The sequence below is a fragment of the Heterodontus francisci genome, chromosome 3 (genome assembly GCF_036365525.1).
Source record: "Heterodontus francisci isolate sHetFra1 chromosome 3, sHetFra1.hap1, whole genome shotgun sequence".
Lineage (NCBI taxonomy): Eukaryota > Metazoa > Chordata > Chondrichthyes > Heterodontiformes > Heterodontidae > Heterodontus > Heterodontus francisci.
The window spans coordinates 28,351,017-28,468,698 of NC_090373.1; the positions used below are offsets into that span (position 1 = coordinate 28,351,017).

At 41.7% G+C, this 117,682-nt stretch overlaps 1 protein-coding gene across 1 annotated transcript; it reads right to left on the reverse strand.

The window, feature by feature from the left end:
* Positions 1-7,124: 7,124 nt before the first annotated feature.
* Positions 7,125-110,962, reverse strand: strn (striatin, calmodulin binding protein). The gene is made up of 18 exons (XM_068020438.1): positions 110,428-110,962; positions 76,494-76,597; positions 58,716-58,789; positions 51,368-51,446; positions 50,505-50,672; positions 49,431-49,581; positions 38,817-38,958; positions 31,924-32,034; positions 28,453-28,596; positions 28,143-28,279; positions 25,339-25,514; positions 22,469-22,516; positions 22,234-22,355; positions 19,331-19,498; positions 18,565-18,702; positions 15,498-15,602; positions 12,856-12,942; positions 7,125-9,765 (listed from the first exon to the last, which is right to left on the reverse strand). Exons 1-18 carry the CDS (start codon positions 110,683-110,685, stop codon positions 9,596-9,598), a joined length of 2,382 nt encoding a protein of 793 aa, XP_067876539.1. The 5' UTR covers positions 110,686-110,962; the 3' UTR covers positions 7,125-9,595.
* Between the last annotated feature and the right edge of the window lie 6,720 nt (positions 110,963-117,682).

Below are 117,682 nucleotides of genomic sequence, written 5' to 3' on the forward strand. Positions count from 1 at the left end.
TGGCCCATTGGGGAGGCCAATCCAGTTTTTTTAGCCTTTCAGAACTTGTGGGGGAGGAGCAAAGATCCGAAAAATATCAGGGTGCATTGAGACTGACAGCACTTGAGTTTAGTGCAGGTCTCTAAGAAAGAAAATCACAAAGAACATCACGTTCCAAGAATCTGTTATATTAGTATCAGGTGACTTCAGGTCATACTGAGTCGACAGTGTTTTGGCTGGTGGCTTGTTGCTCAATTCAATTCTCATTGCTGGCCTGAACCCTTTTATTAACAAAGTACATTATGCTAAAACTAGATGTACTGCAGCAAACAAGTCTGAGCCACCACTCGTGTGACAATTTACTTTGCCGCTGCATACTTTCTCTGAAAGAAAAAGTGGCTTGGTACCACAATATTCGATTTTGTTAAGATGTCAGCCATGGCTCATAAGAACATAAGAAGCAGGAGTATGCTATTTTTTTTTTTTAAGAGATACAGCACTGAAACAGGCCCTTCGGCCCACCGAATCCACGCCGACCATCAACCACCCATTTATACCAATCCTACATTAATCCCATATTCCTACCACATCCCCACCCTCCCTCAATTCCCCTACCACCTACCCATACTAGGGACAATTTATAATGGCCAATTTACCTATCAACCTGCAAGTCTTTGGCTGTGGGAGGAAACCGGAGCGCCCGGCGAAAACCCACGCAGACACAGGGAGAACTTGCAAACTCCGCACAGGCAGTACCCAGAACTGAATCTGGGTTGCTGGAGCTGTGAGGCTGCGGTGCTAACCACTGCGCTGCCCCTATACAGCCTCTTGTGCCTACTCTGCCATTTAATAAGGTAATGGCTGATCTCTGATCTCAACTCCACCTCCCTGTCCATTCCCCATTTCCTTTGATTCTCCAAGAATCCAAAAATCCATCGACCTTAGCCTTGAATATACTAAGCATCCAAAGCCCTCTGGGGTACAGAATTCCAAAGATTCACAACCCTCTAAGTGAAGACGTTCCTCTTCAGCCCCTTATTCTGAGATTATGCCTCCTAGTTTTAGACTCTCCAGCTAGAGGAAAACAATCTTAGCATCTATCCCATGAAGCCCTCTCAGAATCCTTCAATGTAATCACCTCTCATTCTCCTAATCTCCAGAGAGTATAGGTCCATTCTACTCAACCTCTCATCACAGGACAACCCTCTCATCCAGGAATTAATCTAGCGAAACTTCATTGCATCACCTGCAAGGCCAGTTTATTCTTCCTTAGATAAGGAGACCAAAACTATACACCATATTGCAGGTTTGGTCTCACCAAAGCAGTGTACAATTGTAGCAAGACTTCCTTACTCTTGTACTCCAAATCCATTGCAATAAAGGCTAATATGCCATTTGTCTTCCCAATTGCTTGCTGTACCTGCATGCTAATTTTGTTTCTTGTACGAGAATACTCAAATCTCTCTGAACACCAACATTTAAGTTCCTCACTATGTCAAAAAAAATCTGATTTTCTATTCCTCCTATCAAAGTGAATAACTTCTCTTTCTCTACATTATACTCCATCTGACACCTTATTGCCTACTCAATTAACTTGTCTATATCTTTTTGCATCCTCGTCACAGCTTACTGTCCCACCTAGCTTTGCATCGTCAGTAAACTTGGATGCATTGCTCTTGGTCTCTTCGTCTAATTCATTAGCATAGATTGTAAATAGCTGAGCCTCCAGCACTGATCATTGTGGCACCTCACTAGTTACAGTCTGCCAACCATTTATCATTACTCTCTGCTTCCTGTCCGCTAACCAATCATCTATCCATACTCATATATTACCCCCAACGCCATGGGCCCTTTTCTTGTGTAATAAACTTTAATGTAGTTCCCCATTATCTCTCTCCCTCCTGGCGTTATATTTACGACCATCGAATCAATGTTCCCACTAAACTTTGCGGGTACATGGCCGTGTAGCAACTTGAAAGGTACTGCACAGCCTTTGTGTGATAAATAACGTGTGTGCACAGTCTTGGAAAAAAATTTCAAAGGGCCATGCAATGAGAAAAAACAGGCTATGCACAACAACTAAATTTTAAAGGGAACATTGCTTCCAACCCATGGGAACTGTTCTAGGATCTAGGGAATTTTGGTAGATCTCAACAAATGCATCTAATATCTCTGCATCCATCTCTTTTATGGAGGCCATCAGGTCCACAGGATGTCAGCTTTTAGTCCCATTAGTTTCTCTAGTACTTTTTCTCTACTGGTATTAATTACAGGGGCAAGAGAGGCCAAGGACCAGAAGGTGTGAAAATCAGTGGCCGAAGATAAAAAGTCTGAATTTTTTTTGACAAGGAATCATGCAATTATAGCACTGTTAATGATTGGTAATGAATGCAAATGGTTCCAGGCCACTTCAAATATGTAAAAACTTTAATTTTCCCTTTGTTTACCTTTGATTACCGTCAAGATGGTGGACCAATGCAGTTATATAAAATCACCAAAGTGACTTCAGCATCCCAACATTTCAGCATTTAATAGCTAGTATATCATGTAATTATGAAGGATGAAGTAAACTTTAACATGACCTTGAAAATTATTCATAAAACTGTGCTTACTCATTCGTTGTGGTCATAGCCTTAGTCGGGCTGTAGGCATTGTCTCGCTTCTTCACTGGCTTTCTTCAAGCCTCCCTCACACCATGCCTCAATGTCATCCACCCATCTGATTTTTCCTCTTCTTGTGTTTTTCCTTCAATTGTTGCCAAGACGAAGCTGTCGGGTCTTCATTTCCGATGCCTGTACTTAGCAACCCTTTGATTCCTGAACTTCTACTCTTGATCTAACCCACTCATTTGTCTATCCATCCAACTGATTCTGACCATCTTCCACCATACACACATTTCATAAGCTATCATCTTCCTTCAGAGTCCAACTCTCGCATCCATACAGTGCAGCACTCCATATGACGTTTTTTTTTCAACTTCATGCTGATGCTTTTGGACTTCCAGACACTACTTAAATCACTTGTCATACCTCTTGCTGTAGCTAATCTAACCTGGATTTCATTTTTGGATGTAACGTTGGTGTTTATCGAGCCAAGGTACTTGAATTTGTCCACTGCCTCTATCCCGGGGCTTCTAATCTTGACTTGTACAAGTATCTTCCATAGAGTATCATGCTGGACAGTGTCAAAAGCCTTGGCATAGTCTATGAACATGAACCAAAGCTGGGCTTCCTGCTTGTTTTCACATTTCTCCATGAGACTGCTGAGCACAGCGTCAGTTGTACCCTTTCCTGGAATGAAGCCAAACTGCTCAGCTGCCACTTCTCTGTTCACAGCAGGGGGTGGGGGGTGGAGGGAGGTGACTCTGCCTTATGTCAAGTTGCACTTTAGCTGCATGAGTTATGGTACGATGTTCAGGACAGTCCTGTGTGCTTGCCATCTTGGGCACTGTGACCATCTCAGACACAGTCCACTTTGTAAACCCATTCACCTGTTTTTCCATATATCAATAATTTCTTTCAATGCATCTACTACTGTTTCACTTCCCATTTTTAGTGCTTCCGCTGATATATCTTAACCTTCTGCCTTTCCACTCTGTTCTTTATAGATGGTCTTTTAAGATCAGAAAGGGAGAAGCCAAAGGTGGATTTCTAAAACCCCAATATTGGGAATTGCCATTTGGTGGAAATTTCTCATCCCTGCAATTACTTTAAGCTCCTCACTCTCATTAGGCCCTTGGCTCCCTACTAATTTTTGTATGCTTTTTGTGTCTTCTACTGTGAAGACCGATACAAAATATTTGTTTAATGTCTCTGCCATATCCTTATTCCCCATAATTTCTCTTGCCTCAGCCTCTAAGGGTCCAACACTTACTTTTGCTACTCTTTTCCTTCTTACATACTTGTAGCAGCTCTTGCAATGTATTTTTATATTCCTGGTTATTTAATCTCTATTTTCTCCCTACTTCAATTTTTTTGGTCATCTTTTGCTGGTTTCTAACACTCTCCCAATCCTCAGGCTTTACTATTCTTCACAACATTATAACCCACTACTTTTAATCTAATACTATCCTTAACTTCTTTAACCAGTGACAGATGCATCACTTTTGCTGTGGCGTTTTTGTTTCCCAAGAGAAATGTATTTTTGTTGAGAATTTTGTATTATTTCTTTAAATGTTTGCCACTGCTTATCTATCAATATCTTTTAATCTATTTCCCCAATCGTCAGCCAACTCACCTCTCATACCAATGTAATTGGCTTTATTTAAGTCTAAGTCTCGTTTCAGACTCAAATAGGTCACTCTCAAACAGGATGTGAAATTCTACCATATGATCACTCTGCCTCATAGTAATCTTATGATAAAGGATCCTAAGTAACCCTGTCCCATTACACAATATCTAAAACAGCCTTATCCCATGTCATGTCTATGAATGCATACCATGAACTTGTCCTTCAGACTATCTTTACCAATTTGATTTATCCAGTTTAAAATGAAGTCCCCCAGCTCACTGCATTACCTTTGTTACAAATGCCTATTGTTTAATACTCTGTCCAATGATAAGAGTTACTGTTAGGAGGCTTGTAAATTACTCCCACTAGTGTTTTCCATCCCTCGTTATTCCTCACCTCTATCCAAAATGATCCAGCTTCCTAATCTTCAGAGCCAAGATTCTTTCTCACTACTGTCCTTATGGTATCATGGCTAATCACTGCTCCATCACCCTGCCCTTTTCCAATCTGTCTTTTTGAAATATTTTGTAACCTCAGTCACCTTGTAACTATGTCCCTATAAAGGCTATTAGATCAAACCCATTTATCTTCATTTGTGCCAATAGAATCATAGAAAGTTTACGGCACAGAAGGAGGCCACTTGGTCCATTGTGTCTGCGCTGGCCAAAAATGCAGCCACCCAGCCTAATCCCACTTTCCAGCATTTAGTCTGTAGCCCTGCAGGTTATGGCACTTCAGGTGCATATACAGGCATCTTTTAGATGAAATGATGTTTACTGCCTTCCACCACCCTTTGAGGCAGAGAGTTCCAGATCCCCACCACCCTCTATATCCCCCTCTAATCCTTCTACCAATCACTTTAAATCTATGCTCCCTAGTCACTGACTTCTGCGCTAAGGTAAGTAGGCCCTGCCCATCCACTCTGTCCACGCCCCTCACAATTTTGTATATCTCAATCAAATCTCCCCTCAGCCTCCTCTGTTCCAAGAAGAAAAACCCCAACCGATCCAATCTTTCCTCATTGCTGTAATTTTCCAGCCCTGGCAACATCCTCGTAAATCTCCTCTGAACTCTCTCGAGTGCAATTGCATCCTTTCTGTAATGAGGTGACCAGAACTGCACAGTACTGAATTGTCACCTAACTAAGCATAGTTCCAACACAATCTCCCTAGTTCATCTATCTTATGAACACTTTGTGCATTCAGATAAAGAGCCTTTAATTTTTTTAACCATTATTCCTTGCTTTGACCTTATTCGCTGATGCACTATTAAACTTTTGATACTTCCTGTCGCATTCTGCTCATCTTTACCCAAATTGCTACACTGCTCTATGGTCTTGACTTTTCTTTTTAGATTTCTGAAGTTCCCCTTACCTGACCACTTTAGTTTAAAACCCCATCTACAGTCCTATATGATTTACCAGGACACTGATCCCAGCCTGGTTTAAATGGGGCTCATCCCAACAGAACACCCCCCCCCCCCCCACCTTTCCCCAGTACCCCATGAATCAAATCCCCTTTCCCCTACACTGTTCAGTTGGTAGGACTCTCACATGAGTCAGAAGGTGGTGGGTTCGAGACCCACTCCAGAAATTTGAGCACATAATCCTGGCTGAAACTTCCAAAGCAGTACTGAGGGATGGCTGCACTATCAGAGGTGCCATCTTTTGAATGAAACGTTAAACTAAGACAGTGGACATAAAAGTTCACATAGAACTACTTAGAAAAGCAGTAGTGGGTTCTCTCCAGTGCCCTAGACAATATTTGCCCCTCAAACAAAATTGCCACCAGAACAGATTTGGTCATTATCTCAAATTGGCTGCATTGTTTCTTAGAACAATGACTACACTTCAAAAGTACTTCATTGGCTGTTTGTTTTGGGACATCCTGAGGTCATGAAAGCCGATGTACAAATGCAAGTCTTTGTTAATGCCTCATGATTTTTGGCTACCAAGGGCGGACAAATCATACAGGTGACTAGTATACACTAATTCCTTCCTTTGGAAAAGGTAACAACCAACTGTCTAGTACACCTTGGCAAAGAGTCACGATTACCACCTACTCTTTACATTTCAATGTGCCCCACACCTGAAGAATTTCACAATCATACAGATTTGTCACGCAATCAACATATTCAAACTATGGTTAAGACTATGTCTGACTTTCGCAACAACTTAAATATTAATTTTATGATGTCATTCAGATGTGCTTTAAGGGAGAATTTTGTTTTGCTGCGGGGGGTGGGGTGGGGTGGGGGGGAAAAATGGTGTCCAATATCCATTTCAAATTTCCATTTGTTGACTTCAGTCTGTTCTGTAACCCTTCAATACGATTCCTTTACATAAAGCAAACCAATTTGAAGCTTTGAATTGTGATTTTCCCTTGGCTGTGTTCTCTGCCTTCACTTTTCACAATTTGTTCCTCACTGCATATGTTGTGAACAGTGACAGCAATTCTTATCCACTTGCAGATCCCACACTATTTGCTAGATATTAGTAGCTCTCTCAGCCAGTGACCAAATATTTTCTTCGCGCATGCACCCTGCCCAAAAAAAGTCTTCACTGGTAGTCAATATAGTTAGTAAATCCAAGCGACCTGGCCATACTTTTGGCTCAGGTGGTCTTTTTCCATTAGCTTAAAACTAGTTTTACAAACAATCTTGCCCTTAATTTAAATTGCAAATGTGATATGCTTGGTCACCATGCTGACTATTCTTGCAGTTGCAACACGAAACATTAACTGTGCTATTGATACAGAATCACAGGTAGCTTTCCATTACCGATTCATGAGCACTAGGAACTGGACCAAGACTATAAGGAAGGGCAATTATTTATCTGCAAGCAGAACATACACAATACTTCAGTTGGAACAGATTAGTGCTGTGACACTGAAAACAAACCAAAGCCAACAAGCCCAAATGATAAAATAGCTTTATTATGGACAGGATGACAATATATTGTAGAGGCTGACAAACTTTACTCATGATAAACACTTTGCAGTGGAAAGAAATTCCAGATGCGTGGAGTCTTTTCTCTGAAAGTTAGATAATTATTTTCTTGCAGTTGGAGAACTTGATCCAAGCAGTTCAAGTGGGGTATTTAAATATGGGTGGGGTGGGTATCATGCAACTCAGTCACCAAATACATGAACAATATTAAAAAGCTTTGTGGCCAGTGAATTTCATTAATATAGGTGGATGTGTGGGGCTACATGAGGAAGGAATGGAGAAATACCTTTTAAAGACCAGCCAAAACAAAAAATCAAAACCTTGACTTTTCAGCTCATGTCCACGAGGTTAATAGAAGGAAAAGGAATAAAGTTACCAAAGGGGATCAGCCACACTGAAGAAATGAAGAGCGCCTATGGGTCCGGGCTGATGAGCTTCTTCACTCTTCTTCCATTTGATCAAGTGAACACATGACCTTACTCATTTCGTATAACCAAAAGAATAAAATTTACTTGAGACAACAGCTCATTTAACAATAAAAGTCAGACACTCAAACATCCATTACTTTAAACAGTTGAGTCATTGTTAAGACAACAATTAATTGTTTTGTTGTAATTTCATGGTAACAATTATCTTTAGATCAGGAGCCTCGACTAAATTTATACACTGCAAATGCATCATTTTCTGAAATATGGGATTTTTTTTTATTACCAATAAATCTATCAGTCACCTTCCATTTCAGAAAAGAGATGGGTACATCATAGAATAACAATCAGCTTTTTACAAGAAAATTAGCTTTAAGTAGGTCTCAAATAATCATGATGTTTAAAAGCCTCTGCTACACAGTTCCACCTAAACATGATCGCTTTAAAAAAATTGTAGGTAGACATAGCAAATACACATACCAAACACTCTCATTTCAATAGCGTATCTCCTTCCAAATACAAACCACTGTCAGTATTAAAGATGACCCATTGAGATAGTTTATATGTACATGTATTAATTTCAAAAAAATCTACTTCCCTTCTTAACAGTTTGCTCCTGGACCAGGAAATGGGAGATTACAGCAAGCTAATTAAGAAGGATTCCTAATTTGAAAAACTGCACAGCTGCAACTGTTGGTCAATGTCAAATAAGTTCAATGGTTAAACTTTTTTTTTAAAAAAGGAACTGGTTAATTTGAATTAATGCCAATTATTTCCTCAGCAGAACGAAATCGTTGCTAGAAAATTATCTTGCTCTTGTGCCCAGCAGTATTCAATTGCAGCCACTGTGCCACTGAAAGCAGATGGCATGTCACTTGAAAATTGGACCAGCAAAATCTGAGCTAAACAGCACAGCGCTACATTCTATTCCCATATCACCCACACAGTGCACATACCAGTCCAAGGAAGTGTTAATGCCAAGATTTATTACAAAAAAAACCCAAAAGTAAAACGCCCCCACACTATAATACCATTAAACATTCCATTGCCGTGTTTATAAAATGTAGTCATCAGGCCATCTGAAATTAAAACGTGTGTTTTGTGAGAGCACTAGACATTCAAATACCTGATGTTAAAGAATTAAAGTCCCTTTTTGAAGACCAAAATCTACTATTGTGTTTTAAAAGAAAGTATACCTGTATATAACTATTTAAAAATGTCAGTGTTTATGTAAGTTCTAAACAATACCTTGAACGTATAATTATACACAATTCCGAATGAAGTGTAGCTGTATGCAATTAAATTTACTGACTATCCAAAATTTACCTCAAAAACTTTAAAAACTGTCCTTAAGGAGAATTGAGTTCACGGATCACATAGGCTGCTGGCACAAGTCTAATACAGTCAAGCAGCTAGAACAATAATTGACTACAGATATTGCATCCCATATGTAAACATTTAGCTTTTATTGTACAATTGTTTAAGAGGTCTCCTTTTTGTTTAGCAAATGTTTGGCATCTTGTCTTCAAAAATACTCTAATGTTGGACTTTCTACATCTCCCTTTAACCTACAGATGCTGTACTTGCAGCAGCTTGGCTCTCCACTCTACTGGAATTCCTTGCTACCTCAAACAACTTAGCTGCTCAGCACAGAGAACAGACTTTGCCTTTCATACAGATGTTGCCAGATGTGTTTTGATTTCTCCAAAAACAGGAAATATACCCCATCCCAGCTTTATCCAGGCCTGCCTGGATAAACAGGGCAGCCCTAGGATTACAGAAATTAATTTAAGGAAGAACTGAACAGCAAATCCCTCAGACCTTAGCACAGTTGGACTCAGAGCAGCCTGAACAAACCAGGTGAAAAAAACTTGCAGAAAATACAAGTGTTTCAGAACTGTAGACTCTGCAACCCAAGTGTCAGGATTGCTAGGCAGTAAAGGATATCCCCATGTCTGACAGTGTCATAGACACTAATTGATAATAGAGGGTTTGAAGTAGTCTACAGAAAACTGTCATACAAATACTTTAGCCAGTGCATCTGCCCCAGCACTGGCAATATAACATTTGGAAGGATGGAATGCCACATCATGGATGGACTCATCAAACTTTTTACGATGTGCAGTGAATTCCTGAATACATGTCTTGGTCTCAAGGCTCCACAAACGAATTGAAGAGTCATGACCTTTGGAGGGGGAAAAAAAAAAAGACACCAGCAGTTGGTAAATTATAATATTCAGCAGAAACTTTTGAAAAGTCAGATTGTTTTTCTTGTAGAGAAACCCATCACTGTACTGAACCAATCCCTGCACCAAACAAATAAGAAAATCAACACAAGCAGAGTTTCCACTTTTTCCCCCCACTGTGGTTGACAGGGCCCTCAACCGTGTCCGGCCCATTCCCCGCACCTCTACCCTCACCCCTTCCCCTCCCTCCCAGAACCGTGACAGGGTTCCCCTTGTCCTCACTTTTCACCCCACCAGCCTCCATATCCAAAGGATCATCCTCCGCCATTTCCGCCACCTCCAGCGTGATGCCACTACCAGTCGCATCTTCCCCTCCCTTCCCCGTCAGCATTCTGAAGGGATCATTCCCTCCGCGACACCCTAGTCCACTCCTCCATTACCCCCACCAACTCGCCCCCGTCCCATAGCACCTTCCCCTGCAATCGCAGGAGGTGTAATACCTGCCCATTTACCTCCTCTCTCCTCACTATCCCAGGCCCCAAACACTCCTTTCAGGTGAAGCAGCGATTTACTTGTACTTCTTTCAATGTAGTACACTGTATTCGCTGCTCACAATGTGGTCTCCTCTACATTGGGGAGACCAAGCGCAGACTGGGTGACCGCTTTGCGGAACATCTCCGCTCAGTCCGCAAGCAGGACCCTGAGCTTCCGGTTGCTTGCCATTTCAACACTCCCCCCTGCTCTCCTGCTCACATCTCTGTCCTGGGATTGCTGCAGTGTTCCAGTGAACATCAACGCAAGCTCGAGGAACAGCATCTCATCTACCGATTAGGCACACTACAGCCTGCTGGACTGAAGATTGAGTTCAATAATTTCAGAGCATGACAGCCCCCCATTTTACTTTCATTTTTAGTTATTTGTTTCTTCCTTTTTTTTTTACATTCTTTTTTACATTTTTTACTATTTTTTTTTGCATTTAGTTCATTTCATCTTAGTTTGTTTACCCACTTTTTTTTTCAGGTTTGCACTTGCTGCTGTTCAATATTCAGTGTATTAACAGCTAATCTGTACTAATGCTTTGTCTTTCAACACATCATTAACATATTGTTTGCCTTTGCTCCGTGACCTTTTGGTCAGCTATGTGGCCTGGTCCAATCTAGACCTCCTTTGTTATCTCTTGCCCCACCCCCACCTCACTTGCTTATAACCTGTGAGTTTTCTAATATTTGTCAGTTCTGATGAAGGGTCACTGACCCGAAACGTTAATTCTGCTTCTCTTTCCACAGATGCTGCCAGACCTGCTGAGTGGTTCCAGCATTTCTTGTTTTTATTTCAGAGTTTCCACTTATCTGATATGGAATGCCTTTACCCCATTTTCCCAATCCTAAGAACTAAGAGCTGTATCTCTAATCTAATCTAATGTAGCTACAGATTGGCAAGAGCCAAGGCTGAGTAACTCATTTTCAGGGGTACTGCCGGAATATAACGGGCTAAAACCAGCAGAATGCATTGGTTAACCTCCCACTGCTAAGCCAACTTGACCCTTCAGAGTACTGCCTTGCAGGGAAGAACACCAGCCTCTACTCCGTAACTCCCGTTAATGAGCCAGGCTGACTGGTTAATCATCAGAAGTGCACTGCAGCACCACTGGCCTGCCTGCCAAAGGTATTGGATTATAGGTTTGCCACAGAGGATCAGTTTTCACAATAGATACACTATCTTCAAGCCAACACAACCTCAAAGAATCCTACTTATCGCTCCCTCTCTCCAAAGAGGATAATCACTACTTGATCAACAGTGAATTAACAAGAGCAGGTTTGAGCTATTGCTAGGCTGATTACAGATACCAGGAATTCCCTCCCAACACCATGCTGCATGTACTATCGCTATCCTGACCACAGGTTGGAGGCACGTGATCATTTATCAAATAGTACTTCCACTTGTTGCAGGTGCAGAGCGTTAAAATTTTCTTTGAAACCCCATCAAGAGTTGGCAACAAACTCTGGATATGAGCCCAAACGACAGGTTATCGCTTTAGAGAAGCTCTCATCCCAAGCAACAGAGTTTCCTCCAGTTAGATGAAGGATAGCTATCCTCAATGTGTGGAAGGTCAAAATATAGAAACATTTTCAATGTGCTAGCCACCTTCTTGTGCTAGACATCATATCCAAGCCATTTGGCAGACTTACTCGCCATCAAGACATGTCTGAAGAAAGGGTTACTCCCCCTCCTTCCTGTAACCTTTCTTCTTTCTGCCACAATTCACCTCAAACATGGACCAAAGGAAGCCCTCTTGTATGCCAAGCAATTTGAAACTACAGAAGAGAGCTGTCTGGACAAGCATCTTGTTTATCACTGCCTTCTCAGTTATTAAAAAGCAAAAGGACTATGTACAAGTTACAGTTGCCATCCACCAGGACCTCCACGTACCAATATAAAACAAAAGCAAAATACTGCAGATGCTGGAAATCTGAAATAAAAACAAGAAATGCTGGAAATACTCAGCAGGTCTGGCAGCATCTGTGGAGAGAGAAGCAGACTTAACGTTTCAGGTTAGTGACCCTTCATCACAACTGGCAGATATTAGAAATGTAAAAGGTTTTAAGCAAGTAAAGCGGGGGGTGGGGAAAGAGATAACAAAAGAGGTGTTCATAGGACAGAGGGTCACAGAGACCAATAGTTTATTGGTCAAGATAATTAGTGTAGTGCATCATATTCCCAGCAAGGGAGCACCACAATTCTTTCAGGAAAATATGGGGCAGACAGTTTAAGATCATCCAAGACAGTCAACAACTTATATTTATATAGCACCTTTAATGTAATACAACATCCCAAGGCGAAGATAATGAACAGGATAAGTAACAGGAAACAGCCTTGCCTTGCACCCCTTCAGAAGCTGCAGGCTCAGTGAATCTCCAATCTACCTTTGCATGGATATTGGAGATCAGTAAGCATGCCAGATAAACTCAAATATTAGAGCAGTAGCTTCAACTTTTACAGGAGGGCTCCATGGGTCATCAGGTAAGCACACTAAGACAATTAAGGTATCAGATGCAATGTGAATTGATGTATTTTAAGTGGGTACTTACTGCCAGACATCAGATACAAGCCATTTGGATCTCCAGCTAAACTTGTGACAGCATCCAAATGGGCTACCATTGAATGAAGAACTTTTCCTGGCAATAAAAATAGATGTATATTAGAGTGGGATGACTGAAGTTACAGTACAGAGAAGGTGGCTATTTGGCCAATTGTACTTTTACAGATATTAGCTATTCAATTGGAGCCATCTATGGTAAACCAATTTCCCTATATCCTTTTTAGATTCTAATACCCGTTACAGATTTAAGTACATAACCTAGGCTGATAATTCAGTGCACTATATAGTTAACGACCCTGTATTGTTACAGGTACCAATTTTTGAATGACATTAAAACAAGATCCCATTTGCCTGTTCAGGTCCATGTAACAATTTCCATGGCACTATTCAAAGAGGAGCAGGGTGTTCTCCCTGTGTGCTGGAAAAGAAAATACTCCCGCAGCCAAAACCATTACAGCAAGTTCATTCATTTGCTGTTTGTTAAACCTTGCTATATGTAAAATGGCTGTTACGCTTAATTCACCTTACAGGGTGTACATTTCAAAAGTAATTCATTCATTGTAAAATTCTCAGACATGTTGCGAATTTTAAAAAAAATTAATGGGATCACTAGCAAGGTCAGCAGTTTTTGCCCATCCCTAATTGCTCTCGAGAAGGTGGGAAGCCGACTTCTTGAAGCACTGCAGTCTTTGTGGTGTGTAGATACACCTACCATGCTGTTAAGTAGGGTGTAGAACTTTGACCCAGCAGTGATGAAGGAATGGTGATATATTTCCAAGTCAGGGTGTTGTAAGATTTGGAGGGCAACTTGTAGATGGTATTCCCATGCATCAGATGCTGTATAAATGTAAGCTCTGCCTTTCTATACTTATCCAAGATCCTTTCAATATGGATTACCTGCCTCAATAGCTACAATTGTGTACTTTAAAAGAAGTATTGCTTATTGGAACACTTTTCTGAATGTGTGCTATTACAGTCTGTCACCAGCTACACACATCTGGAAATTGCAGACAGGCCACCCACCAACTACTGTTGATTTGTTTTTCCAGCTAGCAGAGGATAGTTTACTTCCCGGTTATATATTCCTTCAAATAACCTTTAAGGCACTGTAGTACTCTTTACATAACTTCAAAGATTTTTCTTCTAAATGTCCCAAAATTGCAATTGTTTTGGCCTTAACACAGTATTAAACCTAACTCTGCAAAAATCACTAGAACCCAAGCACTCACTCTGGGTAATAAAAAAAAATCCTTCCTTGCATTTATGCAGCAGTGTTAATATTAAAACTTTTCAAAGCAATGAATTTTTTTTTTGAAGGGAAGTGGTTGTTATACAAACACAAACCATCCTCATGTCCAAGCTTTCCATTTAATTTAGGATACAAAACCTTTCAATGGTCAAGTACAATCTCTGAAGCCTCCTTAATGCCCTAGTCACACTCCACATTTGATGATGCTGCGCAGTGATGTTTTGCACAGCATGACATAGACTTTTAGTACATCATGAACTTCAAATGAACTGCAAGCTTGGCATAACTAGTGAGATCCCCAGGACCAAGTGCATTTTAACAGTGTCACCCTATATTGCTTGTGTTATATTAATTCTAACACAATCATTGAGGTAAAGGCAGCTGTTACGACGCTACACCTGAAACATGACTGATGCTACATACCAAGACACTAGGCCAAACGGAGGAACTTAATATCTGCTCATGGAGTCAATGTTCAGCCTCAAATATTTTCTGTGCAGTTCCTTTCCCCCATTTTAAGTGTCCTTGGCCTTTTTAGATGTCCATTTTGGAAGTACAAACTGAAATGAAGCAGTTAACAGTCCCACTATGAACTTTTCTTTGGAATGAAGTTTAATCCCCTCACGTCAGAATGAATCTGCAGCCTTCCGTCCACGTGGAGACAAGATGGAGGAAACAAACTAACTTTTTCTGGTCTTTGGGAACCTTCTCTCACATTTGAGAAATAGAAATTTAAATAACTGTCAGTTATCTCAGAACTTTCTCAAACACCTTCGCCTTGTGTAGGCATCAGACAAGGACAAGGTCACACTTCTTCAAAAAAACGTTGCATGTGGTGTCTACTGGCATCAGTAGGTGCCGGTGGGCATGCAGGCAGAGACAATTGCCAAGAGCAGTCACTTTCTGGCCTTTGGTCTCCTTCCTAGTTTTGCTTTTTTTTTTGAATCGAGGATGGGAGTCAGATCACATGAGAAAGACAAGGATTTTAGGAGCTGGGGATCCCATTGGGATTATTCACATATCTTATGAATCTTCAGCATTAAGCTCACTTGTTTATCAGGAGAGTTTTCTTTGTAAAGGACACTTCTGAAAGCTTTTTTTTCTGAATACACTTAACCCTGTGGAAAAACATCTTCCTTCATGGCACTACCAAGTAACATATCATGTGACAACAGAGCACTGAAGGGGATGTATCCAATGTAAGTTTTTAAAAAGAGGGGGGAAAAAAAAAAAAAAAAGAGGGCAAAGAGGTGGTGGAGAGTGATTAAAAGCTCTATTTTAATGGTATGCTTAACATGGGAGAAAAAGTCTGGACAATTCAAAAGAAACAAGTCTCAGCAAACATCACAACAAACAGAAAAAAAAAATGAATATTTTCCTACCTGTGTTATTGTCAAAGAATTTTATGTGTCTGTCCTCATGGGCTGTGATAGTAACAGGAAGGGTAGGATGACTAATGACCTTATTAATTTGACATGTAGATGATCCTGTATGGGCAAATAAGGGGGAACACATCAACAACTTGCGACATTACCTAGATTCTTATTTCAACTATGATTCATTTTGTGGACTAAATTTTAAGAAGTCATAAAATGTACAAGCTGATATTATTTCAGACATATGTGCTTCTCTTGGTTGGAGTGTGACTGTAATAATCCATGACATTACACGTAAGTAGGTAACTGAGGGCAGCATACAGATAACCTATTTCTACTGGAGCTCACTATAAAGTTAGGTGTCTTGCCAAGGACAGAAACTGCATAGCAAAAGGGACCCAATTGTTACAGCAAAGGAGGCCGCCATTCGGCCCATTGTGCCTGCGTCGGCTCTCCAAAACAGCAGTTTACCTAGTGCCACTCCCTTGCCTTCTCCCCAATTCCCTCTTGAATGCCTCAATTGTGGTGGAGGCAGATTCACTCTCAGGCAGTGCATCCAGATCCTAACCACTCGCTGTGTGAAAGCGCTTTTCCTCATGTCGCCATTGCTTCTTCTGCCAATTACCTTAAATCTGTGCCCTCTTGTTCCCGATCCCATCACCAATGGAAACAGTTTTTCCCTATCTACCCTCTCTAGACCCCTCATGATTTTGAATGCCTCAATCAAATCTCCTCTGAACTTTCTCTTCTCCAAAGAAAACAAACAGTCAGTCATAACTTCTCCAATCTATCCATATAACTGAAGTTCCTCATCCCTGGAACCAGTCTTGAGTTCAAATGGTAGTTTGGACACAAAGCCTTTTTTTGTTCCCCAAGGAACATGACTTATGCTGAAGCAGCTTCTCTACCTTCCCAATAGCTGTTCTTCATATGTGAGCTAAGCATTGAGCATCAACAGGATTTTTCAACAAGGGTGTATCCACAATTGAGCCCGATCTCACCATCCCCTAAGCCTCCATACCACCAGAAGCAACAACCCTGGTTAATTTTATTCCACCCTAGCCCAGGTACATTAAGGCCAATTGGAATTTCATAAGCGATAGGGGGAGTGTTAACAGGACACAAATCATACATTGAACCAAGGAAACCTTCCTCCTGAGCAGTACACCAAGCAGTATATTTGTTCATCAAGGCACCAGAAGTCTCCATTTCAAAGAGTGCTGTAGTTTAAATGGGGATATTTCAGACATGTGAATAACCACATTGCAGGTAGGATTCAATCCAAATACTTAAGGCAGGAAAACAGGACCTTGCACAAAGTGTAATTTTTAAGTTATGTAAAATATTTACTGAAACGGTTTTCATATATTATACAAATTAATCTTTCAGGAAGGGATTAGTAAAATGGCCGAGGCATTGCAGCACAGAAGAGTAGAACATGGGTTTGTGCCACAATTTCTCGCACTGTTACATTGCAGGGAGACAAGGAGCAGTGATCACATGTGCCTTGATAGAGGGGGACTACAGTCAGGGGGATATTCACTCGCACACCCCTCCAAAGTAGCACTGGCAGGGGCCTGAGAGCCATACACTGGCACTTCTCAGGCTGCGTGGTGTGAGGCATTGGAGGAAACATAAAATACCATAAATGAAGATTGGCCCAGCAAGCCAATTCAAGGCAATTAGGGATGGGCAACAAATGCTAGCCTGCCAGTGATGTTCAGATCCCATGAAAGTATAAAAATATACATTAAAATTTCTTAGCAGGCAGCCAAAACCTGTTTAACAGGATCTACACACCCTAATTATGGACTTTTGCCTTTCAAATGAAATAAATATGGGATTAGTGCTGCAGCATGGACATTTTCCCATTTCAGGACCTAGTGTCAGAGGTCATATGCAACATAGTAAAACTGTCAACATTCCCCGATATTGTATGTTGGTCTGTGAAGAGTGCCCCCTACTGCACCAGTGTGCAGGCATTTTTGATTAGATTGAAGATTACAGGATGATAGGATAGAACTGTTTAAAACTAACAGTTGGGACAGGGGAGACAGAAGCTTGAGTGTTTTTGGCTATTTTCAATTTCCATTTCAGGTACACTTACTTTCCCCCCCAGCCCTCACATAATGTTAGAAACTAAGCTATAGTTGCTAACCAGGTAATTGGCTAAGCTGAATGAAAATATAACCTGAATGAATTTCAGGGGGCTTGCAGACTTGTTCCCCATTGTTGAAGTATCTATAAACCTCATTCTAGACTTAAGATTAAATGTATGAAATTTAGAACAGAGAGCAAGAAAAACTTCAGAATTATGAGGCTATAAACTTCACTTTGAATTGAGGCAGAAACTGTGTCAACATGAAAGATTACATTGGATAGGGGGAATGAAAGAAGAGAAAAAAAAAAGAGTGTAAAACAAGTGCTTAAGCTTATTTGCTCATGTGGAGAGTAAACATCAACATGGGCTGGTTAGCCCAAATGGCCTGTTTCTGTTATCTAACTTTGGTGCATTTCTAATATGCTGTGGGCTATGTCCACTAGGAGCTGGATTGAGATCTGATCAAACACATTTCTCATGGGATACCAATAGCCAGAAAATAAAGGAAACTTTCAACCCAGTCTGGGATAGTTTAGAACCCATGTCACAGAGGCAAAAGGCTGATGTCTAACCTCCTGTGTCACCAAGTCCCCTGAAACCAAATTTTAAATCACTTACTGAAAGCATTAATCCATTCAAGCACAGGCAAAACATGAATAATTTGCCATTAAAGGAAGAGATATCCAGCAAATTAGTCAGCTATTTATTCATATTACATTTGCATTCAGATTGCCAACTGTCTGCTAATAACTATAGTTTAGCTTCATCGGTCAGGCAAGAGAAAGTAGCATTTCAAGTGTAATTTAAATGAAAATTCAAATTAGCCAAAAGCTCACAAATCAGACAATACTGTCTCCAAAATTAGCTGTCGGCAATTACTGTTTTATAATCACTTTTTTTACAATACAGCCTATAATATTGCTAGCTTAACATTATCTGATAACCAGGGATTCCTTATTCTAAAAAACATACCATCAATACTGGACTCAAAGGTAAGCAATCGCTGACATGTCTCCATGTCAAATATGCTCGTCTGTCCATTCACAAAAGATGACACCAAATGAGAAGTATCACTGCAGACTACATCAACAGAGGTAGGGATTCCAGATTCTGCAGGAGGAAAATAAAATAGTCTATGATTGTTAGAGCAAAATAATTAATATCTTTTATGCTGTATATTCTACCCTGTAGTTAATATTTGGTAATACTACATCTGTAATTACAAGGAATTCTGATGAGACCCCAATGTGGGCCTGTTTCTCTAGAGCTTAGAAGAATGAGAGATGATCTCAATGAAGTATACAGAATTCTTACAGGGTTTAACAGGGTTGATGCAGGATGTTTTCCCTGGCTGGGGAGTCTAGAACCAGGGGACACAGTATCAGAATAAGAATTAGGCCATTTAGGACTGAGGTGAGGAGGATTTCTTCACTCAGAGGGTGGTGTATCTATTGAATTCTCTACCCGAAGGGGCTGTAGAGGGTCAGTCATGGAGTATGTTCAAGACAGAGACCGATAGATTTCTAGATATTAAAGCTATCAAAGGATATGGGGATAGTGCGGGAAAATGGCATCGAGGTAGCTGATCAGCCATGATCCAGTTGAATGGCGCAGCAGGCTCGAGGAGCCAAATGGCCTACTGCTGCTCCTATTTCTATGTTCTCAATTCAACGCTAAAAGAGACCAACTAGCTATGTATTAGTTATTGTTGAATCCTCAAGGCAAATTTAGCCCATACCTCGGTTCTCGTTAAATATGCAAAGCGAAGGTGCTATTTCAGTGGCATTCCACAGCCGTAGAGTACCATCAGCTGAACAGGACAGTAAACGTTGATGTGCTGCACTGTACACCAAACCCCAAACTGCGTCACAGTGACCTTCCAAAGCACCTCGTAGCACAGAAGGATCTGCAAATAAACGGCTTCTTATTATGGACTAGAACAAACTCATACCCTCAGGTTTTCTCTTGCATTTTTTACAGGAGGGTATGAGGGCAAAATCAGCAACTCATGGCACAGCACTTTTCATCTGACACTGCTTAAGCGAAGTTTCCAGACATCTGATAACATTATAAGTACACACAAATAGAAGTTTGGACACAACAGGCTAGTTCATTAAATGAAGGACAAGAGAGAAAAAGGATCACTTTTGTGACTATAAGAAGTTTTATAACAAAACTACACAGTTTAAGCCAGAAATTATGTCATCAGGTTGCAAAAATGAGAACAGCAGGCTGCTGATGATTTAACTGATTTTGTAATTCTGCGAAAAATATCTTTGCCTTTATACAGCATGTTTTAAAATCACTCAGGACATTCCAAAGCACTTCACAACCAATTGATTATTTTTCAAGTGGAGCCACTGTTGTTGTGCAGGCAAACATGGCAGACTGAGAGGTCTTACACACAGCAAATGAAACTAATGGCTATTTAATTGTTTTTTTGGTGGCATTTGTTGAAGAGGGGTAGCCATAGCAATTAAAGATGTAATTAAGTGGCGCAGTGGTTAGCACTGCAGCCTCACAGCTCCAGGGACCTGGGTTCGATTCTGGGTACGGCCTGTGCGGAGTTTGCAAGTTCTCCCTGTGACCGCGTGGGTTTTCACCGGGTGCTCCGGTTTCCTCCCACAGCCAAAGACTTGCAGGTGATAGGTAAATTGGCTGTTGTAAATTGCCCCTAGTGTAGGTAAAATAAATAAAATACAACATTAGTGAGAGAGGACATGGGTAAGGAAAAGCAATCAACTGAGACTATAGTTAGAATTAAGGAATAAGAGGGGACTTAAAACTGCATTGAGAGTTGTCCACAGGCCTCCTGATAGCAGAATGTATTAAGTGAAAGGTTAGAGAAACGTAGCAAAAGCCCAGTTTTTTTAAAAATAGGAGACTATAATTTTCATGTAGATTAGGAACTGCAAAGCAGCTCAAGTCAGAAAGGTATTGAATTTTGAGCGCATTCAAGGTAGTTTTATGCAGTATTATATTCTAAAATCAACAAGAGAGCAGGTCATACTAGACTCAGTAATAAGCCAGACTTAGTTAATAATCTAATAGTAAGGTACCATTTATCTACCAGTGATCTTAATGGCATAACTTTGCCACTGACCTTGAAGAAAGCTACCCACAAAGAGAGGGGGGGGAAGAGCGCGGGAGCGCAAAAAAGAGGGAGCGGGAGCGCAAAAAAGAGGGAGCGGGAGCGCAAAAAAGAGGGAGCGGGAGCGCAAAAAAGAGGGAGCGGGAGCGCAAAAAAGAGGGAGCGGGAGCGCAAAAAAGAGGGAGCGGGAGCGCAAAAAAGAGGGAGCGGGAGCGCAAAAAAGAGGGAGCGGGAGCGCAAAAAAGAGGGAGCGGAATTTGAGCTGATTAGAGAGAACTAACATGGATTTGTCAGGGGTAGGTCATGTTTAATGAATCTAACTGAATTTTGTGAGGAGATAAGTAAAGTAGTAAACAGGGGAAATGTCAATGGATGCCATTTACATGGACTTCCAGAAGGCATTCAATAAAGTGCCACGTAAGAGACCATTAACTAAAATTAAAGCTAATGAAATTGAAGGCAAGTTATTGACTTGGCTAGGAGAAAGGACACATGGTACAACAGTAGGCATAATGGGTACGTACTTGAATTGGCAGTAAGTGATGTCCCACAAGGATCTATGCTGAGGCCTTTAACTATTCACTATATTTATTAGTGATATAGATAACACAACAGACAGCCACATATCCAAGTTTGCCATTGACACAAAGACTAGTGGCATAATAAGTAGCGTAGATGGGAGTTTAAAATTAGAGAAATTGTTACATTAAGTGAGCGTGCAAAACGGTAACAGATGAATTTCAACGCAGGCAAGTGCGAGGTCACCCATTTTGGACCAAAAAAGGATGAATCGGAGTAATCAGAAAGGTTAATCAAATGTTAGCCTTTATCATCTAGCCCTGTAGATGTAAAGTGAAACAGGTTTTGCTGCAGTTATACAAAGCCCTGGTTAGACGCCAAGTACTGTATACATTTTTGGGCACCGTACCTTAGAAAGGATATACTGGCCTTGGAAGGAATGCAGCACATCACCAGACTATTACCAACATTCCAAGGGTTAAACTGTGAGAATAACACATCAACTTTTATTCCCTGGAATATGGTTGGTTAAGGGAGGATTTTAGGATTTTGAAAGGAATTTATATGGTTGATAGGAGAATATGTTTGCTGTTGATGGGAGTGTCTAGGACAAGACAAAGGGACATAACCTTTAAATTAGAGCCAGGCCATTCAAGAGGGTGGTAGAAGTGTAGAACTTTCTCCCACAAAAAGCAGTCGAAACTAATTCAATAATTTGAAATCCCAGATTGCTAGATTTTTGCTAGCCAAGGGTATTAAGGGATATGGAGTCAAGGCAGGTGGATGGAATTAGGATATAGATCAGCCAAGATCTCACTGAATGATAGAACAGACTCAAGGGGCTGAATGGCCCATTCTTATTTCTATGACATATTCAGATTTGGTTGATTTACGCGAGTAACCAGAGTACCGATAATTCTGCATGGAAACCGGAGGAAATCACACAAATTAGTTAAAGTCATAGTTTACCCAGTTAGCTTTTGCCCTTTCAAACAAGTTACTCAATTGATAAACTATGCAGATATACGCACCGTATGAATCATAGGGATCAATGCTAGGATTGGGAGCATTCCAGCACTGGATTAACCCATCAGAACCTCCACTGAAACATTGCTCTCCACTGGTGCTCATCACAACACACAGCACTGGGCCTCTATCCAACACAAAGGAAACAAAAACCACAAATGTAAATCTCTCTCCACCCCTATATATTTTGAGCAGAGTATTCTTAGCATTATCTGGAATGTATAGGTTATTCAGGCCTACCTGTGAGCCCTGAACGTATATATGGGTTCTACATCCAATGAGGTACTCCTGTGGAATGAAAGCAAGAACAGAGAAGTGTTAATATGTCTGTACATCTTGGCTACTAGTGTTTTACAAGCCTTAATCCAAAGGGAAGCCTGAATGAAGCATTTTCAGTTTGAGCAGGCCTTTACTGGAACAAAATGTAATGTCTTACACCTTCACATCAGTCAATTATTTCCTCACAGAAATCTGACATTTTAGTCTTTTCTTACACAATGAGCCAGGCCAATAACTATTTAAACAACAGAGCCCATAATATTCTCTTTTTGCTTTCAAGCTCCAAATATTCTCTCCTACACAATCTTCTTCCTCTTCAGTGTTGAAACCATTGTCATCTCTTATTTTCAAGGACCTCAATCTTTCACCCCTCATACCATTTTCAGGCTTTTAAAAACACTGACCTTGACCCCAAGTAGAGTTTATTTCCAGCTTTGTGTAATAAGCTATGCAAAATTGCAAGAGGCATGACTGCAGTTAGTCAATTTACCGGAAGTAATATTTTGCAAGCTAAAGAAATACACAATTGGGTAAGTAACAGCATAAAACAAATTGTATACACAACACAAAAACATCACCTCCATCCCAACCTGTCCCCCATCATTTTCCATAGCTTCTCCAGCATTTTCCCCACTAACCTTCCCAGTTCATCCTGCAGATCCTTCAACACATCCAGAACTCTGTCCTCCACATCCTAAAAAATACCAAGATCCATCACAAATCAACTCATCTCAAACTCTGTCCTCCCCATCAATTTGTTTTACTTCATCTTGATGGCTTTCTGCACTATTCTCCTTGGCCATTCACTGTAGGTTCTCAATTAAAAGAAAGCTCCACTGACTTGCACAGAAATCAGTGCCTCACACTGTGGAGGGGCCCAAAGATGGGATAATTCAGAGCCCAGTTATGCAGATCCAATGTAATTTGCTGCCTGAAGTGCCAGGGCTTCTTAAATCTGGACTGCAGATCCAAGTCTGAACAGAGTTTCTGACAAGCCATTTCAAGAAAAGCCATCCTGTCTTCAAAACTGTACATTGTCATGGTCCTGCAGTCTTTTTTTCTCTGGAGAAAGGAGCCATACTGCTTTAAGAACCAGCAAGCCTCAGGAGTTAGAGAAAATGCATTTTGGTTGCCGTTGGATACAACCATATGGAGAGGGAACCAACCAGCTTCAGAGAATGCATCCTGGTTACCCAGCAACAGCCATTCAGGGACCCAGGACAGGATATACAATGTTACAATTCAATTTTGAACTGGCTTTAGTTGAAGACAGCCTGTTCTAAGAGAACACAGACAGACAGCTGGTGTTAGCACCTGAAAGAGCTCTCTGCCATTTAAACTGAAGGAAGAAAATTTTGTCTGTTTAATTATCTCTCAAAATTCTAAAAATAATTCACACCAAAACAGAGATCTCTAGTAATTTAAACTGAAGGAAGGGAAGTTAGACTGTGACAATCTTTTATCCCTCAAAAACTCTAAAGTCAGATTGATTCTATTGAAAGTGTTTGCACGTTGTTAATTGTTGAAATCCATCGCTGAAGGAAGGAAAGCATCACTTACTGCTGGAGTTAGACTACGGACTGTTCTATTGTGGATGAACCTTTTTTCCTATCGGACGGATGTGAGGACTTCAAGCAACATTGGACTGTAAATTTGCAAGGACTCTATCTATTTTAAATGTTATTTATATCTTCATAGTGTTTAAGAATTTAGTTTTTCTAATTAAACAGCTAATTTGTTGATTTAAAGACACCTGGTTTGGTTAGCCTCATTCAGGGGTTAATAGCTAGTACAATTTGGCTGGGTCTTTAATTTGGAAAGTTTAAAATGATATGCTAGGCGATCTGTGGAGGGACGGGATTGAATTAACAGTGCGTTTCTCCCACCACAATCAGAATTGTACATTTTGATTGGGGGCTTTGACTGGAGCGGTCGTAACATGTAAAGGTAGACTGCACTGTAAATGGCATAGTAAAACAGTTTTAAATTGAATTAATAAACTGAATTGTTAGTGAGGAAAAACAATCTGGACATTCTAGAGATAGAAACAGCCAATTCCAAATCTGAAGCTAAATCAAAAATCATTCTAAGTATGCAGCAGACCTGTCAACAACTGAAAAAAGAAATGGTCAGTTAATGTTTTGGGCAAAGATCTGCATCAGAACTGGTTGTGATGAAGGGTCCATCCTGGGAAAGAACTTGACAAGCTTTGCTTTGAGTAGAGCAATGCAAGGACTTTCATGCAGTATTGGATTATAACTATAATGGTCAAGGGGGGAAACTGTAACATCTTTTTCTGTCCCAAGTCGCATTTACCCATCACCCCAATCCTCAATGGTCCCCACTGGCTCCCCATCTCTAACGAATTTCAAAATTCTTATGCTCATTGACAAATCCTTACATGACTTTTTTCCATTCTACAGCTCTATTCTCTTCCAGCACTATGCCCCAGCTCACACTCTCTGCTCTTCCAAATTTTGGTATGGTGAAGATACTATACGAAGGCACATTCTTGTTAGTTCTTGACTTGATGTAACAGTCACTATAGCCGCTGTGACAACAGATGAGCCACCTTACAATGATGTCAAAAGACTACAGGATTCTGATATTATCTGGAGTCCAATCTATGAGAATTGGTGCAAAATAATTATCCTTCTGTACTCTGAATTTGACTTAAATTTACTAATGGTAGCAATTCTAACAGTACTTTCTCCTTTGTTTCAATGAACTCTTTGATGGGTGGAAGGAATGGATTACGAATAGTCCTGAAGAACAGCTTTATGAAAGTTCTAAAACACTTTTGTACTGTTGTCCTTCATCATCATTCTTACTTTTTTGCTGGGGCAGTCTTTTGTAAATTCCACAACTTCACAGTGTGATCTTCTGAGGCAGTTACTAAAACAGGTTCAATTGGATGAAATGCAAGGCCTCTTATTCCATCAAAGTGGCTCCTTAATGTGAATTTAGGATTCCAAGTCTTTCTTAATGCATCCTTATTATTTGTAATCTGTAAAATCCCAAAAACACTTCAGAAAGTAGGTTAAAAAAAATACAACCTCTTAAACACTGAATTAATTAGGATTTTCACTTTAATCTCAAAATTTTCCAAAATGTAACAGAATCATAGGTACAGAAGGAGGGTATTTGGACAATCGTGCCAGTGCCAGCTTTTTAAAAGAGCTATCCAATTAGCTTCATTCCCCTGCTCTTTCCCCATAGCCCTGCAATATTTTTCTTTTCAAGTATTTATCCAATTCCCTTTAGAAAGTTACTATTGAATCTGCTTCCACCACCCTTTCAGACAGTGCATTCCACATCAAAACTTGAATAAAAATTCTCATGATCTCCCCCTTGGTTCTTTTGCCTATTGCCTCGAATCTATGCCTGCTGGATACTGCCTTTCCAGACACAGGAAACAGTTTCTTCTTACTTACTCGATCAAAGAGCTGGCATGGCACGATTGGTTGAATGAAACCTTCTATGTTCTACGGTTTTATATAGTTCAATGAGCCTCTGAAACATTTCAAAATGCTATACAAAAATTACTTTTGAAGTACAGTCACTACCGCAATTGGACAAATGCAGCCAGTTTACACACAGCAAGATCGCATCAACAGCGATTAGATAAATGACAATTTAATTTTTTTCTCTCCAAATATTGATCATAGAATGAATGTTTGACAGAACACCAAGAACCCCATTCTCCAAATTGTGCCATGTGATGTTTACTATCTACCTGAGCAGGTGGATGGGTGTTTCCATTTAATATCCCACCCAAAGAATGAGTTTTAAGTGCTACAACTTTATAAACGCGAATCATTTTTTCCTTTTTTAAAGTTGTTTCTTTAGCTCCTTTTCATTCCAGCCCATTATTTTTGTCCTATGTAATCTGTCCAGCGCCACCCCACACCAAATTAGTCTATTTTACAACACTCTGTTCAGTGACCACTGATAACACCAATAAATTGGGCAAAAATTCAGATGCTCATGCATAAACTGGGGATACTGGCAAGAGTCAGCATGCAGTCAAAATATCAAAGATAATTGGTATAGTTATACCAAATATAATTGTTAGTCAGTCACAAGTAAAGATGGCTCCTGAGTTGGCAGTTCTTTTGTTGTGCTCCTTATGCAGTTGTGAAATTTTGTCTGATAATGGTCCTGTGAAGAGCCTTGGAACGCTTTACCACATAAAAACACTATATAAATGCAAGTTATTGTTCCAAAATGCACACATCTGCTAATGTCAGATCCCCATAAATTACATATCAGCCAAATCAATTTTCCTGGCAGTATTTCCCAATTCTGGAAGGACATCTTTTCAAACTGGTCTTTTTTGGAAACGAAGAACTTGCATCTAAATAGAACCTTACCATACCCGCAGGACATCCCGTTGCATTTCACATCCAATGAATTACTTTTGAAGTGCAGCCATTGTAGTTTTGCAGGCAAAAAGGCAGCCAATTTACACATAGCAAAGTCCCAAAATAGAAAATAAAATAAGTGACCAGTTAACCTCTTTTTATGGGTGGTGATTAAGGGAGGGATGTTGACTGGCAGAGCACCTTGCTGGGATATTCAACATCCATGGAATAGGCAGACCTTGACTGAAGTCTGATCCAAAGAATAGCACCTCCAAGCAACAGAGAACTTCCTCAGTACTTTCATAAAATTCCAAGTTCTGGAGTGGGAATTAAACCTTCTAACTCAAGTCAGTGTTACCAATGGACTAGTGTGACCACCTTTTTCAAGTAACCATCAAAGGAGGTGCTTGGCATCTCCACAGATAGTGATTCATGACGAAAGAAAATGAGACTTGCATTTATAAAGTGCTATTCATGACCACCAAACGTCTTAAAGCACTTCACAGCCAAGCTAGTAATTTTGATGTTCAATTATACTGACTAAAACATTTTTTAAATTGTAAATGCATCTTGCTATAGGAAGTGGGGTAATGCTGCATGTTGAGCTCCCAATGCAATGCCAGAGTGGTAGGGAATGGATTCTTGTTCATAATTACCATCAGTGTCAGCCCTGGCTCAGCTGGTAGCACTCTTACCTGAGTCACAAGGTTCTAGGTTCAAGTCCTACAAAAATCAAGGCCGACACTCCAGTGCAGTACTGAGGGAGTACCATACCGTGGGAGGTGTCATCTTTTGAATGAGATGTTAAACCAAAGCACCATCTTCCTGTTCGTGTGGATGCAAAAGATCCCATGGCATTATTTCGAAGAAGAGCAGGTGTGCTATCCCTGGTCTCCTAGCCAATACTTATCCCTAAATCAACATTACACAAACAAATTATCTGGTCATTATCACATTACTGTTTGTGGGAGTTTGCTATGCGCAAATTGGCTGCTGAGTTTCCTACACTACTTTGAAAGCGCTTCATTGGCTGTAAAGTGTTTTAAGATGTTTGGTGGTCATGAATAGCATTTTATAAATGCAAATCTTTCATTTTCTTTCATCATGAATCACTATCTGTGGAGATGCCAAGCACCTCCTTTGATGGTTACTTGAAAAAGGTGGTCACACTAGTCCATTCTCATATTGGCTGGTTATAAAGCTACACTGTCAGCAGTTCTCGCCTGTACAACAATTTGACATGAATGGAATTAATGGAAATTCCAACTTACGTCATAATTTAGAGGGTCTGCCTCATTCGCAACGGTAAGGCCCGCCAACTCTCCAAGACCCAACGCATTCTCCAGTGCTTCATCTGTACCCATCATAAAGGATTTTCCTGCTCCTGGGGGAAAGGTCAATGCCTCAACTTGAAAGAACAAAATTTAAAATAAACTTCTAGGTCACCAAAAATTTTAATTCAAATAAATTAAATTCAAAATAAATGGAGATTAATATGGTATAGCATACTTATGATTGTTTTAAATAAAAATACATCAATTCACAGTGTTTAAGACTTGCCCAAGCTTTCCTCTCACCTACCTTCTTCTGTCCTGCCAGCTTCATGCTCAGTCAGCCGTGAGTTAGCCAGCCTGGGGGGCGAGTTTACTGAAGACTGCAGTGGAGGGAGTTCATCTACGTCTCTTAAAGTAGCCAACATGTCTTGTAACTTTGATCTATTTGGCCCTGTTAAACAAAAATAGAGCTAAAAGTAATGTTAGATCTTGTATCCCTCTGCCTCTGTAGCAAAGAACAAATTATTTGTACATTTCCAAGTTTGGTCTTAAAATATTGGCTCAATTTTATCACAAATACCTTATAACCAGTAGAAAAGTGAAAGAAAAGTGCATCTTGGGAAAAAAAACCACAGGAAAATGTTTTCATTACATTTTCTATTTAACTGAAATTCCAATCATAACAAATGACCTATGGCTTCTTCATTCTTGGCTTGTAGTTCTATACCTATCTCCAAATGAGCAGACCATCAAACAAGGTAGGAAATACAACTGAACCTTCAAGAGTGTTCCACCAATCAGTTACTCTTTCTCTATCGCAGTGTGCACATAAAACTCCTGCAGGGTGTTGAAGTATATTAAATTTTGCTCGACGCCAGTGCCCAAGGTGGACAGCATGTATGGAAAGCTGATAAAATTATTCTCTTGCTAACTGATGACCACATTGCAATTGTGTATTTGGTTCATATTTTTGCTACCCTTGAAGATATTTAGGGCTGAAGCTATTGAGGAAGCATATTTACATATGAGCAGAGTGCGTTCAAGTCACTCCAGGTAGGATTCTGATCATGTATGCAATGCTTTAGCCACTGCTCTGTCGAATGGCCCATTACTTGAGTATTTAAGTGGTGCAAACGTTACCTCCATTTGTCAGCCATGCCTGGATAACTGTTCTCTCATCAACACTAATCTATATTTTATGGAAAATTAGAAGTTGAATATAGACAATTTTTTTCTCATGATAAATTTCAGACACTGAATTTACACACTTTGGAGGTTTTACCATCTGACAAGCCTAAAGAAAGACTGACTATCAATATGAATGAGAAATTCTGCTTTTCGAGTTGCCCCAGAACAAAACAACCCACCTCTGGGGTAGGTTTCATGAGGAGACTGATTGTGAAGGATGAATGGATAAAGCATTATGAATTCATAGCCGAGACGCCACTCTGCCCAACAAAGCATCATTCCACCTTGTAATAAAAGCAAAATATTGCAGATGCTGGAAATCTTAAATAAAAAAGTGCTGGAAATACTCAGCAGATAAGGTTCCCCATGGTAGGCTCATTCAGAAAGTGAGGAGGCATGGGATACAGGGAAAGTTGGCTGTCTGGATACAAAATTGGCTGGCCCATAGAGGGTGGTAGTAGATGGAAAGTATTTAGCATGGAGCTCGGTGACCAGTGGTGTTCCACAAGGATCTGTTCTGGGACCTCTGCTCTTTGTGATTTTTATCAATGACTTGGATGAGGAAGTGGAAGGCTGGGTTAGCAAGTTTGCCGATGACACGAAGGTTGCTGGAGTTGTGGATAGTGTGGAAGGCTGTTGTAGGTTGCAACGGGACATTGACAAGATGCAGAGCTGGGCTGAAGTGGCAGATGGAGTTCAACCTGGAAAAGTGCGAAGTGATTCATTTTGGAAGGTCGAATTTGAATGCAGAATACAGGCTTGAAGACAGGATTCTTGGTAGTGTGGAGGAACAGAGGGATCTTGGGGTTCATGTCCATAGATCGCTCAAAGTTGCCACCCAAGTTGATAGGGTTGTTAAGAAGGCGTATGGGGTGTTGGCTTTCATTAACAGGGGCATTGAGTTTAAGAGCCGCGAGGTTATGCTGCAGCTCTATAAAGCCCTGGTTAGACCACACTTGGAATATTGTGTTCAGTTCTGGTCGCCTCATTATAGGAAGGATGTGGAAGCTTTAGAGAGGGTGCAGAGGAGATTTACCAGGATGCTGCCTGGACTGGAGGGCATGTCTTGTGAAGAAAGGTTGAGGGAGCTAGGGCTTTTCTCATTGGAGTGAAGAAGGATGAGAGGTGACTTGATAGAGGGGTACAAGATGATGAGAGGCATAGATAGAGTGGATAGCCAGAGACTTTTTCCCAGGGTGGAAAGGGCTATCACCAGGGGGCATAATTTTAAGGTGATTGGAGGAAGGTTTCGGGGAGATGTCAGAAGTAGGTTCTTTACACAGAGTGGTGGGTGCGTGGAATGCGCTGCCAGCAGTGGTGGTAGAAGCAGATACATTAGGGACATTTAAATGACTCTTGGATAGGTACATGGACGATAGTAGAATGAAGGGTAGGTAGTTAGTTTGATCTTAGAGTAGGTTAAAGGTTCGGCACAACATTGTGGGCCGAAAGGCCTGTACTGTTCTATGTTCTATCTGGCAGCATCTGTGGAGAGAGAAACAGAGTTAATGTTTCAGGTCTGTGACCTTTTATCAGAAGTTCTGATGAAAGGTCACAGACCTGAAACGTTAACTCTGTTTCTCTTTCCACAGAAGCTGTCAAGACCTGAGTATTTCCAGCACCTTGTTTTTATTTCTTTACACCTCTGTACTTAAACAAAATCTGTATGTTGCTGTATATTACTTTCACAGTGCTAAGTGGAAACAGAACAACTTTCTTCTATCAGTTCATACAACTGGAAGCATTCAAGCAGGACTGAAACATCAGAACACAGTAAAACAAAAATGAAATTAACTTCTCATTCTACATTCCCTAGACTGCTTAAATAGGAATTCTTCCATCGACTCTGGCTCCATTTTCAGATTTGATACCAATATTTCAGGTCTTCATCACTGAAGATTCAAACCTGCAACAAGAAGGAACCAAACACAAATCCAGAGCTTCACCCTGAGAGTTCCAGAGATGTCTTTCTATCCCACAGATAAACCAGATAAGTCAAAGCACATGCGGGCTTGGGTACCTTGGATCAAGCCATTACTGACATGAATTCTGTTGTCTACAACTTTTACCATTGTTGATAGTTTTATTAAAACAAAATCATTTCATCGCAACATTTTGAAGATTATTTTTGCCAATTACAATGTTGAGACTTATACTGAAAGAAAAAGTTTCCCCACCCAACCAGTCATCCATTCCAGATGAAAAAGGAACAGGCCTCCAACCATGTTAATTATTGACCAAATCATTTTCTAAATTTTTTTTCACTTGCTTACCCTTCATCTGTTAGATGTTTGACTGTCCTTCAGTACACAAACCCAAAATCTATGACTTGAAATAATTTCCAACTTAAGAAATAAATGAAATTGCAAAAAACTAGCAGGCCAATAAGGAAAGGAGATTAAAAATAGCTTCAGGCAACAACTTCAAAAAAAAAAGTTAAACCAATGCAATGGTGTGAGAGAGGATCGAGAGTAGCCGAGTGTGAGCAGATAGTTTTAAAGGAACAGGAAGAGTATCTGAATACTTTTAAAGAGAGTGGTGAAAAAAAGGTTTATGAGCCAAAAGTATACCAGATTTCATACGCACTTACTCTTCACCCCCTTTTTCCCCTTTCGCTCCTTTTTGTATTGCTCCTTGAGTTTGGTTATTAGTCCCTGGTCCACGTCCCAGCTCTCTGGTGTGGGACATACATCTTCCTTGTCTAAACACAGCACAGTGAAACAAATCAGAGATTGCTTTATGGAACAATCCAACTCTTACACCATAAGCAGGGCAGTTCCAACATGTTTATTTAAAAAAACAGCACCACAGCGAACAACTCAGTAGCAAAGTTTGGTTGAAGTTAGAGCTAAACAATTATACAGTGCCATAGGAACCTTTTCAGCAAGGGTTTATTTTTGTGTTTTAATAATCAAAATAAAATTCACTACAATCAAGGTGAGTGTGTTATTTTTGAGTATTCTCAAATTAAGATATCATCAATCAAGCCTCAGCTAACATTTGTTGGCTATTTCAGGGACATGGCAGCCAATCCCATCAGTGGGGAGATGGGACTTGTATACTGTAACACGCATGCATAAGTCACTCATCAGATTTCAGGCAGCAGCTATATGACTCGGCTTTTTACAATCAATATACGAAAGCACCCATGCAAGCCACCTTCAATTCTTTCTCAGGCACTGTTGCCTACTGTAATACTGTCTGCAATGTTGAGTGATGCCTTTGCTTCACACAGTATTACAAGTTTTTGCTAGCACGTAACACCACGTTTACATAGAACATAGAACATACAGCACAGAACAGGCCCTTCGGCCCACAATGTTGTGCCGATCCTTTGTCCTCTGTCAAGGACAATTTAATCTATACCCCATCATTCTCCTTTATCCATATACCTATCCAAAAGCCTTTTGAAAGTCCCTAAAGTTTCTGACTCAACAACTTCCCCGGGCAAGGCATTCCATGCCTCGACCACTCTCTGGGTAAAGAACCTTCCCCTGACATCCCCCTTATATCTCCCACCCTTCACCTTAAATTTATGACCCCTTGTAACGCTTTGCTCCACCCGGGGAAAAAGTTTCTGACTGTCTTCCCTATCTATTCCCCTGATCATCTTATAAACCTCTATCATGTCACCCCTCATCCTTCTCCTTTCTAATGAGAAGAGGCCTAGAATGTTCAGCCTTTCCTCGTAAGACTTATTCTCCATTCCAGGCAACATCCTGGTAAATCTCCTCTGCACCCTCTCCAAGGCTTCCACATCCTTCCTAAAATGAGGCGACCAGAACTGCACACAGTACTCCAAATGAGGCCTTACCAAGGTCCTGTACAGCTGCATCATCACCTCACGGCTCTTAAATTCAATCCCTCTGCTAATGAACGCTAACACCCCATATGCCTTCTTCACAGCCCTATCCACTTGAGTTGCAACTTTCAATGATCTATGCACATAGACCCCAAGGTCTCTCTGCTCCTCCACATGCCCAAGAACCCTACCGTTAACCCAGTATTTTGCATTCATGTTTGTCCTTCCAAAATGGACGACCTCACACTTTTCAGGGTTAAACTCCATCTGCCACTTTTCAGCCCAGCACTGCAACCTATCCAAGTCCCTTTGCAGACGACAATAGCCCTCCTCGGTATCCACAACTCCACCAACCTTTGTATCATCTGCAAATTTACTGACCCACCCTTCGACTTCCTCATCCAAGTCGTTAACAAAAATCACAAACAGGAGAGGACCCAGAACTGATCCCTGTGGCACGCCACTGGTAACTGGGCTCCAGGCTGAGTATTTACCATCTAAGACCACTCTCTGCCTTCTATCAGTTAGCCAATTCTTAATCCAACTGGCCACATTCCCCACTATGCCTCCTGACTTTCTCCATAAGTCTACCATGGGGGACCTTATCAAATGCCTTACTAAAATCCATGTACACCACATCCACTGGTTTACCCTCATCCACTTGCTTGGTCACCTGCTCAAAGAATTCAATCAGGCTTGTGAGGCAAGACCTACCCCTCACAAAACCGTGCTGACTGTCCCGAATCAAGCAGTGTCTTTCCAGATGCTCATAAATCCTATCCCCCAGCACCTTTTCCATCAACTTGCCTACCACCGAAGTAAGACTAACTGGCCTGTAATTCCCAGGGTTGTTCCTATTCCCTTTCTTGAACAGGGGCACAACATTTGCCACCCTCCAATCACCTGGTACCACCCCCGTCAGCAGAGAAGATGAAAAGATCATTGCCAGCGGCTCTGCAATTTCATCCCTTGCTTCCCATAACATCCTTGGATATACCCCGTCAGGCCCGGGAGACTTGTCTATCTTCAAGTTATTCAAAAACCCTATTCATGCCCTCTCTTAGCTCTCCTAATCCCTTTCTTCAGATCCTTCCTGGCCATCTTGTATCCCTCCAGAGCTATGCCTGTGCCCTTTTTCCTCAACTTTATATACGCCTCCTTCTTCTTCCTAACAAGACTTACATGTTAACTGTTTGCATATTAAAGGCTCAAACAACTATTTCATTGGTTTCAAATGGTGCTAGCGCGTGAAAGTCAAAATCATCTGCACAGGCCTTCTGATCACAGTCCACCTCCTGTAAAGACCGATTTGGACCGACATCAAACACGAATGTCAGTAAAATGAACAGATTACCAACACGTTGCCTCCCCACCCCACACACAGTTATCACATCTGTTGATGCCCTCACAGGGAACGCAAGCCTGAATTATATTGTGATTCCACCATTACCTCTAATTTTATTTTGGAGTCATAGAGTTATATAGCACAGAAACACGGCTGGGCCGACCATCAAGCACCGAACTATTCTAATCCCATTTTCCAGCACTTAGCCCGTAGCCTTGTATGCTATGGTGTTTCAAGTGCTCATCTAAATACTTAAATGCTGTGAGGGTCCCTGCCTCTACCACCTCTTCAGGCAGTGTCCCAGATTCCAATCACCCTCTGGGTGAAAAAATGTTTCCTCAAATCCCCCCTAAACCCCCTGCCCCTTACCTTTAATCTATGCCCCCTAGCTATTGACCACCGCCACCACCTCCACTCCCCCCCACCCCCGGCTAAGGGAAAAAGTTTCTTCCTATCTAACCTATCAATGCCCTCATAATTTTGTATACCTCAATCAGGTCCCCCCTCAGCCTTCTCTGCTCTAAGGAAAACAACCCCAGCCTTTTCAGTCTCTCTTCATAGCTGAAATGCTTCAGCCCAGGCAGAATCTCCTCTATACCCTCTCCAATGCAATCACATCCTTCCTATAGTGTGGTGCCCAGAACTGTACACAGTACTCCAGCTGTGGCCTAACTAGCATTCTATACAGCTCCATCATAACCTCCCTGCTCTTATATTCTATGCCTCGGCCAATAAAGGCAAGTACCCCATATGCTTTTCTAACCACCTTATCTATCTGTGCTGCTGACTTCAGTGATCTATGAACAAGTACACCAAGGTCCCTCTGTACTTCCTAGGGTCGTACCATCCATTGTACATTCCCTTGCCTTGTTAGTCCTCCCAAAATGCATCACCTCACACTTCTCAGGATTAAATTTCATTTGCCATTGATCTGCCCATCTTACCAGCCTATCTATATTGTCCTGTAATCTAAGACTTTCCCTCCTCACTATTTACGACACCACCAATTTTCGTGTCATCTGAGAACTTACTGATCATACCTCCTATATTCACGTCTACATCATTAATGTACACTACAAAGAGCAAAGGTCCCAGCAGCAACCCCTGCGGTACAGCACTGGTCACAGGTTTCCATTTGCAAAAACAACCCTCGACCATCACCCTCTGCCTCCTGCCACTAAGCCAATTTTGGATCCAATTTGCCAAATTATCCTGTATCCCATGGGCTCTTACCTTCTTAACCAATCTCCCAGGTGGGACCTTATCAAAAGTTTTACTGAAGTCCATGTAGACTACATCAACTGCTCTAACCTCATCTACACATCTCGTCACTGCCACGAAAAGTGCAATCAAGTCAGTTAGACACGATCTCCCCCTGACAAAGCCATGCTGACAATCCCTGCCTCTCCAAGTGCCCCTCAGAGTTTTTTCCAATAATTTCCCTACAACTGATGTTAGATTCAGTGGCCTGTAGTTACCTGGTTTATCCCTGCTACCCTTCTTGAATAATGGTACCACATTCGCTGTCCTCCAATCCTCTGGTACCTCTCCTGTGGCCAGAGAGGATTTGAAAATTTGTGTCAGAGCCCCTGCAATCTCCTCCCTTGCCTCATAACAGCATGGGATACATCTCATCTGGGCCTCAGGATTTATCCACTTTTAAGCCCGCTAAAACAGCTACTACTGCCTCCCTTTCAATGCTAATTCGTTCAAGTATATCACAATTCCCCTCCCTGATCTCTACACCTGCATCGTCCTTCTCCATAGTGAACAGAGATGAAAAGTAATAATTTAAAACCTCACCTATGTCCTCCGGCTCCACACACAGATTGCCACTTTGGTCCCTAATGGGCCCTACTCTTTCCCTTAATATACTTATAAAACGCCTTAGGATTTTCTTTTATCTTGCCCGCCAGTGTTTTTCATGTCCCCTCTTCACTCTCCTAATTACTTTATGTACCCCCCTACACTTTCTATACTCCTCTAGTGCCTCTGCTGTTTTCAGCGCTCTGAATCTGCCATAAGCCTCCTTTTTCTTTCCCCTTATCCAATCCTCTATATCCCTTGTTATCCAGGGTTCCCTGGACTTGTTGGTCCTACCCTTAACGAGAACATGCTGGCTCTGAACTCTCACTATTTCCTCTTTGAATGACTCCCACTAGTCTGATGTAGACTTTCCTACAAGTAGCTTTGGCCAGACCCTGTTTTATCATATTGAAATCGGCCTTCCCCCAATTCAGTACCTTTATTTCCGGTCAATCTTTGTCCTTTTCCATAACTACCTTAAATCTTGGGGAGCTACGGTCACTATTCCTGAAATGCTCCCCACTGACACTTCTACCATTTGTCCGGCTTCATTCCCTAGGATTAGGTCCAGTATTGCCCCTTCTCTTGTAGGACTTTCTACATGCTGGCTCAAAAAGCTCTCCTGTATGCATTTTAAGAATTCCCCCCCCCCCTTTAAGCCTTTTGCACTAAGACTATCCCAGTTGATATTGGGGAATTTGAAACCCACTATTATTACCCTATTATTTTTATACCTCTGAGATTTGCCTACATATCTGTTCGTCTATCTCTCCCTGATTGTTTGGAGGCCTGTAGTACACTCCCAACCAAGTGACTGCCCCCTTTTTGTTTTTAAGTTCTACCCATATGGCCTCATTTGAGGAACCTTCTAAGATATCATCCCTCCTTACTGCAGTAATTGACTCCTTGATCAACAGTGCAATGCGACCTCCTCTTTTACCCCCTCCCCTGTCACGCCTGAAGATTCTATACCCTGGAATAGTGAGCTGCCAGTCCTGCCCCTCCCTCAACTATGTCTCTGATAGCAATAATATCATATTCCTATGTGCTAATCAACAGCCTCAACGTGAGCAATTTATTTAAGTACACTGCGCGGCTACTTTAATTTTTTTTGCGGCTTTGCATGTACAGTAATTTAAAGGGCCCGACTTGTGCGAGGCCTGCGTGGGGTTTTTTGGGTTACTGTGCAGCCGCAAGGCTTAGAGGAAACATTGGACTCCACAGCCCAAACTCAAATCAGTCACATGACCAACACAAGATATTTTTCACTGAGACTACTTTCTACCATCTGTTCAACAATTCATTCCCATCTTCAGTCACACTTTTGCTACTTCTCACACTTGGCTCTGTTGTCCAAGCTCAGCTAAAACAATGCTTCTCACATCCTGCCGCACACTAAAATCTATCCTGCCCATCATCACCTCTAAAGCAAATTAGAAATCCTGTCCTCACCTACAAATGCCTCCATGGCCTTGCCCTCTGCTAGCTTCACAACCTTTCCAGTTCCATGTTCTATCCTGGGCCCTTCAGTGTTCTGGCTCCCATCTTTCTGAGCATTCTGCACCCTCCACCATTACTGGTAAAGGAGTAGGCCATGTTGGCTCTACTCTAACACTTTCAAACCTTGATCTGTTCCCCCATCACATACACCATCCTTCATGGAACCCCCTCTCAACACACACATTTCACTACCCTTGTCTTAATTTATACAACACAGGACCACATGCAAGCTAAATAGTGGAAGCAATATGCAATCGACAGAGCTAAAGCAATCTCACAACCAACAGATCAGATCAAAGCTCTGCCTACAGTCTGGCAACATACAGTCATGAATGGTGGTGGACCATTAAACTAACTGGAGCAGAAAGCTCCACAAACCCATCCTCAATGATGGTTGAGCCCAGCACATCAGTGCAACAGACAAGGCTGAAGCATTTGCAAACACACACACACTTTTCCTTCCTGTAAAATATTTTCCTTTTTGCATTCCATGGAAGTACTTGTTTTTTTAAAACCATGGAGTAAAGTTACTTTATTTACTTTCGTTTCCAATTAGGAAACCCAAAATTACAAGCAACAGGCAAATCAGGCAACCTTTGCTTGTATCATACAGTAAATATACTGTACATGAATAGAATTTATGCTTTTTTTCAGAATGGCAACTGTGACTAACACCCTAGTTTTTTTTATGTCAACATATTCACCAACTCGTTGAGTTCCTAGTAACTTGAGATGATCCAAAAGTTACAAACCAGACTGTTACACCAAGAAGGAAAAAGTTAAACCAAGACGAGCTGACAATTTCTGTTAGAAAGACATGTGCCTACATCTAGTTTCTGCAGATACACGTCAAAGAATATTTAAGCTTATTTTTTACCTTCATTTTTGTGACTAATCAAGAAAACCATCTAAGCTGAAGAGTGGTTACATTTAATGGACCCCTCAAATGTGCCACAATTTTTGATACTAGACAAGATTTTAAGAGCAAGTGAAACCAATTGTCTGATAACAAGGTATTGCGAAATTTTACCCCATTCTGTTCCATCGCCTGCACTTCTTGACTCTCCTGCTCCTTCGCCATCTTCTGAAGTTCCTAAGAAATCAAACTCTCTCAGCGCTTCCTCAGTGTCCATTTCTTCCGTCGGATCAGATGACACCCCTTTGTTAACAAACTGTTTAAAAGATGACAATTCATGCAATGAACTAGAATGGTCATTATACTGCATTACATTAAATAGCAACCAAGGTAAACCAAGCAAATTGGTATACGATTGCTTCAGCAGCCCCCTATAAAATCCACATTGTGGAAATAGTTGACAAAAACATTGCCAGAAGTATTTTTCATCATTACATCAGATTTGAATATGATGGCTACTGCAAAACACAATCATGTGCAGTATACTTTCATAATAAAGGCATGTTCAGAGATTAGTTTCTAAAATTAAGTTTATTTACAGATAGTACGCAAGTGTGCAACTGCACAGTACTATATGTCTTACATTAAAAATGTGGAATGATCTCAGCATTCTAACAGTATTAACCCTGCATGTGGCAGTGTGAGCATAATGTTCGAGTGGCAGAACCATTTACGGCACAGAAGGAGGCCATTATGTGACTTATTATCTTAATTAGGGCTCAATATTTTGTGATAGTCAACTACTGTTCTGCTTAGTTTCAACTTTCACTGCATTTCTTAATACTCACCACCAGACAGCATTTACCAGCCAATATTTTGGTAAAGATGAGTAAACCAAAGTGTGTTTTTTAAAACTTTGCCCCCAGCCCTTCACTCTTCCCTTTCTCCTCCTCACTTCCAGCCTCTCTCTCTTCCTTCCAGTCCCGTCTCCCTCCCACCCTGCTTGATCAGAGTACTACAGTTGATCCTGACTACCTGTATGCAAAGTCACAGAATATCAACATAGTAAAGTCAGAGTCATTTACTGCAAAGAATGAGGCGATCAGGCCCATCGAGGCCATTCTGGCTCTCCACTGAGCTGTCGCGTCAGTCCCACCCCACCCCTGCTTGATACCGGTTGCCCTTCAAGTTTATTTCCTTCAAGTGGCCATCCAATTCCCTTTTGAAGTCAATGATGGTCTCCGCTTCCACCACCCTTGGAGGTAGTGAGTTCCACATCATTACCAACTGCATAAAAATGTTCTTCCTCCTATTCCCCCTGCATCTCTTGCCCAAAACCTCCAATCTGTGTCCCCTAGTCTTGTACCATTAGTTAATGGGAGCAGTTTTTCCTTGTCTAACTCATCCAACCTGTCATAATCTTGTACACTTCTATCAAATCTCCCCTCAATCTCCTTTGTTCGAAGGAGAACACCAGCTTTTCCAACCTAACCTTATAACTAAAATCCCCCATCCCTGGAACCATTCTGGTAAATCTCCTCTGCACCCTCTCAAGGACCCTCACATCCTTCCTAAAGTGTGATGACCTGAACTGGATGCAGTACTCCAGTTGGGACCTGACCAGAGCTTTATAAAGGTTCAGCATAGCTTACTTACTTTTGTATTCGATGCCTCTATTGATGAAGCCTAAGATCGCATATGCTTTACTAACCACTCTCTCAAAGTGTCCTGCCACTTCAAAGATTGATGCACATGCACCCCCAGGTCCCTCTGTAGAACTGTGACATTAAATATATATTGCCTTTCCCTATTCCTTCTGCCAAAATGCATCACCTCACATTTGTCAGTATTAAATTCTGTCTGTCCATTCTGCTAGCCTATGTCCTGCTGCAAGCAGTTCATATCATCCTCACTGTTTGCCACACCTCCAAGCTGGGTGTCATCAGCAAATTTTGAAATTCTACTCTGTATTCCAAGATCCAAGTCATTTATATATAGCAAAGAAAGCAGTGGTCCGAATACTGACCCTTGGGGAACACCAATGTCCATCATCCTCCAGTTTGAAAAGCAATTATTTACCACGACTCACTGTTTTCTGTCCTTAAGCCTTTTTTGTTCAAATCTAACTAGACACTGACTCTCCTATTCCATGAGCCTCAATTTTGTTAACCAGCCTTTTATGTGCTAACTTATCAAACACTTTCTTAAAATCCATATAAACATCATCCATCATATTCCCTTCATTAACCTATTACTTCATCAAAAAATTCAATTAGATTAGTCAAGCATCTGCTTTTTACAAATCAGTGCTGGCTGTCCTTAATTAACTCAAACCTTTCCAAGTACCTGTTGATTTTTTCCCTGATTATTGTTTCTAAAACCTTACCTATCACTAATGTTAAACTAACTAGCATGTAGTTGCTAGGACTGTCCTTACACCCTTTCTTGAATAAGGGGGGTCACATTTGCCACTCTCCAATCGTCTGGCACATCCCACATATCCAGAGAAGATTAGAAGATTATGGCAAATCCTTCCGCTATCTCCATCCCCACTTCCTTTAGCAACTTGGGATGCAAGCCATCCAGACCAGGTGACCTATCTCCCCCAAGCATAGCCAGCTTTTTAGTACCTCCCCCGTCTCAATTTTTACCCCATCTATTGCCTCTACTCTCTCCACTTCTAACAATATGTTGTCAGATTCCAATTCCTTAGTGAACACTGCTACAAAGTACTCATTCACTATATTAGCCTTGCTTTGCACCTCGAAGCATAGACTACCCTCTTTGCCCCCAATAGGCCCTATTCCACTTCTTACTACCTGCTTACTATTTACATGCCCTTAGAAGATTTTTGCGTTCCCTTTTATGTTGACTGCCATTCTATTCTCATGTTCTCTCTTTGCCAGTCTTATTTTCTTATTCACCGCTCCTTTCACCTTATTGTATACTGCCTGGTTCTCACCTGAAGCATTCTCCTGACATGCATTATACACCCTCTTTTTATCATAATCTCTATCTCCCTTGTCATCCAGGGAGCCCTGATTCTGGTTCCCTTACTTTTCATCCTTGTTGGAATGTACCTAGCCTGTACCTGAAGTATCTCTTCCTTAAATATAACCAATTGCTCCGTTACAGCTTTGCCCATCAGTCTTTGGTTCCATTTTTACCCTGACTAGATTCCTTCCCATCGCACAGAAATTAGCCCTCTTCCAACTTAGACGTTCTACCTTATTTCGATCCTTCCTTGTTTTTCTGCATTTCTAGTCTAAACCTTGTGTTATGATCACTTGTATCAAAGTGCTCCCCGAGAGACACTTGATCCACCTTGTTTTCCCAGCACCAGACTCAAAGTCTTCTTTCCAGTTGGGCTGAGAACATACCGATCAAGGAAGCTCTCCTGAACACATTTCCGAAATTCTTTCCCTCCTTACCCTTTACTCTAAAATTATCCCAAATCGATATTTAGGTAATTAAAGTCCCCCAATATCACCACTCTACAGTTCTTGCACATCTGTGATTTCCCTGCAGATTTGCTGCTCTATTTTTCTCTCTCTATTTGGAGGCTGAAAGAATACCCCCAGCAGGATTATACCCTTTTTGCTCCTCAACTCTAACCAAATGGATTCTGTCCTTACCCCTTCAAGGACATCCTCCCTTTCCAACACTGCAATGTCTTCTCTAATCAGTACTACCACCCCACCTCCCATTTTTCCTTCTTTATCTTTTCTGAACACTTTATGTCTTTGCATATTAAGCACCCAGTCCTCACCATTTTTAAGCCACGCTTCCATTATTGCCACTACATCATATTCCCATACTGCTATATGTGCTCGCAGCTTATCAACCTTATTCACCATGCTGTGCGCTTTGACATGCATGCACTGTAATCCTGTCTTTGCATTCCTCGTAGTCCTTCTCAGTCTGCTTCCATTTAATACAAAACTGCTCCCTTCTCTAGTACTGTCTAACATGTTCACATTATGCACCTTATTCCTCTTTCCTGCTTAGATATGCTGGTGCCCACCCCGTGTCAATTTACTTTAAACCCTCCCCAACAACACTATGAATCTCCCCGCAAGGACATTGGTCCCAGTCCTGCTGAGGTGCAACCAGTCCTTTTAGAATAGGCGCCTTCTGCCCCAGAACTGGCCCCAATGTCCCAAGAATCTGAAGCCCTTCCCTCCTGTACCATGCTTCAAACCATGCATTTATCCTCCCTATCTATTTCTACTCAATAAAATTCTCATCAAAAATCCATACATAAAAACCCAGAAATATTGTACAGTAATTATACTCTAAAGCATCAGGTTCTCACTTAGCAATCAAGTATTAAACAGGCCTATATTGTTTCTGCTTTTCCAGTCCTTGCCCTTCAATATTAGCCGTCCTTGCCAGCTAGGAGGTTAAGCCACAGGATGAATCGCTATCAGTCCATTGCAAGATGTAGGGCTGGATTTTACCAAGCCCACAACGCCTAGCTCCGTGGCAAGGGGAAGCCAGAAAATGGTTCTGGCAGCGGTCCGCCATGAAGGCCGACACCGGGAGGGCCTGGCCCCATCCTCCCAGTGGCAGCGAGGCTCCCTGACAGCCACCACCCCCACCCCCCCAGGCTACTGGGCGACGGGATACAGATTAAAATATGTAAATTAAACAAAAGTTACAATACACCTACCTGGGATCTTACGGGCTCGCCGCGATCTTCAATCCCCCATCCGGGGAAAGCTGGTGCGACACTGGTGGGGAAGGGGGAAGGAGTTCATATTTCCTGTTTGGGGGGGCAGGGGAGAAGACGGGGTCAAATAAACGTAATGGGTGTTGGGGATGGTGGGAAGGGGTGAACTTTAAACTTTATGCAGTCTGGGGGTCGGGGGCAGATCAGATTTAAAAGATGTGCGTTTTGTTTTGGTGGTGGGGGGGTGGAGGGCAAATAGTTAATGTAACTGTAACGGGGGATTGGGAAAGGGGCGTTAGAAACTTATTTCAAATTTTTGGGGGATACTCCTTTACAAATTCAAATTGACTGGCAGGGCTGTTTGCCCTTTAAAAATGGCACCAGCACCTGCGGACAGGCAGCTGATGCCATTGCCGGGGACAGACAGCTGCCCCCTCCACGTGATTGGGGCGGGGGGGGGGTGGTGGTGGTGGTGGCCACCCCGGCAATATGAATGAGTCTCCGCGCGGGAGATCGCGGTGGCTCTTTGGCAGGTGGGCCGCCATTTTGTAAGCTCACCGCCGACATTGGTGGCGGGCTCTTAAAATCCAGCCCGTAAGAGTCTCCAAGCTCTCTACCAATGCCTTGGTTACTGGCAACTCAATCACAAGGGAAAACAATTTACTGTGACCCTTCTTTATAACTGCATCCACTGACTGTGTCCTTGTGCTATGATCTGTGTGTCGGTCACTACTGATCATCTGTCACTAATGCCTCAAAGTCCTCTTCGGTGGGCACGTCAAACAATTCCCAAAAACACTGAGGATTTCAGAGCTGTAAACATCAGCTACTAGTTTCTTTGGTTGCAAGCTACATAATGTCAGCTGCTCTTTAACACACTCACTTTGCTGCAGCATTAGTGAAACATCAACCTTGCAACAGGCAACAAGGTCCACAGCAAATTTAGAGGTCCAACTGTACCTCTGATCTGGTATTGCAGCCACGTAGCACTTGAGACTGCCTAATATTTCCCATCAATTTCTGATGATGCCCCTATAACAAGACATTACCTCAAAGGTTTCAAACAGCGGTAGAGAAAGGCACGAGCTGAACAGGCCAGAAATCTCCTGATAGGAGGCAGCACAAATGCTTAGCAGCAGGAGACTCAGCACCATTCTATAGGCCGCTTCCTAGTCTGGTGTTTCACTGAAGCCTCAAATAGGTCAAAGGTCACACATCCCTGGCGGAGTAATGACAAACAGAGCAGAATGGAAATAGTATTTTCCCCCTATGACAAAGGGTCTGATTTGGTCTCTGCCCTCTATGTTGCTGCACAGCAACTTAATCCTTGTTAATATCGTAATCTGGAAAGAAGTATGGTCATGACAGCACACACTGAGAAGCTGGTCACTCTGACATTTAAAAAGTCCCTTCCGCTGGTTATTCATAACATGTGGATACAGGTGGCCTGTTTCATCACAGGTATCTCTTTTGTACCATAATACCACTTCCACCTTGTGATCCATTAGTGCCCTGAAAGAACTTGCCACAGCAGAGCAACTGGTCTAACCTCCAGTAGCAAGCCATTAATTGTCAGACTTTGAATGTGTACCTTGCAAAACCAACACTACAGGACCTCACTCAACTATACAGAAATGACTGTGTCTGAATCGGCTCTGTTATTGAGTATCAAAAAAAAAGCTAGTGCCAAACCATTTTATAAACTCACTTGTTTCCTCTGCATTATTTCTATCTTCCTTCATTAAAAATTGCCTTTGAATGCCATTTCTGATTGCCATCATCACTCATCCCTTGATCCCTTATTCTTGCAAAACTAGCACCCCATCTCCAACCTCCCTTTCTTCTCCAAAGCCCTTCAACTTCTTGTCTCCTCCCAAATCTATACCCAACTACCCAGCAACTCTGTCTGAATCCTTACAATCAGATTTCTGTCCCTGCCTCAGCACTATAACAGTCCTAACCGGTCAAAAGGAACTGAGCTTGTCCCCCTCCTCTCCCTCAGCTACAACTTCCTCCAGCTAAACAGGATGACTAAAATCATCATCTTCAGGCCTGCCACAAATTTGGCACCAGACCCAACTCCCAATGTTTCAGGTTTTCAACCTGTGTGTCCTATTCTACTTCAAGCTAAGCTTCTGATCCCATATCATTTCAGTCACAAAAAAAACACAAAACTTCCATTTCCATATTACCACTCACCTCCGTCCCGACCTCAGCTCCAGACTCAACTATTCCAAAGCCTTCCTGGTCAGCTGTCCATCCTCCATAAAGTTCACTCATCCAATACTCTGCTACCAGTAACCTATCATACACCAAATCTTTATTATCTATCACCCTGTCCTTGATGACTGACATGGGTCATCCTAATCCTAATGTTCTTGGTCTCGCCCCTCTCCAATTCTGAACTCCGATCACCCTCCGTTCCTCCCCCCCACCCCGCAACAAATACTTCTCTCCTCTGGCTGTGGTTTCCTGCACATTCCCCTTCCCTATCACTATCGGCCAACTACACCGTATGCTCCAATTCTCTTCCTACACCCCTCAGCCTCCATGCCTCCTCTTCAAAACCTCATCTTTAATCAAACTTTTGGTCACCCCTCTAACAGTTCTTCCTTTGAGTTGCATCTATTTTCTTGATTATGCCCTAAAGTACTTTGAAGCATTTTTCTATGTTAAAGGTACTGCATAAATTCAATTTGTTGTTGTTTTCACAGGACAGTGTACATACAATATATGGGGTAGTCAAAAAAAAAAGTTATATCAGACACCAAAAGTGCTCTTGGGTCATGTTATCTCATCTTAACTAGGCTGTATCCACATGTACACGGATGACATCCAGCTCTAACTCACCAAGGTCTCTAAATTATCAGACTCCTTGTCCGACATCTAGTGCTGAATGAGCAGAAACTTCCTCCAATTAAATACTACAAAGACTGAAACCATTGTCTTCAGACCCTGTCACAAACCGCTCCCTAGTCACCAACTCAATCCTTCTTCCTGGCAACTGCCCGCTGCTGAACTAGACTATTTGTAACCCTGGTGTCTATTTTGATCCCGAAATGAGCATCCAACCGCATACCCGCCTATTTCCATCTGCGTAATAGTGCCTTATTCCACCACACTACCCCCACACAGCAGTTCATCTGCTGCTGAAACACTCATCCATGCCTTTGCTACCTCCTGATTTGACATTTCTAATACACTCCAAGCCAACCTCCCCCATTTTACTCTCTGTAAACTTGAGCTCATTCAAAGCTCTGCTGCCTACATCTTTACTCACACCAAACCCCATTTTACAATTCTCATCCTGGTTTTCAAATCCCTCCATGGCCTCCCCTCTCCCAATCTCTCTAATCTCCTCCAGCTAGTCTGTCTGACCAACCTGCCAAGATATTTGTGCTCCATCAATTCTGCCCTCTGGAGCTACCGCGATTTTAACCACTCCACCATAGTTGGCTGTGCCTTCAGCTGCCTGGTTCCCAAGCTCTGGAATTCCCTCCCTAAACTTCTCTGTCTCTAACTTGCTTTTCTCCATTAAGACACTCCTCAAAACCTACCTCTTTGACCAAGCTTTTGGTCATTTACCCTCATAGCTCATGCAACTATCATATTTTGTTGTATTATGCTCCTGTGAAGCTCCTTAATGCTTTATTGTGTTAAAGGTGCTCTATAAATACTCGTGATTGTAGTATTTCTCCTGAACAGATTTAAGTTTAAAGCAATTTTTGTGCAAAGTCCAAAACAGGAAAAACTCTTCCACACGATAGCACAAGGAATATTTCTGAAAAGCGAATTTGTCATATATGCTGTCTACTGCATACAATTCCAGTTCATTGTTCAGTATTATAAGCTTCCACCACAGCAAGTGTGTGCGCATGCATAATGCACAGTGTGTGAGAGAACATTAATCCAAGTGTAATAAAGCACACCAAAAGTCACAGTTTGGCTGGGTTATTTTTTGTGGGGTTGCTTTTGCAAGTGATGAATATGTTGTTTAACTAATGATGTGGAGTGTACTGGTGGGTATGTATATTTTGATTGGTTGTTTAGTAAGTTGTCTATATTTACATTGACCCTCATTTAACACAAATTAATCAGCATCATAAGAGAAAGCAAGTGGGAAGGCTTTCGAACTGGAGAAGCCACCTGAGTGAATAGTGAGTATGGCCTAAACTAGAACTTAGCACCGAAATACAATTGCTTTAAAGCTACTTTTATTTACTGTATTTTTAGGCAACTTAGTAGCGCAATGGAAGCAAGCATTGCATAGAACTTGCATGATGTGGGAGTGTACAGGGCAGGTACAAGTTCCTCAAGGCAGGCTCAATAAAGCAAAATTGACAGATTGAGAAACTGTTAGAGGCACTGTGTACTACAGATATAATTGCTGGAATGAAGCATTGCAAGTGATGAACCCACAATTAGAGAGTAATAACAAGGCTGAGCATGGGAAGTTGATCACCTGCAGTGAGGAAAGGAGGACTCTGGTGAAGACAATACTGGAAACTCAAGAGGGTCTGAAGTTTTGTGATAGCTGCTTAAGTACTCATGTTACAGACAAGGACACTGACTCCTGGGAAGGTGATAACAAGTAACACTACTAAGCAAAGGGTGAGTCAGAAGGGACTGGAGTGAAGCAGAAGAAAAGGTAAGCAGTAGTTGAAGATCTATTATTCAAGTGGAATGGCAGCCTTCCCTGTAGATGTTACCTGAATGAGGCGCTGTATGAGGGTAAAGGACAAAATAGAACCAGTGGGAAAGATTCTGGGAAGTGAGAGTGAACAGCTTGAAGTTGTGATACATTAGAACCAATGACTCAGGAAAGAGCAGGATGGAAGTCTCCAAATGAACTTGAGGAGTTAAGTGCCAGGTTAAAGAGCAGGGCCTCAACAGTTGGAAGCAAAGAATTACCCCAGGCCATATGGCACTTCATTCAGAGAGGCGCAGACCAGATACAACAACAGCTCAGTGGAGGGGAAGCAGTTTCAAGGTGATTTTGTTCAAGTATTTAAGATATTCAAGGGAATATGTAAACTGGATTGTAAAATGATGCGCAAAAGTAACACCAGCTCTAGGATAAGGAAACATAACTCCGGTTTTAGTACAGAAAAAAAGTCATTTCCCAATTATGATAATTTCTTCATGCAAAGGTGAACACATGGAACAACCTACACAGGGAGGTACGGCAAACACAGAAATTTATAACTTAAGAGGGTGTAGAATAAATTTTGGGCAGACTCAACAATTGAAGGTTATCAGAGATAAAGTGGGGTTAGAAGCCTGACCTTTGGAAACTGTCTTTTCTGGTCCTGTACAGTCCTAAAGGAAATTCAGATGTAGAGGAGGATGTGGATGTAGTTAATTATGTCTGATCACGAATAGCTACAATTTTTGTAAACTTGATGCGGTGACTGTGGTGGAGGCAGATTCAATGGTGGCTTTCAAAAGGGAATTGGATAAGCACCTGAAGACAAAATTTGCAGGGGAGTGGGACTAGCTGAGTTGCTCTTGCAGAGAGCTGGGATGGACACATTGGGCTAAATGGCTTCTTTCTGTGATGTAACCATTCTATGATTCTATGAGTGCCCAAAAGAGTCAGGGAGGAACCGTATGTTTTCCTGACTGGTCTCAGTTCACACAGTGATGAAGCCGATTGCCTTCTGTATCTTAACATTCGCTGCAGTGTACATGGAGTATCGCTGAGTTTGTCAGATTTGTAGATTTAAAGCTTGTGCCTTTTGGTTGGTGCACAATTTCTTTTACTGACTCTTCATCCTTGAAAGATTCACCATAGCTGAACTAACCAGTCACTTACAACTGCTTAGATGGTCAAAGAGCACTACTTGAAATAGTATTTTCAAAGATAGTATAAAATAAAAAAAGCCTGTTACAGTATATTACATGATAAACAATCTTAAAATCTGGTAAATGTTGCATCTTTGCACACAAGTCAGGTCCTCTAGAAATAAGTAGTTTTACATTAATATGATCAGAGGACTATTACTGAATGTCTTCAGAAGAAAACTTTACAGAATTCATTATACACATTTACCACAAATACACTGTCAAACTACTTCTTCACCACATTTGTCCACGTGCTCTATCATTTAACCTACCGAACTATCGATAATTGTTCTCTCTCTCCCATCATTTTCATCGTCTTCATCTTCATCACTAAATTCTGCTGCCGCATTTTCAAGAAAACTAAATGTTTCCAGTACATCTGCTGAATCAGTTGGAAGTGGTTTAACTTTCTCTCGGGAATTCCTTTAACAAATCAAACATTCAAAATTATATTGTATAATCTTGAATGTATTTTTTTCAATACAGGCAATTTATAAAAGATTTGGGGCAAAAAGTAGTATGTTGTTATTCTCTAAGTGGTAAAAGGCAAAATTCTGCAGCAATCTACAAAATCTTGTCCTTTCTTTTCAGTGTTTCTCTTCACCCACCCCCATGCATTATTCCCCAGTCGATGAGCAAGTTGCTCCCAAATCTATTCATATTTGCTCAGTAAAAGATACGTGAAAGGCTCTTGGTGGGGACCTGCTCTTCATTTTTCTTTTCCTATAATACAACAAGTAAAAGAACCTCCATATATTTCTCACTCCTTTTGAGATGAGAGCATCAAACCTATAGATGCAAAATTATCAAAGTGAGAGCATCTGGAGCGTGATCAGACTTTTTGAACAGTTTTCTTTTGATGCACAAAATGGACTCAAAAAAATAGTCGGCAAAAAAAAAAAGTAGGAATAGCTATTTTCGCCAGAAGCATGCCTCAATATTTTCTTATACAATCTTACAGCACAAAAGGAAGTCATTCCACTTGTTGCATCATTGCTTTGAAAGAGCTATCCAATTAGTCTCACTCCCCTGCTCTTGCCTCATAGCACTCTAAATCTTTCCTTTTCAAGTATATAACTCTGGATTAATGCAAAGCAAAATATCAGTTAGTAGGTATAAGGTTCGCTAACTATTCTTACAGGGATTATTAAATTATAATTCTTTCCTGTTATGACATGTAATTGTCACAATACAGAAAATGAAATATACCAAAGAAAAAGAGTGAAAAACACACCAATCCAATACTCTTCAATGCTGTGGAACATACTTTTTGTGTAATACTCAATTTATCATAAACCCAAACCCAAAGTAAATGTATACTGGTAGCATTAAGTATCAGAACTTACCCGATCATGTCTGTTCCTTTTATTAGAGTTTCTCCACCATTTACAACTGGCTCCAGATTGTTTTCTGATAACTTATCTAGGTCATCACTGGAGAGGCCAAGTAGTGCCCGTGCTCGCCTTGACTTCACGTCTATTATGGTATCTGTGTAACCCACCTCCTGTAAGTATCTAGGGAAAGAGTGAATCGGAGCATTTTTTTTTTTTTAAGCATAGCGACAATTTTGTGAAATCTCATCACAACTTGTTCAGCAAAATAGAACAGCTACAAAGAGAACGTACACACCTTTTCTACACTCTGCTTAACTGCAGTGGGTACTAGGAAAAGAAAAATCACCCGTACCAGCTGCAGGGTCAAAGTGATGCGTCTCTTTCAGTACCAGCCTCTATAGTCACTAGGAAATGAAAGCTCCCAGCACAGGGCTATTGTTAACAATTCACCATTCATTGCATTGCCTGCACGAAGAAACTCAGCAGTTTCCTTGTTTAGATTGGTTGGTGTGGTTGGGGGGGTGCGGGGGGGCGGCTGCAGTGGTGGGAGCCTTTCAAAAATGAATTTACATCAAACACAGTAGCAGAAACATTCAAATTTTTAAGCATCGAGTCTTCATATGCAAACTGAACCTACTAGGCCATTTAACATTGGAGAACAACCAGCATCCTATCCAGAATCTTTCATTCCGATCCGGCGCACAATGATTCTTACGTAACGTTTAAAAATGTTAATTTAAAATGCAAGACTGTATTCTACCAATTTTATACACCTGACTTTGAATAAGAAAAGCAGTTCACAACTCACAATACAAAAAATACTGAAGACAGAATCACAAAGTACTTTTGAAATAAAAGTGACTGCAGATACTCACTGACGAAGGAGCTGCCGCCCTTGTTTCCACGTTAACTGATTATTTTGTGTTGTCTGTATTTCATTTTCATTTCCTTCATCTAGAAAAACAATGATTCAGACTGAATTCCTCACTCCTCTATTGACTCATTAGCAATCTTACTGCAGGCATAATTGGAGTCAGGTATCAGCTGAAGATTGTTGTGAGCCAACAGTAAAAAGTTACACTTCCCCAATTACATCTTCAGTCAGGGGAAAGTAGAGCTCTGTTAACAGTCTCTTAACTGAGCATTACATGTGTAACGTTAGAAAGAACAGGGAGCAGTCAACTCCCTTTCAACATTAAAATAAAAGCAGAATACTGTGAATGCTGGAAATCTAAAATAAAAACAAAGTGCTGTAAATATACAGCAGATCAGGCAGCATCTGCGGAGAGAGAAGCACAGTTAACGTTTCAGGTCTGTGACCTTTCATCAGAACTGGCAAAGGTTAGAAATGTAATAAGCTTGGAGCAAGTGAAGGGGGTGGGGAGGAAAGAAGAACAAAAGGGAAGGTCTGTGATAGGCAGAGGGCAAAAGAGATTACATGACAAAGATGTCATGGAACAAAAGGCAAAGGGACTAGTAACTGTTGTAGTAAAGACCAAACATTTGCCCAGAGAGAGTGTTAATGGCAGAATAATGAATAGCTCTGTCCGAAAGCAAAAACATGAACAAGTTTAAGACTGGCACATGGTAAAAAACAAATCAAAATGGCAGTCATGGTCTGAAGTTGTTGAACTCAGTGTTGAGTCCAGAGTGCCTAATCGGGAACACCTTCTACATTAGACTGTCTGGGCTTTTCTTAAGACTTCAAAACCGAAGTTTGAATTTATACCCACCCCTGCACTCCTTCAAATTCTGTCCCTCTCTCCTTTAAATCTGTCACCACCCTTCAAAACAGCCACCCTCGACTCCACTGCCATTGCAAACTATCATCCCATCTCGAAGCTGTTTCCTCTCCAAAGCCCTTGAATGTGTTGTCATCTCCCAAATCCATTCCCATCTTTCCCAGAACTCCATGTTTGAATCCCTCAATCAGGTTTCTGGCCCTGCCACAATACCGAAACACTTAAAGCCACAAATGACATACTATATGACTGCAACAAAGGTAAACTTTCCCTCCTCATCCTTCTTGACCTGTCTGCAGCCTTTGACACGGTTGACCACAACATCCCCTACAATGCCTCTCCACTGTCGTCCAGCTGGGTGGGGCTGCGCTCACCAGGTTCCATTCTTATCTTCTAATTGGAGCTAGAGAATCACTTGCAATGGCTTCTCTTCCTGCTCCCCCACAAATACTTCCGGTGTTCCCCAAGGATCTATCCTGGGTCCTCTATTTCTCATCTACATGCTGCCCTTTGGCATCACCCAAAAGCACAGCATTAGTTTTTACATATACACTGATGACACCCAGCTCTACATCACCACTGCCTCTCTCGACTCCTCCATTGTTGCTAAACTATCAAGACTGCTGACCCGACATTCAGTACCGGATGAGCAGAAATTTCCTCCAATTAAATATTGGGAAAATTGAAGCCACTGTTTTCAATCCCTGCTCCAAATTCTGTTCCCAAGCTAATGACTCCATCCCTCTAGCTGGCAACAGTCCAAGATTAAGCCAGTCTGTTAGCAACCTTCAACTTTCAACCTCATTCACACTGTTATTAAGAGCAAATATTTCCACCTCTAACAACACCCAACTACGCCCCTGTCTCAGCTCATCCGCCGCTGAAACCCTCATTCATCCCCTCGTTACCTCCAGACTTGACTATTGTAACGCACTCCTGGCTGGTCTCCCACATTCCACCCTCCATAAACTTGTCATCTAAAACTCTGCTGCCATGTCTTAACTCACACCAAGTCCTGTTCACCTGTCACCCCTGTGCTCACTGACCTACATTGGCTCCTGGTCACGCAACGTCTTGATTTTAAAATTCCCATCCTCATTTTAAAATTCTTCCATGACCTCACCCATCCCCATCTCTAATCTCCTCCAGCCCCATAGCAGTCCAAGCTATCCGTGCTCCTCGAATTCTGGCCTCCTGAGCATTTCCAATTTTAATTGCTCCATGTCATGCACAGAAGGAGCCATGATGAAATAAACAATGAAATGGAAGAATTGTGAATTAAAAAAAAGTCAATTGTTAAACAAAACCACAGGCAAAATGGAGTAGCAGTCACATGACCCATTTTGTACTAGAAGTCAACAAACCTGCCTGAAAAAAAATTGAACTAGTTAACCTTGGCTGAAATAGCTCTGGAGAGAACTCCTTTAAAATTGAAAGGAGCACTATTGCATATTAATGACTCTTATTGACATGAACGAACTAACAAAGAATTCTGGAGACGGATGGACTCTCAGCCCAAACCAAAATTGAATAGGTGCAAAATAGCACAGTGTTAACAGAATGGTCCCCATTCAGACATCATTCGATAGCCATGGTCTCCACATCTTGGTCCATTGTGTGGTTACCCCAGAGGGGAGGGCCATTTGTCTCATAGCAAACTCCAATTTGATGGATTTTTACCTTAAAAAGATAGCCCTCTGGGAGGGAGAGAGGGAGATCAAGCCAACACCTCAGAAAGCAGTCCAACTAAAGGCTGTGAGATCGGACCAGCACAAAGAAACCCTGTTGCTAATTCTACACCTGCTGCAGCAGAGAACTTAAAGTGACCACCACTGCCAGTCTGAAGTCTTAACCAGCAGAAATTTACAACACCTCAACATGTTCAAGAATTCAAATACCCAGGTCTGTGCCTTGACAAGAGATGGTCCTGAGAAGATTTAATAGGTTTACCGTAAACCATGAACATCTACCTCACTCTGAACTATATCCTACTTTTTTCTCTCTATCTATTCTTGTGTATATGTGTGAGAGTGAATGTGCATGGGGCTAAGGATGCAACTATTTCAGGATTTGTGTAAAAATAGTTTTTTTTTAAACCTGTCATTTGTCTGCTTATTTGACCCTAAAAAAACACTCTGGGACTAACTCACTATTTTTAACTAAACACGATTGTGGTCAGTTCGGGGACAAACGTTGGGAACCATCCACACCACTTTCCACCTGTCTGTAACATCCACCTTTGGTGGCCGCACCTTCAGTTGCTTAAGTCCCAAGTATTAGCTTACCCTCCCTCCACCTCTCTACCTTGCTTTCCTCCTTTAAGGCACTCCTTATAACTTACCTCTTTGACAATGCTTTTGGTCATCTGACCTAATATCACCCTATGTGGCTCAGTGTCATATTTTGTTTTATAATGCTCCTGTGAAGCACGCTGCGATGTTTTATTACGTTAAAGGCACTATATAAATACAAGTTGTTGCTGTTGCTGAAATTGTGCAAGACTACTTCTAAGGTGCCCTTCACATGCAGCCCCAAATGCTTGCCAACTGTTCAGCTGCAGTTACACCTGCAATTCTTGTACTGCTAAGAAGCAGAAACCACTCCGGAAGTACTATACAACTCTATTACATGAAACTGTCAGGACATCTGAGTTGCTTCTGGGAATGTTCCATTAACTAGCTTAAATCTGAATATTTTTAACAAGCACAACTAATATGAAGGTTTAAACATAATTTTTAACAGATTAGTTTTGTAATTTCAAATGCATTACCTTCGTGCACTTGACTCTCGGAACGCTGCATGTATCTTCAGAAAGAAAATAAATTTATTTTTAAAAATCTTAGTGAACTTCATGCTCAAGTTGACCAATGTTGCTGCTGGGAAATGAAATACTTTCTAGTCACCCAGTGCTAACACTGAGTGCTCTCACTTTGGCTGTTAGATGCACATTCTACTGCTGCAGGCATCTACTACGGCACAAGTATGACAGTTTTCATTTCATATACCAGGCACCCTGTGGCTAGAATATTATTGTGGTGAATCAAGCTTATTAATGGGGCTTGAAAGGGTAGAGCCATCATTGAGGGCTAGAATTCTGTCCATGTAATTCAACATATCATGAGTTGGATGGCCAGAGTTGGATTAGCAGTAAAAACCTCATCAGTACCCGAGACTAGCAAGTTGCATCGTTTTAGCTGGCTACCACAAACAGTACCCCTGTGCACACTTGAGAGATCATGAGAAGTGGCTGTTGTCTTTAGACCTGAAGTGGAGTGCGTTTCTATGAAGAATGGGTGTGGGTTCTTTAAAACAAACTCTAGGTTCTCAACAGTTAGAAGACTCAGTAATAAATTTCTACACACATCAGACTTCCAGTTGGTCAAAAAAATTGTAGGATTGGTAAGCTGGAGGAGATGATCAAAAATGGCTTAAGGGACTCTTCTGAATCTTGTGACCAATTTTAATACCAATCAGCCTGCAGTTCACAGTTATGAGGAACTGGTTTCAGACATTTCCATACTGCAAGACAGAAGAGACTTTCATCTCATCAGTCTGGGCTGATTCAAACCCACTTCTGAAGTCAAAGGTCAGAGTCTAATCAATTGTGGCACTCATGCCTAAAACAGAATCATAAAACATTTATACAAGACAGCAGTTTGTACCAGTACTTCAAAGCAACTTGCATTATTAAGTCCAACAATGTAATTTTGCACATTATAATCAAGCTTATTGAAGGCTTTTGAGAATCATAAAAAAAATGTAGCTCGGCATAGTCTTGTAGATGCCATTCTACTAAGGAATATGAATTTCTAACTTCATATTCTTACTCAGGGAAGGGCTTTGAAACCTATATTTTCACTTTAACAACTTACACTATTTGAAGGTTTGATGTATGTGGGAATATGCGGCAGTGTGTAAGGTGCACTGAAAGGCTCTGATGCAGGGCTAAACTTTCATTTTCTTTCACATGTACCTCGCGTACAGGAAGACATTAAGAACTGCATTAAATTGTGCAAGATAAACTGTGCATGTAAAGAAAGAAGGGAAAAGGAAAAGGAAGGGAGGGTAGGAGAGGGAGGTGCTGAAATCCAGCAGGGAGGTAGCAACGTAGAGTTCAAGGGAGGAGAACCATATGTTACAGTTAAGTGAGGAGGGGTTGAAGGGGTTGAAGGGCTGCCCTCTTTTCCCTCTCCTTGTTAGACCACAACAGGTTTAATTCTTTCTTAAAGTGGATGTACTGGCCAATTCAGTAGATGTTTGGTTACTTGCTATGATCATAACAAGAACCAATCGGACAGGTTGCCTTGAGTTAAGAACGAGGTTAACTTTACTGTACCTAAACCGAACTAATAAAATAACAAAGCGCCAACTTTAACCTTCTCTCATCACACACACAAATAGGTTACAGAGTGGGGACAGGTAGATTGGTCGAGTTGGAGGCCATAGAAAAAGGTATGCAGTCTGTGGAGATTGGTGATTTGGCTGGTGTCTTGCTGAATTCAGTGGCCCTGAGGCTTAGTTTGAAGATGTAGACGACTGGTTCGGTGAGTCTCTTGAAGACAGCCATGCGGATGATTTTCTCCAATGGGGTTTCTAATTGTAGCTGGGGTATGTGAAGGTGGTCAGTCAACAGGCAGGATTTGAAAGCTTTCAAGCTGAAATGGACATGCGGAGGCCCCCCGCAGAGGGACAGCACGGAGGCCCCCCGCGGAGGGCCCAATGGAGTCTTTGCTTTCGACACCAACTGACCGACTGACTAAAAACCAACCGACTGACTAAAAACCAACCGACTGACTAAAAACCAACCGACTGACTAAAAACCAACCGACTGACTAAAAACCAACCGACTGACAGCAAGCACCCAAAAAAATCTGACCCAAAAGGCATCTCCCTAGCAACATCTATCTCCAAAGCCAATGGTACATATGGGATGTCACAGATAGCAATTTAAACTGATTTCCAACTCCAAATCTTTTCTTTGATCTGGGAGATCATATGAATAATTTAAACCCCTGACTGATGCAGCTGCAGACACCCACTCCATCAACAAGTTAAGAAGGGTTTCCATTGTATAGGGTCTTTACACTTCCCAATATGAACTTATTAAATAAACATGGGCCGCCCTTTTATTTGTAATCACCCTAGTCTTGCTTGCCAGCTTCTCAAACCAGGTGTTTTTATTTGTCTTGCATTTAAAAAAAAAATCAATTCCCAAATTAAAAGTTACTTTAAAAAAAATTAATACAAACCATGAACCAAATGATCTAAACAGGCCCATTATGTACAGTATTTTACACATGTCCCTATTAAATGTCAGTATTCCACCCACTTACATATTTAATCCAACTCATACGCAATTCTCAAGCTGCCTCCTCAGACTCACTCAAGATTTTCACACTGTTGGCAAATCTAACTAGTCATCACTGAGCTTCTGAATCGAGATTATTGGTTTAAAATAAGACACAGTAGGTGCCACAATAACAATCTATGTGGTGGTCTACTCAGCACAGACTCTCCCTTGCCTAATGAATGCGTGATCCCATGTTTCTGGAGCTGACACTAAACGATTAAGAAGAACCTGTAGGTAAACCTGGGTACGCCCATTAATGCAAGACAAATAAAAACACCTGGTTTGAGAAGCTGGCAAGCAAGACTAGGGTGATTACAAATAAAAGGGCGGCGCAGTGGTTAGCACCGCAGCCTCACAGCTCCAAGGACCCAGGTTCGATTCTGGGTACTGCCTGTGCGGAGTTTGCAAGTTCTCCCTGTGACCGTGTGGGTTTTCGCCAGGTGCTCCGGTTTCCTCCCACAGCCAAAGACTTGCAGGTTGATAGGTAAATTGGCCATTATAAATTGCCCCTAGTGTAGGTAGGTGGCAGGGAATATGGGATTACTGCAGGGTTAGTATAAATGGGTGGTTGTTGGTCGGCACAGACTTGGTGGGCCAAAGGGTCTGTTTCAGTACTGTATCTCTAAATAAAAAATAAAATAAAGTGACCAGAGAAGCAAGGACAAGAAAACAAACTGATAAAGTCAAAAATATTTTTTTTTAAAAAGGGGGTCAAATATTGAGAAAATGTAGAAGTAGTTCCTACCATAAATCTTCCTGAATTCTTACTGGTATCATGTCTCAATCCCAAAGATTAAAGGTCACTTCACCTTCTATCCCACACAAATACATACTTGCATTTAATAATATTGAACCTTTACGTTTCTGAACAAAACTCAGTATTAGTGTACAAAATGATTTTCCAACATCTTACAGAACCTTCTGCAACTTTCACTAAGACATCTTTTAATGCAATTCATAAATTTACTTTTTGCTTACACCATAAGCCCAGTGACTTCAAGGTTTCGAATTTATAGCCAAATTCAATGCCTTTCCATTATCAAGGTTTCACAATTCAATGACAAAGTTTGGTGATACCTGAAGATGCGTTTGTTACTTTGTGAAATGCAATCTTCAGTAGTCATATCTTACCAGAGTCATAATTTGGAGGCTTCATATCTCCTTGATTCAGCTCAGTCCCGTATTTCAATTTATGGTGCTTAGCTCTGAAAGAAATATGGGGAACATATTTATTAGATACCTAAAACACTAATAACTTCTAGTGAAAAAAAATAAATTCCATCAAGTTATCTGAATTAATGAAGCACATACAAATCCTTAGGGAGTGAAGCAACATTCAGACCATCGACTGTACACAAAAAATTAGAGCATAGATATTTTGATGTCACAAAAAAAAGACAGGTCAAACTTCAAAAATGGATTTTCAGACAGCTGGAAGTCCCTTCATATAGCTAAATTAGTTTCAGACAAATACAAAAAACAGCAGGAGGGCAACCGGCTGCTGTAACTGAACATAAGAAATAGGACCAGGAGCACAGTCCTTTGATGACTCAGTCATGGCTGATCTTCTACCTCAACTCCACCTTCCCTCACTGTCCCCATATCCCTGAGTCTTCAAGAATCTAATCGATCTCTGTCTTGAATATACACAACGACTGAGCATCCACGGTTCTCTGAGGTAGGGCATTCCAAAGATGTTCACCCTTTTGAGTGAAGAAATTTCTCATCTCAGTTCTGACTAGTTTTTTTAAAACAATTTTTTGTGTGGGATGTGGGCATCGCTGGCAAGGCCAGCATTTATTGCTCATCCCTAATTGCCCTTGAACTGAGTAGCTTGCGAGGCCATTTCAGAGGGCATTTTAAGAATCAACCACATTGCTGTGGGTCTGGAATCACATGTAGGCCAGACCAGGTAAGGACAGCAGGTTTCCTTCCCTGAAGGACATTAGTGAACCAGATAGGTTTTTACAACAAACAATGGTCTCATGGTCACATAGTTCTAGACTCCACAGCCTGGGGGGGAAAAAAAAAATGGAGCGTTGTTATCTAGGCCAATTGAATTCCATTCTCCATGAACAAGACACCTAGTTTTCAGGAAACTTCTTCCTTTATGTGACATTTTGAAGACTTTCTGTGGCACATGCAAAACCACAGGAAGCTTTGAATAGTTTTTAAAAAAAAATAAATAGGAAGGCATCTCCTACACAAATCTGTGCACTACATAATCTCAACCATCTCTCTTCCACTATGCATAACCTCAACTATCTCTCTTCCCCTACTAAATCTGGCAAACTAAAATCTTGCTGGTAAACTAAAGGCATTTTTTTCAACTGTTTGCTTTAAGGGCTTGCTCAAGAGAAGAGTCTCTGTCGTTTATGACAGAGATTGGCAAGTCTGTAATTACTGTTCATTTGCCTGCTTGTTGTTCACTTACTCAATGTTTAATACATTTGCCAGCTACTTTATTGCATGAGCCTCAGTCTGATATATTCTATGTATAGTGTATCTTCTTCCAATTTACCAAAGGTCACATGATGACAATATATTCCAGTCAGCCAGAGTACATTTGCGAGGTTTCTCTGCCTTATTCCTTCTACTAAAATGAATCATCTTACACTTTGCTATACTGAATTTAATTTGTCATTTATCCGTCCACTCTTGGAAGCCTGTTAAAGTCCGCCCATTTTTAGATGCAGTCTTCCACATTAACTTTACCCCCGAAATTGATGTAATCTGCATGTTTCGACACCATACTTCCAGTTTCCTAGTCCAAATCATTTATGCACATGGTGGACAACACTAATCCAAGCACAGGTCCAGACTGGACACCACTTCCCACTTTTCGCTAGTTCAATAAATTTCGCTCAACTCCTAATCCCAGTTTTCTCTTTTGCAGCCAACTTTTAATCTATTATGAAACCATGTCACCACAAGCCCAGGTCTTTGTCACAAGTCTCTTGTGTCACCTTATTAAAGGCGTTCTGCAAGTTTATGTAGAATAGCATAGTGATTATGTGACTGGATTGGTAATCCAGAGGTGGAACTAATGATCTGGGGCATCAGTTCAAATCCCACCAAGCACGCTGGGCAATTTTAATTGAATTAACTAAATCTGGAACCAAAAGCTAGGATCAGTAATGGTGACCATGAAACTATCGGATAGTCATAAGGGAAGGCAGCGACGTAGTGATAATGTCACTGCACTAGCAATACAGAGCCCAGGCTATTGCTCTAGGGACATGGGTTTGAATCCCACCACGGCAGATGAGGAAATTTGAATTCAATTAATAAATCTGGAATTAAAATCTAGTTGACTGGTGACCATGAAACCATTGTTGATTGTCCTAAAAACCCATCTGGTTCACTAGTGGCCTTTAGGGAAGGAAATCTGCTGTCCTTACCTGGTCTGGCCTATGTGATTCCAGACCTACAGCAATGTGGTCGACTCTTAAAATGCCCTCTGAAATGGCCGAACAAGACACTTAGTTGAAGGGCAATTAGGGATGGGCAACAAATGCTGGCCTAGCCAGCGATGCCCACAGCCCACAAACTTTTTTTTTTAAAAACCCATCTGGCTTACTAATGCCCTTCAGGGAAGGAAACCTGCCATCCTCACCTGGTCAGGCCTACGTGACTCCAGACCCACAGTAATATGGCCCTCTGAAATGGCCTAAAAAGTCACTGTTGTATTCAAGATGTCAGCATAACACCTTCTCAAGGGCAATTAGGGATTGGCAATAAATGCTGGCCTTGCCAGTGACACCCACATCCCATGAATGAATTTAAAAAAAAAATCACATCCACTGCATTGTCCTGGTCTACTCTTAGTTCAAAGAATTCAATAAGGTTGGTTCAACATGATCTTTCTTTTAGAAATGCATGCTGACTTGTTAAAGGTTCATCTCCAGATGTTTTGTTATCTGATCTTTTAGAAACAAATCCAGTATCTTTCCTACCATGGATGGATACATTTGCTGTTAGTCAGCCTTCATTATTCTTTTTCCCATTGAACATCTATACAGGGATACTACTAGTGCCTCTATCTCCATCCTCAAAGAAACCCATGGGCTCGGATTGAGATCAGCAGTGAAGGAACGATGCTCACTGTTCACCTCGCTGATGGCTGCCCAAAGTTTTCACAGGCTTTAGAGTGGAGACTTTCTCAAACCCAATGGCTGATTCAGCATGGCACCCTCTATGGGGGAAGTATGGCATCTGTGAGCAGGGCAAGAAGCAACGTGGCTCTTCAACCAATCAGATCGCAGAATCATCACATAGGCACAAAGAGTCTAAAGCAGGATGTATAAATTAGTATTTAAATTACGTACAGGAAGTAGAATAAAGATTGAGAGAGACAGGTGGGATTAAGGACAAGAGATAGACACTGCGAAAGTAATTTTAAAAAAATCTCCAACATTTCGAGACCTGGGTGGCCTTGTACACTAGTCACTGAAAGCAAGCATTCAGGTGCAGCAAGCAGTTAGGAAGGCGAACGGTATGTTGGCCTTCATTGCAAGAGGATTTGAGTACAGGAGCAAGAATGTCTTACTGCAGTTATACTGGGCCTTCAGGAGACCACATCTGGGAGTATTGTGTGCAGTTTTGTTCTCCTTACCTGAAGAAGGGTGTTCTTGCCATGGAGGGAGTGCAAAGATGATTTACTAGGCTGATTCCTGGGCTGGCAGGATTGACGTATGAGAGATTGGGATGACTAAGCCTACATTCAGTAGAGTTTAGAAGAATGAGAGGGGATCTCATGGAAATCTATAAAATTCTAACAGGACTAGACAGACTAAATGTTCCCTATGGTTGGGGCATCCAGAACCAGGGGTCACAGTCTCAGGATATGGGGTATGCCATTTAGAACGGAGATGAGAAATCTCTTCACTCAGAGGGCGATGAACCTGTGGAATTCTCTACCACAGAAGGCAGTGGAGGTCAAGTCATTAAATATATTTAAGAAGGAGATATATATATTTCTTAATGCCAAAGGGATCAAGGTACTCAATTAGACGATCAGCAATTTTGAATGGCAGAGCCGGCCCGAAGGGCTGAATGGCCTACCCCTGCTATTTTCTATGTTTCTATCAATTAACTTAAGGAATGAGACTCTACATTTGCAAAATTTAATTTTCAGAGCCAGAGAGATTGTTTAGCAGTACTCATCAATCACCACACTGGTAAAGCTTTACTTACTCCTGAATGCACCACCCCTAACCTTTTCTACCATCTTTAGAGGGGAAACTAGTAGTCAAGTACCTCAACTTCACGCCACTGCATGCCTTTCAATGCAGAGTTTATCAGCAACAGCTGCTGCAGTACACCCTGCGAACGAGTGGGAGACCTGCATCAGCAACTTTCAGAGTTCAGTGTTTAAATACACGTGCGGAAGCCTGATGTTGCTGTCCAATTTACTCCATAATAACCATGAGCGCTACTAGCCTCACATTATTGCAAAATCCAGGCAATGGTTTCTTTGTGTATCTGTGGGTGTAATACATCTGGACCTATGCTGAAGGAAGCGATGCTGCTGCTCACACACAGTATCAGGAAGTCTTTCAGTTTACTGAATTATGTAAAAACATGACACAATGGAATTCAGTCTTGGACTGATCTGAACCATTTCAATAAATATTAATGCCACTAGTTTACTGTCTGCTTTTGCTTCTGTGCATATTTAAATTGGAGCAAGAACTTAACCCATAGATTTAGCCTGGATGTTGTGTGTGTTATCTGCCGATTGGAGGGAACAACTTTTGTAGTATGGGAAACTTTAGAGACTTCAATTAAGAATGGAATTTTTTTTATTCTTTCATGGGACGTGGGTATCACTGGCAAGGCCAACATTTGTTGCCCATCCCTACTTGCCCTTGACACCTGAGTGGCTTGCTAGGCCAATTCAGACAGCAGTTAAGATTCAAATCACATTGATGTGGGTCTGGAGTCACATGTAGGCAGACCAGGCGAGGACAGCAGATTTCCTCCCCTAAAGGATATTAGTGAACCAGATGAGTTTTAATGTCAATCAATGATAGCTTCATGGCACCATTACGGAGACTAGCTTTTAATTCCAGTTTTATTAATTAATTGAATTTAAATTCCACCAGCTGCAGTGGTGGGATTTGAACCTCTGGATTACTAGTTCAGTGACATTGAACTATGCCACTGTCTCCCATTGATTCCATGTATCTAGATAACAGAAAAAAAAGTTAGAAATACACACATGGAATTTCAAAAAGGAAGTCTTCAAAAATCCTCAGAATTCTTTGAGGTGGTAATAGACATGGTAGGTGGAAGAAATGTAGTGTAAGTGGACTTTAGGAGAGCTTTCAATAAGATACCAGATAGGAGCTTGCTAGAGAAGTAGTAAGGGTTACAGAATTAGGGGGAGGGCAGCAAACTGGATTAAAATTTGGTTAGATGGGAGAAAAGAGTAGGAATTAAGGGCAGTTTATCAATTACAACCACATGGTTGGTTCCACTGTTCAACTTCCCACCTGACTGCAAGTTATGAGTTCAGCCCCTTGATTTTTCAAATAAACAGACAGCAACAGGTTTTCGTGTAGATTTTAAAAGCAGAAAGTCAATTGTTTATTGATCAATATGCCTAATCCCAAAATTGTCGCATCCGCATCCACTCACACATTCGTGCACACGCCCGCCCACACAGACAGAAAAGGGGAAAAGGAGGGTGACTATTAGTGCGGGGGTTGGAAGGTTACAATAAACCTGCTGAATTCTCTTGGAAATCAAGCAGGCCGGAGATGTTTGTAGATTTCTCTGTTGATTGAAGGTTCAGTTGAAGACGGTGGGTTACTTCTAGCTCTCACTGCTGTATAACGTAGATGTCAGATTCTGCAGCAGGGCATGTGTTTTCTGGCTTGGCCGGAATGTAAGCTGTTAGGATGTTGCTTCTTTTTCTCTCTCTCTCTCACTGGCTGTCTTTTTTTTTTTGAAAAGGTAAAACTGTTATCTCTCACCTCCTGTTAGAAGGCAATCTGGTCTCTTGCCCATGATCACATAATACTCCAAGACATGGCTACTCAACACCTTCAGTTTTAGAAGACGACATTCAATTGCGGAATGTTTTAGAATAGGTGCAGGATGGGTTCGATTAACACCTTTTAACTTTGCAGATTTGTCCTTTGTCTTTATCAGACAGTTTGAATACACAAAAGGCCAATCCCTTTTTCTTCGGTGGCCATTTTGGACCATTGTTCACTTTTTAAAATAAAGTTTTTTTTTAAAAAAGACAAAATCAGTTTTTCATAACTCTTCAGAGATCGTCCATGATTGTGTATCATTGCACTTCCGGCGTGCGTGACACAATCACTGGAAGTGAATAGAGGTATCCCACAGGGTTCAGTTCTGGGGACACTTCACTTTACGGTGCATATATATTATTTACATACAGGTCATGACAGAGTCATGTCCAGATTTGCTGATATCACAATACGAAGTATATTTAATCCTTTATGAGACCAAAGGAAATACAAAGGGATATTGATAAGACTGGGGAATGTGGGCTAAAAAGTGATGTGGGATTCAGTATCAGTAAGTGTGAGATACTACATTCCGATTAAAGAATAATACGGCAGTAATTATCTTCTGAATGGAAATAGGCTCAGCGCTGATGTAAAGAGGATGATTTGGGTGGTACAGGTTCACAGGAGATTAAAGACTGTGCTTCAGGTTGATAAGGCTACAAAAAAAAAAGCAACTAAGGGAATTCTAGGTTTAAACTCAAAAGGTATTGAATATACAAGCCAAGAACTAACAATAATCCTATAGAAAACCTGAGACCTCAGTTAACAGTATTGTATGCAGTATTGGACAGCACACAATAGGAAGGATAGAGGCTTTAGAGTGACTTCAATAGGATGCTGCCTGGTATGAGAAAACAAATACTGTACAAAGAAAAACAGGACTTTTCTCATTAGAACAGGTCCAATTATGAGCAATATAATAGAAGTGTTTATAACACTTAAAGAAAGGGAAAAGGCAGATAGAAGCAGACTGCTTCCAGTAGATGAGGGAGCAAGAATGAGGGAGAAGAGAAAGCAAGTTAAATGCAAGAGAAACAACTTCTCTTCACAAGAGAATCAAGAGGTTGTATCCACTCCTCTACCTAATCTACAAGCTGCCCACTGGCAACATTATCAGAAGGCACAGGGGCAGGTTCCACATGTATGCTGACAACACCCAGCGCTACCTTTCTACCATCTCTCTCAACTTCTCCATTTTCTCTGATACCAGCCTGCTTGTCCAATATCCAGTCCTGCATGATCTCCAATCTCCTTCAGGCAAACATTAGGAAGACTGAAAGCATCATTTTCAGGACCCACCACAAACTCCATACCCTAGCTACCAATTCTAGAAACATAGGAGCAGAAGTAGGCCATTCAGCCCATCGTGCCTGCTCCACCATTAAGTACGATCATGCATGATCATCCACTTCAATTACTTTTTCCACCATTCTATCTGCATATTCCTTTATGTCATTGGTATTTAGAAATCTGTCAATCTCTGCTTTAAACATACTCAATGACTGAGCTGCCACAGCCCTCTGGGGTAGAGAATTCCAAAGATTCACAATTGTCTGAGTAAAAACATTTTTCCTCATCTAAGTGGCTTCTCCCTTATTTTGAAATTGTGCCCCCTGGTTCTAGACTCCCCAACCAGGGAAACACCTTACTGTATCGACCCTGTCTATCCCTTTAAGTATTTTGTAGGTTTCAATTAGATCACCTCTCATTCTTTGAAACTCGAGAGAATACAGGCCCAGTTTCCCCAATCTTTCTTCATAGGACAGTCCCACCATCCTGGGAACAAGTCTGGTGAACCTTCGTTGCACTCCCTCTATGGCAATAATATCCTTCTTGAGGTAAGGGGACCAAAACTACACAGAGTACTTCAGGTGCGGTCAAACCAAGGTTCTACATATGATTGAAGCAAGACTTCACTACTCCTGTACTCAAATCCTCTTGCGATAAAGGCCAACATACCATTAGCCTTCCTAATTTGCTTGCTGCACCTGCATGTTAGCTTTCAGTGATTTATGGACGAGGACCCCCAGATCCCTTTGTACATCTGCACCTTTCTAATCTCTTACCATTTAAGAAATACTCTGCACATCTATTCCTCCTACCAAAGTGGATAACCTCACATTTTTCCACATTATATTCCATCTGCCACGTTCTTACCCACTCACTAAATCTGTCCAAATCCCCTTGAAGCCGCTTTGCATCTTCCTCACAACACACATTCCCACCTAGTTTTGTGTCATCCGCGAACTTGGAAATATTACATTTGGTTCCCACATTGACATATATTGTGAACAGCTGCGGCCCAAGTACTGATCCTTGCGGTACCCCACTAGTCATAGCCTGCCAATGTGAGAATGACCTGTTTAATCCTACTCTTTGCTTTGTGCCTGTGAACCAATCCTTAATCCATGCCAGTATATTACCTCCTATCCCATGTGCTTTAATTTTTCTAACCAGCCTCCTGCGGGGGACTTTATCAAAAGCCTTCTGAAAATCCAGGTATACTACGTCCGACTCCCCTTTATCAATTCTGTTAGTAACATCCTCAAAAATCTCCAACAGGTTCGTCAAACATGATTTCCCATCCGTAAATAAGTCCATGTTGACTATGCCCAATCAGATCATTATCCAAGTGTCCATTTATCACATCCTCTAGAATGTATTTTAGCATTTTCCCTACTACCGATGTAAGGTTAACAGGTCTGTAGTGCCCTGTTTTCTCTCTCCCTCCCTTCCTAACTAGTGGCATGACATTTACTACCTTCCAATCTGCAGAAACCATTCCAGAATCTATAGAATTTTGGAAGATGATCACCAACGCATCCACTATCTTCATAGCTACCTCTTTCAACACTCTGGGATGTAAAATATCAGGTCCCGGGGACTTATCCAACCTTTAGTCCCATTAATTTCTCCAATGCAACCTTATAATACTAATTTCCTTCAATTCCTCATTCTCCCTAGTCCCTTGGAATTCTAATTCTGGGAGACTTCTTGTAGCTTCCTCAGTGAAGACAGACACAAAATAATCACTTCACTTCTCTGCCATTTCTCTATTCCCCATTAGAAATTCTCCTGACTCTGCCTATAATGAACCCACATTTGTTTTAGCCAAACGTTTCCTTTTTATGTACCTGTTGAAGCTTTTACAATCCATTATGTTTGTTGCTAGTTTACATTCATATTCTAATTTTTTTTTTCCAGTTTCTTCATCCTCCTTTGCTATATTCTAAAATCTTCCCAATCCTCAGGTTACTACTATTTCAGGCAATTTTATAGGTCTTTTCTTTTAATCTTATACAATCCTTAACTTCCTTTGTTAGCCACGGTTGACTGCCTTTACTTTTGGAGTTTTTTGCCTTGAAGGAATGTACAGTTGCTGTAAACTATGTAATATTTCTTTAAAGACTATCCATTGTCTATGTACTTTCATACCTTTTAACGTATTTTCCCAATCCACCACAGCCAATTTGCCCCTCATACCTTCATAATTTCCTTTGTTCAAATTTAACTACCGCACTTTGAAACATAATGTAAAATTCTATCATGTTATGGTCACTCATCCCTAGAGGTTCTTTTACAACAAGATTATTAATTGGCCCTCTCATTACATATTAGATCTAAAATAGCTTGCTCTCTAGTTGGTTCCTCAACATACTGCTCTTGAAAACCATTCCTAACACACTCGCAGAAACTCGCCCTCCACAGCATTAGTGCTCATTATGTTTACCTAGTCTATATGCAGTTTGAAGTCACCCATGATTACTGTATTACCCATGCTACATGCTTCTCCAATCTCCTGATCAATACCATGCCCCACACTACCAATACTGTTTGGTGGCCTATAAACAACTACCAATGTTTGCTGCCCCTTGCTGTTTCTTAGCTCCACCCAAACAGATTCCACATTTTGTTCTTCCGATCGGAGATCCTCCCTTACTGATGTACTGATCCCATCCCTTAGCAGTGCAACACCACCTCCTTTTTCTTTTTTCCCCATCCTTCCTACATGGCAAATACCCTTGAATATTCAGTTCCCAGTCTTGGTCACCCTGTAGTAAAGGCCTGCTACCTGCTATGGGTCGCTCTTCCGGGTCCGGCTGGGCCGGGTCGGGTCGAACACATACAGCATTAACTGGACTTGAAAGGTTGTTTAAAAAGAAACTGATTCGGAACGTAGGTAAAGTGAACATTCCGGTGGTCGGGTCAGGCTCAAGCGCGGGAAAAAAATGGAGGGACTCGGGCCAGGTTGGGCTCACCAGTATCCAAAAATGGAAAACCCCATTCTCGCCACTGTTTCAGGCTGAACCAAACTGTTTGCAAGTTTTGTGTCTTACTTGACCCCAAGCCAAGCTTCCAATGCCATAACCCTCCATCATAAAGGCTGCCTACTTTCACCTCTAACATCGCCCACTTCTGTCCCTGCCTCAGCCCATCTGCTGCAGAAACCCTCATCCCTACCTTTGTCACATCCAAACTCAACTATTCTAAATCTCTCCTAGACAACCTCCCAACCTCCACCCTCCCTAGACAGTAACACATCAAAACTCCTGTTGGCTGTATCCCATCACAAACCAAGTCTCACTCACCCATCACCTGTGCAGTTGCTGACCTACACTGCCTCCCAGTCTCCCAACACTTCAAATTTTAAGTTCTCATCTTCATGTTCAAATCTATTCATTGCTTCACCCCTATCTCTAACCTTCTCGAGCCCTATAATCCTCCATGAACACTGAACTCCTCAGACTCTGGCCGCCTGCATACCCCTTCCTTTCGTTCCACCATTGTTAGCAGTGCCTTCACTCATCTAGTCCCTATACTCTGGAAAACCCTCCCTAAACCTCTCAACTCTCCTTTAAGATCCTCCTTAAAGTTCACCACTTTGACCAGCTTTTAATCAACCCTCCTACAGCTTCATTGCCCTGGCGTCCATTTTTGTTTGATTACACTTCTGTGAAGTGCCTTAGGACATTTTTTCTACATTAAAAGCATTCTAAAACAGCATCAAGAAGTTGTAATTATCAAGAAAGGTACTTCAAGCAACAAATGGGAATTGGCCACTGTAAATCATCAGTAGGACTTGACACACTGCTTGGGCTTAATGTAATTAGTGACCATCCAAGATGAAGACAAATAGCAAAACAAATTTGAGGTGGAATGCAAGTACCATTTCCATCAGTGATCTGCAACATTGTATTATTGATTACAGAAAACTCTGGCCAGATCTTCCATGCAGAGTATCGAACAGTGCTCCAGTGTTTGATAAAGCTTCCATGCAGAGCACAGAAAGTCATCTCTGAACTCTGATAACCCTATAACCTCAATGCTCACAATCCCCCCCGCCACCCAGAGACACAGCTTTCTTCACAGGCAGGAAAATACAGGACAGTATAAAATTCTCTCACTGTGCACTGGGAAAATATGTGCCAAGAGGAAACAAAACGAGCCATATATTCTTGGGACAAGAATATATGAGACCCAGACAAGCAAACTTGGAAGAATGTGTGTAGCATTTACCATTTAAGATCACAAGCATACTTCCCTCAAGGAAACTTAGAATGAAAATTTTGTGTGCATGTGTATATGCAGCCACTGACCTGTTAGATGTCTTGAAATATCCATCAGATACTTGGCTGAGATTTACATCTTGTTCTATGCAAATTGAGTTGGATCAAGTTCATCATTATTGAAATAATAACCATTTCAAAAAAGTCACTGCAATCAGTCATCCAGGAGTAAATAATGTTAGCTAGGCTACTAATATGCATTGTCATACAGCATATATTTGTTGCTTTCCCTTACATTGGCATTCTTGCGAATTGATCTGATGAGTGCAAGACGAAAAGCTTCCACAAAATGTCTGTTTTCAGCAATACTCAAGTTCTGTACTACCAAACGACTATTAATATGCATTTTGTTCACTGGAAAAGTTTGAAACATTATACAGACATAATAGCTCTGTTATTGCACTCTATGGTATTGTGAATATGTTTAACCTCCTCTGATTAAAAAAGCAGTCCAAATCATCCTAACTTACTTAGAAGAAAATGAATAAAATCAACTTCTTTGTAAGGCAGGTGGCATTTCTTGGGTTGCTGCGAACTGTAACTTGAAACACCTCAAAATGCTTTACATATTTTGAAGTACAGGAACTGCTGCACAGGAAACATTATAATTATTTTGTACTCCGATCTCGCAAACAGCAATGAGATGAATGATCAGTTAATTGATTATTGAGAATGCTGTTTGAAGGAGGAATGCTGTTGAGGCAAGAATGCCGATAAGGAGAACTCTGTTCTTTGAATAGACCAGAGGATCTGCAGTACTGAGGGAGTGTTGCACTGCTGGAAGTACCATCTTTTGGATCAGATGCCATAACTAAGATTCAGTCTGCAATGTCTGGTGAACGTAAAAGATCTTATGGCAATAATCAAAGAGCAGAGGAGTTCTCCAGGTGCCCTAGCCAACATTTATCTCTCAACCACCTTCATTAAAACAGTTTAATTTGTCACTTCTCATTGCAATTGTGGAACCATGCTGTGGCAGATTAGCTGCTGTTTCCCCTACACTACGGCAGTGACTACACTTCAGAACATAAGAAATAAGAGAAGTAAGCCATATGGCTGTTCGAACCTGCTCTGCCATTCAACACAATCATGGTTGATCTTCTGCCTCACTTCCACTTTACTACCCACTCCCCATTTCCCTTGATTCCCTGAAAACCTGTCTGTCTTACTCAGCCTTAAATATATTCAATGATGGAGCATCCTCAACCCTCTGGGGTAGAGAATTCCAAAGATTCACAACTCTATGAGTGAACAAATTTTTCATCTCAGTACAAAATGATCGATCCCTTATCCTGAAACTTCCCTAGTGTTCTAGATTCCCCAGCCAGGGAAACACCCTCTGTGTCTACCCTGTCAAAAACTACTTTATTGGCTTTGAAGTGCTTTGAGACTGCCCAAGGTCATGAAAGGTACTGCTTTCTTTCTCATCTGATGGACAGTACCTACAACTGTTCAGCACTCCCTCAGTAGTGCACTGGACTGAAGTCTAGATCATGAGAGATCCTTTAGTGCCCTTGAACGCACAACCTTCTGACTAAGAATCACTGCCACCAATTGAGCCATTTATTGGAGTGGATCCAACAGGGAACAGTGACTTTAGAACTATTATAGCATGATTTAGCCGTTTTTACATTGCACGGATACATGCAGTGGTTCCAGATGCGGAGCTGGCTGCAAAACAGCAGTAAATTTCCCTGTGCTCACAAAGGCCAATGTTTGGGAACACCCACTTTTACTAAGTCTTGGCAAATCTCAGCAAGTTTAATTTTAGGTACAGCTAGGTATCAGAGACCAACTCATCAGGAATCAACATCATTAGCAAATCTCTCACACGATAAAAGTGTTTTTTGTAAATAAACACTACCAAAAACACTACCATAAACGGTCAGTCAATTACAGCAAACATTGACTCCTATTCTTACATCTCAGTGACTGTCTAATGTTCTTAGAAACCTTTTCTTCTTTCACAATTTCTTAAAAACTAACCAGCTCCTTTAAAATGTAAGAACAAAGTTGCATTAAAAATTGACATGTATAATTAAATTAGTACTTAAACTTGATACCGACCTGTGAGGGGCAAGATTTCCTGGGGCGAGGTAAAGTCATATCGTATGGATTACAAATTCACTACACTGGCACACAGAAGAATTCACCCCCTGTTACAAATCCTTTACCATGCATGCTAAATATAAAGTAACAATACCAGTTAGACTTCAACTTCTCTAAAACAAAAGCAAAATACTGCAATGCTGGAAATCTGAAATAAAAACAGGAAGTGCTGAAAATATTCAGTCGGTCAGATCTGTGGAGACAGAAACAGAGTTAACATTTCAGATTGATGACCTTGCATCTGACACTGCCTGACCTGTTGAGTAATTCCAGTATTTTCTGCTTTTATTCCAACTTCTCAAAACTGGGTTAAAAACTAAGCTTAGGGAGATGACCGCCTTTTTCTATACATATGGATTTGTGTGTACAGGTGAAGACTGGGCATACAGCTATAAGTGGTTCGCCTCCAAACTCCCCAAAGCCTCTCAACTAACAAGACAAGACAGGAATGTGATGGAATACTCTCCACTTGCCTGGGTGGCTGCAGCTACAACACTCAAGAAGCTCAATACCATCCAGGATAAAGCAGCCCGCTTTATCAGCACCTCATCCACTAGCCCAGGGGTTTGCAACCTGCGACTCTAACATCTCATTTGTAGCTCCCAACCTTTTCCAGTTGGATCGCATTAACACGAAAAAAAGCCTAAGAATATTAAATCAAGAAAAGTAAGAGCTGTGTTTTTATTGTGGGGATAAAAACTTAATCATTCTGCTACACTTTACAGTTTCAAATGATTATTTTAATGAAAAACATCCTTCTCTAAATAAACCTGTTTGAGTGGTATAGCTACATCATGGTTATAAATAATGTCTTTGATTCAAGGAACAGGTTTTATGGTCGTGATATAGCTTTCTAATATAGCTGAATTGATAAAATTATTCTGAATGTGCTATTAGAAGTTTAAAAAAAAAATTCCAAGAATCAAAAGCCGAAAAAATTGTCTGAATTTTTTGCATCTTAAATTAAGATTTGCATCATGCAGACCCCCACCTGCCAAGAATGAGGCACATTGGTTTTGCCATATGAACATTGATTTTTAACTGTTGCTGGAGCGAGGAAATGACTTGAGCAGATCAGCCTTGGCTGGGAAAAATATTTGCAAACTAACAGATGGTGCTTGTGTAGACAAAGGACCATTCCCTGATAAATTCAACCCACAACAGATGCTGATCACCGGACAGTGAGGGGGTGGTGAAGCGCATTCCAGGGCTTGCTGGGGTGATGCAATCCACAGGGGCCAGGACTGGTTGGACCAGCTGGTCACATGACTAACTGGCTGTTTCAGGGTTTTTGAACTAGCCACAGAGTTTGAAAAGAAAGACTGTTTGCTCCTGGACTGAGAAGATCTCTCCTGTCTGCTCCCACCTCTTTCTCACAAGCCTCTGAATCCACTGAGACACATGAACCCCAAGAGAGAAAAGTCTCCTACAGTGAACAAGGTTTAAGACTAATACTGGGCCCCAACGAAAAGCAAGATTTACCTATAAACAAGACTCTACAGTGAGCTCGAAGAATCGTAACAAAAACTCCAGATATTGCCTCAAACTTTTCCACTTTATTTTTCTTCTGCTCTTTTCTGTCTCTATTTGCATGCATGCATTGCGTATACGTGCTACCGTAGGTAACCGAATTAGAGTTTAAGTTTAATAAATTTCAACCTTTCTTCCTTAAACCTAAGAAAGCTTGTTTGTGCTGGTTTCTTTGCCTTATAATTAATTGGAAAACAGTGAACAAGGATTCACCAAGGGGGAGCTAAAAACACGGTGCGTAGACCAGGTGAAGGCTGAGAGGGACCCCTAGACACCTTTCTCACCAGGTCATAACAGATTGTTTTAAAGATGACTTTACTGACAAAATTATAGTTTTGAAGAAAGTCAAAAAACGTGATAATGCAGAGTTAGGTCTATTTTAATTCTTTTTCTATGATACACAAATTTAACATATGTATTTCAAGTCCTCTGAAGAAGGAATTTTCCTCCACACAAGATCAGGGGGCAGGTTGTTCAACCTTGCCCGTCTAAGAGCGAAGTCCAAAGTACGGAAAGTGCTCATCAGGGAACTCCTCTTTGCTGACGATGCTGCTTTAACATCTCACACTGAAGAGTGCCTGCAGAGTCTCATCAACACGTTTGCGGTTGCCTGCAATGAATTTGGCCTGAACATCAGCCAAAAGAAAACGAACATCATGGGGCAGGACGTCAGAAATGCTCCATCCATCAATATAGGCGACCACGCTCTGGAAGTGGTTCAAGAGTTCACCTACCTAGGCTCAACTATCACCAGTAACCTGTCTCTAGATGCAGAAATCAACAAGCGCATGGGAAAGGCTTCCACTGCTATGTCCAGACTGGCCAAAAGAGTGTGGGAAAATGGCGCACTGACACAGAACACAAAAGTCCGAGTGTATCAAGCCTGTGTCCTCAGTACCTTGCTCTACTCTATAGTAGCGAGGCCTGGACAACGTATGTCAGCCAAGAGCGACGTCTCAATTCATTCCATCTTCGTTGCCTCCGGAGATTACTTGCCATCAGGTGGCAGGACCGTATCTCCAACACAGAAGTCCTCGAGGCGGCCAACATCCCCAGCTTATACACACTACTGAGTCAGCGGCGCTTGAGATGGCTTGGCCATGTGAGCCGCATGGAAGATGGCAGGATCCCCAAAGACACATTGTACAGCGAGCTCGCCACTGGTATCAGACCCACCAGCCGTCCATGTCTCCGCTTTAAAGACGTCTGCAAACACGACATGAAGTCCTGTGACATTGATCACAAGTCGTGGGAGTCAGTTGCCAGCATTCGCCAGAGCTGGCGGGCAGCCATAAAGACGGGGCTAAAATGTGGCGAGTCGAAGAGACTTAGCAGTTGGCAGGAAAAAAGACAGAGGCGCAAGGGGAGAGCCAACTGTGTAACAGCCCCGACAAACAAATTTTTCTGCAGCACCTGTGGAAGAGCCTGTCACTCTAGAATTGGCCTTTATAGCCACTCCAGGCGCTGCTCCACACACCACTGACCACCTCCAGGCACTTACCCATTGTCTCTCGAGATAAGGAGGCCAAAGAAGATTTTATTATATGTGCAAATTATGCATTCTACAAGAGACACTTGACAATTTGGCAAAGTATTGAGTTTAGAAATCCTGATTTTTTTGTCTTGCAGTTCCCCGTATTTTAGGCAATTTTTTTTTTTTTTAAAAAGGCTTTTCAGGTTTAAAAAAAGATTGCACACCCCTGTACTAGCCTAAACATCCACCCATTCCATTACCAGCATTTTGTGGCTACCATATGCACTGCAGCAATTTACCAAGACTTCTTCGACAGCACTTTCCAAACCCTAGAACACGGACAGCAGGGGACCACCACCGCCTCCAAGTCAGAAACCATCCTGGCTTGGACATATATCAGTGTTCATTTAATGTCATTGGATCAATAGCTTGGAACGCCTTAACTAACAGAATTCTTGGAGCACTTTACCACACTGACAGCAGCGGTTCAAGAACTTCCACATTCTAGGGACAACTGGGAATGAGGAAAAAAAACCTGTCAGCCCTCCTAGCGACCCACACATCCCAAGAATGAATATTTACTTTTGTAAGTAAATCAAAAACTCTCCACACTCATGAGCTGATAATAGCAAAAGTTTAACTTTGAATACTAAATAAAGAAAAGGATAACCGGTAGCAAACTAAACATACGCACAACCAACCATTCCTGTATCCCTACATTATGAAAGGTGATTATCCAACAAAAGACATTCTTTGCAGTACCAAAATAACTTGTGCGCAAGCTCTTGCCTTTCAAAAGTTACGAAACTGGCTTGCAGCCTGCTTCTAAATGTTGAATAAAATGGAAATAAAAAATACAGCCAATAGTTTCAAAATTCTTAAAACAAATTGTAAATTCCCTTTAAGTACAGAAATATTACCACAGCCCTCAAAACATTAAGCTGTGCATAGACACTGCTTTTTAATGATTACAAATATGAAACAATAACTACACTGAAACTGTTAGAACATTGTGTGGAAAGCAGTTTAACCAGATACAAATCTATAGGAACAGTGTATAATATTTATTTTCCACTAATGGGAAACTTGAAAAGGAGGTACTTATAATCAGTGTTTTATTCTATTGAAGTACATTTTAACTACATCCAGATTACAGAGTAAATAAAAAAATTAAAAGCCATACCTTTCCTGTTTTAAAGCATATTCAAGCATTTTAATTCTTCTAACCAAATCCTTCTTCAAGTTTTCCTGGCCTTTCCTCTCTCCTTGCAAGAAAGAAATCTGAGCCTGAAAGGAAAAAGAGGAGGATCAAATACCTAACCTCAAAAGTAGGGAAAAAGGTGTAGGTTAGCACATTTCTAATTTCAAAGCAATGAAAACCTCTCTCTAGCAGGGTAAAAATACAAAAAAGTAAAAATCAATGTACATGGTGTCAATACAGACCATTAAATATCTTTTTAAATCAAAAATTCAATCTCAGGCAATAAAAGATTAACCACATTCAAATTTCAGTTAAAAAATCTTTAGTTTATAAAAGGTAAGCATATCGGCAAGGACACATTTCAGGTCAAAGTTGCTGTACACCAAATCCATGAACATTTCTTTATAGTGGAGAATGAGTGCCTTCTCACAGGAAGCAAAACTGTGAAAAATATGAATCTATTCAGCCCTCAGTGAGAAGCTCTGGGTTGAGTTGAGTCATGCAGAGCAGTGCCCTCATATTTCCTGCCAATAATTTCATACCTATGGAATAAATTGATGGATGATTACTTAACGAGAGCCATTTTAATATTCCTTCCGAAGAAAAATGTACATCAACCAAGCTGACTAGCCTGACGCAAGTAGTAATCGGTTGCTCATGTATCAGGGTATTTATGTTGCATGCATAAAACAGAGCTTAGATTAAAGCCGATTCATACAAAGTAGAATGTATATCTTAGAATGGATAGATTTTTATAAATCTTGAAAAGGCATATGTGTAAATCAGTGGCTAAAAATTCCAAATCATGGGCCATAAAAATGATATTCACACGACAATTCAGTGCAAGCAGCAGTTTACATTAAAAGGGTGTCAGCACAGAGAACCCCCTGAGCCAAGGCATTTTGTCAGAGAAATTAATAACCCCGGAAGAAGCTTTTTGATCAACAGGACCCCAATTTTTTACGACACTCTATAAAGTGAAATTAGCTAGAAAGCAATTTCTGTGGAGTTATCCTCTTTCTTTCCCACACATTCTCAACAGACAGGGATTCAATCCACAGGATTAATCCCAGCAGGACTTTTACAAGGTTCGATAGATAGTCATGATAACTGACTATATTTCAGACAGACGGCGATCCCACGTGTAATATGCAAATTTTTTTCAACAAGAAATGCTAAACAGCAGGCACAATGGAGTTAAGATACAGTAACTGATCTCATGACACCGGAAGACTGAGGTTTGAAATTTGCAGTGCCAGCTAGATATCAGTCAGTTCACCGACACAAACTTTAAAAAAAAAGCAGCAAAACAGAAAGCAGCTGAGCAGTATTAATGGGAGTTAACACTGTCACACAATTGACCAAGATGAATGCGGTTACATTACCTCAGCCCCATTATGTGTGAAATGAATTGGGATTAATAAACTTAATTAGGATGAAAAGAGCAGTGTCAGTTTCACACTCACAACGGGTAGGAGGCAGGGCAGAGGAAATGTTTGTGACACAAACCAGAGGAAAATGTGGCGAGAGAGAAATTCTGTACCCATATAACCAAGATGCTATGACATGCATCACTGTCAATCTTGTAGCTCCATTCTCAATAATCTGCTGACATATAGCACCTCAATGTAGAAAAATGGCCCAAAGTGCATCATAAAGATGCATGGGGTTAAAAAAAAGGATAGCGAACCAAAGGTAGGACACACCAAATGCTTAGTCAAAGGAATAGGTTTTGGTGTGTGGTGGGGGGGGGGGGGGGGGGGGCGTGAGAGAGGGGGTAGCATGGGGAGGTTATTTCCACAGTGTAGGACATTGGTGACACATAATGGACAGAAATGGGATATGCAATTAAGTGAAATGGAAAGATTGCCAGAAGCTGTCGCTACTTAGGGATAGGGAGCAGCACAACCATGGACTGTTTTAAGCGTAGGGATGAGAACTTTAATTTTGAGGGCTGAGGGGGCTGGAAGCCAATGTGGGGCAGCAAGAATGGGGGCAAGGAGGTGGTGATGAATGAACAGGCCATTGTGGGAAAGGATACAGGCAGCAGAGTATGGTCAGCTGAAGTTTTCAGAGCATGGAGCAGAGACCAGCTAAGAATGTGCTGGAGTGTCTGAGTCTAAACCAACAGATGTCTCTGCCAGGGTTTCAGCAAATGAGTTAAGGTTGTAAGTAGGCAGCCTTTGGGGTGGAGAGGATATCATATTGGAAGCTCAGCTTAGGGTTGAACAGGACACTGAGGTTATGAACAAGCTGGTTCGCCTGATGTGTTACAGAAGACACTAGAGCTAGTCACGAGGATACAGGAGCATGGCCCTGGCCAAAGAAGACTGCTTCACTCTTTCCAAAGTTTGGCTGGAGGAGCTTATGGCACACCCAGGACTGGATGCTAAGACAAGCAGTCCAACAGCACAAAGGCAGTGGAGAGGCAGTGCTAGGTGCCAGTGCATATGCAGAAACTGATTCATATCTTGCCAAATGGTGTCATCAAGGGGCAGCACATAGATAAAAGGGATGGGAGGTTAAGGATGGACCCATGAGAAAGTCTGACAGTGACAGTACAGGCCTGGGAAGGGAAGCCAGTGCTGGAGATGTTCTAACAACTAGCAAATACAGAAGTGGAATCAAATGAGAGCAGCTCCACTCAACTGGACAATAGAGAACAGGTGTTCATGTGGTTGGCTGTGCTGAAGGGTGCAGAGAAGTTGAAAATGGCAAGGAGGGAATGACATACTATAGTCACAGAGAATGTCATTTGTGGTTTTGGCAAGAGCCATTTTAATGCTGTAGAAGAGGTGGACATCTCATAGAAGGGATTCAAACAGGGAGTTGGAGAGATGTGCTTATAACTGGGAGATGGCAACACGTTCAACAACTTCAAAAAGAGTCAAGGAAGATTGGAGATAAGGCAATAGTCAGTGAGGACAGTGAGTTTAAAGGTGGGGCTTCTGAGGATGGGGGTCAAGGATTAGATTAGAGATACAGCACTGAAACAGGCCCTTCGGCCCACCGAGTCTGTGCCGAACATCAACCACCCATTCATACTAATCCTACACTAATCCCATATTCCTACCAAACATCCCCACCTGTCCCTATACTTCCCTACCACCTACCTATACTAGTGACAATTTATAATGGCCTATTTACCTATCAACCTGCAAGTCTTTTGGCTTGTGGGAGGAAACCGGAGCACCCGGAGAAAACCCACGCATACACAGGGAGAACTTGCAAACTCCACACAGGCAGTACCCGGAATCGAACCCGGGTCCCTGGAGCTGTGAGGCTGCGGTGCTAACCACTGCGCCATGTCAGTTTTTAAAGGGAGGATGACAATACCTAAGGAGAGGGGACTATTTACATCAGCGAGCATGGAATCCACAAAGGAACGTTTTGTGGTCAGGAATTTGGTGGGAATGGGATCAAGGGAGAAGGAAGCAGGCCTCAGACCAGAAGAGCATGGAAATTTCTTACTGTTGAATAATTGGCAAAGCTTTTGGAGGAAAGTGTCTTTTATAGACATCCTGTTGCTAAGCTTATAGGTAGGCCCCAAAGGGGTCCAAATGTCAATTCAGATGATGAATATAGCGAAAGATTGCCATATATTCTCCAGTCCAAAATCCTTCTGAATTAAGACAATGTTATCGAATAAAGGCAGGTCATTAAAGTTCAGACAATAATTTACATCACAGAATCATTAGACATCTCTCAGTTCACATTTCATTCAGGCCTCACTTAACTAATACTTTGCATACAATTAAATTAGAACTTAGGTTAAAAGCTTCTGCTGCCCCACCTGATCTACGTATCAAAGTGTCAGAGAATGTGGATGAACCACAGAATTGTTTCAGCACAGGAGGCGTCCATTCGGCCCACCATGTCTGCATCAGCTCTTCAAATGAGCAATTCACCTAATGCCATTCCTCTGCCTTCTCCCCATAACCCTGCACATTCTTCTTTTTCAGATAACAGTCTAATTCCCTTTGAATGCCTCAATTGAACTTGCCTCCACCCCACTCTCAGGCAGCGCATTCCAGATCCTAACTACTCGCTGCGTGAAGTAGTTTTTCCTCATGTCGCTTTTGTTTCTGTTGCCAATCGCTTTAAATCTGTGCCCTCTCGTTCTCAATCCTTTCATGAGTGGGAACAGATTTTCCCTATCCATTCTGTCCGGACCCCTCACAATTTTGAATCAGAACAGTTTCATGTCCCTGCCACTTTATAGACAATTACTGAAGTTAACTTTAGAAAGGGTATATGTGAATTAAAGTTACTTTAAAATAAAATGCATGAACCTTTTCCTATTTGATACAGTATGAAATCTCTGCTTTTGTCAGTCATCTCAAATTTTCCACCCTGGCCTGTTGTCCTCCAGGCAATATTCCTCCTTTGCTCCAGCAGCATGGAGGAACATCTGATCATCACAATCCATATCTATTCCTAAATAGAACATCCACAACTAGATATTCAGGCAACTTCTTGAAAAAGAACTACTATTGGCTTATATTGTAGGACTGTATTCATTGGAAGCAATTCAATATATTAAGGATGTTGGTGCTTTAAATTCATTCCATTTATATTGTGAGACTGAATTCAGGGCATCCAGAAATCTAACTATAAAAACAGTATTTATATTAGCTACTCTGCTGTGCTTACCTTCTGCAATTGTCAAATTAAAAGGCAGAGATTCAGATTTATGATTTTCATAGAAAAGTACCAGAGAATTTGATTCCCCAAAACACTGATTAAAATCTAGAATCTTATAAAAATCAAGCTTACTTAGCTAAAGAAAAAACATAAATAAACCACTGTCTTATATCTAAAAAAATGAAAACATCACAATTCAATCCTCAAAAGACCAGTAAAATCCTATGTTGTAAAAACAGAATTTAACAGTCACTAATTAGTGCTCTGGAGTATGGGTTTATTATCCTCTCAGGAGCCATATACACTAAATACTCATTTAGTATTGGAATTATGTATAGACCTAATTTCATGAGTTTTGCCGATGCTGGTAGGCTGTTTGAAATTAAGAATTCTATGGACTGATTCCCCCCCCGGTATACCACACAGGTATAGAAGTTACAAACACACTGGCTACGAGATGAATAAAATCTTTGGGATCAATGCCACTTTTTTTTCCTGTTCAGTTTATCAGCAAAATGCCCAATATAATACAAGTAGGCAATTAGGCCTTTTGCGCCTGCTCTGCCATTCAATAAGATCATGGCTGATCCACCTCAACTCCACCTTCCTGTACTATCCCCATATCCCTCAATTCCCTTAGTATTTAAGAATCTATCGATCTCAGTCTTGAATATACTGAACGACTGAGCATCCATAGCTCTTTGGGGCAGAAGATTCCAAAGACTTACACCCCTTTGAAGAAATTTCTCCTCATCTCAGTCCTAAATGGTTGATCCCTTATTCTGAGTCTGTGACCCCCCGTTAAAACTCCCCAGCCGGGAGGTGGGGGGGGGGGGGGGGGGGGCAGGCACATCCTCCCAGCACATATCCTGTCCAGCCTCTGAATGTTATATTTTCCACGAGATCACGCCTCATTCTTCTGAACTCGAGAATACAGACCAAATATACTCAATCTATCCTCATAGGACATTCCCCACATCCCAGGAATAAGTTAAGCAAACATATGCTTCACTCCCTCCATGGCAAGTATATCCTTCCCTAGGTAAGAAGAGCAAAACTGTACACAGCACTCCAGGTGTGTCTCATCATATAATTTAATAAGACTTCTTTACTCTTAATACTCTAATCCTTTTGTAATAAAGGCCAACATACTGTTTGTTTTCCAAATTGCTTGCTGTACCTGCATGTTAGATTTGTGTACAAGTACACCCAAGTCCCTCTGAATACCAACATTTCCCAAGCTCAGTTAAAAAATATTGTTTTTCTATTTATCCTAAAGTGAATAACTTCACACTTCTCCACATTATATTCCACCTGCCATGCTCCTGCCTACTCACTTAACTTGTCCAAATACTTTTGCAGCCTTCTTGTATTCTCCTCACAGCTTACTTTCTCACCTAATTTCGTATTAAAACTTTGATACAGTACACTCAGTCCCCTCATCTAAGTCATTATAAATTGTAAGTAGCTGCGGCCCCAGCACTGAACCTTGCTGCGCCCCACTCGTAACAAGACTACCAACTTGAAAATAACCTTTTTATTCATGCTCTGTTTTCTGTCCATTAACTAATCCTCAATCCATACTAATGTATTACCCCCAATCCCATGAAACCTAATTGTGTAGTAGCCTCTTATATGGCACCTTACCAAATATTTTTTGAAAATCCAAACAACTACCTCCACTGGCTTCCCCTTATCCACCCTACTAGTTACAACCTCAAAGGAACTCCAACAGATCTGTGAAATACGATTTCCCTTTTATAAAATCCTTGTTAACTCTGCCCAGTCATATGAATTTTCTAAGTGTCCTGTTATGATGTCCCTAATAATAGATCCTACGACTGATGCCTTTAGTTTCTGGTTTTCTCTCACCCGCTTTTCTTTGAATACTGAAGTTATGTTTGGTAAGCTTCCAGTCCACAGGACCACTCTTAAATCTAGGAATTCAGGAAGGTCAAAACCAATGAAATCCACTATCTCAAGTCACCCCTTAAACACTAGAATATTTATGAGGATCCAGGGGATTTATCAGCTTTTAGTCCTATTAATTTCTACAGTGTTAATTTTCTACTAATACTAATTTAAGTTCCTCATCCTCACTAGACCCTTGGTTTCCCAGCATTTCCCAACAATCTCTCTGGCAGAGACGTGAAAGCTGTTAATAAAAAACACTAATGCTAACTGCGCAATACTGATCCTAAATTGGCCCAGAGATATAGAATTAAGCATGTAAGAATCAAGCATTTTACAACATTAGATTCCGTGTTACAGTTCAGCTTGAAGCAAAAATCTGAATTTATCTTTCCTTTAGTATCTTCAATACCTGTATATAGGTCACCTCTCAGCTGTTTCATTTCAAGAATGAAAAGCCCAGGTTTCACCAGCCTTTCCTCATTTCAGACTAAGCATCAGTCTCATGGCTCTTTCTTGAACCACCTCCAAAGTTTGAACATCCCTTGTATCTGACTTGAAATGAATATGGAATTCAAGTGCGTTCTGCATAGGGCACCTCACTGAGTATGATTTCTTCTTACTTATACTCTGCCATATAGTTCAGCATTCTATTTGCTCTGCAGTGATTGGCCAGGTTAAGCATTGAGTTTACTGAAATCCCTTGGTGTCTCAAATTCATCTTTAGCTATTTCAACATTGTTCATGGAGTACATTTTACTTCCCATGTGCACTATATTACAGTTGTCTATATTAAATTCCATGCACCATTATTCTAGATTACATTACGAGGTAGTGTTGAGGTTATGTTACAGGACTAATAATCCAGAGGCTGAGAATTCAAATCCCACCATGGCAGTTCAAGATTTGAAATTTGATTTAAAATTTTAAAAAAAATCTGGAAATGAAAAGCTTGCATCAGCAAAAGTGACCATGAAAAAGCAGACTGTCATAAAAATTCAACTCATTTGCTACTGTCCTTTAGAGAAGGAAACCTGCCATTGTTATCCAATCTGGCCTGTTGTGACTCCAGTTCCACTCCAACGATTTAGTCTCCTGAAGTGAACAGTTGTATCAACTGCTCAAGGCCAACTACAGAAGGGGAATAAACGCTAGTGTTGCCAGCAACACCCCATACCCTAAGAAAAAATCTGTAGTTCCCAAATTGCCTTGGTTTTGCTTGTAAATTTGATCAGTTTGCATTAAGCGTCAGAGTCCAAGGCATTAAGGCTGCAAGCTCATGGCTAAGTGTGGGCTTTATCGAGACTAATAAATGGATAGAAAATGTTATTGTAGAGGTGTACAGTAGGGAAATAAATGAAAATAATAAGGCCTCAAAGGTTTTGAAAAGAATTTTGAGAGATGTGCTCAAAACCAGAAGTTGTTAAGTATTTTTTGATGGATTTAGACTTTTTCAACCCGTTAGATGTTTCCTGAATGTTTGGTGAGAGACATTAAAATGACATACATTAATATGCAACGAAGCAACAGTTCAGTATTTACGAGGTATCTGCTAAAGTTTAAGTAACTATTCTTAGGTACGAAATGACAGCACAGCTTGCAGGTTTCTACAGTAGGCAACAGAACTGGTGTACAGTGCATCATCTTATTCGTAACTGTCAAAAATAGCGTAGGAGGCATAGAACATGACAAAGTTAAAACATGCCTCCTAGTGGTTTGCCACATACTGATAGCATCCACTGAAACATATAAGATGTACTGTCTAACCATTAGTAATGTGACAGCATGCATGTCTCAGCATTAGGGGAAGTGCAGAAAAAGTGCAAAATTAAAAGCTGATGTCCACATAAAGAAAAATGACATGCTGTATAAAAAAAGCACATTTACTAAGGCCCATAAAATTTGGATTTAAAACATTATCTGTTACCAACATTTCAAAAAAATTCATTTCTGCATTATAGCAAATGAAAATCAATAACCACAATTCAACTGATCCATTTTGTTCAAGCTGTATGTCTACGTCATGTTAATCTTTTAGAGAATTGCACATTTATCCCAATATTCTATACAGGTTTGTGTAATTGTAGTTGAATGGTCCATTTTTTTTTCTAGCGGATATTGAACAGAAATGTATAATTTATTAAAAAAAGGCTGAAACCAACCAGTTTTGAAGTGAGGATTCTCTAACATGTGTGCACACAGGGAACAACCTTGTGAATGCCTACTTTTGTCTTGGCCCCTTTCATTTAGCAGAATCAAGATAGGATTAGTTAACAATACACATCTGCATATTCTTTTTTCTTTCTTTCTTTTGGGCCTCCTTATCTCGAAAGACAATGGATACGCGCCTGGAGGCACTCTCTACATTTCAATAACTAATCATACTGAGTTATTAAAACATAATTTTAGGAAGATCAGCATCTTTAAGACTAAGCCAATCTCCATTTGTTTTATTTTGTTGGAACCAGTAAGCGGCATTTGCCACAAAATAACCCCAATTTCTGACAAGTGCCCCTTTAACACATAGGGCACCATTAAAACAAAATGGCTTACAAAACCTACAACCTACCTAGGATGAGAGACAGACCACGAGCACGAGAACAGAAAGTAATAAAAAGAGCTTGCATTTATTTAGCGTCTTTCACGACTTCAGGATATCCCAAAGCACTTTACAGCCAAGGAAGTACTTTTGAAATGTAGTCACTGTTGCAATGTAGGGAAATCACAGAATCTCAGGATTGTTACAGCACAGCAAGAGGTCAATCGTGTCTCAATGGCTGTCCAAAGGGGCAATTCAGCTAGTGCCACTCCCTGCTTTCTCCCTATAGCCCTGCACATTCTTCCTTTTCAAATAAACCAATCCCTCCTTGCATGCCTCGATTGAACCTGCCTCCACCACACTCAAGCAATGTATTTCAGATCCAAATCACTCACTGAGAAAAAGTTTTTTATGTTGCTATTGCTTCTTTTGCCAATTACCCTAAATCTGTGCCCCCTAGTTCTCAATCCTTCTACCAATGGGAACAGTTTTTCCCTATCTACCCTGTCCAGACCCTTCGTGATTTTGAATAACTATCAAATCTCCCCTCAACTTCTCCAAGGAAAGCAGTCCCAAGTTCTCCAAGCTACCACGTAACTTAAGTGTGACAGCTAATCTGCGCACAGCAAGGAGATACATTAACAGAAAATTTGTTTTAAATGTTTTGAGGGATAAATATTGGCCAGGATATCAGGAAGAAATGGTCCCATGGGATCTTTAACATTCAATTGAGGAGACACACACTTCTCAGTTGAATCTATTAAAAAAAGAGAGCACCACCAACAGTGTAGTACTCCCTCTGCAATGCACTGAAGTCAAAGACAGGGTACAGCAAATAATACCTGGAATGAGGGGCTATAGCTTTGGAGAAAGATTGAAAAATTGTGGTTTCCCCTTACTGAAACACAGAAGCTAATGAGATCTACCAGAGGCTTTCAAAATTAGTAAAGATTTTAAGGATGAAGAGAAAGAATGTTACACAGGTTGGAAAATCAGTTTTTAAAAAAGGGGTTTAGACTGAGGATGAAGGAACTTAGAAGATATTTTTTCACAGAGAGTAAATAAGACATCAAATACTTCATTACAAGTGGCTATTGATAAAGATGTCTCCAAATGGAATTGGATAGGTAGTTTTAAACAAAAAGGACACAGGTAAAGATGAGAAAGATGGGATGAGAGAAAATAGCTCCCATTGAAAAGCCAGCAAAGGTGCAATAGGCCAATGGTACAGTAGATGACATTCAGAGGCTGGGATCGAGACTTATTTACTGGGACAGAAAATAGGAACTAAGCATCCAATCAGTACAATAGCTGATCTGGGAGTGCAGTGACAACAGCCAAAAAAGCGGAAATATGTTCCAGTCTACAGCACAATGAAAAGCGCAAACTTTTTAAATAAAGGAGCACTGGCAGAAAAACAATAAACTGTTGCAGAAGTGCTTAAGGACAGTGTAAGCAGTTTCCACTTATATGATGAAAAAGTGAGTGAAACTCCAGAGACAGGCACAAACTTGTTTTCAGAACTGAGATGCAACACTCCCCAGGGGGTCTTAAAGCATTTTGGCATGGAGTATAACAGGAAACTTCACAAACATGGGAGTTATTTTAATTGTTTTGCAAGCATAAACTCACACCTACACTCAATACATTTAAAAGTTAACAGTTGGGTGAAGAATTCATACCTTAAGCATACATACACAGAGCTCTACCTTGTAGCCAGGTAGTACAAATTAGTATCTACAGTGTAATGGAGGGTTCAACTGAAATGAATTGCAACTTGATTGTAGTTTCACTTCTGCCTCTTCCACCCTTTAAATTTCTAACAATGTAAAGATGGAGGTTCACACTTGGATTGCCTGGGACGCAGGCACAGGTAACCCTCTTATACCTTCCCAAAAAGATTGTCCTTCACATATGATAGTGGACAAGTGCAGAATAGGTAATACCAGGTGTCAGTGAACACCAATCATGCACTGTCCAGGATCCACTGGGTAGCAATCAAGAACAGAACAAAAGCCTGAGACAAACGATCCTACTGCCTCTTGAACTGAAATCACCTAATTCAACACGAAACAGGGGTCAGTGGAAGTTTTATATTCTATACTCATAATAGGCATTGTTCAAGAAGCTGGTGTTAAATATTTTCCCCACCATAGAATCATTTTTGTCCTGCCAAAATAGTACCACTTTGCCAGTTTAAAAGAGCAAAGTATGAAGCAAAATGCTAACAAACTTTTAAATTTATTTAAAAAAATAAACTTGTACAAATTGATGTTAATTAGAATTAATTAGACCATCTGCCTCAAACCACAAATCTTTACAGTACTTGGCAGTATAATCTTGATGCTATGTGTTACAAGTAACTGGATTGTGTCATTTTAAGCAGTTTTGAAGTGACAGTTGTATATTGGCAAATCAAGAGATCCTATACAGTAAAGACAAATTTACATTCTACCCTTGATGAAAAAAATAAAACCCTGTACGGAGTTACTGTTAGATATGGGGCTACCATGAGTGCTGAATAAAGAATAGGTGACCCGCACACCTAGTGACGGACAATTAAGTTTCAATTCTCAGAGACAATTAAGAGAAAGAGAAAAAATGTTAAAAATGAGTCAAGCAGAATTGCTTAATTTTGCTACTTGTTTTTTTTAAAAAAAGTCAGCCTAATAGAAAAAACTTCAAAAATAACCATTTTTGGCAAAACCTAAAAGCAAAATGAACATTCACAATAATTTTATAGTCTACAGATTGAAAGTTTCTTACGGCATTGTTCAGATATTTTGTGTTATGGTACCTCTCTTCCTGTAACTAGCTTGTCTATTCAAGAAATGAAGCCCAACCACCAAATCTGCAAATCACCTCAACTTACAAAGTGAATAATTTCACAAAACTACATATGGAGGTGAGAAGAGGGGTATGCCAGAGCCTCAGTTGGGAAGGGATAGGGGCTGAGTTCATAGGAATTGGACTTTAGCAACTACATGCTGTTTATGCTCAATATATGAATTGTCATTCACTTTGCACGAACCAGTTACAAGTGAAGGATATGAATTTTTTTTTAAACTTTGTAACTGGGAGATATTTCTAACTTCTCCCATTAGGAGAAGCAGGTTCAAAATCAGGACGCAGGTCACCTTGACCCATTATCCATTTCACTTAAGCTACTGATAAGCTGTCTATTTACATAGACAATTATAGAGCACAGCCTTCTACTTTTGGGATTCAGCTTCCTCCCCACTCACTCAATTCTTTATTTTGGCTGTCCTTTTCCTCTTTGTTTCTCCTGACTGTTATCCAGTTTCTGCCACTCATGCACTTCTTCCCATTTCCCCAGTTTCTTTGGGGGAGTGGGCGGGGGGTTGATTCAGTCCCTCTGAGCAGGCACTTTGCTCTCAAATCTCTTTTTGGATAATTCAAAGCATGGTTAAAGCAGATCAGGTGGGGAGTAGGGCCCATAAATTCTAATAACCACACAATTAAAAACAAGGAAGTGGTGAACAGTGGCCAGATGTACACAACAAAAATGCAAGATGCGATGATCATGAAGCTACTACAATATAATACAATGTTAGGCAAAGATGGACAAATATATACACAGGTTCACAAAGTATCTTTTTAAAATAAATACAGACTATAAACTGTCTGAACGTCATAAAGTTGAATCAGGTAAAATACTGTACTATCAACTGCAGCAAATATTTAAGTTTCCCTTTTAATTTGTTGCCAAACCTGAAAAAGAATTTCCTAGCTATTTTTGGGAAACCTATCACAATTAAGAGTATGGCTACCCGACCCGACATGTGTCGGGTTCAGGTCGGGTCGCTCTTCCGGGTCTGACATTCGGGCTCGGGTCGGACACACTATCACCACCTCCGGTACGTGGCTCCAATCTTAATGTACTTTTAAAGCAACCTTTCAAGTCCAGTTACAGCTTTTGTCGCTTATCTGCACAAGCTTAAAAAGTGAAAAACGGAAGCTAGGTTAACTGAACATTCCAGTGGTCGAGTCGGGTTGGATACGGGAAAAAAAATGAAAGGACTCGGGTCGGATGCGGTTCTGTGGGGCTCGGGTCAGGTTTTATTTGCAGACCTGAGCCAGCCTTTAATCACAATTATCTACACAGCTACGGACTGGGTGCCTTTTTAAAAAAATATATAAACTAAAACAATTATTCTCAGCTTACGGTTAGCTGTTTCTGTAACCTGTTATGGCTGAGGTTTGAGAGGAACTGCGTAGAAGTGCTAACTTTTCTTACAGTTGTGACATGATAGAAAATGAGGGAACTTTTAAAAACTGTTGCCACTGTCAGTGACTTACAGCTCAGCAGCACACGTTTGGAAGCATTGATGTTACACAGTTGCAGCAAGGGGCTATGGGAAGTATCAACTGCAGAGAAGGAATCAGACAGAGGTTGGAGGACTCTGGACACTAATGCAATATAGAGACCCAGTTGACTGATGGTTCCTAAAAATTGTAGTCTTTTACATTCGAAGCACAGTCCAGCACATGCATGCTTGGTTCATATTCAGCATATGAAAACGCAACGCAAACTGACCAGGGTGCACTATGCTGCATGTTTGTGGGGTAAGGAGAGGAAGCTGTTGTGATTTTGGATTGGTGGATCAGTGTGGCTGGAATATGATTGCAGGATGACAAACCCTGGATTCAGAGATGGAAGAGATGGTTGGAGGGTCTAATGCTTGACAAATTAATTGCGACTGGCATGCAATTTAAATCACGAGACCAGCCCACAGATGCTGTTCTAATAAATAAATGTACTTCTATGTTGCCATCAAAAATGTCTCAGCATTTTACACAATTTTCATTGCAGTGACTTAAGAAAGTGATGTCTTCAGTAATACAAACTGAGGTTACTTATACTGAACAGTGTGAACTATAGACTAATCTAAACATCCTGTGTCAAGCATCAAAGCACAATTTTCCTCAATGACAGATATCATATTTGCCGGACTATAAGACAGAGACCATAAAATACACCAGGATTTTAACAAGAAATTTTCAGGAAAAAATATTTCAGCACAGAGAGGTATTTAATATTCACATTTACCATGACAGAACAGAAACAATGTAGCACAAAATCTTATCACTGAAGCCCAGAGTCTTCTTCACAGCTATCACACTCATCATCACTGGTGTCATGTGAAAACTGTCATTTTCTTCAAATAGTATGTCATTTTCGCTGCCATCTAGGTCATTGCTGATACATTTCTTGAATGACTTCACATTTGTCTCGTGTTTCACTAATTGCCACGAATTTCTCACCCAGTCGCACGCCTGCAAAATGATGAGCTGCTTCAATCATCCTGTTGGTGTCAAGTCATGATTTGGAGCCTCCATCTATTTAGTCCACTCCTCACACATGAATGCTTTAAATGGCTTGTTTATCGAAATGTCCAGGGGCTGTAGTTGGCTTGTAATACTGCTTGGAATCACAGCTATCTGCGTCTTCTATTCCACAACCCTTAATTTTGTGGCCTCAGTTATTTGTGCCCAGAACTGATCACACACTAATATGGCTTTTTTTTTTAAAAAAAAGGCAGCCACCTGGATGCCTCAACCACACTTTCTCTAACCACCTTTTTCATTCATCCATCCCTTAGGACGGACATGGACAAGAATTTCATATGCAATTTCAATCTTTGGTGTGGTTTTTCTCAAAGATCAGAAATGGCGGCAGTTTTTTGCTGTCAGGACAACACGCCAAAAGGACGGTCGTGGGTCTTCTTGTGGCCAGACGTTTTTATTGGTATTGTTTTCACACCTTTAATGTCCACAGTCTTGTTCGATGCAACATCAAAAGTTAGGGAATATGGACGAAGTTTCCCTATGTGTCCAAGTTCAATACATTTTTTTTTTTCCTTACATCAATTACAAACCAGTGAAACTCAACTACCTTTGCTTTGTATTCGGCCAGCATCTTCTGTGCTATCCTAGTTCAAGTATGCACACTCAGTCTGTGCCTTTTCATAAATCTAGCACAACGACACTGTCCCACCAAAAATCAGCAACGCAACTTACTACTGCTACTCCTCCTGCTTCACATACAAAAATACCATCTTTCACTGCTTCTTCCAGCTGTGGCCATTTTGCAGCTTGCTCACAAAACGTATGCTTGCTCTTTTCTATTTGCACTAGCTTCTGCCATTCTTGTGTCATTTGCTTAATTGGAGGAGGGCCAAAACATCATTCAGCTGCTCTATTTCCACGCTCTTTGGCATACCTTACCACTTCCAGTTTGAATCCAATGGTAGAGAGAACCTTTTGTTTTATACCCACTGGGTTCACACCGGATTTTAGAAAAAAAAACCCACAACCAACTACTAGTACCATAATCACTTTGCGTAACTCCAAAACATGTACTAATGATCTATACGACAGAGTAACCTTTAGACCATAAGAATTTAGGTAATTTTAGGTGACGTTTTCCAGAAAGAAAATTGCACCTTATGGTGTGGTGAAAACGGTATTTGTTTGGCAACAGATTTAATGCCATGCACTTGGTTCACGACCGTGCAGTTACTTACCAGGTTTTTTTCCCCCCCATCAATAGGTTCAAATTAACATACTAGGCTTGCCACTTCTGAACCAGTTTGAATCCATCACCTTGATCATTTGGGTTCTCGGTAAGGTTAACTGATCCACCAGATTCCTTGACAACAGTTCCGCTTTGTCCTGTGCCCAACAAGGCTGACTGCCAAATATTTTCAACATACATCTGGATGCTCCTCTCTTAAATTCACTATATCATTATGCACAGTACATATCATCCAACATAAAAACTATGGGGCAAGTTGCACTTCTGTTGCAGCATACAAAGTTTAGTGAAATTTTCTTGTCACACCCTTCACACAAAACATTAGGTTGGTGACCTCCAGTGAAAACAGTCATAGTGCTCAAGCTAAACACTGCTATACCATCTTCCACAAAGAGAAAATGTCAGTTCCTAACAACGAGTGGGATTTTTCAACCATAAAAGCACATTTAGCTGGAATTTAAATACATATTTTGTTTTCAAAAAAGATGTTTTTACCAACACTATTTCATATTTATATGTATTAAGCATTCGTACTCCATAATAAATAATGCATTGCTCCACTTAGCCCCTTCCAACCACCTTGCATGCATTTTCATCACAAATGAATATGTTCAGTATGAACATTAACCATATGAGGGCAACATTAGAAACAGAAGTAGGCCATTCAATCTCATTCAATTAGATTGTGATTTATCTGTACTTCAACTCAATTTTCCTACCGTTGCTCCATTTCCTTTGATACCCTTACCTAACAAAAATATATCATTCTGTCTTGAAAATTTAAACTGACCTTCAGCATCCACAGCCTTTTGGAGAGTTACAAAGTTCCACTACTCTGTGAGAAAAAGGTGTTTTCTGATTTCATTTCTAAATGTCTTGCCCTCTTAGTCTGGATTTCCCCCACTAAAGGAAAGAAATTCTCTCTAACCTGTCAAATCCTTTAATTGCAAACATATCAATCAGATCAAATTAAATTTAAATTTATTAAGTTAAATTCAATTGCCTTTACCATTTCCCTGGAACCATTATCACGAGTCAAACACATGGAAAATGCACTGACCTCAGCTGGTGTGGTTCTTCCCATCACCTTTGAGAAAGCCAATGAACTGCTAATGGCCCAGTAGTGTTTAAAACAGTCAAGGATTCATTTAGTGGTGCATCATTTCAGACATATACACTGCAAATTGACATCCATTATCAAAATATAAACCCGTGAAAGCCAAGTGCAGATAGATGGACTTTTTCACGCACTTGTGGGTGTTCCTACATGGTGCTCCCTCTGCACTGTCAGCTGAGGTGCATGCAGGCTGCTGATATTTCTGCTCAGTGGCTCTCAATGACTGTGTCCAGCACCCTCTAGAAGCTTGAGGCCTTGAGGGCCATGACATATTAAGGGCCTCCTGTACAAGTGCAGGAGTCCCTTCTGCCTTTGTGGCTTCATGAGACACTGGTGGCACTGTCAGAGGGGCTGAAGAGCCACCGCCAACGCCAAGAGTGCCCTGAGAGGAGCCCCCAGATGCTGCAGACAGCCACTCCTCCACCCTTTCAGTTCACACTTGATCCTCCCTGCTCACTTGAGGCGTCTTGCCCCTCACGCCCAGCCATTGCTCCACAGAGTTCATGGAGGAGGCGATGGCATGCTGGTCCCTGGGCATCTCCAGTATCCACTAGGTGGTTTGCTGGATGCGGCTCTCTATGGGGTCGCCATTTTTCGATGCAGGAGGCCACGCGCGCACATGCCAGAATCATAGCTGCACTCATGGCCTGGACGGACTCCTCCATCGTTTGTGCATGAGTGTGCATAGCCTCTGGAAACTCCACCAGATGTTCCCACACCTCACCCTGCAGCTCCAGCATCTGCTGCCTTGATGACTCAAAAAGGATGTGATTAGGCTAAGCTGAGCATCGCTGGGCCCTCTCAGTTCTGTGAGTGACCTTGGCTGTCACTGCCTCTGTGCTGTGCTCACCAAATTGTGACCCCATTACTAACTGCGTGCAACTGATGTGAGGGTGCACCCTCTGAGGCGGTCTCCTCCCCCTCAGAGATGGTGGGCTGCCACTCATGCTCGGCAGCTGGCCGTTCTTGTCCATGACCTGCAAGAGAGAGATGAGTGATGATAGAAGGATGTGTTGGAAAGTGCATTACTCTAACTACTCATTATCTGGAGCTCTATATGACCAGTGGTGAACCCATGAGCACTACCCAGTGGATCTCCTGTGCCCATCTATTAGGCCACTCACTCTCTTAGGGCTCCACGCACATCGCACCATCTGTGATTGCCTTGCCTGCCTCCACTCCTCCCAGCTCCAGCACCTCTTCCTCCATAGGTGAGAGGATGGCCATGTAAGGCACGCCACCTCCAGTTCTTGACCTTTCCCTGGTGTTGTGTACTCTCTTCTGCAAGCAAATAAATTCCCTTTGTGACTCACCCAAACAAACAGACGCACAACTCCTATGCTGCTGGCAGCCTGACTGTCCACCATGGTACCACAGGCATGCCTCCTGCATGCAGCCAACCAGCACTGGCTGTGCAGGAGTCTAGAACAGGGGACACAATTTCAAAACAAGGGGGAAAGCCACTTAGGACAGAGATGAGGAGAACCTTCATTACTCAGAGGGTTGTGAATCTTTGGAATTCTCTACACCAGAGGGCTGCGAAAGCTCAGTTATTGAGTATGTTTAAAACAGAGATTGTCAGATTTCTAAATACCAATGACATAAGGGGATATGAGGATAGTGTGGGAAAAAGGCATTGGTCGATGATCAGCCATGATGATATTGAATGGCGGAGCAGGCTCGATCGGCTGAATGGTCTGCTTATGCTCCTATGTTCCTATATCAAAGCTCAATCTCCCATATTCATAGGAATACAAGCCACATTTATGCAAACAGTCTTGCACAATTTAACCCTCCAAGCCCCACTAGCATTCTCGTCAATCTGCAGTGAACCCCCTCCAAAGTCACTATATCCTTCCTGAGGTGTGGTACATTAATATAAAATCATAGAAAGGTTACAACACAGGAGGCAGCCATTTGGCCTGCTGTATCCATGCCAGCTCTCTGTAACAGCATCTCAGCTTGTCCCACTTGCATGCCTTTTCCCTGCATACCTAAAAATTTTCTCTTCAGATAATTACCCAATTCCCTTTTTGAAAGCCACAACCGAATTTGCCTCCTCCACACACTCAGGCAGTGCACTGCAGAGCCTAACCACTTGCTGTGTAATTTTCTTTTCCTCATTCCACTGTTGGTTCTTTTGCTAATCACCTTAAATCGGTGTTCTCTGCTTCTTGATCCTTCTGCCAATGGGAGCAGTTTCTCTCTACCAAATCGATCGTGTGGAAATTTCTAACAATTGAAGATTGCTTCTTAAATAACTCCTCAACTTAGTGTTGTGTACTGTAATTGCTGAAATGTGGTCTGCAAGCCCCTACTATATGAAAATGAATGCTTCATTACAATAAAAAGTTTGGACACACCTACATTAGGAATGTTTTCAGCAGAATCTCTGCAACTAGACAGACAGCCTACTGTATAAACAAATGATAAAATTCCACCATATTACTCATATAAAGTCAATCTATGGCCTTTTCAGATTATAACCTCTTTTTCCTCTGATTTTACACCAATTTACTAAATATTTAAAAACTTGAAACTTTCCCATTAATGATTTTTCAAAAATATTTAAAATTCACACCCTCCTTTACATATATATGACTTAAACCACCAAATCATCTGTTCCTTCCACTGCTGCTACAATTTTTCTTAAGTTCTTTTATGCGGTATTCACTAGCATCTACTTTGTGCATCATTTACAGGGCCTGTCATACAATAGGCAGGGCATTACCTATATGAGCCACTTGCCTTTTAGCAGGGTTTATTATAAAGACCTAAAACAGTCTCAAGCAAGTACTCTCCCCAGTGAAGGAGCACTGCTGTGTACCAAGTCACCCATCCAATTCTCAACTACATATACTTGCACTTAAAGAAGAAGGGACTTAAAGACCAATGTGCTTTAGCTGTAAGAATCACCACATATAGTGGATATGTATCATTCATATTTCTCTTGTCCCTATTCATCCTGTTGAACTGTTCCAATTTAAGGTTGAATTCTATAAACTTTACAGAAATGGCTCTACAGACTTGGGTAGTTAAATCCAATATCACTGGGCTCCTTTTGGTTCCCCAAACTCCTTAGTGAAGCCCATCACCTCACCTCACAGTTTCTACACCATTCTGCAATGCTCAAGGGAATACTGCACAAATTCTATTTCCCACTTTTTATCTTCTGCTGGGGTACTGCCAGATACTTCTGGTACCTTGTGAGGGCAATGTTTTTGGTAGAAGGATTTATATTCAGCTCTTCATAGCAACACTGAAAATTTGGAGGGTACAGCGACAGTTCAACACCCCATTGCAAGTCCATCCTGCTGCCATGGCTGAATCCATTTCCCACACTGAGCTGCAATGAATACAGTTAGAAGTGTGTTTTTCTGTTGATGAGCACCTTCAGCTCAATTTTCAAGCAGGTATGTAGTGTTAACTGTCTTTCTAGAACACACAATAAGTGAACTAAAGAGGGAAGGAGGCCCCAAACTTAAGCTGCTGCAACTATTTTCAATGTCTGGTTAATTGGTTGTGAATCACATTGTAATCAATGCAAATTAAAATACATATATTCATTGTACAATTAAAAAATATTCCCCCACACAAAAACAGTACATTAGGGTAACAGTGAATTATGCCAATTTAGCTGAACAAAAAATACACTTCCTGATCAGGAAAAAATCTTGCAGATCCCATTTTGTAGTTTAGGTATGGTTACGACTATTCAAACAAAGTCATTAATTATTTTAGAAATTCACAGAATCGTTACAGAAGGAGGCCAGTCAGTCCATTGTGTCTGCACCAGCTCTCCGAGTGAGCAATTCACTGAGTGCCACTCGCCCGCCTTCTCCCCATTACCCTGTACATTCTTCCCTTTCAGGCAACTACTCAATTCCCTTTTGAATGCCTTAATTGAACATGCCTCCACCGCACACTCTGGCAGTGCATTCCAGATCCTAAACACTCACTGCCATTGCTTCTGTTGCTGAATACCTTAAATCTGCGCCCTCCCATTCTTTCATGACTGAACAGTTTCTCTCCATCTACTCTGTCCAGACCCCTCGGGCTGAATTTTACGCCGCCCCAGTAGGTCAGATGGTGGCGCCTCCGGTCAACTTTACAGTGGTCGGGTGGCCGGGGGGTGTTGGGAACGGCTGCTCGCCTGAGGCCACTTAAGGGGCCTTGCCCGCCTCCACGGGTATTTTACCCGTAGAAAGCAGGCATGCTGGGGACGTGAAAGGCCGCACAGTGTATCTTCTGCAAGTTCAACATAACCTCCTTGCTCTTGTACACTATGCCGCTATTAACAAAGCCTGGGATACCGTATTAAAAACAAGAAACGCTGGAAATACTCAACAGGTCTGCAACATCTGTGGAGAGAGAAGCAGAGTTAATGTCTGCTTCTCTCTCCACAGATGCTGCCAGACCTGCCGAGTATTACCAGCATTTCTTGTTTTTATTTCAGATTTCCAGCATCCGCAGTATTTTGCTTTTATTTGAGGATACTGTATGTTTTATTGACTGCTGTCAACCTGCCCTGCTACCTTAAATGACATGCACATATATACCCAGGTCCCTCTATTTCTGCACCCCATTTAGAATTGTACCCTTTAATTTATATTGTCTCTCCATGTTCTTCCTACCAAAATGAATCACTTCACATTTCTCCACATTGAACTTCATCTGCCACTTGTCTTCCCATTCCACCAGGTTGTCTATGTCCTTTTGAAGTTCACAATGCTTCCAAGTTTCATGTCATCCATAAATTTTGAAATTGTGCCCTGTACACCAAGGTCCAAGTCATTAATATACATCAGGAAGAGCAATGGTCCCAACACTGACCCCTGTGGAACTCCACTACAAACCTTCCTCCAGGTAAAATAAAAATCCATTAACCATACTCAGTTGCCCATCACTCAGCTAATTTTGTACCCACGTTGCTATTGCTCCTTTTATTCCATGAGCTATAATTTTGCTCACATGTCTGTTGTGTGGCACTGTCTCGAATGCTTTTTGGAAGTCCATGTAAACCACATCAACAGCATTGCCCTCATCAACCCTCTCGGTTACCCGTTGAAAAAAACTCCAGCATGTTAGTTAAACATGATTTTCCCTTGACAAATCCATGCTGACTTTCCTTAATTAACCCGCATTTGTCCATGTGACCATTAATTTTGCCCTGAATTATTGTTTCTAGAAGTTTCCCCACCACCGAAGTTAATCTGACAGACCTGTAGTTGCAGGGCTTATCTTTACATCCTTTTTTGAACAAGAGTGCAACACATTTGCAATTCTCCAGTCCTCTGGCACCACCCCGGAATCTAAGAAAGACTGGAAAATTATGGCCAGCGCCTCCGTAATTTCCACTCTCACTTCCCTCAGCATCCTCGGATACATCCGGTCCTGGTGCTTTATCAAATTTTAAGTATAGACAGCCGATCTAATACTTCATCAATTTTAAATCCTTCTGCTGCATTAATTACCTCCTCTTTCACCATGGCGTGGGTAGCATCTTCTTCCTTGGTAAAGACAGATGCAAAGTATTCATTTTAATATCTCAGCCATTCCCCCTGCCTCCATGCGTAAATCCCCGTTTTGGTCCCTAATCCACCTTTTACCATCCTTTTACTATTGATAGGTCTATAGAAAACTTTGGGATTCCCTTTTATGTTAGCTGCCAGTCTCTTTTCATACTCTCCCTTTGCTTCTCTTATTTGCTTTTTCACTTCCCCTCTGAATCTTCTATATTCAGCCTGGTTCTCCATTGTATTAGCTACCTGACATCTGCCATCAGCACACTTTTTCTTCTTCATCTTCACCTCTATCTCCTTTGTCATCCAGAGAGCTCTGAATTTGTTTGATGGACTTTTCCCCTTCAAGGGAATATACCTTGACTGTGCCTGAACTATCAATTCTTTGAAGGTAGCCCATTGTTCAGTTACCGTTTTACCTGGCAACTTTTAATTCCAATTTATTTGGCCCAATTCCATTCTTACCCCATTGAAGTTGACTTTCCCCCAGTTAATTATTCTTACTCTAGATTGTTCATTGTCCTTTCCCATAAGTCAACCTAAACCTTATAATATAATGATCACTCTCCCCTAAATGTTCTCCTACTGATATTTGATCCACTTGGCCCACCTTATTCCCAAGAAACAGGTCCAGCAGTGCCTTCCCTCTCGACGGACTGGAAATATACTGTAGAAAATTTTCCAGAATACACTCCAGGAACTCTTGCCCCTCTCTACTCTTTACGCTACTACCATCCCAGTCTATATTCAGATGATTAAACTACCCTGTTAGAACTATAATTCTTGCACCTCTCTGCAATTTCCTCTACATCCTTTCCACTAGTTGGTGGCCTATAGACTACACTGAGCAATATAACTGCACCTTTTTTGTTCCTTAGCTGTAGCCAAATAGATTCCGTCCTCGACCCCTCTGGAATGTCCTTTCTCTCAAGCCTAATGCTCTCCTTAATCAATACTGTCATACTGTCACTCCTCTCCCTTTTCTTCCTTTCCTATCTTTCCTGAACACCTTCCATCCAGGCCCAAAATAGTAAGCACGCTTAATATGGGGTAAGTGGCACCTTTGTAATCGAAGCCGATGGCACAGGTAAATGGTGAACACCAATTGCCCGATGTAAGGGGCTGCCTGTGCCAAGTGAGACTGTCAGTGGTGAAGACTGTATATCTAATAATTGTGAAAGTACCCCATGGACCTCCCTGTCTGACGTGAAATTTAAAAGCACAACGTATTGGAAGTGCCTCCTTCTATTTCACTTGCACAAAGACCCAAAGAAATCAAGGCTGGTGTTCATTTGTAGGTTACAATTTACTAACATATGAAATTGATGGACAGGAGCAGACCAGCTGGTTCATCAAGCCTGCCACAACACAACCCAAATGCTCCCCAACTCTAAGTACATAAATACCTTCTTTGATAAACAGCTAAGTCAAGTGTGCACTGATGTTTGAAATAGACATGAGGAAACGCCACAGCTAAGAGGGCAATCGAGACATCGATGACCGACACACTGAGTGGAAGAGGCTCAGGCACATCCTCACTCACAAGGATATGCAGGTAGATTGAGGATGAGTCACAGTCCAAGGCTCCGCTTCATGATGCACTGTTTGCCGATCCTCGATTGACTTAAATTAAACTTCAATTAGCTTTCATGCAATTTATTAGAAAGATGGAACCTTATTCTTGCTACTTTTTTGTTGAATATTTACTTGGTATCAAAGTTGCATGCCATACCTCAACAATTAACCCCAAGTCTGTCGAAGACTTCAATACTGCTCCTCCAACCAAGAAGGCTCACTAGTATAATAAAAGCAAAATACTGCAGATGCTGGAAATCTGAAATAAAAACAAGAAATGCTGGAGATATTCAGCAGGTCTGGCAGCATCTGTGGTGAGAGCAGAGTTATTGTTTCATGTCAGTGACCCTTCTTCAGAAGGCTCACTAGTACTTCTCTTACATTCCTGGATAAGATTTGTTTTTTTAAATTGCCTGATTAGACACCACAGCTGAGAAAAGTATTACATACACCTTTCTCAGCTCTCTATTAAAGGGTCATTGCCCTCAAGAGCATACCTCCTATGCTCCAAATGCAAACACCTACATATTTTTACTCTTGCATCCTGCCTACTTTGAAATCAAGCCTCAAAGCATCATCTGCTCAAAATCATTCTTCGAAAGACCTCAAAACCTTTTTTCATTCAATTGGTAGTTAACTTAAGCTTGGGATCACCTCGTCACTACTTCCTCATTTACCTGATGACCCCACTCCAACAACACCTCCCCCACCAACTTGCTTGAAACCTGCCATCCTTTATGACAGGTGTGAAGATCTGTTCAGTTTTAGATAGTGAGAAATTAGATAATTCATCTGTATGTGAATGAGCTATCCCAAGTGGTGGTCCATGTTCATCAGTTTCCTATTTAGCTGTGCTGTTATACAGTATGGGAGCTTAATAAAAGAACGAGATTCATTTCTCATTTAAAGCTTTGATTCATGGACTCATGACTCAAAATTATTGAAGAGAACGGATGGCATAAAGTGAAGAACTGTAATCTATCTCCTGTTCCTTTTTTGCTTCTGAGTAACAGAACATAACTCTCATTAGTCACTTATCCAGAGGAAAATAGTCCATCAGTGGTTGAGAGAGATCAGGATTGTGTGGTGACATCCCATACTATTTCTGGTGCGTACACCAAAGGAGAGCGGGTTCATCATTCTCCCTATGTCCTATCAGAAGTATTGCACATGTTGCATTTCATTTCATTGGCAGCACAGCCTTGATTGTGGAAGCTGACTTTTGCGCAGAATAAAAGGAGGAAATAAACTGAATTATTAACACTGACAAAGGGTCAAGATCCAAAGTGCAGTGTCTTAATTAAAACCAACCATTAAATATACCCAAGTTAATCAGATATCAGGAAGTAGATCCTTTAATGTAACAAAGAAGGAATAGTGCTATGGCACAATACACATTCAATGCATCGCATTCCTGCTCTTTCGCCAGCACTATTACTGTAGTAACTAGCTGTTCTGCAGCTGCTAGTAGGCTGATTATGGCGCAAGTGCATGTGTTCTGCTGGCAACACTGCCAGAGGTTACAACTTTCACAAATGTCAAGCAAAAGCCACCAATTACACTGAAACCAGCATTAGTAATGGTGTACAAAATCAGTGTATAATTTGAATTGCAAACAAGAAAGATGTGAAATTTAACTCTCCTCTCCCCTAGTGGTGACAGAGTCCAGATCGCTCACAACCATAATTGTCACCATAATTCATTGGTACCAACATGCCACAAAAACGCTCACTTAAGACAAAGCTCTTCAATGCCATGTGACTATCTTTCTTGTGTGGTGACCTTAATTCATCATCAGCAATTTCTCCCATCACTAGTGACAGATATGTAACCACCAGCAGTGACTTAATCATATGGCTCAAAATTCTGCATCCAGATACAACTTAAGATTAGGACATAGTTTATAACTGCAGGACACCCACCTCCTGCTTCTTTGATTCTATTCCCACTAAACTCCTGATCGCACAACTTCCCTCCCTGGCTTCTATGTTAGCTCATACTAATTGTTCCTTCTCAGGTATTGTCCCCCTCTCCTTCAAATCTGCCGTTGTCACCCCTCTCCTCATAACAGAACAACCCTTGACCCTTTCCATCCTTGCAAACTGATGCCCCATCTCCAATTTCCCTTTCCACGCCAAAGTCCTTGAGCATGTTACCTCCCGAATCCATGCCCATTCTTACTGGAACTCCACGTTTAAATCCCTTCAATGAGGTTTCCGCCCTGACAAAGTTCCAAAATGCCTTCAAAATGACAAAGGTAAATTATTCCTTCTTGTCCTGTCTGCACCATTTGATCACACCATCCTCCTCAAACACCTCCCTGATGTCATTCAGCTGTGTGGGACTGCACTCAACTGTTCCCATTCTTATCCAATCATAGCCAGAAAATCAGCTGCAATGGCTTCTCTTCCCATTCCCGCTCCGATATCTATGTCCTCAACGGTCTACCCTTGACCCCCCTATTTCTCAGAGGGCGGAGTTCCAGAGCGGTAAGTATATAAAAAAAAACTTACCTCGGGGATTCTCGGAGGGCGGAGTTCTGGAGCGGTGAGTTTACAGAGTAAGTTACCTCGGGTGGAAAAAAAAACTGAAAAAGTGACGTCACAGGAAAGCTGTGACCTGATTGGCTGGTAGGGAACCTGTACCGAATTTGAAAATAAAACTGATAAAAATTGATTAAAACACTAATTAACTAATTAATAAGTAGAGTAACTAAACCAGAGGGAGGAGATTACTGTATTTAGACAGCATTTAATATTTATTGTAAAAATATAGCACTAGGGACCACATAGTGAAGTGCATCATAATTTAGTAAGGATTTAATAAATATTTATTTATTTTATATCAATTAACTAATTAGTGATAGAAATGACAATTAGAGGGGTGAAGTGCTTCACCTGAGAGATGTGGGAAGTCCGTGATGCTTCCAGCATTCCGGGCGACTACATCTGCAGGAAGTGTACCCAGTTGCAGCTCCTCACAGACTGCATGGATCGGTTGGAGTGGCAACTGGATGCACTTCGGAGCATGCAGGTGGCGGAAAGCGTCATAGACAGGAGTTTTAGAGAAGTGGTTACACCCAAGGTGCAGGCAGATAGATGGGTGACTGCTAGAAGGGGCAGGCAGTCAGTGCAGGAATCCCCTGTGGCTATCCCCCTCTCTAACAAGTATACCGTTTTGGATACTGTTGAGGGGGATGGCCTATCAGGGGAAAACAGCAGCAGCCAGAGCAGTGGCACCACAGGTGGCACTGTTGTTCAGCAGGGAGGGACAAAGTGCAGGAGAGCAATAGTTATAGGGGACTCTATAGTCAGGGGCACAGATAGGCGCTTCTGTGGACGTGAAAGAGACTCCAGGAAGGTATGTTGCCTCCCTGGTGCCAGGGTCAAGGATGTCTCTGAACAGACAGAGGACATTCTGAAGGGGGAGGGTGAACGGCCAGAGGTTGTGGTACACATCGGTACCAATGACATAGGCAGGAAGAGTGATGAGGTCCTGCAGGGGGAGTTTAGGGAGTTAGGTAGTAAGTTAAAAAACAGGACCTCTAGGGTTGTAATCTCTGGATTACTCCCTGTGCCACGTGCCAGTGAGGCTAGAAATAGGAAGATAGTGCAGCTAAACACGTGGCTGAGCAGCTGGTGTAGAAGGGAGGGTTTCAGATATCTGGCCCATTGGGCTCTCTTCAGGGACAAATAGGACCTGTACAAGAAGGACGGGTTGCATCTAAACTGGAAGGGCACTAATATCCTGGCTGCAAGGTTTGCTAGCGTCACTCGGGAGGGTTTAAACTAGTGTGGCAGGGGGGTGGGAACCAGAGCAGTAGGACAGCTAGTGAAGTAAATGAGGAGGACACAGTAAATAAAGCCAGTAGGACTAAGAGGAAGAGCAGGCAGGGAGATGTTGGTGAGCACAGCGGGACTGGTGGTCTGAAGTGCGTTTGTTTCAATGCGAGAAGTATATGGGTGGAGCTCAGGAATAGGAAGGGTGCAGTCACGATGTTGGGGGTTTACTACAGGCCTCCCAACAGCCAGCGGGAGGTAGAGGAGCAGATATATAGACAGATTTTGGAAAGATGTAAAGGTAACAGGGTTGTAGTGGTGGGTGATTTTAACTTCCCCAATATTGACTGGGACTCACTTAGTGCTAGGGGCTTGGATGGGGCAGAATTTGTGAGGAGCATCCAGGAGGGCTTCTTGAAACAGTATGTAGATAGTCAAACTAGGGATGGGGCCATTCTGGACCTGGTATTGGGGAATGAGCCCAGCCAGGTGGTCGAAGTTTCAGTGGGGGAGCATTTCGGGAGCAGTGACCATAATTCCATAAGTTTTAAGGTACTTGTGGATAAGGATAAGAGTAGTCCTCGGGTGAAGGTGCTAAATTGGGGGGGGGGGAAGGCTAATTATAACAATATTAGGCAGGAACTGAAGAATTTAGATTGGGGGCGGCTGTTTGAGGGTAAATCAACATCTGACATGTGGGAGTCTTTCAAACGTCAGCTGATCAGAATCCAGGACCAGCATGTTCCTGTGAGGAAGAAAGACAAGTTTGGCAAGTTTCGGGAAGCTTGGATAACACGGGATATTGTGAGCCTAGTCAAAAAGAAAAAGGAAGCATTTGTAAGGGCTGGAAGGCTAGGAACAGACGAATCCCTTGAGGAATATAAAGACAGTAGGAAGGAACTTAAGCAAGGACTTAGGAGGGCTAAAAGGGGTCATGAAAAGTCATTGGCAAACAGGATTAAGGAAAATCCTAAGGCTTTTTATACATATATAAAGAGCAAGAGGGTACCCAGGGAAAGGGTTGGCCCACTCAAGGACAGAGATGGGAATCTATGCGTGGAGCCAGAGGAAATGGGTGAGGTGCTAAATGAGTACTTTGCATCAGTATTCACCAAGGAGAAGGACTTGGTGGATGATGAGCCTAGGGAAGGGAGTGCAGATAGTCTTAGTCATCTCATTATCAAAAAGGAGGTGGTGTTGGGTGTCTTGCAAAGCATTAAGGTCGATAAGTCCCCATGGTCTGATGGGATCTACCCTAGAATACTGAGGGAGGCAAGGGAAGAAATTGCTGGGGCCTTGACAGAAATCTTTGCATCCTCATTGGCTACAGGTGAGGTCCCAGAGGACTGGAGAATAGCCAATGTTGTGCCTTTGTTTAAGAAGAGTGGCAAGGATAATCCAGGAAATTATAGGCCGGTGAGCCTTACGTCAGTGGTAGGGAAACTATTAGAAAGGATTCTTCGGGACAGGATTTACTCCCATTTGGAAACAAACGAACTTATTAGCGAGAGACAGCATGGTTTTGTGAAGGGGAGGGTCGTGTCTTACTAATTTGATTGAGTTTTTTGAGGAAGTGACGAAGATGATTGATGAAGGGTGGTGGATGTGGTCTATATGGACTTTAGTAAAGCCTTTGACAAGGTCCCGCATGGCAGACTGGTGCAAAAGGTGAAGTCACACAGGATCAGAGGTGAGCTGGCAAGATGGATACAGAACTGGCTCAGTCACAGAAGACAGAGGGTAACAGTGGATGGGTGTTTTTCTGAATGGAGGGATGTGACTAGTGGTGTTCCGCAGGGATCAGTGCTGGGACCTTTGCTGTTTGTAGTATATATAAATGATTTGGAGGAAAATGTAGCTGGTCTGATTAGTAAGTTTGCGGACGACACAAAGGTTGGCGGAGTTGCGGATAATGATGAGGATTGTCAGAGGATACAGCAGGATATAGATCGGTTGGAGACTTGGGCGGAGAAATGGCAGATGGAGTTTAATCCGGACAAATGTGAGGTAATGCATTTTGGAAGGTCTAATGCAGGTGGGAGATATACAGTAAATGGCAGAACCCTTATGAGTATTGACAGGCAGAGAGATCTGGGCGTACAGGTCCACAGGTCACTGAAAGTGGCAACGCAGGTGAATAAGGTAGTCAAGAAGGCATACGGCATGCTTGCCTTCATCGGTCGGGGCATAGAGTATAAAAATTGGCAAGTCATGTTGCAGCTGTACAGAACCTTAGTTAGGCCACACTTAGAATATTGCGTGCAATTCTGGTTGCCACACTACCAGAAGGACGTGGAGGCTTTGGAGAGGGTACAGAGGAGGTTTACCAGGATGTTGCCTGGTCTGGAGGGCATTAGTTATGAGGAGAGGTTGGAAAAACTCGGACTGTTTGCACTGGAACGACGGAGGTGGAGGGGCGACATGATAGAGGTTTACAAAGTTATGAGCGGCATGGACAGAGTGGATAGTCAGAAGCTTTTTCCCAGGGTGGCAGAGTCAGTTACTAGGGGACATAGGTTTAAGGTGCGAGGGGCAAAGTTTAGAGGGGTTGTGCTAGGCAAGTTTTTTTCTTTTTACAGAGGGTGGCGAGTGCCTGGAACTTGCTGCCAGGGGAGGTGGTGGAAGCAGATACAATAGCGATGTTTAAGAGACATCTTGACAAATATATGAATAGGAAGGGAATAGAGGGATATGGGCCCCGGAAGTGCAGAAGGTGTTAGTTTCGGCAGGCATCAAGATCGGCGCAGGCTTGGAGGGCCGAATGGCCTGTTACTGTGCTGTACTGTTCTTTGTTCTCATCTACATGCTGCCACTCAGCAACATCATCTGAAAACACAATATCGGTTTCCAAAATATGCTGATGGCACCCAGCTCTACCTCATCACCATCTCTCGACTCCAAGGTTCCCAAGACCAAAGCCATTGTTTTCAGTCCCCACAACAAACCAATCTCTATCCACCAACTCTATCCCTCTCTCTGGCAACCATCTGAGGCTGAAACAGACTGTTTGTAACTTTGGTGTCATTTTGACCCCGAGATGAGCTTTCGACCGCATAGCCTTACCATCACTAAGACTGCCTCTGTAACACTGCCTGAATCCACCCCTGCCAAAGGTCACCTGCTGAAACCCTCAAGCATTTGTTACCTCTCGACTGGATACTCCAATACACTCCTGGCTCCATTTTATATCCTCCGTAAACTTAAAGTCATTCAAAACTCTGCTGACCACGTTCTAACGCACATCAAGCCCCAATCACCCAAGTGCTTGCTGACCCATGTTGGCTCCTGGTTAAGCAACTGCTTTATTTTAAAATTCTCATGCTTATTTTAAAATCCCTCCATGGCCTTACCATCCCCATTTCTGTAATCTCCTCCAGCCCTACAACCCTCCAATTCGGAACTTGAGCATCCCCGACTTTAAAGGCTCCACCAACAAAAACAAGAAATGCTGGAATCACTCAGCAGGTCTGGCAGCATCTGTGGAAAGAGAAGCAGAGTTAACGTTTCGGGTCAGTGACCCTTCTTCGGAACTGACAAATATTAGAAAATTCACAGATTATAAACAAGTGAGGTGGGGGTGGGGCAAGAGATAACAAAGGAGAAGGTGCAGATTGGACCAGGCCTGAATCCACCCCTGCCAAAGGTCACCTGCTGAAACCCTCAAGCATTTGTTACCTCTCGACTTGACTACTCCAATACACTCCTGGCACCTTCTCCTTTGTTATCTCTTGCCCCACCCCCACCTCACTTGTTTATAATCTGTGAATTTTCTAATATTTGTCAGTTCCGAAGAAGGGTCACTGACCCGAAACGTTAACTCTGCTTCTCTTTCCACAGATGCTGCCAGACCTGCTGAGTGATTCCAGCATTTCTTGTTTTTGTTTCAGATTTCCAGCATCCGCAGTATTTTGCTTTTATTTAAAGGCTCCACCACTAGCAACTGTGCCTTTAGCTGCCAAGGCCCTAAGCTCTGGAATTCCCACCCTAAAATACTCCTCTCTTTACTCATTTAAGATGCTCTTTAAAACCTCTTTGACCAAGCCTTTGGTCATCTACCCTAATACCTCCATGTGGCTCAGTGTCAAATTTTGTTTAATAATGTTCCAGCGAACCACCTTGGGATGTTTTACGTTAAAGGTGCGATATAAATACAAGTAGTAGTTGTTGTACTTCCAAGCGTTTTTCCAGCAATTCAATAAGACATAAGACAATTGTTTTACAGAAATCCCAGCATCAATGCCGAACTAGAAGAGCTCTTTGGAGGAATAGGAAACAGAAAATCTGGGGAGATACATGTTACAGCCACTGAAAATACTTGCTTCCAGAACAATTACTTCAACCATGCTGAGCTGGTCAGTAATTCAAGAATTTACCTCAGTGTCAGCTACAGTACTTGGATTGCATATGGCTAGAGATTACGAGTGAAGTGCCAAAACAGACCTTAGTATATTATAAATGCAAAATCCTTGCACTTGATTATAGGAGCGTGTTCAACACACAAGAGAGTAAATTGAAGTCTCAGCTTTCCATTTATTTTTACTTTAATTTATACAACTAGAATAGCTGGGATTGCTTCATATCCTGTGGGATCCTGAAAACAATGCAGTAAGCATATTAATAGAATCAAATGCATCAACAGTATCCCATGGTTACTTCCTGACAATACGCAAATGGAGAGCTCACTCAAGATAGATGTGCAATCAAGATCTTCTTTTTGGGCCTGCTCTAAACAAAAAATAGTGGAACAAAGATTTTTTTGATCCTCTGTTTATAATTTTATTCTATTTCTTAGAACATTGGACAATCTCGCAAGCCTTTCGGCAATTTTACAATCATTTCCTCCTCCCAGCATCCCTTTGAAGCACTGCAAGGCACGGTGCAAGTTGTTGAAATGCAGTCTTGAACTACAAACATTATGTGCTACGCTAAACAGCAAGGTATGCAAGATTCAGCAATGTCACATACAGACCTCCTACCAAGGGATGCAAACTATTATATTATCACCCAAAATGAAAATATTTTGAGATGTTAAGAGGAAGGTACTCTGGTTGGTGTACCTTGATCAACAATCGCAGATCATTTTCTGGAGAGTTGATTAACTCTGGATGCTCAATTCTGTTCTGATACATCATCAGGAATCCTCTGCACTACAGCAACAACCACTATAACCACATTTAGCTATTCAGAACTGTTTTACTTCCTCAGGAATGTCATTGTGTAACCTTTGGTTACAAAGATTCACTGATAGTACAACACAAACACTAAATTACAGATTTAAAAATCTATATTGGCAAGGAGACCAAAGGTGACTCTCCTCTTCCTCCTCCACCCATCTCGCAGAATACCAACCCCTGACTCACTTACCAACATTTTAATTCACCGATGCTTAACAAAAAACTGACAACATTCCAGCTGAAGTGAACTGACCCAGATTGATCCATGCAGATTGGATCAGAGAATGATACAAGAAAAAGATAGTGGATTGAGCAGCAGCTGGAGGAGAAAGAGTGATTGTTCAACTATAAGTTTTGCCCAACACATCATAGAATCATACAACACAGGTCATTTGACTCCCAGTTCTTTGGTATTCAGTAAGTTCCGCTCTCCTGCTCTTTCCTCTTAACCCTACAATTCTCCCTTCCCAACTATTTAGCCAATTCCCATTACTACTAAAATTTGCTTCAACTATCCTTTCAGGCAGTAGATTTCAGATCACAACTCACCACGTCCATAAAAACTCTGGTTCTTTTGCAATTATCTTAAACCTGGATCCTCTGGTTATCGACAATCCTGACTAACTTCCTACATATATTCCCAGATATTTATGTAGCATTCCGTAGAACGATACAGCACAAGAGGTGTCCATTCGACCCATCATGGCTGTGCTGGCTCTTTAAAAGAGCTTTCCAATTAATGTCACTCTCCTGCTCTTTCCCCTCAACCAGCAAATGCTCCTCCTTCAAGTACTTATCTAACTACCTTTTCAAAGTTATTACTGCACCTGTTTCTTATACGGGCACTACATCCCGAGCAATCTTGCAGGGTCCTCCGATTTAAACTATCAATCCGGGAGATGAGAGCTCAAAGCGAAGGAGGAGCCTTCAAAAAAAAAAATCAACCCTTTTTTGACAGCAGCAACAGGCGGGCCGGGGTGACCGCCATCTTAATGTGTCGCCCGCCCCCTCACCCTAATTATCGGCATAGGAGACAGTACCAGAGGGTCCAGGCATGAAGCGCGGCCTAGCGCTGCTCACCCCACTCCACATTTACCTGTAACTCCGCCCTATCCACTTCCCACTGCGTCCTCTCCACCTCGAAACGGGCCCACTCGTGCTGCAGGAAGTGCAGGATCCCCGGGATGTTGTACTGCGGCCTCTGAGCTTCCCCCTCAGATCCGGGCTGTTGTTGCTGCGGCTGCAGGCTCCTGCCGCCGATTCCCGGGCCGCCTCCTCCTGTGCCGACACTACCGCCGCCGCTCAGCACCGAGTTATTGCCGAAGAACACCCCGGCTCCCGGGTGTTCGTCCATGGCTGGGCCCCAAAACCCTTCGTCCGTCGCCTCGGCCTCCACGCCGACGGCTGCGACCGCGGTGACGCCGCCCCGGCCGTCAGCCCGATGCCGCCTCTCCTCCCTCCGGTTGATTGCGCGTGCGAGGCCGGCCGTTAGAATTTAAACCGCGGCGTGTGATCCATGGCTGCGGCCGGCTCCAAAGGCGCTCTCGCTGCTGCTGCTACCGCCGCCGCTCACTCCGCTGTCACCACACCAACCAACCACCCACCGACGGTTTGCCGCTGTCACTGCCCCACCCCCCCCTCTCGCGCCAGGCGCGCGTGCGTATCCGTCAGACCCCGCCCCCCTCGCCAGGCGCGCGCTCCCTTATCGTCAAATTCACCTCTCTGCCCCACTGACGTCACGCACATCAACCGTCATAAAGCGCACAGGTTCGCTCGACCCTGCCCCCTCCCCTTCTCCTCTTTTTAAACGGAGCGCCGTCGACAGTTCCGCGCGTGCGTACCGCCTGTCGCCGAGCCTGACTGCCCCGCCTCCTCTCCGCCGGCATTTCTTCGCCGCCCACTCGCGCGCGATTAACTGTCAACATAATAAGGGTGCGTTCACGCGTGCGTGCGTGCGTGGATCCGCTCGACGCCCCAGGCAAACGCACACTCCGCCAGCGCCCCCAACCTCCCTCCGTCAGCAGGATAGAGTGGTTTCTGGTGACGTCCACTTGACCACTTTGCCGTTAGCCATTTTGAGTGTTAAAAAAAGGAAAATAGAATTTTGGACATGGTCAAAACCTTCAATACAAAAGAAAATTTAAAGTGCTGTAAATCTGAAACTTTAAATTAAAAGCCCAAAAATGCAAATACACAGCTGGTCTGTTATATGAAACATAATTGTCCTGGCCAATATTTATCCCTCAGTTAACATCACAAAAACAGATTATCTGCTCATTATCACATTGCTATTTGTGAGAGCTTGCTGTGCACAAATTGGCTGCCAATTTCCTACAACAGTGGCTACACTTCAAAAGTACCTCATTGGCTGCAAAGCGTTTTGGGATCGTCTGTGGTCGTGAAAGGTGCTATACAAATGAAAGTCTTTTATTTTTAACTAGTCAGAATTCGTAAAAATGAATTTTTGTCAACTAAATTGAATTAAAATTTAAAGCACTAAAAATAAAATTGCAAATGCTGAAAATCTGAACTAAAGAAAACAGAAAGAGTCAGGATATCCAGCAGGTCATTCAGCCTCTGGAAAGCCAAATCTTACACCCACAGTGTTAACTATTGATGCTGCTTTTCCTAGCTGCATTGTCAACATTTTCTGTTTTTATTGCATGTAGACAAACACACACTGGTCAATGCTGCAGCTACTTCTGGGAAATGAAGTGGAGTAAGTAGGTAATGTAAGTAGGTAACAGTGATTTGAAAATATTAGGCTTGAAATGAAAATTGAAAAAAAGAAACAGTCAAAGACCAAGATGTTCAACTGGGAAAAAACACTTTTAATGAGAGATGAATGGAACTAATCCAGATTAATTGGGGGAAGAATTGGCAGGAAAAAGATGCACAAATACTGTGAAATGTACAAAAAGCTGATTATAGTACAGATGTGGCATAGTCCCAGAAGAGGAAAATGTAGATGAGTGGAGAAAATAAAAATAAAATGAGACTCACAACAAAGGTATATGAAAATTCTTGGGATAATAATTTATAAGAAAATCAATCCAAATACAGAAAATGTAGTGAGGAAGCGAAAAAATAAAGTGATTAGAAAGACTAGGAAGAAAATCTGGGAAATAACATACGGGAAATTATTCCAGCCTCAGGGACAGAAGGCCATGGTTTCAAGTCTCAGTCTACAGACTTGAGCAAATAATGTTAGATGACACTCCCAGTGCATTAGTAAGGGTGTGCTGCACTGTTGGAGGTGTCAGCTTTCAGATGAGACATTAAACCAAGGCCCTGTCTGCCCTCTCAGGTGGACTTAATAGTTTCCATTCCACTATTTGAAGAAGTGCAAGGGAGTTCTCTCTGGTGTCCGAGCCAATATTTATCTCTTAATCAACATATCCAAAACAGATTATCTAGTCATTATCAAGTTGCTGTCTTTGGGACTTTGTTGTGCACTGCATTTGGCATGCATGTAATGTTTGGCATGTAATGTATTTCCTGCATTACAACACTTCAAAAGTACTTCAAGGGCTGTAAAGCACTTCAGCGAGTCCTGAGCACATGAAATGTGTTGTATAAATGCAGGTCTTTCTTTCTTTTAAAGTATTTTCTAAGCCTATAATGAGTAAAATAGTTAAGAAAAAGGCAGTGCTGATTAAAAATGAAAAAAGAAATTTGATACAGGGGAAAGGAGATTTTTGGAGATAGAGTGTGGTAGTGGGAATGAAAGATTGCAAGAGATGCAAGAATTAGATATGATGGCTATTGATAAGCAAGTAATATTGAATGTATTGGTGGAAATGAAAGTGGACACGTGATGCTGGTATGCTGAGGGAAATCTGAGCAAATAGCAGAGGCTCTGACCACAATCTTTCAAATGTTGAAAGTTGTGGCAGACGATTGGAGTTTTGCCAATGTAACACCTTTATTCACAAAGGGATAAAGGTGTCGCATTTTTGGGACTTTTACCTGCATGGTCATAAGGGATTTTGTTTAACTTTATGCTTGACATTGTTTAAGGTTTGATTCAGCTTGCAGAAGGTTAATGCCATGAGGTAAAAGATTTTTTCACTCAACATTTAATCAGCAGAATGACAATGGTTTGTTGAAGGGTTTCCAAACCATCAGACTCTTTACTGTGGCACATTACTCTAGCTTTGAACCAAAGAGGTTCACTAGTTTAATTCTAAGCATTTCTCAATATTGTGACTAGAATGCTGTTCACTCAAAGTATCCTAAGAAGGGCTCAGCTAAAAAGACACATTAATGCTACTCGCCATTAAATAAAGCATTTAATGCAAAGTGTTAATCTTGAATGGCAACTCGGCGGCCAATTTCCTCCCAAGGCACAATTGAGGGAGGGACCAGAGAATGATCATTATTGCTCACACTGTCTGGACACACACACTCCAGAATGGTGTATGAATGCATGGGACTTGCAAGATTACTTGTTAGCTTGAGACTAGCCAGCTCAGTGGGGAGTTTACATCTGGAATGACAGCAGACTTTCATTTCTATTGTTTTTAGAGCATGAAGTAAAGGCCTGCTCAGGTCTGGAAAAAAAACCCGACCCGAACCCGATAGAACCACATCGGACACAAGCCCCACCCGGCCCGAGTCCTTCCATTTTTTCCCGCGCCCGACCTGACCCGCGCCCAACCCGACCACCGGAATGTTCACTTTACCTACCTTCTGATTCCGAATCCATTTTTCACTTTTTCAGTTTGTGCAGATAAACAACAAAAACTGTAATTGGACTTGAAATGTTGTTTAAAAACATTAAGATTGGAGCCACGAAGTCAGTGATGTTTGGTCACGAGTTAAACAGAAACCCATGGAGTTGTGCCCAGACAGGTTGTGCCACAATGTACCAGTATCTGTATTGCTTAAAATAAACACTGCAATTGCCCGAAGACTCAGAAAATATCATTATACATTACAGTACAGTACTGTATGTGTGTAGACTAGAGTCCTAGCAGTGATCATTTTATATTTTTTACATAAATACTGTATATTTTATAATAATTAATCACTCAGGACCTTCCTGGTCTCTGCATCTCAGCTGCTTACTGGATAAATTTGCAGCAAGTATTTTAACCAGTAAAGCAGGAGTCTAGGTAACGTATAATGATATTTTCTGAGCTTTTGGGCAATTGCTGTGTTTATTTTAAGCAATACAGATACTGGTACAGTGTGGCACAATCTGTCTGGGCACAACTCCATGGGTTTCTGTTTAACTCGTGACCAATCACTGACTTTGTGGCTCCATTCTTCATCTTTTTAAACAACTTTTCAAATCCAATTAATACTGTGTGTGTCCGACCCGGACCCGGCCCGACCCAACCCGAGCCTGAAAGCTGGACCCGGAAGCGTGACCCAACCCGAACCTGACACATGTTGTCGGGTCCCGTCGGGTTCGAGTTGGGTAGCAGGCCTTTAGTATGAAGTGGCAGGAAATTATTTCACTCATGCATTTATGTGAAGTAAACGAATTGTTAAAAATTATTCTTGGGATGTGGGTGTCGCTGGCAGTGAGTCCCACTGTTCAACTCCCCACTTGACCATAGCAAGTGTATTTGTATTAGTTTAGCCCCTTGGTGTTTTATTTTTCAAATAAACAGACAGCGACAGGTTTCCTTGTAGATTAAAAAAAAACAAAAAATCAATTGTTTATTGATCAATACACCTTATCTTGAAATTGTCACAAACGCATCCACTCACGCACACACAGACACACAAGAGGAGACAAAGAGAAAAGGGAAAAAGGAAGGTGGCTTTTAGTGGAGGGTGGGGGGGGGGGGGGTGGCGGTGGTGGCTGTGGAGGTTATGATAAATCTGTTGAATTCTCTTGGAAACCAAGTTCTCAATGGATGCAGGCTTGAGATGAGTGTAGATTTCTCTCTTGATTGAAGGTTCAATTGAAGGTGGTGGGCTACTTCTAACTCTCACTGCTCTATAAAGTTGATGTCGGATGCTGCAACAGGGCATGTGCTTTTTCTGGCTTGGTTGGAACACAAGCTGTTAGTTTGTTGCTTCTCTCTCTCTTTGGCTGTCTTTTTTTAAGGTAGAGCTGTTATCTCTCACCTTCTGTTAGGAGATGGTCTGGTCTCTTCCCCTTGGTGAGCTCATAATAACCCAGGGCATGGTTTCAGTGCCTTCCCTAAAGGACAGTTGTGAACCAGCTGGGTTTTTGTGAGAATTTGACAGATTCATGGTCACTTTTATAGATGCTGGCTTTTCGTTTCCAGAATTAAAAAAAAAAATTCATGATTGGATGTGGTAGGATTGCAGAGCTTTGATCTGGTCCATTGGTTGTGGGATTGTTAGTCTGTTTATGGCTGTTTTCATTGTTTAGCATGTCTGCAGTCCTGTGTTGTAGCTTCACCCGGTTGGCACCTCATTTTTAGGTATGCCTGGAGCTGCTCCTGGCATGCTGTCCTCCACTCCTCATTGGTGCCCTGGCTTGATGGTAATGGTTGCGTGAGGGATATGCTAGGCCATAAGGTTACAGATGCTGGTTGAATACAATTATGCTGCTCGCCCACAGTGCCTCATGGATGCCCAGATTTGAGCTGACAGATCTGTTTTGAGTCTAACCCATTCAGCACAGTAGTAATGCCACACAACACAATGGAGGGTATCTTCACTGTGAAGATGGGACTTCCTCTCCACAAGGACTGTGCAGTTATCACTCCTACCAATCTTGTAATGGACAGATGCACCTGTGACAGGTAGATTTGTGCGGATGAAGTTAAATAGGTTTTTCCCCTCTTATTGGTTCTTTCATCACCTGCCACAGACCCAGTCTGGCAGATATGTCCTTCAGGACTTGGACAGCTCAGTCAGCAGTAGTGCTGCTGAGCCTCTCCTGGTGATGGACATTGAAGTCCCCCACCCAGAGCACATTCTGTGTCCTTGATACCATCAGTGCCTCTTCCCAGTAGTGTTCAACGTGGAGGAGTACCGATTCATCAGCTATGGGGAGGATGGTGGGTGGTAATTGGCAAGAGGTTTCACCACCTGGGTTTGACTAGATGCCATGAGATTTCATGCAGAGTTAATGTTAAGGACTCCCAGGGCAACTTCCTCCCGACTGTATACCATTGTGCCGTCACTTCTGGTGGGTCTGTCCTGCCCCTGGGACAGGACGTACCCAGGAATAATGACGGACAAATCTAGGACATTAGCTGTAAGGATTGATTCTGAGAGTATTACTATATCAGGCTGTTGCTAGACTAGTCTGTTTTACAGCTCTCCCAATTTTGGCACAAGTCCCCAGATGTCAGTGAGGAGGACTTTGCAGGGTCGACTGGGCTGGGTGTGCCTACATCAATGTTGAGTGGTCCAGCCGGTTTTATTCTTATTCGACTTTCCTGTTGTGGTTTGATACAACAGAGTGAACTGCTAGGCCATTTCAGATGGCCGTTAAGAGTCAACCACATTGCTGTGGGTCTGGAGTCACATGTAGGCCAGACCAGGTAAGGATGGCAGATTTCTTTCCCCTGAAGGATGGATTTTTACAACAATCAAATAGTTTCATGATTATTAACAAGACTGGCATCTATTCCTTTTTTATTAATTGATTTGTTTTTATTCGTACCTGCAGCTTACCAACCTTATTTACCACACTTTGTATGTTTACAAACATGCACTGTAAAACTAACTTAGACCTTACTGCATTCCCTCTTAGTCTGACCCCCACCTAATACCTTACTATTTCTTACCTTGGCTCTCTGTCCCTCCCAATCCTTTGTACAACCGGTTTCTCCTTTCTAATGCTACATCCTGGTTCCCACCCCATATCCAAGTCAGTTTAAACCCTCCCCAGGGTTTAATCTTCTAAATGCTAGGGAATACAAATAGAATTCATGCAACTTGTCTTCGTAACTTAACCCCAGTATCATTCTGGTAAATCTATGCTGCAGTCTCTCCAAGGCCAATATATCCTCCCTGAGGCCTGATGCCCAAAACTGAACACAGTACTCCAGATAGGCTCGACTTTCGTAATTACTGGTGACTCTCCTGCATTGTTGCACATGGTAAGCCGCAGAACCTGATCTCCCTCTTCTTTCTCTGTCTTTTATCTATCTGCTTCTGTACATCCACATACTTTTTTGTCTATGTTATGGTGTGGCAAGGAAATGAGCCACCTGTGGCTTCAGGCTACACTTCAGAGAGGAAGTTATAGGGAAGATTGGCCCTCAATGACCTTTTTGCACTTCCACTCCCCCATCAACTCACTTCCATTGATACCCCTACCTCTTTCCTTTTGTGAGATCTTTGGAAAATCTTGTTTTCCCTGTCCTCCCTTCCCCCTTGCTGTCACGCCATTCCTAATCCTCTATTCACTC

Coding starts and splice junctions, on each gene's coding strand:
- strn (XM_068020438.1), bottom strand. CDS start 110,685: ATGGACGAACACCCGGGAGCCGGGGTGTTCTTCGGCAATAACTCGGTG. Junction 25,515..28,142: donor CAGACCCTCTAAATTATGAC/GTAAGTTGGAAT, acceptor GGGATTTTACAG/ATTACAAATAATAAGGATGC. Junction 9,766..12,855: donor CTTGTATCTGATGTCTGGCA/GTAAGTACCCAC, acceptor CCCCCTCCAAAG/GTCATGACTCTTCAATTCGT.